Source organism: Oncorhynchus gorbuscha, linkage group LG19, assembly GCF_021184085.1.
Source record: "Oncorhynchus gorbuscha isolate QuinsamMale2020 ecotype Even-year linkage group LG19, OgorEven_v1.0, whole genome shotgun sequence".
In the NCBI taxonomy this organism is placed as follows: Eukaryota; Metazoa; Chordata; class Actinopteri; order Salmoniformes; family Salmonidae; genus Oncorhynchus; species Oncorhynchus gorbuscha.
In genome coordinates this window covers 10,185,933-10,323,998 of record NC_060191.1, presented here as the reverse complement: position 1 = coordinate 10,323,998, position 138,066 = coordinate 10,185,933, and the positions used below count along the sequence as shown (strand labels likewise).

Genomic DNA, 138,066 nt, shown 5'->3' with positions numbered 1-138,066 from the left:
GGGGTGGTGGCACCGGGATCCTCATCTCTCCCAAGTGGTCATTCTCTCTTTCTCCCCTTACCCATCTGTCTATCGCCTCCTTTGAATTTCATGCTGTCACAGTTACCAGCCCTTTCAAGCTTAACATCCTTATCATTTATCGCCCTCCAGGTCCCCTCGGAGAGTTCATCAATGAGCTTGATGCCTTGATAAGCTCCTTTCCTGAGGACGGCTCACCTCTCACAGTTCTGGGCGACTTTAACCTCCCCACGTCTACCTTTGACTCATTCCTCTCTGCCTCCTTCTTTCCACTCCTCTCCTCTTTTGACCTCACCCTCTCACCTTCCCCCCCTACTCACAAGGCAGGCAATACGCTCGACCTCATCTTTACTAGATGCTGTTCTTCCACTAACCTCATTGTAACTCCCCTCCAAGTCTCCGACCACTACCTTGTATCCTTTTCCCTCTCGCTCTCATCCAACACTTCCCACACTGCCCCTACTCGGATGGTATCGCGCCGTCCCAACCCTTCGCTCTCTCTCCCCCGCTACTCTCTCCTCTTCCATCCTATCATCTCTTCCCTCTGCTCAAACCTTCTCCAACCTATCTCCTGATTCTGCCTCCTCAACCCACCTCTCCTCCCTTTCTGCATCCTTTGACTCTCTATGTCCCCTATCTTCCAGGCCGGCTCGGTCCTCCCTCCCGCTCCGTGGCTTGACGACTCATTGCGAGCTCACAGAACAGGGCTCCGGGCAGCCGAGCGGAAATGGAGGAAAACTCGCCTCCCTGCGGACCTGGCATCCTTTCACTCCCTCCTCTCTACATTTTCCTCCTCTGTCTCTGCTGCTAAAGCCACTTTCTACCACTCTAAATTCCAAGCATCTGCCTCTAACCCTAGGAAGCTCTTTGCCACCTTCTCCTCCCTCCTGAATCCTCCTCCCCTCCTCCCTCTCTGCAGATGACTTCGTCAACGATTTTGAAAAGAAGGTCGACGACATCCGATCCTCGTTTGCTAAGTCAAACGACACCGCTGGTTCTGCTCACACTGCCCTACCCTGTGCTCTGACCTCTTTCTCCCTCTCTCTCCAGATGAAATCTCGCGTCTTGTGACGGCCGGCCGCCCAACAACCTGCCCGCTCGACCCTATCCCCTCCCTCTCTTCTCCAGACCATTTCCGGAGACCTTCTCCCTTACCTCACCTCGCTCATCAACTTATCCCTGACTGCTGGCTACGTCCCTTCCGTCTTCAAGAGAGCGAGAGTTGCACCCCTTCTGAAAAAACCTACACTCGATCCCTCCGATGTCAACAACTACAGACCAGTATCCCTTCTTTCTTTTCTCTCCAAAACTCTTGAACGTGCCGTCCTTGGTCAGCTCTCCCGCTATCTCTCTCAGAATGACCTTCTTGATCCAAATCAGTCAGGTTTCAAGACTAGTCATTCATCTGAGACTGCTCTTCTCTGTATCACGGAGGCGCTCCGCACCGCTAAAGCTAACTCTCTCTCCTCTGCTCTCATCCTTCTAGACCTATCGGCTGCCTTCGATACTGTGAACCATCAGATCCTCCTCTCCACCCTCTCCGAGTTGGGCATCTCCGGCGCGGCCCACGCTTGGATTGCGTCCTACCTGACAGGTCGCTCCTACCAGGTGGCGTGGCGAGAATCTGTCTCCTCACCACGCGCTCTCACCACTGGTGTCCCCCAGGGCTCTGTTCTAGGCCCTCTCCTATTCTCGCTATACACCAAGTCACTTGGCTCTGTCATAACCTCACATGGTCTCTCCTATCATTGCTATGCAGACGACACAAATGAATCTTCTCCTTTCCCCCTTCTGATGACCAGGTGGCGAATCGCATCTCTGCATGTCTGGCAGACATATCAGTGTGGATGACGGATCACCACCTCAAGCTGAACTTCGGCAAGACGGAGCTGCTCTTCCTCCCGGGGAAGGACTGCCCGTTCCATGATCTCGCCATCACGGTTGACAACTCCATTGTGTCCTCCTCCCAGAGCGCTAAGAACCTTGGCGTGATCCTGGACAACACCCTGTCGTTCTCAACTAACATCAAGGCGGTGGCCCGTTCCTGTAGGTTCATGCTCTACAACATCCGCAGAGTACGACCCTGCCTCACACAGGAAGCGGCGCAGGTCCTAATCCAGGCACTTGTCATCTCCCGTCTGGATTACCGCAACTCGCTGTTGGCTGGGCTCCCTGCCTGTGCCATTAAACCCCTACAACTCATCCAGAATGCCGCAGCATCCAGTTGAAGCTCGCATCCGCTACAAGACCATGGTGCTTGCCTACGGAGCTGTGAGGGGAACGGCACCTCAGTACCTCCAGGCTCTGATCAGGCCCTACACCCAAATAAGGGCACTGCGTTCATCCACCTCTGGCCTGCTCGCCTCCCTACCACTGAGGAAGTACAGTTCCCGCTCAGCCCAGTCAAGACTGTTCGCTGCTCTGGCTCCCCAATGGTGGAACAAACTCCCTCACGACGCCAGGACAGCGGAGTCAATCACCACCTTCCGGAGACACCTGAAACCCCACCTCTTTAAGGAATACCTAGGATAGGATAAAGTAATCCTTCTCACCCCCCCCCCTTAAAAGATTTAGATGTACTATTGTAAAGTGACTGTTCCACTGGATGTCATAAGGTGAATGCACCAATTTGTAAGTCGCTCTGGATAAGAGCGTCTGCTAAATGACTTAAATGTAATGTAAATGTAATTTGAGACAGTTGGCTTCAGAAGGAAGATAATCCTGAAGCAACAGGAAATGTGAATTATTATGTGGACTATAATTCATGTACATTTTTGTCGGGGTTGATACATTTTCCGTAATGGAAAATCAAATGGAAATTACAAACATCCAGAAGCCTTTTTAAAGTTGTACATTTCCTTCAACCGGGTGATCAAATTAAGATCTTACATCTGTACCAGTATTATATTTTGCGGCTGAAGCCTCAGTAAAAAGCCTTTCATTTCCGTAACACATGACACCTTGAATCTGGAAACATTTGTGAAACTGGTTTTATGGAATCTAAATATTCCTGATTTACAGGAATGGAACTATTCAGACATCCTGAAAGGTGATACTATAAATGGCTCACTATATGATCAGTTCTACAGTCAATGTGATCTAACATATCATTAAATCATTGGATAACTCATGACTGCCCTGCATGACCCCTGCCAGGCAACCCCATTAGCCTGTGTTTTTTCCCAGACCCAAATGTGTTATAGACTTATGTCCACTGGCCATGCAAATACATCTGTTGATAGTAAACCTAAAGGGTACCTAAAGTACATAACATATTTTCAACCTAAAGGCTTTAGCATTACTTGAATATGAACTTTATACTGTGTGGTTTAGTGAGACACCGTCTCTTTTTCCCTTGGGAAAAAAGGACAATATTGGGTGTCTGCTTTGGAAGTGAAATGTCTTTACTCAAATTACGGATGTGCTCTGAGAAGGAATGAGAGAGAGACACAGAGAGAGAGAGAGAGAGAGAAAGGATTGGCAGGATCACCTGGAGGAGGACGTGAAAGAACCTCATCGCTCCCTGTGATAAATGCGGCCCTGCTCAACCTGTTCACATTATTTTCTTTCCCAGGAATCTTTGTTGCAAATCAGTCCAGAGAGTTCCTTCATCATAGATAATGTTGTTTGCTCATTTGTTTAGGTCGTAGCTCAAGGAGAGTTGTATGTCCTCTCTCTCTCTGTGTTTTCAGGCTGGAATCATTGGCAGCAGCTTGAGTCTCAGGACATGAATGTCCACTGAAGCGGATGTCTTGGAGGGGTTGGTAGAACGTTGTTTTGTTGATGAAGAGAAGAATAATGTCTGTATGTGGGATGACGGGACCAGGGCTTGGTCTGTCTGTGTTCCTGTTGGCTCAGCTTCATCTTCAATGCTCAGGTAGGACTGACTTGGTTGACCTTTGGTTCTGTCTTGCCAATCATACATGTAAAGTTAGCTACTGTAATGCTACCATATTGTGTTTATTTTAGCCAATATTGGTTGGGCTCAAGAGCAGCCATCCAGACCTAGATAATTGTGTTCTGATATTACAATACAGGTTGAGAATGTACACAGACAGCAATATTTGCAGTGGTGCCTTGGTTTCACTGATGTCCCTCATATTAGGAAAATACAATCTCAGACCAATTCACATTGGAATAGTCAAACAGTCAAACAACCCTTTCCAAGAGAAGTAGTGTGCTTTGCCTCCTAGGAAAATGAGGACTAGGCTGTGTCACAGGCTATGACTGATTATGTTGCGCTTCTCTCCTTGCTGTCACTTCTCCCCTCCCATTTCTCTCATTCACTGTACCCATCTCTTCCTCATACCCCCTCATCATCCATCCTCCAGCCCAGAAAAACTACACTACGCTACCAAATAACATAACAGTGACTGTTGGCAAGCCTGCTGCCTTCCAGTGTGGTGTGTCCCCTCCTCCTAGACAACTCAACTTCACCCTCTATGGTAGCCATGGAAACAGAACCCTTATCTGCCCAGGAGACCACACTGAGTACCTTGCTGCCCAGGTGAGTGGCACAGCCTTAGCTTATATTATACCAACCATCCAGGTTGCATGTATTTGCTCTGTACAGGCCTGGATGACGCAGGTGTCCTAATTAGCATGACGATTGGTACAGCTGAAATCACTGAGAAATCCATACAGTAGCTCAATTCAGCAGGCCTGTTGGAGTGCAAAACTATGACTTTCATTGCCTCTTTATTACTTGCTAATTGGAGTCTTTATGCATCACCAGATGAGATAAGATATAATCTCTCTCTCTCTCTCTCTCTCTCTCTCTCTCTCTCTCTCTCTCTCTCTCTCTCTCTCTCTCTCTCTCTCTCTCTCTCTCTCTCTCTCTCTCTCTCTCTCTCTCTCTCTCTCTCTCTCTCTCTCTCTCTCCCCCTCTCTCTCTCTCCCTCTCCCTCTCAGTCAATAAAAGGTTACTGTGATAACACAGGTAAGGAGCTCTTTGCAATATGGCTTATCAGTGGGACGTCCTGCTCTGACAACAACACACGTGTGGTATGTCAGAGCTCAGAGCGACCACTAGTGGATGGATACCTCGGGGTGTACGGTAAATACACCTCTCTAATACACCTTCCCTGAGCATGGTATTGGACATTGTCATCATTAGCTAACCCTAATTACTTTGTCTGTCTGTCTGCATATCCTGTCTGACTCTCTATCCTGTTTGTCTGTCTGTCTGCATATCCTGTCTGTCTGTCTCTCTATCCTGTCTGTCTGTCTGTCTGTCTGTCTGTCTGTCTGTCTGTCTGTCTGTCTGTCTGTCTGTCTGTCTGTCTGTCTGTCTGTCTGTCTGTCTGTCTGTCTGTCTGTCTGTCTGTCTGTCTGTCTGTCTGTCTGTCTGTCTGTCTGTCTGTCCTCTTCGGATACATTTTCAGAGGACGGCAGTTACTTTGCCACCCTCATTGGCTGCGTCATTGGTGGTTTCTTTGGTATCCTCATCGTCATTGGTCTGTCATACACTGTGCTCAGGAGATCTGAGAGGTTCCAGCTCTGTTTCAGTAAGTACCTCTCTCCTTCAACCCTAACAGAGGAAGGGCCAGAGAATGATGCCCTGCTCTGCGATATTCATATGGTTCTCGTCTCTTTTCTTGTGTCTGTGTCAACAGGGGGAAAAGACCGTGAGGATGACATCACCACAATGGTGACAAAGGATTAAACACACACCTTTCAATAATGTTGGATTTACTTATTCAACTTCTTAAGGTGACACTTTGTGGGGGGTTTTAACATATGCAACATTGTTATTGTAATTTCTATTTTGTTTTTATTATTTGCTTATCTAGCAGTATGCGGTATCTGATACTAGCATCAGATTCCTGTGTTTTTAGTTAACGTAGGAAGTTAAACTAAATGTTGCATTTTGAAAACTTCTTACCAAAGACCATATATCATATTCTCTCTCCTAAGATTTTAGTTTTTTTTGTTGCCTTCGTTAGTTCAGCCGCAGTTCTACTATTTGTCCAGCAGAGAGCAGCCATGACAGTACAGGAACTGAAGTTCAATGATGCTGGGATACTACTAAAGCGTGTTAATAATGTACTATAATTGTGCGTCTCTGACTTTTCCTCTACTCCGGGAATACTGAAGTTTATGTTCCTTTTTTATACTGCGTTTTATAGCTCCATTCATTGTTTTACCGTTATGCTGGCAGCCAGCTAACACCTGTTTTCACTGCATAAACAATAGAGAGTAGGACGTCTGAGTAGCTATCTAAAGTGTTCCAGTGGAGGATCAGTAGAGGTGGTGCGATGTTGACTCAGCTGGCCTGCTATGCTCTGGTATGACTCTGACACAGACACAACTCACATCACTCCAGATCCCACAATATGCATTGCTAATTTGTTTAGAATTACATACATTCTTTGAGATGTATTTCTATTTTTATGCATGCTCCCCATCTTCAGAGTGGCTTGTCAGAGGATATGGTCAAATGCTCAACGACCTTTAGATGGTTTGTTTAGTGACAAATATGCCTCCTAACAAGTAAGAGTAGTGTACGTTTTGAGTGTGCCAGCACTAGCGTGCTGGTGTCAGTGCATGCATAAATGCCTACATACCACCCTTTTATTTAAGTCTAAGCTATGCACCATAGTTGTGTCAGTGATGATGCAGACATATATGAACACAGTGAGCTCCAAATGTATTGGGACAATGAACATTGTTGTTGTTGTTTTGGGTATGAACTCCAGCACTTTGGATTTGAAATGATACAATGACTATGAGGTTAAAGTCCAGACAGTCAGCTTTAATTTGAGTGTATCCATATCAGGTGAACTCTTTAGAAATGACAACACTTTTTGTACATAGTCCCCCCAGTTGGACAAATCCACTTATATGTGTATTAAAGTAGTAGAAAGTTAAGTATTTGGTCCCATATTCACAGCACGTAATGACTACATCAAGCGTGTGACTCTACACATTTGTTAGATGCTTTTGCTGCTTGTTTTGGTTGTGTTTCACATTATTTTGTGCCCAATAGAAATGAATGGTAAATAACTTTAACGCTACTTTAATGTCCCTTAAAATGGGGAACTATGGGGAAGCCCTGGCCTCAACTCTATCAAACACCTTTGGGATGAATTGAACTATGCACTTTTCTAAACGGTTCACCCTCAAATTAAAGCTGCACTTCACCCTCATAGTCATAGTATAATTTCAAATCCAACATGCTGGAGTACAGAGCCAAAACAACAAAAAATGTGTCACTGTCTGAATATAAATAAAAAAAAGACTGAACCTGTTTCAGGGTTGTTGTGCTAAGAAGAGAGAAGGGTTTTTGTGGAGGGAATGTCTTATGTTTGTGTTGTACCTGCGTGTTTACTTTACCCTATAACCTTTGGATAGCCCACCCTGACTGTCTCTTGTGTGAGCATACAACAATCCTTTCCCTGTGGCCACTGGTTCTGTAGACTTTGTAGCTGAGGTATGCACAGTGGTGTAAAAAGTACCCAAATGTCATACTTTAGAAAAAGTAAAGATACCACAATAGAAGAGGACTCAAGTAAAAGTGAGTCACCCTGTAAAGTCCTACTTGAGGAAAATACGAAAATTATTTGGTTTTAAATATACTTAAGTATCAAAAGTCAATGTAATCTCTAAAATGTACTTAAGTATCAAAAGTAAAAGTATAAATAATTTCACATTTCTTTTAAAAAGCAAACCAGACGGCATCAAAATCTTTTTGTTGGGGGGGTTGGGGGGTAGCCAGCAGCACCCTCTTACACTCAGATATAGTCATTTACAAACAAAGCATTTGTGTTTAGTCAGTCCAACAGATCAGAGGCAGTAAGGATGACCAGGGATACTCTCTTGATAAATGCGTGACTTGGGCCATTTTCCTGTCCTGCTAAGCATTCAAAATGTAACGAGTACTTTTGGGTGTCAGGGAAAATTTATGGAGTAAAACGTACATGATTTTCTTTAGAAATGTAAGTGAAGTAAAAGTATAAATTGAAAAAAATATGCATAAATAGTCAAGTGAATTACAGATACCCCAAAAAACTACATAGGTAGTACTTTAAAGTATTTTACACCTCTGGGTATGTAGGTATGCAGTCTTCCAATCAATTAGTGATAGATGTGTTTGTGTTCTACAGCTTTTTCCTCCTCTCTGCTATATGGTCAGTTTTGAACATTGTGGAAAAGTTGGGTTTGTTGTTCACTTATCATCAGTAATAAATGTCTTAAAACTATTCTGGTTTCATGGAATGCAGTTGTACTAGTTAAGTACAACAATGGAACACACGTATGTTGGCCCCAATACACACACAAACTTGGACACCACCGAATAGACTTTATCTCACAGTTTTATCAGTCCTTCATGGTGGTAACCCCCTCTTTCTCATGTCAGGTCTTCATATGTCACTGATGGTCCCTCTAACTAGTATATAACCACTCACATCATTGTATTATCACTCGTGAAGAACTGGATACGTATTCCTCCTCAGATGCCGCGGGGATATAAATAGTCCCAGATAGCAGCATGTCACCATGCCAATAATGTGCAGAGGTTCAGTCATGTGTCCCCTCTGAGGAGCCACCATAGAGGTGTGAGCCTTAGGTTCTTGACTCTGTTGTTCAGTTCACTGTGTTAGCCTTTTTCACGGCTTTGTGTTTTCATTTACTTTCCACACTATTCCAAATGAGAAGCACATGATCACACAGACAGACAGGCAGGCAGGAAGACAAACCTGTTTTTTACGAAGCATGTGACAAATACATTTGAATTTTATTTGTTTTCAGACAGACAGACAGACAGACAGACAGACAGACAGACAGACAGACAGACAGACAGACAGACAGACAGACAGACAGACAGACAGACAGACAGACAGACAGACAGACAGACAGACAGACAGACAGACAGACAGACAGACAGACAGACAGACAGACAGACATGAGTTCTGATCTCTGAGCTATGATATCTGTGTCTGTGAGTTGGGAATAGAGGTGGAATATTCCAAAGGATTATATTGTATTCAAGGCCCCTCCCTCTCTGTGAGGTGAGCATGATCTCAATCTGACGGTTGTCATGCTTCTCTTCACTCCAAAACTGGCTTGGGAGGGACAGTTTTTTGATCTCCACTTGTAGATCTGTATGTGATTATCTATCATTTATTTATAACAATAGAGCCATTTGGACAAGATGCACTATACCTGTATATACTAAAGTACGTGGACACCCCTACAAATTTGTGGATTTGGCTATTTCAGCCACAGGTGTATAAAACCTCCATACATAAACATTGGCAGTAGAATGGTCTTACTGTTTGTTGTTCACTTATCATCAGTAATAAAAGTTGGGTTTGTCAGTGACTTTTAGCGTGGCACCGTCATAGGATGCCACCTTTACCACAAGTCAGTTAGTCAAATTTCTGCCTTGCTAGAGCTTCCGCGGTCAACTATAAGTGCTGTTATTGCAAAATGGAAACGTCTAGGACCAACAACGGCTCAGCCTCGAAGTAGTAGGTCACACAAGCTCACAGAACATGACCGCCGAGTGCTGAATCTTGTAAAAATCGTCTGGCCTTGGTTGCAACACTCATTACCAAGTTCCAAACTGCCTCTGAAAGCAATATCAGCACAATAACTTCTTCGGGAGCTTCTTGAAATTAGTTTCCATGGCCGAGCAGCCGCACACAAGCCTAAAATCACCATGCGCATCGCCAAGCGTCAGTTGGAGTGGTGTAAAGCTTGCCGCCTTTGGTCTCTGGAGCAGTGTAAACACGTTCTCGCGAGTGAATAATCACGCTTCACCATCTGGCAGTCCGACGGACGAATCTGGGCTTGGCGGATGCCAGGAGAATACTACCTGCCCCAATGCATAGTGCCAACTTTAAAGTGTGGTGGAGGAGGAATAACGGTCTGGGGCTGTTTTTCATGGTTCCTGCTAGGCCCCTTTGTTGCAGTGAAGGGAAATCTTAACACTACAGCATACAATGACATTCTAGATGATTCTGTGCTTCCAACTTTGTGGCAGTTTGGGGAAGGCCCTTTCCTGTTTCACCATGACAATGCCCCTGTGCACAAAGCGAGGTCCATACAATAATGGTTTGTCGAGATCGATGTGGAAGAACTTGACTGGCCTGCACAGAGCCCTGATCTCAACTCTATCAAACACCTTTGGGGTGAATTGGAACGCCGACTGCGAGCCAGGCCTAGTCGCCTAAGATCAGTGCCCAACCTCACTAATGCTCTTGTGGCTGAATGGTAGCAAGTACCCGCAGCAATGTTCCAACATCTAGTGGAAAGCCTTCCCAGAAGAGTGGAGGCTGTTATAACAGCAAAGTAGTGTTGCACGGTATACTGGTACCATGGTAATATTATGGTACCATGATGTCATGATAATACTAACATTTTTGAATACTGTAGTAATGTTTCATATGATACAACTGACTTTTTAAACCTACCGCTATAAAAACCTGCTGGCGCCTGTTATAACATTTTTATAAAAGTCAGTTTTGTTTATAAATTCAGTTGAATTTAAGGAACAGCCACAAGTCTCTTGTATGTGTAGGTCCAATAATATCCATATCATTTTCATGCGCATATCAGCGGGGTTGCAGACCCAGACCCTGATGAGTGTTCTGTTAGTTGTGTTACACTGGAGCTGCGGACAAAGCAAGCAATGTTAATACATTGGATCATTTAATGGCCTGTTATAACCTAGGGCACAGACCAGTTCACTGTCATGTCATCCTATAAGTGTCAGAGAGGGGAAATGGAGCACGCAACAGGCATGCTTGCAGCTTTACAGCAAAGAAAACAGCTTGTCTTTAAAAAAATATATAATTTAACAAACTAATCCCGGGTTGCTAATTATGATTTTTACAACAAAAACATTGTTGGGCATTGCACAGGAAGAAAGGAAATGGGTCTGCTACTCATGAGATGTGCTTCAAAAGGGAGGGTTCATATACAGTAGGTCCAAATGGAAGACTAAGCTATATACAACTCACGCCCTGACCACACTTAAACAAAGAAAATACAAAATAACTATGGTCAGAACGTGACAAGATCATTATGCATGTTTATTCCTTCCTCCCATTCCTCCAGCCAAACCACAGGTAGGTCTTTGTGAATATGAGCAAATCAGCCATTCTATGCAGTATTCTATTACACACTAGAAAGTGTGAAGTTAAATTAAATGTTTTGTATTGAGTAGAGGTGTGAATTTCAGTGACTGGTTCTTGGACAACGCTTAGAAAATGTGAACAAGCGTCCGGGGGATGGGACAAAAAAGGATGCTTGGCCACAGATTTCTTTCCACCATGGTATTTATATATATATATATACAGTGAATTGCGAAAGTATTTGGCCCCCTTGAACTTTGCGACCTTTTGCCACATTTCAGGCTTCAAACATAATGATATAAAACTGTATTATTTGTGAAGAATCAACAACAAGTGGGACACAATCATGAAGTGGAACGACATTTAATGGATATTTCAAACTTTTTTAACAAATCAAAAACTGAAAAATTGGGCGTGCAAAATTATTCAGCCCCTTTACTTTCAGTGCAGCAAACTCTCTCCAGGAGTTCAGTGAGGATCTCTGAATGATCCAATGTTGACCTAAATGACTAATGATGATAAATACAATCCACCTGTGTGTAATCAAGTCTCCGTATCAATGCACCTGCACTGTGATAGTCTCAGAGGTCCGTTAAAAGCGCAGAGAGCATCATGAAGAACAAGGAACACACCAGGCAGGCCCGAGATACTGTTGTGAAGAAGTTTAAAGCCGGATTTGGATACAAAAAGATTTCCCAAGCTTTAAACATCCCAAGGAGCACTGTGCAAGCGATAATATTGAAATGGAAGGAGTATCAGACCACTGCAAATCTACCAAGACCTGGCCGTCCCTCTAAACTTTCAGCTCATACAAGGAGAAGACTGATCAGAGATGCAGCCAAGAGGCCCATGATCACTCTGGATGAACTGCAGAGATCTACAGCTGAGGTGGGAGACTCTGTCCATAGGACAACAATCAGTCGTATATTGCACAAATCTGGCCTTTATGGAAGAGTGGCAAGAAGAAAGCCATTTCTTAAAGATATCCATAAAAAGTGTTGTTTAAAGTTTGCCACAAGCCACCTGGGAGACACACCAAACATGTGGAAGAAGGTGCTCTGGTCAGATGAAACCAAAATTGAACTTTTTGGCAACAATGAAAAATGTTATGTTTGGTGTAAAAGCAACACAGCTCATCACCCTAAACACACCATCCCCACTGTCAAACATGGTGGTGGCAGCATCATGGTTTGGGCCTGCTTTTCTTCAGCAGGGACAGGGTAGATGGTTAAAATTGATGGGAAGATGGATGGAGCAAAATACAGGACCATTCTGGAAGAAAACCTGATTGAGTCTGCAAAAGACCTGAGACTGGGACGGAGATTTGTCTTCCAACAAGACAATGATCCAAAACATAAAGCAAAATCTACAATGGAATGGTTCAATAATAAACATATCCAGGTGTTAGAATGGCCAAGTCAAAGTCCAGACCTGAATCCAATCGAGAATCTGTGGAAAGAACTGAAAACTGCTGTTCACAAATGCTCTCCATCCAACCTCACTGAGCTCGAGCTGTTTTGCAATGAGGAATGGGAAAAAAATTCAGTCTCTCGATGTGCAAAACTGATAGAGACATTCCCCAAGCGACTTACAGCTGTAATCGCAGCAAAAGGTGGCGCTACAGAGTATTAACTTAAGGGGGCTGAATAATTTTGCACGCCCAATTCTTCAGTTTTTGATTTGTTAAAAAAGTTTGAAATATCCAATAAATGTCGTTCCACTTCATGATTGTGTTCCACTTGTTGTTGATTCTTCACAAAAAATACAGTTTTATATCTTTATGTTCGAAGCCTGAAAGTTCAAGGGGGCCGAATACTTTCGCAAGGCACTGTATATGTTTTATTTTTTATTTAACCATTATTTAACTAGGCAAGTCAGTTAAGAACAAATTCTTATTTACAAAGTTGGGTGACCAACTCCATATTACTGCCCATGATTTTGGAATGAGACGTTTGACAAGCAGGTGTCCACACATTATGTAGTGCATCTCTATTCTAGGGAACCTATTAGATTGTATTGATGCAATACATTCTGGCTAATGGCAACTCCTGTTACTACTGTGTGTGTTGGCCTTTTGTATTACCCATATAACATTTTTTTTAACACATCCATTTATCAAAGAGACTACAAAAATATTTCGATTTTTCTAACTCCTACTTCAGCCAAAGCTGCGATTCTGTACTGTACATAATGTCTCTGTGTCCTCTTAGATTGTCTTCTTAGAATGACATCTTAGAATGTCCTCTTAGAATGTCTCAGAATGATATTGAAAGGTTCTTGGCTGACAGGATGGTTACTGGACTGGAAGGAAACTTCCTGGATTAATGTATCTCACTGTGGCGTAATCATGGTGATTTATTGTAAGGCATTCAAATATTTCAAGAACGCCCCAAATCCATTTCTCTCCAGCTCAAACTGTATGCTTCTCTATCATTCATTCTGCTTATCAGTAGGACATGCACAAAGTTTAATATAACTGACCATAAAGCGAATCCACCGAAAGACATTCAATGTAATAGTGATCAGTATGAGAGCTCAGTAGGTCTTGGTATTGCAACTCAGTACCTCGTCCCACCCAGTGTTTTTAACCCTAAACAGAAGGGCACAGGCCTGTGTTTGGGTCACAACAGTGCAACTGGATGCACCACACACGCTCTGCACACGGGATCTCATCGTCCTATAGTGTGTTTTAGGTGACAACAAAAAGGAGGGGCTATTCCTCAAGGTAAAAGGAAAGAGAAAAGACTAGGTGTGTGAAGTCAGCAGGACGACCTGAGCTGCCCAGCAGACATCCCCAGACCCCTTGCCAAGACAGACCTCATTCTCAGGTAAGAAGGGGATTCACTGGCTTTCCCAGGCCCTGTTTTACAACCATCTGTGTTGTTATATGAGCTAGGTTGGTGTGTTCCCTACGAAAGGCACTTGTCAGGTAGTAAATATATGGATAGGTATCCTTGATCAGCATGGTGACCTTCACTACTATTAGTCTGCAACAAGGAAAATGGCATTCTGGGAATATTGGAATATATTATTAGAATAAGATCGGAAATATTCTGTTTCCCTCTATAAATTCAAATGTATGTGTTATGTTTCAGTATATGAATGCTAATTTTTTTAAATAAATAACTATTTGTAGTTCACAATGTCACCCATAGTGTATCTGATGTGAACCATACACATACTAGTATTTAAATGTAGGATTCATTCCCAACATCGTGAGTTGGAGTTGGGGTATTAGAAAAGTAGAAAAGTCATTCTAAAATCTCTGGTAGGAGAAGTTGGATTACTACATTTGACTCGGTCTTCAAATGGTGGAATTGTCCATTGTTAAACAAACTAGTTTTTACCAGAATGAAGGAGATGGGTGTCATATTTCTATATTTCCAAAACATTGCAGTGTAAACTCCAGTGAGTGACCAAGGTCGGGCCAAGGGTGTCCTGAGGCCTGTGGCGTCCGCCCCACATTTCCTCCCTCTGCTGTTTTCTCTCCAAACACCCACAATGCCCTCCTGCTGTGTCTCGGTGTCTGTCTCGCACCACAAGGACATTTTACCCCTTCATCCTCAATGTGTTTGGGAACAAGGATGAGACTGTGCAGGAGGGCAACATAGACACAATGGTTTTAATGATATTAGTTCATTATTGATCATACGAGTATAATCAAACAGTATAATCCCTCTTCAGCTAGGAATAACAAGGGTTCATTCAAAATGGTGTTAAATTCTAGGAATGGCCACAATGGTTACTGGTATGTCAAATCAAATCAAATATTATTTGTTAAATGAGCCGAATACAGCAGTGAAATGCTTACTTACAAGTCCCTAACCAACAATGCAGTTTCAAGAAACTGTTTTATTAAAGTGACTATTGGCCCAATAATAACAGAGAGGAGCAGCAGTGTAAAACAAGGGGGCAATGCAAATAGTTTGGGTAGCCATTTGATTAGTCTTCAGGCCTGTGGGTAGAAGCTGTTTAGAAGCCTCACTTGTGAGATGTTATGCTGTTATAACAGATGCCTTTCTCCTTTTGCTCCCAAGCAAGATGAGCCAATTCTCAGTTCTGGTTATGCTGGCAGGTAAATCAGACATTTTCACGATAAAGATGTATGGGGTAATGCAACAGATGAATTCTTCAAAATAAATAAATATTATTAAAGATTTTATGGACATTAGTATGGAAAGCTACAGTAGGCACTACAAATCATTGAAACAACAGACACGTTCTGCTTAGCCTTAGAAGGATTGTTTTAATGCACTTGACATTGACCTTTTGTGTCCTTCCAAGAAATGACGGTTGACCTTGACCCTTAACATGATCAAAACTACATATAAACTTAGATCCATCCACCAAATGCCAAATGTTTAAAAAATGTTTATTCTTTTTCTCTCCTAGTTCTCTGTGCATTCTTCGTGGAAATTGAAGCAAGTAAGACAAATGTGATTTAGTGTTGTCTCCAGTTGTCTGACGGGTTGGTCAAAACTTGCCCTTTGTTAGACTCTGTTTTTCATGAGGTTTTGTTTTTATGTGACTGTGAATGAGAACTAACTATTTTCAGCAGATTTGATCACTGCCACGTAAACCAGTCACACTGTGCAGACAGTCAGAGCAACATGTGTTTTATTTGCTTGAGGTTCATTATCTGTTCTCCCCCCCCTCTGCAGATCCATTTGTTTACAGTAAGTAGCTCATTCCTCTACTCTCGTTCAAATGGAACTGATAAATCACCACCATCAAACAAAATGAACATAGTGGTATGTAAGTGACCATATTCTTATTGGATATGAAATGACATCAGAAATATGCTTCTGTCATTGGATGAATCATTGTACCTGTGTGACCCTGAGCTGTTGAATGTTGACTTTCCCAGACTATGAGAGACTACGAATTGGAGGCCTGATCATTGCAGGCTTGCTTGTAGCAGGTGGATTGTTCGTCCTACTTAGTAAGTACACATAGTCCAATTACTAATACGTTCTTACATTATGAATGTAACTCAAGAGGATAGACCCAGACTCTGTCAGTGTTTGTAGTAACATCTCATTATTCTCTCTTCAGATCCCAAATGCACTAGAAAGAACAAGTAAGAGCCTATGTTCTATCCATATGTTTATACTAGGCCTACATAGACGCTTCACAACTAATTTATACTGTATAAGAAATGTCCTTTCATATGATTGTCACATTGTACTGTTGTACTGTGTGTGTAAAAAAATGTATCTGGTTCCAATCTCCATTTTTAATTTTCTTTCTCCAACAACTCAAGAAAATCTGAAGATGACACAAGTGAACTCTAAGCATCTCAGATGGAATCTGACTAACTGGTTGCTGTTGTTCTAATGATGAAGATTCAGGGGTGGGAATGGGGCAGGGTTCTGGCCATGACAATGTAATGACACCTGAATGGATGTGAGAGCGGATGGAGGGTGGACCACAATGCATCTATTTACTGTTTTGTTTCTTTATTGGCTAAAAGAAATGAGTTTATTTTAAGGTGTTTTAGGTGGTAGTGAGATGTATGAATGAACAACTGCAATACATTTCATTTAGCTATAGGCTCTAGGCATTATGGTCAAACATAATGAGCTAAAACGATTAGCCTTCAATTGTTTGTGTAAATTCTTATTAATGAAAAGCCAAATAAATACCATGGAACACCATTGTTAGAAATAAACATGTTAAACTGTTTGTGTTCAGAGATGTGCACTGTGCATGCTCTCACGATACAATATATAACCAAAGCAGGTACTGTACACAACTATTTTGAATATATTGATGTGATAATGTTCGATTTGGTATCTGCCATATCACCGTTTTTACATAGGCTAATGATATAGGCTAATGATTTGGTATAGCAACAACAGGTCATTGAAAGCAACCAATGACAAACAAAGAATAAAATCCTCCTCCTATCCAACGCATGCAACTTCAGCCTATTTTCAAGCTGAGCAAACCTGTTGAGCCTCAGTGAAAAAAGGGTGTTGGCGTCTGTCTGATTTAAGAGTACGTTCGTCTATTGTGTGTCGCTCCATGCCCGACATTTCCTGTTTTTCCCCCTACACACATCTCCATTTGGGTTTAACGCGTGTCGGAGGTAAGTTTTCCTTTTCTAACAATTAGAGTTCGAGTGAATGCTCTGCTGTAGTTTCATCAAAAGTATGTTAACCGTTATTTATTATATTCATTACATCATCCTTAAAGAAAACAATAGGCTAATCTTGTCTAAGTAATTTCTAAAATGTTTCCTTTGCGCATCTTTAACCAAGACAAACTTATCACTCTATATTTTCCAGTAGTAGTAGCCTATCTCTAGTAAGACCTTAAAATAACTTTAATTCCTTTATAGGCATATGCTTTTCTTTATAGTCATATCATTATATTTCCTGACAAGAGTTTCTCAGATTTGGGGAAACGTTGAGTAGCTTAACTAAAATACTCCAAAGTGTACCATCTTTATTAGGCTATTAATTGTGTTTATAGAACAAAGATCGAACTTGCATGTAATGTGCTTTCAGTTTGTAGCCTATAGTATAGGCCTATGCGAGACAGACAGAACGTGCGCATATGAGCCAGAGCCATGTCCAATTATTATAAATACGGTTTCTTCGTCACGCAGACGTATTTGTAAAAACCTGTTTTTATGAATTCAGTTCGTTACTCACGCTGTTCTATAACAGTGTTCTGTATGTTGTTTGTAATATCCAAACAAAAAGTCCGTAACCTATAGGCCTAAAGCAACTTTTCGGCCATCGGCAACTTTTCTTCCCCTTTCTATTCTGTTTAGCGCTGGTGTCCAGGCAGTCTTATACAAGAGGGAGGACCCAGTTAAATCCGCTGAGATTCAGTATTTTATCTGGCATTACGCTCATGGAAAACAACATAACATGTGGTCCTTCCTTTATTGTATTCAATACATTTTTAATGTCTGTTGTGCTCATCATCCAGCTGTGGTCCAGCTGTGCTTTGATGGCTGGAGGGGTGGTCAGGCCTAATGATGGGATAATAACTTTACATATCCTCTCCCATTAGCCTATTGATTTTTTTTTACTAGATCAGAATATTTAGTATTTTGTTAAATTAATGTTGCAAGATAATATGTTTGGGACTGGTAGACAAGTTGGTGTGCTGGCCTTCTGTAATGGAAAATGCATCAGTGCACATGCCGTGGTGTGTGGGGAATTACATTTGAATTACCATTCTATTCAACATCTTGGTGGTACCCTTCACACGCTATTGTGCTAACCCAAACCGTAGGCTTGCAGGCTTGGATATTTTATTTTCACATTGTCCTTTTCAGCATGGCTCCTGCAACTATGGTGATGCGTAACCAGGCCAACACAGTACAGCATGGTTCAGTTATGTTCTGCTCACTAGTGTGACATGGGTAGGCTAATAGACATTTTGAAATGGTATGGATGATTGATCAGTAGACAGACATGTCATTATGAAATTGCTGTTCTATTTCAAGTCTGATACAAACACTACATGTCCCAAGTCTCCTGTAAGCTATGCTTATGGATCTGTGATAACAGGGGTCTGGGGTTCTGGTACAGTGCAAACAGCCTAGCTGATAAGCCTGATAGAGCTGTTATCCTGGACTGATCTTTATTCACTGTGGTTTCTCCAGCACAGTGCTGTTGCTAAGGTGATTGATACTGACAGACGGACATATAACTGACATATACATCTTATCGCACACTCAAAGGCTAAACGTATTCTACCGCCTTCAGTGAGTCGCCTACTGCCGACTCTAATCATATACAATGTTTGTCTAGACCTTAAATACTGACGAGCAGGGTTCAAAAGTGAGGCCCTTCAGAGATTCAGTGTGATTACAGAGTTCGACTCTCATTTATTCTGTGAGACATTACAAATCACAAGAGAAGATAGGCAAGCCATGGTTCTATATTTCCTCAGTTTAAGGCTCATTTTGATTCAGATAATTAGGGTTCATCACACATTCACCATAGCAACAACATCACTCTTTACTTCAGATATATGAATAGCTTATTTCAAGGCCACCCTGCCTCAGAATGACAGCAAAGCAACACCAAAGTCTTTCCCTTGAAGAGAGGGCCGTATGACTACTTTAAACAGTGAAGCTGCTGTTGCTGCTATTGCTAACTTTGTGGCTGTGGGTAGGAGGGATGAGTCATGGTTATAGTATGCCACGTCTCCCCTCTCCATTGAGCAGCCAGAGGAACACATTGCCCTGCTTTGCTCCAGCAGCTACTCCTTCATCAAACACTAGCAACAAGGAAGTGGCTTCAATTAGAGGTCGGCCGATTATGATTTTTCAACGCCGATACCGATTATTGGAGGACCAACAAAAGCCGATACCGATTAATCGTCCCATTGTTTATATATATATATATATTTGTAATAATGCAATTACAACAATACTGAATGAACAATTAACACTTTTATTTTAACTTAATATAATACATCGATAAAATCAATTTAGTCTCAAATAAATAACAAATAATAAATAATTAACATGAGTCTTCAATATTCCCAAGTAAGAAGTTTTAGGTTGTAGTTATTATAGGACTGTTTCTCTCTATACCATTTGTATTTCATATACCTTCTAATAGGTACTTTAGTATTGCCAGCCTAATCTCAGGAGTTGATAGGCTTGAAGTCATAAACAGCGCAATGCTTGAAAGAAGCTGCTTAAAGTTCTGTTTGAAAGAGCCTGCTGCTGTCATGCAGGTGGACTTAACAGAAACAGAGTTTATTTAAGTCCAAACAGGGAATAACAGAAATTCTGTCTTGAATGAATGCAGGTCGCTTCGGGTAGGCGCAGGCCTAGACAGAGACACCTGCTCACACGCAGCATCTGATGAAGGCAAAAAACACGACAGGACAGGGCGAAACACAATCACAGCATGGTGAATAAGACTGCTAATCTAGGTGTGGGAAGACAAATCATACACTAAGACCAGCAGAGGGAAACGAACAGAATAATTATGACAAAATAGCTGCTGCCTACCACCGCGGAGTAAGACTGCTCTATCAAATCATACACTTAATTATAATATAGTAACACACAGAAGTCTTAGGTCATTAATATGGTAAAATCCGGAAACTATAATTTCGAAAACAAAACGTTTATTCTTTCAGTGAAGTACGGAACTGTTCCGTATTTTATCTGACGGGTGGCATCCATAAGTCTAAATATTGATGTTACATTGCACAACCTTCAATGTTATGTCATAATTACGTAAAATTCTGGCAAATTAGTTCGCAAGAGCCAAGCGGCCCAAACTGTTGCATATACTCTGACTCTGCGTGCAATCAATGCAAGAGAAGTGACACAATTTCCCTAGTTTAATATTGCCTGCTAACATGAATTTATTTGAACTAAATATGCAGGTTAAAAAAAATATATACTTCTGTGTATTGATTTTAAGAAAGGCATTGATGTTTATGGTTAGGTACATTCGTGCAACGGTTGTGCTTTTTTCGCAAATGTGCTTTTGTTAAATAATCCCACATTAGGCGAAGTTGGCTGTCTTTGTTAGGAAGAAATGGTCTTCACACTGTTCGCAACAAGCCAGGCAACCCAAACTGCTGCATATACCCTGACTCTGCTTGCACAGAACGCAAGAGAAGTGACACTATTTCCCTAGTTAAAAGAAATTAATGTTAGCAGGCAATATTATTATTTTTACTAGGCAAGTCAGTTAACAACAAATTCTTATTTAAAATGACAGCCTACCCCGGCCAAACCCTACACCAGACGACGCTGGGCCAATTGTGCGCCACCCTATGGGACTCCCAATCACAGCCGGTTGTGATATAGCCTGGAATCGAACCAGGACTGTAATGATGCCTCTAGCAATGAGATGCAGTGACCGTAGACCACTGCACCACTCGGGAGATATGGAAATACACACTTACCTGTTCCGAGGCCTCATGGAACTCTTAGATTAGTCATATGGTAGTGGACACTGCTGTTACTCAAACCTTTACCCAACTGGCATTATGTCTCTCTGCCTCTCTGTAGTTGGGGCCGCAGATACTTGATCTCCAGGCCTCCTCATGTTGGTAGGCAGAGTGAATAGAGGGAGAACAGAGTAATAGAAGAGACTTCACAAACACGAAGAAAACCAAACCATTCTAGATTTGATAAATTTCACAAGTACCTTTACAAGTAACTTCACACAAGTAATTTCCCCCTTATGTGATTATTCTTACTCCTAATGCATGTAGTTACTCCTAGGATGACCTTCTGAATAATTTGTTATTAAACCACACATTACAATTGGGAGAATCTCATTCTAAGGCTTCCAGTGATCTACCATTACAGTGAAAACTACAACATGGTAATATGTTTACCTCATAAATGAATGGTTTTCAGGCATGGCCAGGAGCCTATGAGTAGCTGCATCATTAACTCCTTTTATCCCTTTGAAGAAAAATGACCACAGGCTCTTTGAAGCCATCAGATCCAACCTTTTAGGCTTCTGGGCTTCCTCCGAAATAATTGTGAATTCAGGGTTCTGCACTGTACCAATGTGACAGACTGGCCAGCATTCTGGAATATATCTCCTGGGATTCTTAATGATACTGCAGATGGAGGGATCTGGACCCGCTGTAGAGGAATGGGTGAGTCGTGACTGACTGAGATGGCTGATGGAATGACAGGGAGTGAATAAGGGAGTAAACACAGATGTGAATGGTACTGGTGTGGGTGTGTACTCATCGTAAGTTTAGGCAAGAACCTACTGTGAATGAGCAGGTTAGTGAGTGAAGTTGGATAAAATGTAGGATCTGATCATAAAGGTGGAAATTATGAAAAAAGTATTAAGTGAATTAATGAGTAGGCGCGGAGGAGGGCAGTGCAAGGCGAAGAGAGAGGGGTGAACCGAGTCGTACTGTTACCACACAAACGGCCGATTCTTCCTTAGCTTCAGGCATTCAGTGGCAGGGAGGCCAGCGTGACCCATGTTAGAACACTAATCCCATTATGACCAGGCCTGGTCTCCAGGGTGAATCTGCCTGGTGGGGAATTGAGGGGATGGCTAAGCACGATCCGCAGCGCTGCCTAGCACTGTCTTGAACAGACAACCAACAACCCTAAACATTGATACATGAATGTCACAAGATCGGCCACACCTCCACCTTTTGCTAACATTTACTCTGCGATATGATTCCCAACTTGAATAAGCGGAAAGAAAGAACCCCGGGAGAGTCTAACTCTCTCCCTGAATTGGATCGTAAACCATCCACGGACAATTTTTAGAGGGCTTCCCGCTTGTTGCGTTCCCTCTCCTTCACCAACATTGCTGGGTAGGGGGAGGATGCGCTCGAAAATAAACCAGGGAGTTTTTTTTTCCTGGTCACTGCCAAATGCCAAATAGTATGAGTCGCCATACACTGCTATAAGATGTTTTAACTGTGTGTTGTTGTAAATCTGTGGTGTTGTTATGGGAGCTGTAGTGTTGTTGTAGAATTTGTGGTGTTGTTATAGGATCTGTAGTGTTGTTGTAGAAGCTGTAGTGTTGTTATGGGAGCTGTAGTGTTGTTTTAGGAGCTGTTGTGTTGTTATAGGATCTGTAGTGTTGTCATAAGAGCTGTAGTGTTGTTATAGGAGCTGTAGTGTTTATGTAGAAGCTGTAGTGTTGTTATAGGAGCTGTAGTGTTGTTGTAGAAGCTGTAGTGTTGTGTTAGGAGCTGTAGTGTTGTTATAGGAGCTGTAGTGTTGTTATCGGAGCTGTAGTGTTGTTATAGGATCTGTAGTGTTGTTGTAGAAGCTGTAGTGTTGTTATGGGAGGTGTAGTGTTGTTGTAGAAGCTGTAGTGTTGTTATGGGAGCTGTAGTGTTGTTGTAGAAGTTGTAGTGTTGTTTTAGGGGCTGTAGTGTTGTTATAGGGGCTGTAGTGTTGTTATAGGAGCTGTAGTGTTGTTATGGGAGCTGTAGTGTTGTTGTAGAAGTTGTAGTGTTGTTTTAGGGGCTGTAGTGTTGTTATAGGAGCTGTAGTGTTGTTGTAGAACCTGTAGTGTTGTTTTAGGAGCTGTAGTGTTGTCATAGGATCTGTAGTGTTGTCATAGGAGCTGTAGTGTTGTTATAGGAGCTGTAGTGTTGATGTAGAAGCTGTAGTGTTGTTATATGAGCTGTAGTGTTGTTATAGGATCTGTAGTGTTGTTGTAGAAGCTGTGGTGTTGTTATGGGAGCTGTAGTGTTGTTGTAGAAGCTGTAGTGTTGTTATGGGAGGTGTAGTGTTGTTGTAGAAGCTGTAGTGTTGTTATGGGAGATGTAGTGTTGTTATGGGAGATGTAGTGTTGTTATGGGAGATGTAGTGTTGTTGTAGAAGCTGTAGTGTTGTTATGGGAGCTGTAGTGTTGTTGTAGAAGTTGTAGTGTTGTTTTAGGGGCTGTAGTGTTGTTATAGGAGCTGTAGTGTTGTTGTAGGGGCTGTAGTGTTGTTGTAGAAGCTGTAGTGTTGTTTTAGGAGCTGTAGTGTTGTCATAGGATCTGTAGTGTTGTCATAGGATCTGTAGTGTTGTCATAGGAGCTGTGGTGTTGTTATAGGAGCTGTAGTGTTGATGTAGAAGCTGTAGTGTTGTTATATGAGCTGTAGTGTTGTTGTAGAAGCTGTAGTGTTGTTATAGGATCTGTAGTGTTGTTATAAAAGCTGTAGTGTTGTTATAGGAGCTGTAGTGTTGATGTAGAAGCTGTAGTGTTGTTATATGAGCTGTAGTGTTGTTGTAGAAGCTGTAGTGTTGTTATAGGATCTGTAGTGTTGTTATAAATGCTGTAGTGTTGTTATAAAAGCTGTAGTGTTGTTATAAAAGCTGTATGTAAATGTAGTGTTGTTATAGGAGCTGTAGTGTTGTTATAGGAGCTGTACTGTTATAAAAGCTGTAGTGTTGTTATAAAAGCTGTAGTGTTGTTATAGGAGCTGTAGTGTTGTTATAGGAGCTGTAGTGTTATAGGAGCTGTAGTGTTATAAAAGCTGTAGTGTTATAAAAGCTGTAGTGTTGTTATAGGAGCTGTAGTGTTGTTATAGGATCTGTAGTGTTGTTATAAAAGCTGTAGTGTTGTTATAGAATAGGTGTAACGGTTCTCTTGGTGTGATGAAGGAGAGTCGGACCAAACTGCAGTGTGTAGATTGCGATCCATGTTTAATAAACAACGTAAACACGAATAAACACAAACACTACAAAACAAAGAACGTAAATAACAAAACGAAAACCGAAACATCTTATACTTGTGTGAACTAACACAGCGACAGGAACAAAGACACTAAGGACAATCACCCACGACAAACTCAAAGAATATGGCTGCCTAAATATGGTTCCCAATCAGAGACAACGATAAACACCTGCCTCTGATTGAGAACCACTCCAGACAGCCATAGACTTTGCTAGATCACCCCACTAGCTACAATCCCAATATATACACACCCACATACAAAAACCCATGCCACACCCTGGCCTGACCCAATACATAAAGATAAACACAAAATACTTCGACCAGGGCGTGACAATAGGTAGTGTTGTTATTAGAGCTGTAGTGTTGTTATAGGAGCTGTAGTGTTGTTATCGGAGCTGTAATTTTGTTATAGGAGCTGTAGTGTTGTTATCGGAGCTGTAATTTTGTTATAGGAGCTGTAGTGTTGTTATAGAATAGGTAGTGTTGTTATTAGAGCTGTAGTGTTGTTATAGGAGCTGTAGTGTTGTTATCGGAGCTGTAATTTTGTTATAGGAGCTGTAGTGTTGTTATCGGAGCTGTAGTTTTGTAATAGGAGCTGTAGTGTTGTTATAGAAGCTGTAGTGTTGTTATAGAATAGGTAGTGTTGTTATAGGAGCTGTAGTGTTGTTATCAGAGCTGTAATTTTGTTATAGGAGCTGCTCTTACTAAAATGTACCATGGTAATACAATGAAAAAAGTAGTACCATAGTCGTTTTTTCATTATAGTACCAAGGCAGGAAAATACCAAGTGACCAAAAACATAGTAATTTATGGTACTCACATAATGTAACATTTACTACTCACTATGCAATGGCAAAGTGTAGACCTATTACACTCTTAAACCCCTTTTAGCTCATAGTGAAAAACCACAAAACACATGGTCTAGTAGTGTAGTGTACCCTCTTAAACCCTGGAACCTGGATAGGATATAGTGAGAAGAGTAATGGGAGTCTGAATCCTTGAAGATTGTATCTGGTGCTTGTCCAGTATGTGGCTGGTGGCGTAAAACACATGACGGAAAATAAATGTAGCCTTATCATGAGCAGAAACCAAGTTTGAGCTTAAGACAGTTGTGACATAAGGGATTTAGCTACCAAATCTCCTTGAGACTCCATTCCTGTCCAAATCAGTATCCAGCCCTTCCAGAACCATCATGTTAGGCAGAGTATGATCGAAGAAGGCCAAACCCCTGGAGCTCTGCTCTGCTGGGTTGTTGCTAGTGTGTGGTTGCTGATTGGTGAGGTGATTTCCCCTCTTTGTCTTTTATCCATAAGGTGTGATGGAAAATCACTGGGGTCTAGTTACTTTATGTTATGCCGCTGGAGCCATGCTCAATGATCCAGCATTTTTTCCCTTGTGGATTTTCTACTCCTTTATGGCATTTGACAGTTATATGATTATAAAGACATTATATCCCAAAATATATATTGAACAAGGAAAAGATGAAACTTAATTGGGTTTGAAGGTTTGGCATGAGATGAAGCAAAGCACTCTGGACAACATTCAAGATCACATGGGTTATGCTGCTCAGAAGCCATTTTGTAGAAATCTAAATCAGATATGGGACTCCAGGGAAAGCTAAACTTTGTGTCAGGTCTCTGTTGACATTGGAACTGGTGTGAGCCAGTTTTGGGCACTATTTGAGCTGCCATTAGCTTCCCAGGTTTGAAAAGGTCTAATCAAATCAAATAGGTAGTGGGACAAGGGTCATTTAATTCTAACAAGTGGAGCCTTGATCAGACAATCAAGCGAGTACATTTTTTTTCATTTTGTGTAACAGAGCTCTTGCTTATGTGGGTGTGAAAAGGGCAGGGAGGATGAGTGCCAGTTTGCTGGGGTGCACTGCAGTCATAATGCTCAGCTACTTTATCATATAAAGTCAGTCTAATATTATAATATGATCATATTATAATGCAATTGTTTATGTTCTGTCTTCCCCAGGTGAAAGAGAGTTTGAAGATGGCGAATATCTCTGCTTTGCTTTTATTGACATGTGAGTGGCAGGTCTTAAAGACCAATCATACACAGCTATTAATGCCACTTCCTGCTTAGGTTTCCTCAAAGCTACCATCTCTGTTCATCTTGTTTTGCCCAGTCTTCACTCACAACTCTGGCTCAGTATTCAGCACAGTAGATACTACTGTATGTTTTGAGTGAGAGAGAGAATATGTTTTTGTAATTTTATGAAATACATATGGTTATGGATATGAATAGTATACCAATCTAGAACTAAATAGAGAAAGGATAGATTCATTGACCTTCTCCCGTGCTATTCAAGGTGAAAGCAGTTGAGAGACCACTAGAGAGTGCACTTGTCACAGGGATGGAAAGCTGACTTGTTTGGGACATTGTTGGGATGCCATGTTGTCAATGCATTATGCTGTGTGCTTACCATTGTGTCTCTTCTGTTAGCAGTTGCGTCCCTTGTGTTCGCAGAGGAGCACAAAGAAAGTATGTAACTGCCAATTGTTTATCATAATAGCGTTCCATAGTTTTATTACTCTAAATCTTTTGACATGCAATAATATGGTCTACAGATAAATCATTGATTCACAAATTAAAGTAGGCCATTCGCTATTTGCCCATTTGAGGTTGGGTGCGTTCCAGTTGTTTGTATTATTTTCAAAGGTGTCTAGATGCTGTATAAACTGACCTTTGTCATATTTTTGTCCCTACAGTGGAGGAGGAGGATCCATTTACCTTTGGTGAGCAGAGAGATACATCTTTCAGAACACTCAACAACTTTCAACATTCCTGGCTTACTGTGTATGATTGATGCTTTTTTCCTATCACTCTCTCTCCCATTCTTCTCTCTCCTGCTCTCTCTCTCTCTCTGCTGCACTCTCTCACCTGCACTCTCTCCTGCTCTCTCTCTCGCTCTCTCTGTTCAGATTATCACAGGCTACGTGTTGGGGGGTTGATCCTGGCAGCAGTTCTGTGTCTGATCGGCATCACCATCCTCTTCAGTAAGACTCCATCACATAAACACATACACATACACACACATGATGACACAGTCAGAGCATGTATTTACACATGCTCACATTAACATAGGACACAGATTGACTTGTGACCATTTCTTCTTATAACAGGCGGACACTGCAGATGCAAGTTCAACCAGGACAAAAGGTAAATGATCTATCATATCAGTGCATGCTCAGTTCAGTCCAGATCAGGGCACACTCTTTGTGTGAAACTGTACGTTTCAGGTAGGTGTATGTGTGTGTGTTATGTAGCTAGGTGTCGTAATGTATAATGGAATGTAGTGTGAGTTGACACGCTGGTTCTCTCTCTGCAGGAGGAGGTCAGGAAGCAACGCTGCCCAGCCACTCAATGACCAAGGTCGGTTCCCCTGACCTCTCAACCTCCTCTCTGATTGGCCCACACTGTACACTGGATGATTCCTAGCCACCTGGATGCATTGTCTTTGCTAGGAATATAATTAACATATATAACTGACTGGCATGTTTGAGTGATCATTACAAAAATAATTAGAAATCTGCTGCCATGTTGGAGCAACGGGTGGGTTTGGGCGTTATCTTGTTATTACGCTGTCCATCTGTTTCAGTGTTAGTTGCCTATTGCCAGGCCTTGGCATAGATAACACTGTCAGCAGGCATTGGCTGTGTTGTATGCCAGTCCTGCTATCACACAGGTTGCACAGAGACCCAAACACTGGCTGACTGGTTCTTTCCACCATGACTCACTAACTCCCTCCATGCCACCTCTGTCTCAGTGTTCATTTTGGCGCTCTTTTTTAGATTTAGTCTAGTCTTAGTCCTTTTAGCTAAAATATAACTAAGTCGCAATTTTGTCATTTGAATAAGGATTTAGTCTTGTTATTGTCAAAATTATGAAAACAGTGGCCAATTTGAGTCTAAATGCCTTTTCATCACATCACATTTATATTGCCTCATTAACCTATGTTAAACATAAATCACTGACTTCCATGTGCACAAGCTTGTCCTATCTTTCTACATAGCATCCTATTCTCTTCCCAACATCAGAAAAATTACAAACATACAGTACCAGTCAACATTTTGGAAGCTGGGTGAGAGAATGCCAAGAGTGTGCAAAGCTGTCACCAAGGCAAAGTGTGGCTACTTTGAAGAATCTCAAATATAAATATATTTTGATTTGTTTAACACTTTTTTTGGTTACTACATTGATTCCATATGTGTTATTTCATCGTTTTGATGTCTTCATTATTATTCTACAATGTAGAAAATAGTAAAAAAAATAAAAGGAAAACCCTTGAATGCGTAGGTGTGTCCAAACTGCATATAAGAATATATAATAATTATTTGGCCATGTAAATTCCTAATTCAGTCTACATAGATATTACACATTACATACAAAACAAACAGACACATCCAAGCTCAGCGAGAGAGAGAGAGTAGCACATTCACCAGACGGTGCTGCACAGTATTGACAAAATAATATTGGTTGCACCTTCATCACTCAGTCACGTCATTGCCATTGTTATCAGTGTTCCACAGATGCCGCAGCTACATTGGTGTCCAAAAGTAGAACTGGGGCTAATGACTTCGAAAGGGAGCTAATGACTTTTGTCTGGTGATGTAGTCGAGACACTAAACTTCGAGTCCCCTGTGCTCACTTCCGAGTCTAAGTCTAAGCCACCAATGGTCGAGTCACAAGTCCTATGGCTGAAGTCCAAGTCTAAGCCACCAATGGTCGTGTCACAAGTCCTATGGCTGAAGTCCAAGTCTAAGCCACCAATGGTCGAGTCACAAGTCCTATGGCTGAAGTCCAAGTCTAAACCACCAATGGTCGAGTCACAAGTCCTATGGCTGAAGTCCTAGTCCAAGTCTAAGCCACCAATGGTCGAGTCACAAGTCCTATGGCTGAAGTCCAAGTCTAAGCCACCAATGGTCGAGTCACAAGTCCTATGGCTGAAGTCCAAGTCTAAGCCACCAATGGTCGAGTCACAAGTCCTATGGCTGAAGTCCAAGTCTAAGCCACCAATGGTTGAGTCACAAGTCCTATGGCTGAAGTCCAAGTCTAAGCCACCAATGGTCGAGTCACAAGTCCTATGGCTGAAGTCCAAGTCTAAGCCACCAATGGTCGAGTCACAAGTCCTATGGCTGAAGTCCAAGTCTAAGTCACCAATGGTCGAGTCACAAGTCCTATGGCTGAAGTCCAAGTCTAAGTCACCAATGGTCGAGTCACAAGTCCTATGGCTGAAGTCCAAGTCTAAGTCACCAATGGTCGAGTCACAAGTCCTATGGCTGAAGTCCAAGTCTAAGTCACCAATGGTCGAGTCACAAGTCCTATGGCTGAAGTTCAAGTCTAAGCCACCAATGGTCGAGTCACAAGTCCTATGGCTGAAGTCCAAGTCTAAGTCACCAATGGTCGAGTCACAAGTCCTATGGCTGAAGTCCAAGTCTAAGCCACCAATGGTCGAGTCACAAGTCCTATGGCTGAAGTCCTAGTCCAAGTCTAAGCCACCAATGGTCGAGTCACAAGTCCTATGGCTGAAGTCCTAGTCCAAGTCTAAGTCACCAATGGTCGAGTCACAAGTCCTATGGCTGAAGTCCTAGTCCAAGTGCTCAAGTAAGGCCCTAGGTCCACATGAACTCAAAATTAAGTAATTTACCCAATCAAATATAGTGTAGTGGCAAGAGGAATTTAGTCAATAAATTGTTTTCTATCCCTTTACCTTTTTTTCTGTGCCACCAAATGTCTGCATATAGGCTAATTGTAATGTTACCAGTGCCACGTTCAGTTGCAAAATGTTCTCGGACCTTGCAGATAGAACTTCCATGAATACGGTCGACGTTATTCCTTATTCAACATGTCAGAAGCATGTTTGTTCTACATAGCATATTTCTATCTGACCATTCCATCTATCTGACCATTCCATCCTGCTGAATGTGCACCAGATTGTCAATCAATGCATGACAGAAAGAAAAAAACGTAGCTCTGGGATTATGGGTCATATCTTTTGAATCATAAGGGCTAGAATCAAGCCATTTCTCTGAGGAAAAGAGGGAGATTTGGCTTCGTTGGTTACAGAACCTGGCTATGAAATGCAGTGGGGAAAGTGGGAGGGTTGAGCAAGACTACAAATTCAAAGACAGCCTACTTTTCTATACTCAAGGGATAGAAAAACCTAGCTAGACTGTTTTTTACTATTAAATTAAATTCTGCTATTGTTTTTAATTTTGTAAAGAAGCTTGTGTTTCTTACCAGGCAAAGGGTAGATAACTAGAAGTTGTGGTGACTGGCTAGCTATGGGGAAGCAAGAAAGTTGCCTATAGGGTTGAGCGGTATCCAGATTTTCATATCGTCAAACCGTCCTTCTCTCATCCCGGGATTTACAGTATTACTGGCTTAGTAAACAAGGGTCCATTAAAAGGCAACAACAACAAAAAATTCACAAGTAAAAGTAATTTCCATGGATGCTGATATGCTAAATATGCTAATGAGTGCAAAATAAAAAGAAGTTGCAAAGACATGCAATCCAGTTCATAAAGTTATACCTATATAGGTAGTAGCTACCGAATGTCATTTTTGGTGAGTTTACAAGAAAATGTCAACGAGAGAAATTGTGCAAATGAATTCAGTTTTGCCGCTTGCTCTAGAGCTCTGCTCGGGAAAAGGGCAGAGGAGCAGTCTGAGGCTGCCGAGAACAGAGAGGTGAACATATGCTAGGAAATCAAGATAGCAGTGACAGCTGTATAGATAACTCATCCTAAGCACTTTGACTTCTCAAACACAGTAGAAAGCTAGGACTATATGATGCCCCGTCTCCTTGTTAATTCAGCCAGTTACTTAGCTAACTAGCAAGTTAAAACAAATACACAGCTGGACTCACCTGCTCCCGATTTCTCCCGTTGTGCTATTTACAAACAAACATGTGACTGGCTCAACCGTTCTGGTGGACTACGGTAAGCTTCATAATGTAAAATAATATGACACGTGAAATGAAGAACGCAATCTGCTTTATCTCCTAATGTATTGCACAAGTTGACTGCAGGTATTTTCTTTAAAAATTAGCTACAAATATTACAATTCATTGAAACACTTGTATAGGCTTAGCCGGAGCAGAGCTTGTCTGCCTATCTGCCCACACTCATCGCTTGCTCCCCTGTAGCTCACCAGCTGATGTAGGCTGGGTGGGGCACATCCTTCCCACTGTTGAACAGAACTGCACTGCGCATCCGTGCTGCTAATATTAATTGTGCTTATCATCAAAAAGCTTTCAATCTGTCCAAAAACTTTTGTACAGTCCAGAACTATAGCTATGCCTGTCATGTTTTGCCTGTGATCTGGGGACATGGAGGACATGATCATTATGGCTGCCCAACGGAGAGCTGTGTTATCTGTGTTATCTCACATGGCTTGGTAATGAATGCCTTTTAATGATTCCAGATATTAAGTAATCTTTCTTTCTGTCCACAGCTCGGGCCAGTGAGTGCTAGGAACCAAATGCCTACCTGGCAGCAGGTCAAATCGACTTCCTGGTTCTGCATCAATCAAGAGATAAAAATTGATGGGTGGAGTTGACCTGTTTTTTGTCTGATTGAAGTTGTTTTTTAGAGAGTGGTACTGTCTTCCCCAGAGGGAGGTGGTACTGTGCCATTGGAGATCAGAGGTGTGCTGCTTTTACCTGTGTTGCTGTTCTCCCTTCCGCCCATTACTCCTGTTTCTGCTCCGCCCAATATTCACACTGTAACTCGCCACCAGCATGCACACACAGCACCCCCATGTTCTTTGTATTTAAACAAATAACCAAAAGATGCTGTGTGTCCATTCACTCATTATTTCATTGCAATGTTTTTCACCTTTAGTGACTCCAACTATATGTGGAAATTATGTGGTAGATTTGACTGTTGAAGAACGCATACTGTCTCCTAATAATCTTTCATGCATATACTTTACTGTAAAATAGGTACCGGTAGCCATAAACTATTATAATGTCAATAACTATTCACACACCTTTATCTTGATTATTCCTATATTAACTTTTTAGTTGAATGTAGAAAAGTGCACTGGTCTATGCAGTAGAATATGTTGTATGACAAATGCAATGTTTTTTAATAATACAGAATGTTAAAATTATTTCAATAAGCGGATGATATAGTCTTGTTTGAGAGTGTTTGCTACCAAAACAAAATGCATGTTATTTTAGTTTGCTAGATACCACTCAAACAATTACAGTCCCTGAAGGGGGTTTTCTTCCCAATTGGCTTTTGATGAGTCACGTCTAAATTGAGATGTCTCTTGCCAAATGAATAGATGGTGTCTATGTATGTAATTCAAATTAAAAGAGTTACCTTTTATGACTGTGTCCAATGTTACATTACACTAATAGATGCTGGATCTCAAAAATAAAATATGTCTCTGATAGGCTCCTCAAATAATTTTCTCTTTTTGAGGTAAGGCCCATGTCCTGAGTGGTTCAAAGCTACTTATACATCGCCATCTACTGGATTGCATGAGACACTGCAAAAATTCTGGTACAGTGTTTCTCAAACCCATAAAAGCATTTTTTGGAACAGTATTTTTCACAAGATACTAAACTCTTTGACATTTGAATAACAGTAAATGCATTTTTTTAAATGTAGTTGCCTTCTCAAAACATTAATACATTCATCAAAACTACACTGACTATAAAACATTAGGAATACCCGCTCTTTCCAGCCGGCAGATATCCTAGTGGTTAGATCGTTGGACTAGTTACTGAAAGGTCGCAAATTCAAATCCTCGAGCTGGCAAAGTAAACATCTGTCATTTTGCCCCTGAACAAGGCAGTTAACACACTGTTCCTAGGCTGCCATTGTAAATAAGAATTTGTTCTTAACTGACTTGCCTAGTTAGATAAAGGTTCAAATTAAATAAAACATTTCCATGAAATAGACTGACCAAGTGAAAGCTATGATCCCTTATTGATGTATCTTGTTAAATCCATTTCAAACAGGGGGGGGAGACAGGTTAATTATTAAATAAGAATTTTAAAGCCTTGAGACAATTGAGACATGGATTGTGTTGTTGTGCCATTCAGAGGGTGAATGAGCAAGACATAATATGCAAGTGCCTTTGATCGGGATAGGTGCCAGGCCACCCAAAGGACACCCAGACAACTTGACACAATTGTGGGAAGCATTGGAGTCAACATGGGCCAGCATCCCTGTGGAATGCTTTCTACACCTTTTAGAGTCCACGCTATGACGAATTGAGGTTGTTCTGAGGGCAAAAGGGAGTGGGGGTGCAAACCAATATAAGGAAAGTATTCTTAATGTTTTGTTCACTCAGTGTAGCTACATTACAAGACAGATCCCAAAATTGCTTGTATGCGATTGAGAAAAACTATAAGATCATCTGGACTGCACATGGAAACAGTCCTTTACAATATGAGCCATACGTTCTATGGTTTGAACACCAGCTTATATCATTATTTTAAAAGTGAAGGTGTGTCAAGGTATAAGATATCCTCTAGCACAATTAAGAATGTCCTTGGTGTGTAAAATCAAGCACACAGCCATGCAATCTCCATAGACAAACATTGACAGCCTTACTGAAGAGCTCAGTGACTTTCAACCTTGCACCGTCATTGGATTCCACCTATCCAGCAAGTCAGTTTGTCAAATTTCGGCCCTGCTAGAGCTGCCCCGGTCAACTGTCAGTGCTGTTATTGTGAAGTGGAAATGTCTAGGAGAAACAATGGCTCAGCTGCGAAGTGATAGGCCACACGAGCTCACAGAACGGGTCTGGCGAGTGCTGAAAATGTCCTTGGTTGCAACACTCAGTACCGAGTTACAAACTGCCTATGGAAGCAACGTCTGTGCAAGAACTGTTCTTCGGGAGCTTCATGAAATGTGTTTCCATGGCCGAGCAGCCACACACACAAGCCTAACATCACCATGTACAATACCAAGCGTCGGCTGGAGTGGTGTAAAGCTCGGAGCCATTGGACTCTGGAAGCAGTGGAAACGGGTTCTCTGGAGTGATGAATCATGCTTCACCATCTGGCAGTCTAACGGACAAATCTGGGCCTGGCGGATGCCAGGAGAACGCTACCTGCCCCAATGCATAGTGCCAACTGTAAAGTGTGGTTTAGGAATCATGGTCTGGGGCTGTTTTCCATGATTTGGGCTAGGCCTCTTAGTTCCAGTGAAGGGAAATCTTAACGCTACAGCATACAATGACATTCTAGACGATTCTGTGCATCCAACTTTATGGAAACAGTTTGGGGAAGGCCCTTTCCTGTTTCAGCATGACAATGGCCCTGTGCGCAAAGGTAGGTTGAGATCGGTGTGGAAGAACTTGACTGGCCTGGACAGAGCCCTTACCTCAACCCCATCGAACACCTTTGGGATGAATTGGAACGCCAAAATTATCTTATGGCTAAATGGAAGCAAGTCACATCAGCAATGTTCCAACATCTAGTGGACAGCCTGTTAGAGAAGCAAAGGCTGTTAAAGCAGCAGAGGGGGTACCAATTCCATGTTCCATGTTTTGACGATTAGGCGTCCACATACTTTTTGGGTCATGTAGTGTATTTCTGACTAATTATAATATGTTAGAGCGCTACTTCTCAAACTGTTTACAATAGAAACGTTCAAACTTTAAAACGTGAAGCAGGGCCACACTTCAATAAAGCTAGATGGACACCTTAATCAAGCACACAGGTAAATCTTCAGGTAAATGACCCTTTGTAGTTCTTCTTATGTCATCATGAACAACCAAATTAAGCAGATGACTTACCATCCAAGTCGTTATCTGATCCAGACTGATCACGACTGCTTTCAACATCTTAATGCTGTAATTAACGTGATTAACACAAGGCCTAAATGTGTCCATTTAATGTGGTCTGTCATGTTGACTAGATTTTTTCAATCTTGAAAAAAGGCTAGGAGAATTATTAGAACCAGATATAAACCGTGTAGAAATGACAATAGTACCTTAGCCTGCTAACAATCACTGCAATTAAAGATACTGTCGGGTCGGGGAATAGAAAAAATGCAAAAAAATACGATGGAAATAACTTATTTTGATGACAAAACAAAAGCCACAGTTTTAGAAAGATATTGCAAAAATGATGGCCAAAGGCATTTTTCCCCTGTAGCTTTTCACGAAACTGCGATGTGGCCCTCCGAACCGAGGTGAAGAACAACTATGGCCCTTGGATAAAATTAGTTTGACTCCCCTGCTTTAATTTATCAATAAGTCAATGGCTGGTAAATGATCTGGCAAATGTAGAAACAGTATCATGACAAAAACAAGATCATGATAAACAGCACAGTTTTTCTTCAGAAAAATTACCCTATCTGTAAAGGCGTTCGTCTGTTGAAAGAGAAGCGGACCAAAATGCAGCGTGGTGGTTACTCATTTTCTTTAATGAAGAATAAAGTGATACATGAAATAACTATAAATATACAAAACAACAAACGGAACGAGAAAACCTATCACAGCCTATTTTTATTTTTTTTAAATATTTTTATAAAAAATAATTTATTATCTTCAATACCATTCATTCTTTACAACTCATAATTTACATATATACACAAATAATGGTATTTTAAATAAACTAATTAAACTAAAACATAAACCCCAAACAAAACCTCAGGGGAGCATCTTCCCTCCCCGTCACCCTACAAAATACCTCTCCCTATCTCCCCGTCCCTAATCTATCCTCTTACAAATCTAAATGACACCCAGCCCTAAACCCCCCTTCCACCTCTCCCGAGCAGCACGTTGCCCCCACTTCCTCTCCTCCCTCTTCATCCTCCCCCTCAAATCTCATTCCACCCTCCTCACTATCCCTTCCACCCCCCAATCTATCCCTGTCTTCCCCATGTTCTGCCTTGCTTCCCACAGCCCCCGTATAAAGAGACTCATGAGAAGCCAGAGCAGAAACCTGTCCCTATCCGTCCCTCTCGCTCTCCCTACACCCCTCTCTAACCTGGCCCACGTCAATACAAAATCCCCCTTTACCAAACCTAACAACACCCGTGCCCTAGCCCATACTACTCCGGCAAAGGCACAGTTCCAAAAGACATGGCGCACAGTCTCCTCCCTGCTACAAGAGGATCTTAGACAGGTGGGGGATTGCACTAAATTATACCGGTACAAGATGGAACGTACCGGCAAACACTTATGAAGGCTCAACCAATTCAGATCCTTGAGCCTGTTATCCAGACCCCGCGCCTGCACTCCCTCCCAGACCACTTCCGAGATGCCCACTACAGGCGCCGGACTCCCTGCCTTTCTGACCTCCTCGTACAGGTGCCTGTGATCTAAACCTAGTCGGGCAACTTCAATGTCAGGGTGCGCACGCAGCCACTTGGCCGCATGACCAAAGTGCCACGGCAGCTGTTCCGCCCGAGGACCCGTGTTAGACCACACCATTATGCTTCTTGCCTGATACGAGAAAAACACCCGCAGGAGGTAACCGGACGGGTGTATCACTGGCTGAGCAATTCCGTTAACAAGAAGGAAACAAAAATTGAGTCCAGCTTGAGGGGGAAATGTGGTACCCCCCTACCTCCCTCCCCGATGGGACAGATCATGCGTGCCCTTGCGACCCACTCGCACCTGCCACTCCACATAAACTGAAACACAAGCCTCACTAGAGGCCTCCTCAGACAAGCCGGCAATGGGTAGATGTATGACAAATACAAAAGAGACGGCAACACATCCACCTTTAGGACCAGGACTTTGCCCAAGAAAGACAAATACCTAGCATTCCACATTGCTAGCTTCCTCTGTACCACTGCGATACGCATGTTCCAGTTTAGCGTCGCTGAGCCGGAGGTCTCAAAATGAACCCCAAGAATCCTCAGGGCCCCTTCACAGAGAGATAACCCCCCAGGCACATCCGTTCTACCGCGCCATCTTCCGAAAAACTTGACGGAAGACTTTGCATGGTTCAGAACTGCTCCCGACGCTCGGGTGAAATCCCCAAAGATGGCAAGGGACCTTGTCAGGCACGAGTCCTTGCACAACAGCAAGGAAGTGTCATCGGCGTACTGCGTCGCCCTTAACACGCAGCCCACCACTTCCAGGGATCAGCAAGCCTTCCACCCCTGCGTCTGCCCTAATGGCAGCCCCCAGAGGCTCCATGTACAGAACGAAGAGGAGAGCCGAGAGTGGGCACCCCTGCCTGACCCCAGACGAGAGGTCAAAAACGTCACCTAAGCGACTATTTACACTAACTCGGCACCCCGCTCCGACATATAATGTACGAATCCATCCTATAAACTACTCCCCAAATCCTAATCGACCTAACACTCTGAATAAAAAGGATCTATTCACGCGATCGAAGGCTTTCGCCTGATCTAGCGCTGCTACCATTAAAGGCAGACCTCTATCTTCAACCCAAGCGATGGAGTCCCTGATTAACTGTAGGTTCCATCTAATAGAGCGGCCCTCTACCCCACACGTCTGATCCTCATGAACGACGTAGGGAAGGGCTGTGCAACCGGTCTGCTAAAACCTTTGCAAGTAGCTTGTAATCTACACACAGCATGGTCAACGGCCGCCAGTTGCCAAGGTCTGTTACTTCCCCCTCTTATATAAAAGTGACAGCACACCAACAGCCATTGATCCCCCCCGGGACACCCGTCTCAAGGATGGCCTTCAAGACTTCGAGGACCACTGGTCCAAGTATACCCCAAAACTTGAGATAAGACTCAGCCGGCAGCCCATCTATCCCAGGCACCTTCCCTTTTCCCATCCTCCTAAGAGCGCTCTCAACCTCTTCTAGTGAGATCTGGGCCTCCATCACTTCTCTAATGTCCTCCGGCAACCGCCTGGACAAGTGTTCTAAAAACACATTTCCCTGCTCTACATCTATTTCCCTTTCCTTAAATAAACCTTGGAAATGATCAGTTGTCACCCTGACCATATCCTCTGGTTCTCTAACTATACTACCATTTTCTTCCCTAACACCATGCATTACCTTCCTACTCTGTCTTGCCCTAACCAACTTAAAGAACATAGCAGAACAAGTCTCATTATGTTCTAGAAAGCCACTATGCGCTCGCTCAAGGAAAGCTCGAGCCTTCCGCTCCTGCAACTCCCTGAGCTGCGCCTTTAGGGTTGCGGATCTCTCCCAGTCAAACGACCCGCCGAGGTTGCCTGCCTCGTATTCGAGTTCAATTAACCTCTGGATACGATCCACCTCCCTCCTCTCCTCCCTTTTTTTCCTCTTGCAATACCCTATTATAAAATCCCTAAACCTCACCTTAACTAATTCCCACCACTCTAACACCCCCTCGCACATGGACCGGAGGCCCTCATGCCTCCAAAAGAAACCATAAAACCTGTCAACAAAAGCCTGCTCCTCCAGCACATCCCAATCTAGCTTCCAGTACCCTCTACCAAAGAGGCAGACTGGCGACCCCACCTGCAGGAGCACCCCGTCGTGATCCGAAAAGAAAACAGGCAACAGCCGCCCAGACAACTTACCCAAAGACCTGGGTACCAAAATATAGTCGAGCCTCCGCTCAACCCCCCTGGAGTTACGCCATGTAGGACCGTCCATTTTCGGAGTAGTGTGCAGACCACCATCTACCAGACCATGGCAAGCCATTAGCCTGGCAATGGCGCCCGCACTGCTATCCCCCCCTCTTCCTTAATCTGTATTAAAGTCTCCCCCTATCACTAATTCCCTATTTGTGACACACAGGGGCGTCAGACAGTCCACCATCTCCCTCCTGTCTGCCACCACCTGTGGCCCATACACCACCACTAATCTAAATTTACAATCCCTTATCGTGACATCCACCCCTATAACCCTCCCCTGCGTTACCACAAAAGAATCCTCCACTTTTAACTCCCTGTGCCCACACAAAATCCCTACCCCCGATGAGTGCACCCCCCCAACACCCCAAACTGACTCCCCCTTGTCCCACTCCCTCTTAAACCTAATAACATCCCCTCCATCCCTCAGGTGAACCTCCTGTAAAAAACAAAAATCAAACCCCACACCCTCCAAATAACTAAAAACCGCCCTCTTCTTAACAAAATCCCTTAAACCCCTTACATTTAAACTAACAAAAGTAAAATTAGACTCCATGAAAAAAAATAAAAACATGTAATACACTCAAATTCTAAACCCAGACAGAAAGAAAACATAAACAGGAGACTCACCCGATGCTCCCCTGCTCCATATCTACCGGTGAGAACACCATTCGTAATCCCGATATCCCCCTCTTCCTCCATCACACCATCCCAGGATGCAGGAATAGTGTTTGGCTCCGGGGTGCCCTGCACCCTGGGTCTACCCCCACAATCCTCCCCCTCCCCAGTGTTGCAGCTGGTTTGGAAAAAAATTGGGGAGGCTGAGTCCCCAAACAAAAAACTCCCCACCTCCTCTTGTACCCAGTCCTGAGTCTTGTTATGTGTGTCCCCACCCAACAGAAGTTGAGGGCCTGGGGAAACCAGCAGCAACCCAGAGGTTTCTCCCGCCCCCATCACTCTCTTGGCCATCCCTTCCCCCTCACTGTCGGCCAATCGCCCCCTCCTCTTCATACTCTTCTTTGGTGATGGCGGCAGTGAAGAGATACCACCCCCCCGCCAGCTCCTCCACCATACCCCTCATCTCTTCCACCAGGGCACTTTCCCCCCAGTCCACTTTCTCTTCCACCGTCTCCTTCTCCACCACTGCTCCCTCGCTTTCTTCTCTCTCATGCTCCTCCACTCGGTTGCCTTCTTCCGCCGCTTTTTCTGGTTCTCCTACTCCCGTGCCTTCCGTTTCCTTCTCTCTTCCATCCGCCGCATCTGGCTCCTCCTTCTTCCTTGTGGCCTTCCCCTCTGGACCTGAACTCTGGTCATGAGGCGTGCTTCCTTCCCCTCCTCTTCTTCCCCCATCCCCTGCTCCTGCTCCCCCCCCAGCCGCAGACGCATATGACCTCTGACGGGCCGGGCACCCCCTCCACAGGTGTGCTGACGAGCCACACCCATGGCACGTCTTAGACTTGTCACGCCTCGTGATCCTCAGATGCACAAAATCTGCATTTTCTTGCACTGCATGAGGCGAATATGTTACCGTAGGCCATACAGCGCCTGCAAAATGGGGGCTGACGTGCATAAAACAACATCCCCCTGTCAGCCCCTAGGGAGAACATAGCAGGAGGATGGAGGTAGCCACCATGTCCCCTTGGGTCCTCTCTGAGGAGGACCTGGAAGCCTCTCCTCCCATTCCAAAACCCAAGGGAGTCTTTGAGGTGCCTTACTGAGGAGACGTTATCCATGTATCTCCCCAGAAAAGCCCTCACCTCTTCGTCCTTAACGTAAGGGTTGTAAATATTGACAGTTACAACCCTAAAGTTATTCTTCGCCAGGCTTGTTATTTCATAGTGGCACATAGGCCTCTCACCTCCCACCGCTCTTGCCCTCCTCAGGATATCATCGTGTTTTTCCTCTGTATATAGCGCCACGTCGTATGCTCCCTCCAACGAGTTGCCATGGAAACAAAACACGTCCTTCACCGTCAGCTTTAGAATCCCCATCAATATTATCCTTCCAAACGATTTCCGTGCTAATGGCTCCAACTCCTTTTCCTTCAAAGCAAACCGAATCGTGTTGGCCAGCCCAATCCCAGGGACCGACCGTGTAGATGTATTTAGCACCATCTCCGCAAGGAGAATGGCGCTCGTTCTCTTTTTCCAAAACAAGTAAAAAATATAAAAAAGAAAAACCAAAGTGACCGAGTTTATCTGGTGAAAGGACACAGAGACAGGAACAATCACCCACAAAATACACAGTGAAACCCAGGCTACCTAAATATGGTTCCCAATCAGAGACAACGAGAATCACCTGACTCTGATTGAGAACCGCCTCAGGCAGCCAAGCCTATGCTAGACACACCCCTAATCAGCCACAATCCCAATGCCTACAAAAAAACAATATGACAACACAATAAACCCATGTCACACCCTGGCCTGAACAAATAATTAAAGAAAACACAAAATACTAAGACCAAGGCGTGACACTATCTAGTCATTCTATTGTCATTATGACATATAACGCAGACAAACAACTAAGTCATTATCTAATTAAGACTTTATCTGATCCCAACTAATTTCAGCATAATGCAAAATAAATAGCAGCATGAGATAAACAAAACAGTCATTATGAGACACCAAACAGTTAGGCTACAGGGAGATGCATTTCCTCCAGAATGACTATGCGATCCCAATTTACAAGTGTCCCTACTAAGACTTACTGTATGTATTTTAATGCTATAGACAGGTACAGTATGTGTGGTGTCATACAGTTGTAACATGTGTTATCAACATGAAAGCATAATATGCTGCCCTTGAAATAACTGAATTTATGAAAATAATGTATTGTAGTATGTACTTGGCCAAGACTAGAGTATCACACTGTATTGGAAATATAGTTGCCTATAAAGCAGTAGGTATTGAATGGTGCAGTTATGGGTGAGGTCAGAGGCGTGGCCACGCCACAAGTGCCATTTGTCTGCAAGCCCATTTTGAGAGAGAGCTGGCATTGTTTTGCTGTGTGCCAGAGGGATATTAGTCCTCTATTCTCACCCAAACAACTGTTTGTTGGTATAATCGACACTGAATAGTTCAGAGACAGTCTTTTCACTTGGACCTTTACCTTTTTCAGTTGGATTGTGACTTTGCATCCAGATTCCGTTGGGATTTACTTTTAGTAGCATTTTTTTTAGAGTTCTTTCCTTTGGATTACACATCTTTCTATGGACTTGGATTTGGACTTCCATTCAAGGACTGAAAGAATCAACCGGAGGTTCTGGTAGGACTAAGGTTTTCTTATGGTTACTGTTGGCTCTGACAGGTCTATTCATGTATTGCTGATTATTGTATTATGTTTGTGTTGTTTATGTAGAAACCCATAGTATTCCTATCAATACACCATTGCACTGAATAGGTTTCCTAATCTTTATTTCTGACCAGGTTGTGTGGTTTATGCAAGTTTGTTGACAGAAAATGGCGACCACGAAGGGACAGTGAGAGATATCATTTTCTGTGAGTTGATAGGATAATTGGGGTTTTAGGATTGCTTATCCATGGCTGCTTCTACAACTCTTGTTGATATCCATCATGAGAGGGAGGATTCTCCCCTTGAGCAGGAAGGGGGGCTTCTTTTAGATTTCACGGCTGGTCCCTTTGTGACTAAACAAGCGATCTAACAGTGACTTTAGATGCACTGTATGTGGGAGATTCTCAGGTTGAAGAAGGGAGTACTGATGAACCACCTCTTGGCCATGCCCATTCTGAGGTAGCCTCAGCCTCAGGCAACCGATCCACAATGATGATGAGGAAGATGATAAATACAATTGTTTGACTTCACGCTTAAATTTGACCTTTATTTAACTAGGCTAGTGGGTTAACTGCCTGTTCAGGGGCAGAACGACAGATTTGTACTTGTCAGCTTGGAGGATTTGAACTTGCAACCTTCCGGTTACTAGTCCAACGCTCTAACCACTAGGCTACCCTGCCGCCCCAAGTTAGCCTGTGCAAAGAGATATTCAGGCATTCCATTACAATGCTGTAAGGCAAGATGTTCTCCGGTACTATATTGACCGTTAATGCCAACGCACAAAATGCCTTTGATGCTGCTATAACAGAAATCAGGCAGTCGATGGTTGATTGTTTGGCGTGGAGAGGCAGACAGTTGGACAAAACTCAAGGACCTTAGTTCAAAAGTGGCATCTCATTGTGTGATGAAGCTACGTCTGTCCATTTCTCAGTGTCTGGGACAAGGAGAGATGCCAGGTCTGCAGCAAGAAGAGATGCTGAGTTTGTCCAGAGAAGAGACACGGTGTGGCCGATGACAGGAAGGGAGCCTACTGTGGCAACAGAGAATAGATCTGGAGGCCCACGCCGGGAAGAGAGTGGCGTTGCTGTTCACAGATACAAACTACCATTGAAGGTCAAGTCTCCCAACTTTGGAGGACGGGAGGATGATGAAGATCCTTTGATCTATCTAGAGAAATATGAAGAATTTCTGGCTCTTCATCCTTTAACACATGAAGGGTTGTTGGTAACTATGAATATTCTTCTACGGGGCACATCCAAAGACTGGTGGCATATAATTGGTATCATTGGAAAGAAAACACTTTGAAGTTTGTAGAAATGTTAAAATAATGTAGGAAAATATAACACAATAGATATGGTAGGAGAAAATCCAAAGAAAAAACAACCAGAATGTTTTTTCTGAGAGAGACCATCCTCTTAAAAATGCAAGAGAAAGGTCATATTGAAAATTTGCTCCCTGGATGCAATTCATATGGCTTCCACAGGGTGTCAACAGTCTATGTTCAAGGTTTCAGGCTTGTAACTTCAAAAACTAATAAGAAATATCAGTTTTAGTAGGACACAGTCTTGAAAATTTGTGTTTGCGAGCGCCATGAAGACATTACGCACCTGCTAAAATCGGTTTCCTATTGAACATACTTCTTTCCAAAACAAATATTATAGCTTGATTACATTTGAGGGTATCTGAGGAGTAAATAGAAATGTATGTTTACTTGTTGAAACAAAGTTAGGGGAAGATTTCCGGATTCCTTTCTCTGCAAGTTGAACAAGTGGATTACTCAAATCGATGGCGCCTACTAGACTGACTTTAGGATTTTATCTAACAAAACGACACTACATGTTATAGCTGGGACCCTTTGGATGACAAATCAGAGGAAGATTTTCAAAAATTAAGTGAATATTTAATTGTTATATGTGAATGTATGAAACCTGTGCCGGAGGAAAAATATTTTGATGTGGGGCGCCGTCCTCAAACAATTGCATGGCATGTTTTCGCTGTAATACTTACTGTAAATCGGACAGTGCAGTTAGATTAACAATAATTAAAGCTTTCAGTCGATATAAGATGCTTACCGGTATTTGTTTAAAATCCATAATATTTATGATTATTTATTTGAATTGTGCGCCCTCCATTTTCACCGGAAGTTGTCCCACCCTTCTTCCCGGAGAGATGTTTATTCTTGTTTGCGTGATGCACTGAGAATCCACGTGGCGGTACCGACTCCGACAGTATATCCCAATAGAGCCATGTATCCGTGAAACAGAGTATGTTACAATCCCTGATGTCTCTCTGGAAAACAACCCTTGCCCTGATCTCGTCAACTTTGTTATCTACTGGACATTAGCAAGTAATATACACCAAGTGGTGGGTGATGTGCAAGCCTCCTAAGTCTGACTTAATCAATTTTAGAATAAGGCTGTAACTTAACAAAATCAGGGGGTCTGAATACTTTCCGAATGCACTGTATGGGTGGTCCTGGGAATCAAGCCCATTATCCTGGCGTTGCAAGCTCCATGCTCTACCAACACGAGGACTAAAATGCTTCAAGCACCTGGTGGAAAGGTGCTATATAAATCCAATTCACTGTTGTTGTTATTTTTAACTACCTGTTAGAGCATGTCAGGACTTTGTTGTTCCATGTTCTGATTGGGAGCTATTCCATGAGAAGATGCACCTGACAGTCTTAATCCTCCCCCTCTACTTCAGCTAGCCTAAACCATGCCCTTTTATTTACCTTTATTATAATAAGGTATAAAAACAAGTGAGCAAGTATACTTCAGTCTCATGAAAATTGTGCTGGACTGGAATGCCACACCAATCCACTGTACAGTAGGGTGTGAACAAGCACACCAATGCTCCTGGGTCCTTTATTATAGCAGAAGGATGGAGTGAGTTGTTTTGTGAGAGTTGGCATGTGAGTGATTATGGAATGAAAGTCTGCAAAGGGCATTCTTCTCCCAAGTGCCCCAATTTGATCTGCACCTGTTTCAATGTGCTCTGAACATTAAGCACTTTCTTTCTCTTTTCATATTGTTTATTGTTGGCAGCAGGATGTGCCTAAAGCTCGCACAGACTTCTTGTATTGGTATATGACGCATGATTCAATCCCTGCTGTCTAACGTGTATTGGTCTTGTAAGTGCCTGTATACCCTTCAATGCATTACACTAAAGGTGTAAGTTCCCAAGACTAGATAAATCTGTTCTGACACAGACTCAAATCTGTTCTGACACAAACCTGTCTTCTCTTATTGGAGGGCCTGTGCAGAACATCCACAGTATTGCATCCTGATGAGTGATGAGGGGACAAAGAAACGGGACAGGAAGCCAAGTAACACAAACGCATGCAATACTTTGCCCTTGAACTGAAGGAAATATGTTTAAAGATTTCCAAATGATTTTTCAATTGTTTTGGTTGGTGATATTAGTTTGTCACACTTCTGTTTTTACTTTCATTTCCTCTGCAAATGAGTCCTTAACTTTCTATTCCTTTAGTTACATTTTCAGTCAGAACCTCAAACCGAACCATGTGACAGACCCAACTTTTGAATTGATCAACCCTGACCCACTTTAATTTCTTCCATTGTGTGGTCTACAACCCACATGTTTTTACGATTTTGTTTCTCTCTGTTATGTTTAGTGTCATGAGCCTGTTTAACAACTTCTTGCAAAAAATAGCAGGCTTTGTCTGTGTTGCTCCTATTTGTTATTGTTTGAATCCGGGAAAACGATCTGGATCCCAATCAGAGGAACACCTGAGAAGAATGTTCCAAGTGTCAGAACATGTCCTAACAAAACCCTTTGTAAAGGTCAGGTGAAATAAGATGGTAGAGCAGGTCTTTGTGGTTGAATCTGCGTTTGAAATTCACTGAGAATTATCTGTAAGGTAATTCTGTATCTGTAAGGTAATGTCTGGGGTAAAGAGATGAGAGATGATATAGTCAATCAAAAGTCATGTTAAACACTTTTTGCACACAGTGAGTCCATGCAACTTATATAGTACAACAGTATGAGTCATAATACCCATACAACTTAGTGGTCAAACAGGAAAATGGTTCCAATCCTTTTTCCACAATACATTTTTCCCATAGGGGGTTTTAGAAACACTTTTTATAATGGCCGTGTTTCATGACGTTTTGTGGCATGACGTTTTGATAACCATGTAAATCTCTCTAGGACAAGGTAACTTTTATAAATATATTTGCGTTAATCTGTGTTCATTTTTTTTGTAATGACTTGGTGCTGCCTATCTTGGCCAGGGCGCTCTTGAAAATGAGATTTTAATCTCAATGAGCCCTTCCTGGTTAAATAAAGGTTAAAAGTTTGTCAAAGGTTACTCGAAACAAAGCCCTTATTTTAAGTGTTTCTAAAATCCCCTTTTAGGAAAAATGTATGGTAGAAAGAGAATTGGAACCATTTCTCTGTTTGACTGCTTGGTTTTATGGGTATTATGACACCTCCACTGTGGGGCTCTATTATGTGACTTGTTAAGCAAATATTTACTACTAAACTTATTTAGGCTTGCCAATAACAAAGGGGTTGAATACTTATTTCAGCTTTTCACTTAATTAAAAAAAAGTCTAAAAACATTATTCCACTTGAGGTATTGTGTGTGACCAAAAAAATCTACATTTAATCAATTGTCAGGTAAGGTAGAGGTGATATGATCCTTGACAAGTGTCAGAACAGAAACTACAAGATTATGTTATACTGTTATTGCATCAAATGGTTATTTTATGCAACAGAATAGTTTTTTTAGAACACTCTCACCTGAGATTTAACACTGACAGTGTATTTATGATGGATTGGTGATACTCCATTCCATGATTAGTGTCTGTGTGCCTGTATGTCGGTAACAGGGAGAACCAATCTCCAGTTTCTTTAAAGAAAGGATTTAGTATTCTAGGTTGCATTGGTCTTTTTTACAAGCAAGCAGTAAATGAACTAGAGATATTTGGCACCATGTAAATCTTGATGTCTGTTGCAAGAGAGCAAAATATACCTTCTGTATACATTGTCTCATCTGTGATTTGTCATGGACATCCAGGAGGATGGACTTGGCTATAAAATGCTGTGGCTTAGTCCTGTTGTTTGGGCTGTCAACAAATCACCTACGGGGGGGGGGGGCTCCATTACTGCTGTAATTCAATAATAAAGTTTACTTGTTTTGAGGAAATTTAAGTCTCTCCTTTTGATTACAATAATTCCATGACACTAGTCTTTCAAAGCACTTCATGATGACAGAAGCGATACCTTTGCATTCTTGGGTACAGGAACAATGGTGGCCATCTTGAAGCATATGGGGACAGCAGACTGGGTTAGGGAGATAGAATATGTCCGTAAACACTCCAGCCAGTTGGTCTGTGCATGCTCTGAGGATGCAGCTAGGGATGTTCTCTGGGCCTGCCTTGCGAGGGTTAACATGTTAAAATGTCATACTCACAATCAGCCACGGAGAATGACACAGTCCTTGGTACCTGGCCATGTCAGTGGCACTGTGTTATCCTCAAACAAATATCCAAATATTTATATATTATTAATTCCATTCCTTTACTTTAGATTTGTGTGTATTGTTGTGAAATTATTAGATATCAACTGTTTAGATATTACTGTTGGAGCTAGAAACACAAGCATTTCGCTACACCTACAATAACATCTGCTAAACCTGTATGTGACCAATTAACTTTTGATTTGAATCTTACTGCCCCTCCTATTTCTAGTATGTCTAATTAAAGCATTGAAAAAGTTAAGGTGGAATTCCCCCCCAAATATTCTCGTTAGGCCCTTATCATTAATCAATTTTTAGGAAATAAACCATTTGCATTTCACAGTTTTGGTGTTTTAATGCTGCTTTTTACATGCACTGAAACCCTCAATGTGTTTTCACAACACTTTAAAAAAACACCAGTATTACGTTTGAAAGGGGAAAGGGGGATACCTAGTCAGTTGTACAACTGAATGCATTCAACTGAAATGTGTCTCAATCAGAGAGGTGCGGGGGGCTGCCTTGACGTCATCGGCGCCCGGGGTACAGTGAAGAACCACTTTGGGTTTTTTGGAGTACTTAATTTCTGTTTTAAAACACATTCGGTGCATTAAATCATTTACATTGGGTTTACATTTCAACACCCTCCAAAAAACAGATCTCAGCTTAGGTGCATTACTTTGTTATTTCATTACACAATCATGGTGTTTTGAGACCTTCTATGTTTACAGTGTAGCTGCTGCAGTGGTACATGTTTTATAGCTCAATGAAAAGTAGTATATAATTAACTGAGGACCACACCGGAAATAAGTGTTTTTCATCCTCTGGATTTTCTTGTCCTTCTTGTCCTTTCCACTGACTCTGAAAAACACCAAAAGAAAGATGCCCAGGGTCCGTGCTCATCTGTGTGAACGTGCCTTAGGCATGCGGCAAGGAGGCATGAGGACTGCAGATGTGGCCTGGGCAATAAATTGTAATGTCCGTACTGTGAGACACCTAAGACAGCACTACGGGGAGACAGGACGGACAGCTGATCGTCCTCACAGTGGCAGACCACGTGTAGCAACACCTGCACAGGCTCGGTACATCCAAACATCACACCTGCAGGACAGGTACAGGATGGCAGCAACAACTGCCCGAGTTACACCAGGAACACACAATCCCTCCATCAGTGCTCAGACTGTCCGCAATAGGCTGAGAGAGGCTGGACTGAGGGCTTGTAGGCCCGTTGTAAGGCAGGTCCTAACCAGACATCACTGGCAACAACTTCACCTATAGGCACAAACCCACTGTCGCTGGACCAGACAGGACTGGCAAAAAGTGCTCTTCACTGACAAGTCGCAGTTTTGTCTCACCAGGGGTGATCGTCGGATTTGCGTTTATCGTCGAAGGAATGAGTGTTACATCGAGCCCTCTACTCTGGAGCGGGATCGAGGTGGAGGGTCCGTCATGGTCTGGGGCGGTGTGTCACAGCACCATCAGACTGAGCTTGTTGTAAGTGCAGGCAATCTTAACCCTGTGTGTTACAGGGAAGACATCCTCCTCCCTCATGTGGTACCCTTCCTGCAAGCTCACCCTGACATGACCCTCCAGCATGACAATGCCACCAGCCATACTGCTCGTTCTGTGCGTGATTTCCTGCAAGACAGAAATGTCAGTGTTCTGCCATGGTCAGCGAAGAGCCCGGATCTCAATCCCATTGAGCACGTCTGGGACCTGTTGGATCGGAGGGTGAGGGCTTGGGCCATTCCCCCCAGAAATGTCTGGGAACTTGCAGGTGCCTTAGTGGAAGAGTGGGGTAAAATCTCACAGCAAGAACTGGCAAATCTGGTGCAAACCATGAGGAGGATATGCACTGCAGTACTTAATGTAGCTGGTGGCCACACCAGATACTGTTACTTTTGATTTTGACCCCCCCCCCTTTTCCAGGGACACATTATTAAATTTCTGTTAGTAACATGTCTGTGGAACTTGTTCAGTTTATGTCTCAGTTGTTGAATCGTGTTTTGATCATACAAATATTTACCCATGTTAAGTTTGCTGAAAATAAACGTAGTTGCTGAGTTTAGTTAAAATTACAGGTAAAGGGCTTTGTTATCATTATGCAGATATATGGGGCGGGGAAAAGGTGGAGATAAAGGGTTGTATTTTTCTCTCTCTCTATTTCATTCTTCTATCGGGTGGAGCTACATAATCCGTTTGATTGAAGACTTTTCATCTATTCCACAACCAGTGAAGGCCATCCGTTCTGCAACGATGTTTAATTTCACCCTGCTTTGACAAAAGTAATGTTCCGACAGCCTGAGTGACAGTTTAGCAGTTGCATTTTAACCACATTTCTCATTAAAAAAGCCCAGACAGGCTAGGTCTACTTCCCAAATGGTACCCTATTCCCTATATAGTGCACTACTTTTGACCAGCAATCGGGAATTGCAAAATGTTGATTCTGATGTGTGCTTGGGGTTATTGCCTTGCTGGAAGTTCCACTCGCTGCCAAGTTTCAGCTTCCTGATGTCACAGAAGAGATACAAATCCTGAGTTTACCGCAGAAGAAACCAACCCCTTACCATTATACCAAGAGGAAATTCCCTCTTGGGCCGAGGCCAGACATTGATTTTGAAGTTGCAGGCGGGGCTACTCCTTCATGTGACCATGAGCAACCATTCTTCGGCTCATGTCCGCTATAATGGCAGAGGCAAACAGGTTTTTGGCTAAATACTGTACATTATAAATGTGTTATAAACATGCTGACCATGCTATCATGAGAAAGACTTATTTTTCTTCGAAGCAATTTGATATATTGTCTTGGTGTTTGAGTAAGAGGAAGGACTCCTAATGATTCCTTATTTCTGCATGTAAGAAAGTAATGTTTGACCTACGGTACGGCGTAAATCTATATCAAATCAAACTTTATTCATAGATCACCAGTTAATGCATTTAAAGTTCTTAAAATAAAAGTAAAATCATAAACACATATATAAAAATGACAAAGATATGATAGATGATCTAGACGAAATAAAATGGTAACATTAAACTGAATAGGGCAAGAAAACAACAGTCAAACCAGAGAGACTGATGGAAGTAAAATAAATAGGGCAAATAATAAGATATCAGGATGATAAAGTAGCACAATAAAATCACCCCAAGTAAAAGCACTACTGTCTCTGAGGACCTCAGAAAAGCCTGGTCTCATAAACTAGACATAACATAGTAAACGTAAATCAAGTATACGAAATTAGTATGATATGTTACGTTTTGTATGGTTACATAAGACAGAGATGGTTATGTCTTGGAAATTCTTACACAGGGACACTCAAAGTCAATCTTAAATGAATCATAGTTTATTTGTCAGCGTGCTGGAGAGGTTCCAACCAACTCAATGCAGCATAGTACACATGTCAATCTGGAGCTCTGCCTGGGCAGTCCCAACAGTTGTCTTATATACGGCTATACACAGACAAGTCAAATTTGCATGATGTAGCATAATTAATCATTACTGTTTTATTTAATTCATGTGACAGACCAATACTGGTTCATAGCACGTGACAGACCAATACCTCACAAGGCTTCTTTTCTCGAAGCTTAGACCTTGAAACTGAGATATCTTTCAAAACAAGGACTGGGCGTACTGCCGCATTTCAGCTACTGATAGTGAGGATTTGTACAGTCAACCACTTGCGTGAACACATAAATTGGTTTATAGAACAGCACATGAATTGAACACAGAAATTAGTTATAAGAAAAGCACAAACATTAAATGTCCATTACATTCCATCCTCATCACTTGTGTGACAATAATCATTACATTTTAATGTAATCATTTAGATTTTAGCTTCTATATCAAAATATTCTTTACTCCTATTAAAGTAATGGAAATCAAAACAGAAAAAAACAGACACTTCATAATTTCAAACCCTTCATTCTGGGTTGTACAATCCAATTATAATGGTAATACTATAATCCATAATAAAGGTTAGACTTCTATTAATGGGAGTGACTATCAAAAATACACACACATACCAAGGGATCTGTAGATTCAGAGATGAATACATCTCTCAATGTTAACCACTGTTTCCATATTTCATACCACATGACCTATGTTTTCACTAACTGTCCCTGGGACATCAACCTAGTCAAAATATAAAACCCAGTTGTTTAACCTTCAAAAGGTTGGCGCTTGCTCATCAGCTCAGTGTTCCACATAATGTAAACAGGTTAAGGGTTTAGATGACCTTCCCCTCAACTTGTTAAGGCACATGGAGCTATGGTGTTGTATCGTTGAATGTCATCTTCCAATTACTTCCACAAAAAGCAGTAATCACACTTATCTACAACACTCAAAGGTACAGTACCCATTTGCCCTTTGTAAATGTAGGAAAATATAATATAGCATTCCTACGTGTGGCCTACCTTCAGATATGTTCATTTGAAAGATCATACTCTACACATGCTGGTGCACAAACTGGCTATCAGTCACTTCTGTATATTTGTTGATGTAAAGAGTGAGTTACTCTGTAATCTTAGATAATAATATATTACTTTCCTTTGAGGTTAGTCATTTGACAAATATATATTTCACCTTTAAGGTAATAACAATAGTATTAGACCAATATCAAATATCCCCTCTGATCAGTTCCTTGCTCATCTCTAATGAGCCATATACAATATGCAGTTTATATCATTAATTTATTAATAACTGAATACTGGCATCCACAGGATGATAGAGTATCAAACAAAAAAATATATATTCTACTCACCTGGCAACTTGAGAGTAATCACACTGGTTGTTTCAAAGAGCCACATCGTATCAAACTGCAACACCACAGGTTGAGAGAATTATACAGTATTAGACAGTAGCAAAGCCAATCATCAAACAGACTGGAGGAAAACCTTGACCATCCCTACGGTGGAGCATGGTGGTGGCAGCATCAACATTGTTTTAATTTAAAGAAGGTGTAACTGTCTCTGTCAATCAGGGTTGGGGTCAATTCCATTTAAATTCAAGAACTACACTGAAATTCCAATTCCAAATATCTTCAAGGCTTTACAATTAGGAAAATTTGGAATTGGTGTACTTTCTGAATATAGTGGAATTAAAATTGTCAATAAGACAGCACAACTGGGATACACATTTACATAATCTAGTCATTCTGTTTTTATCCTCACCAACATGAAATAAACTTAACTATGCTTCAATTTCTTAATAGAAATCCTGTTCTACATTAGCATTGGAAAACATAAAAATCAACTGAATGAAAGGAAACACATGAAAGTTTATAGAAAGAAACAGGCTCACTCACTCATCTACAGAGCATGTCCACAGAATGAGACTGGTCAGAAAATGACCATGCAAATACCATGGACTGATGTGATAATAACCATTTCACAAGCAGAATGCTTGAGACTGAAGGTTGACAGGGAAGGTCATGTAAATGTTCTATGTAAGCAGGGAATAGATTTGGTGGTTTAGAGACATTAGGTATGTTGACGAGATTATGATAATAATAATAATAACAATAATAATAATAATTTGTTTGGTGCTTGTCTTTGTCCTATATCCCCACTGACCTCTGCAGTATTTCCGTGTTCATCTGTTATGAAAAGTAGTACACAGTTCATATGTACATAATTAATCAATAACTCAGTACTGACATCCACAGCATGATAGATCAGAATAAACAGGGTAAGTGTCTACCTGATACATGTATTTAATACATCTAGCAATTCTTTCTTCATTTAAAAATGTTTATTTGACAAAAAAGCTATTTCAACAAGCAATTTGGGACATACCAACCATACCCTTAACATAAGATATGATCAGTAACACATTTGCACACATTCTCCATAAGACTAGCATGAGTAATGATGCATACCAAACTTCATTTTTAAAGTATGTTACATTTTAATGATATCTTATGGGGGAGATAGAGAGAACCCAGAGAGAAAATGTCCAAAATGACTTCCTTCTGAGGGTGAAAAAGATACATTTTAAGGATGATTCTGATATCGGAATATTTCATTATCTGGCCACTACTATTAAAACGTTTTACAAGTAACTACTTGAACTATTCCTAGTAAATTAGACTTTGTAGTAAATTAGATAAACAGTAAATTGGCTTAGAGTGAGCAGTCCAGCTCAGAAGCAGTTCAGGGGTCGATGGTAGAGATCCTTCTGGTAATGTCACTCATTTGGAGCTACAGTTCGCATCTGGGAGATATGCGAGAGAAAAACAACAACAACGTTAATGGAGGTGTGTCACTGAATTCACATTTAGAATATGTTTGTCTCTATGGTCAAACTTGAACTTGTTGCAAATTATTTCATTAGATTGTGAGGTGTATATAACTCTTGACGTTCATATATTAGCAGAGATAAATTAGTGACATCAAAAGATGTCCTACTTTACCTGCACCACTACTGGTGTGGTCTGGCCAGGACAGTGTAAACAACATTGGCAGCATCGTTTGGCTCTTTATCGCCATCCAGTGGTACATTTGTAACTTGAATCTGGTCCAGACTGGGAAGAAAAGAGGAATGGACAGACAGTTGAAGTCGGAAGTTTACACACACTTAGGTTGGAGTCATTAAAACTTGTTTTTCAACCATTCCGCAAATTTCTTGTTAACAAACTATAGTTTTGGCAAGTCAGTTAGGACAACTACTTTGTGCATGACACAAGTACTTTATCCATTAATTGTTAACAGACAGATTATTTCACTTATAATTCACTGTATCACAATTCCAGTCAGTCAGAAGTTTACATACACTAAGTTGACTGTGCCTTTAAAAAGCTTGTAAAATTCCAGAAAATGATGTCATGGCTTCAGAAGCTTCAGATAGGCTAATTCACATAATTTGAGTCATTTGGAGATGTACCTGTGGATGTATTTCAAGGCCTACCACTCAGTGCCTCTTTGCTTGACATCATGGGAAAATCAAAGGAAATCAGCCAAGACCCCTGAAAAAAAATTGTAGACCTCCACAAGTCTGGTTCAATCTTGGGAGCAATTTCCAAATGCCTAAAGGTACCACGTTCACCTGTACAAACAATAGTACGAAAGTATAAACACCATGGGACCACGCAGCCGTCATACCGCTCAGGAAGGAGACGTGTTCTCTCTCCTAGAAATGAACTTACTTTGGTTCGAAAAGTGCAAATCAATCCCAGAACAACAGCAAATAACCTATATCCACAGTAACCTATATCCACAGTAAAAGGAATCCTATATCGACATAACCTGAAAGGCCGCTCTGCAAGGAAGAAGCCATTGCTCCTAAACCGCCATAAAAAAGCCAGACTACGGTTTGCAACTGCACATGGGGACAAAGATCTTACTTTTTGGAGAAATGTCCTCTAGTCTGATGAAACAAAAATAGAACTGTTGGCCATAATGACCATCGTTATGTTTGGAGGAAAAAGGGGGAGGCTTTCAAGCTGAAGAACACCATCTAAACCGTGAAGCATGATGTGGGTGGTAGCATCATGTTGTGGGGTTGCTTTGCTTTGCAGCCCACATCATGAGGTAGGAAAATGATGTGGCTATATCGAAGCAACATCTCAAGACATCAGTCAGGAAGTTAAAGCTTGGTCGCAAATGGGTCTTCCAAATGCACAATGACCCCAAAAATACTTCCAAAGTTGTAGCAAAATGGCTTAAGGACAACAAAGTCAATGTGTTGGAGTGGTCATCACAAAGCCCTAACCTCAATCCTATAGAAAATTTGTGGGCAGAACTGAAAAAGTGTGTGCGAGCAAGGAGGCCTAAAAACCTGACTCAGTTACACCAGCTCTGTCAGGAGGAATGGGCCAAAATTCACCCAACTTATTGTGGGAAGCTTGTGGAAGGCTACCCAAAACGTTTGAAAGTCGCTCTGGATAAGAGCGTCTGCTAAATGACTTAAATGTAAATGTAAATGTTTGACCCAAGTTAAACTATTTAAAGGCAATGCTACAAAATACTAAGTGATTGTAAACTTCTGACCCACTGGGAATGTTATGAAACCTCAAATAAAACATTTTCTCTACTATTATTCTGACATTTCACATTCTTAAAATAAAGTGGTGATCCTTACTGACCTAAGACAGGGAATTTATACTCTTATTAAATGTCAGGAATTGTGAAAAACTGAGTTTACATTTATTTGGCTTAGGTGTATGTAAACTTCTGACTTCAACTGTAGGTAATGCAATGTGCCACTGGTCTGTATGTCAGAAAGAGGAAGAGAGAGGGATAAGACTGAGAGAGGAGATGCATGAGCAGGAAGGGAGAGGGTAGGAGGAGAAAGAGGGAGGAGAGTGTATAAGGGAGAGGAGAGAAGGAGAAGGTGAGTTGAACGGGGAGAGAGGGGGTAAGAAAAAGAGAAAAGAGGAAGATCAAGGGGAGAGGGTAGGAGGAAGTGAGAGATGGAGATGGTTGGTTACCTTGGGATCCTGGAGTAATGCACAGTGATATAGTTGAGGATGCTGTCTGCCTCTGTGCAGGGTGGAGCATCCTTCAGGGGTACGATGGAGGGATGGGCCCTCTCACACACCTCCTCTGGCTCCTCCTATCAAACACAGAGAAAATAGGGGGATTCTTATGAGAGGACTGAAGAAGGGTTAATGTCACTTCAATAGAGAGAACCCAAACCTGGGTTTAAAATGTGTCCGAATGATGGGGTTGTAACTACCCCTGATGTATTTACATGGTAGGTGCAGTGTCATTAAAGTGTAGGTACATATTGTTACCTTTGATCTTTCAAAAGAAGATGGGAATCCAATCATGAGGAATTCTAATGGCATGAATGGATTATTACAAGTGGAACATGGTGTTTCCCTCTAGTGGTGCAGAGTGGGAGTTGTTGTTTAACTTACCGGGATGTCGGACATCTTGCCAGTCCTCAACTGAAGGGTCTGCTGGACTGACTCGTAGAACAGGGTGTCAGCTGTCACCGATGGCCTCTGTTATTCCATATAAATACAACCAATGACAATTCTTTGTTAAATATTTTTCTATATATTATTTCATCACATAATGGCTAGGCTATATTGATGCCAATGCTTGGAGGAGGAAGAGTCAAGTACCTTCTTGTTTTCCTCTGGATATTCCATGTCTACTCTGTGCATGTTTTTGCTGTGAAGAAGGCAGATAGATACAACATATTGATTTCCACAATCAAATGAAGTGTCTTGTAACTCTGATTCGGGCCAATGTTCCTGAGGTCCCCTGCCTTCCATAGACCATCATAGTGTTGAAAGGTGTAGTGCGTCACCTGATCATGACGGCCACAGTGAGAGTGATGAGACCAGCAGACACGCCCACAGCTGAGGCCAGGGCGATAACCTTCAGTCTGCCTGCCAATCAGAGAGCAACAACTGGTTCAGTCTGAGTAAATCTGACAGTTGTCACCATCATAGAGGGGAGAATGGGGATGTTTGGGTTAATGACAGTGAGAGTGAAGGAGAGGAAAGAGATGGCCAAGAAGAATGAGAAGAAAATAGGGACAGAAAGATTGACAGACATAGACAGGAAGACAGACAGAGCAAAATATCCTGCTTTTGTTGGCTCCATTAATCAATTATCAAATCTCTAGAGTTCTGTTATCTGATATCAAAGTTCAGCTCTTCTTCCCCTTTTACAGTTAGTGAAAGTTATCCATATATGACTCACAGGTCAGAGAATTGAAATCAGAAAGACTCTGGGATCGTGAGTGGGCAGACTGAGGGGCATACAGTGACACATTTAGACACGGTGTCTTGCCAAACATGTCTGTGAGACAGACATTACATTTACAGTAGTGATTATATAAGAAACACACAGGCAGAAGCCATCTGGGTCACTGAGTTCGGACTCCCCACCTCCTACTCTAACCTCCCTCCCTCCATCCTGCCCAGTCCACTGACCTCTGACCCTGACAGTGAGGACAGGCGAGCTGTGGACGCCGATACGGTTGCGTGCCTCGCAGTAGTACTGGCCGCTCTCCCCGGGGCTGACCTCAGCGAAGGTGTAGCTTTGGCCCGATCGCGTTACCCAGGCGTCAGCCGCATTGATCCTGAACCACGTGTAGTTGTCCACCGCCGGGTTGGCCTGGCTGCTGCAGGTCAGAGTCAGAGGACGGCCCGCGTCGATCACACTGGAGGGCTGCGCAAACACAGACGTGTTCTTAGGGGCATCTGGGAGAGAGGGGAGAAGAGGAGAGGTGTGGGGGGGCATGCAGAGAGAGGGAGAGGGATAGGGGAGAGGATAAAATGGTGGCATGGAGGGGGAGTGAAAGAGAGAAAGGATAATAGGATAGACAGACAGGCAGCCAAGGGCAGAGAGAGGGGTGAGAGAGAGAGGAGAAGGAGGGAAGGGGGGAGTAGACCGACAGGCAGCCAAGGGCAATGAGAGATGAGAGAGAAGAGAAGGGGAAAAGGGGGGGAGTAGACCAACAGGGAGTCAAGGTGATGGAGGAGAGAGAGAGGGAGAAAAACAAGGAAAGTTAAACAAATATTTAGAGAGATAGAACGATTTTTGAGAAATTACAAAACAGAGGGGGAGAGAGGGATCGAGAGAGAAAGAGAGAGAGACACTAACAGAGACAGATAAGATTCATTGGTTCCTCCACATTGCAGAAAGGAGTTTAGGTGTCATTTTCCTGAGCAGAACACTGGCTCCACACACACTCCTGGTCACCTTAACACACTCCTGAGGTTGGACATACACTGAGTGGACAAAACATGACATAGACTGACCAGGTGAATCCTATGATCCCTTATTGATGTCACCTGTTAAATCCACTTCAATCAGTGTAGATGAAGCGGTGGAGGCAGGTTAAAGAAGGATTTTTAAGGCTTGAGACAATTGATACATGGATTGTGTATGTGTGCCACTCAGAGGGTGAATGGTCAAGATAAAATATTTAAGTGCCTTTGAACAGGGTACGGTAGAAGGTGCCAGGCACACCAGTTTGGGTGTGTCAAGAACTGCAGCACTGCTGGATTATTCACGCTCAACAATTTCCTGTGTGTATCAAGCATGGTCCACTACCCAAAGTACACCCAGCCAACTTGACACAACTGTGGGAAGCATTGAGGTCAACATAGGCCAGCATCCCTGTGGAAGGGTTTAGACACCTTGTAGAGTCCATGGCCCGACAAATTGAGTCTGTTCTGAAGGAAGGTGTTCCTAATGTTTTGTACACTCAGTGTACACCATATCTCTCTCTTGGAATAGAAGAGCATGCAAAATGACCACAGTATTTTCATCAATTTACAGTGTGCGGTCAGGAACCATGATCAGATTTCCTCTGACAGTTTCATAACATTATCAGCTACAGTGTTATATCTGTCCAATCCAGGCAACAATTCAGAACAGTGGACAGCCAGCCATTATTTGAACATTACTTATACAGAAGATTTTAGAGAAATCTTGTTGTTCTACTTACAGAGAATGGCGAGGGTGAAAACAGAGGAGCTGCCCTGTCCATATTGGTTCCAGGCCGTGCAGTAGTACTGTCCTCCGTTCTGTGAGCGGACGCTGAAGAAGGAGAGGTTCTGTGTTGACCCTTTGGCCCAGGTCTGACCCCCCATGATCTTGAACCAGGCATAGCGGTCCACTGGGGGGTGGGCCTTGCTGCTGCAGGTCAGGTTGACAGAGTAGCCTTCCTTGATGTCTCCTGTTGGACTAACCAACACCTTGGTGCTCTTTGGAGAGTCTGGACAACAAAACAATACATTATTGTTATGATGTATTCGCTTAGCAGAGTAGTAACATAAATTGCAGATATGAAAAGTAGAGTTATGCAGTGACAATTTAAGAAGTCAAAATGCCCTTGTGGACATTGTGGAAAGTGTACTGTAACTTCCTGTTGTAGGCCTTGTGACAAATGATGCCCCCATAGTTGCTAAAATAAACATATTACCCAATCATGATTGACCAAGACTACCCTCACAGACAGTGTCAGTGGCACTTGGTTATGTGAAAGATGAATAGATGTTCAATCTTTACAACAGTAATATACTTGTATTCCCTATAGAAGGCAATAACTTAATAATACCATATCAGACTCACTAGCTATACACTAATTGTTGTATTGACCATAGAACTAGAATTCCAATTCCATGGTATCAACTGCTTCCAAAACCGTACCGCAAGCAATGCTTGTCTAAAAACACTAAATACGCACTGATAATGCATAGACATGCATAGATACCAACAGCCAGCCCTTACATGTGACGTTGAGCAGGACAGGTTTGGACCTCTCTGTACCAAGTGGGTTGCGTGCCACACAGAAGTACTCTCCCCGGTCGGTGTGGGACACCCTCTTCAGGTGGAGCTGGGGTCTGAAGCTGTCTGGAATGCTGCCACTCTCCCTGTCCTTAAACCAGGCATAGCTCTCCACCACCGGAGCCCCACTGCTGTTGCAGGTCATAGTCACAGAGACCCCCTCCACTACCACACCCATGGGACTCACCTCAATCACTGTGGAACGAGGAGCATCTAGGGGATGTTGGGGAGAGCAAAGGAGAGAGAGTTACTACACTGTTGGAGCTAGAAACACAAGCATTTTGCTAGTCCCGCAATAACATTTGCTAAATATGTGTATGTGACCAATAATATAGGGTTTGATTTAAGAGGTGAGGATAATGAAAAGAAGAAAATGAAATGGGAAGATGGAGAGAGAGAGAGAGAGAGAGAGAGAGAGAGAGAGAGAGAGAGAGAGAGAGAGAGAGAGAGAGAGAGAGAGAGAGAGAGAGAGAGAGAGAGAGAGAGAGAGAGAGAGCCTGGGGATAGAAAGTAAATACTAACTGAAACGTATAAGGTCATGAAAATTCAAACGTCAATCACACATAAACACTACTCACGTCCCAGGGCCAAGGCCAGCGGCGGAGACTGGACATTCTGTGGGGGGATTGGGCGACAGGTGTAGGTACCAGCGTGCTGGCTGTCAAAGTTGTAGATGGTCAGCCACTTCTCAGGTGATCCCAGGTTGATGCCGTTCCTGTAGAGAGCAAGACTCCTCCCTTCTGCAGCACAGCCTCTGGCCATACAGCCCAGGTACACTGTCTCTCCTGACCCAAACATGTTGGCAGTCCTCGCAGGATGGACCTGAACCTGAAGCTCTGGGAGCAACACAGACAGAGAGAATTATGGAACAACATTCAACGAATATGACTCTGATTTGTTTACCTAACATTATATTCCTCTCTGCTATGACGTAAGGCGTTGATATAGCCTCAACAGCTGTGTGTATTAGAGACAGTTACTGTATGTGTATGTCCTGGAATAATTGTGGCTCGGAGAAGCATGTATCACAGTGAACATGGTAAATGTCAATGGATATGCTCCACAACATGCTACATTGAATACATTTCAAGCACAGATTAACATGGATTTATAGAGATTTAATCAAATGAACCAAAATTACAAAAGCTGTTTTGATATGCAGGATAGATTACTGACCTGTGACAAAGAGTGAGACGGTGTCCGGGGAGGTCCATCGTCCCTGTGGGTGGTCTGTCTCAAACCTGAAGTGGTACTGTCCAGCATCGCCAAGGTTCACGTTGGTGATCTGGATCCCACAGCTTTTATGGCTGCCTGTATACTTTGTCCTTCCTCTATAAGACATGCTAACCAAGCTGGAGTCAGAGTGGTGGGCAAACTCCCTCCGGCCAGAGACCCTGAACCACATCACCCTCCTGACAGTGTGTCCTGATGGGTAGTCATACCAACAAGGGAGAGTGACAGTGGTCCCAGCCCAGACACAGATCTCTCTCCGGGTGAAGGACACAGTCCACTTGCTACCCCCAGAGCCTGGAAGAAAACACAAACATTACTGATGAAGCCAATAATGTGTGCAGGGTGTCCTCAAGTGCTGCCTGCTGCTGACTGTCTGTCTCACAGATCAATACCATATAAATAACCTGTGCGCAATGCAAGGACACCTGGGTAACTTTAGAAGTATAAGCACAGAACAGAATGATTTTAGAACATAGGCTACTGAAGTGGCATTTAATAAAATGCCGGTAACTAAGGTGCAATAAGTTGTATTATGCAGTTACCTGGTAAAGCGATGAGGATGACGCTCAATGCAAACGCAACTGTTAACATGTCTCCGCACAAGCCCTACAAAGTCAAATTCAACCAGAGAGTGAAAATTGATATGAGTGAACAGAAGGAACGAAAGCAACGATCAGCATCAACATCATCATGACCAATAGATCACCGAAGACCCACCTCGCCAGGTGTCCTTGTCCTCTTTTCTCACAGAGTAGCCAGGAAAGTCAGTCTGCGCGCCGGGCAATCGGTCTCTATTATTATGAGGACGCAGGTCGCGAAATTTGTTTGTGAGGCTGACCCAACCTAGGATAAGATAGAAGAGGAGGCGGGGACGGGTCAGTCTCGAGTCTCTAGCCATCACCTCTAACCATGTCGAATCATGCTCCTGGCGAGCTCTCCTCCACAACCCGCTTTAGCTCCGATTATGCAACCTGGACTCATGGGTAGACGTAAGAAAGTAAACGAAAATCCGGGAAACTCAAATTAGTAAATTACGTTTGGTATGGTATGTATGGTATGGTATGTGGTTTGTAGTTATCCATAATCTATTTCATATGATATGTTATGAATTCCAATGTATTGTGGCTAAAGTTCAACTCTAACATTAGCTAGGTGGATAACGTAAGCTAGGCTAGGGGTTAGGGTTAGGGTTAAGGTTAGGGGTGTAGTGCTGCCGGAGTGCAAAGGAGAGGTGCTCCCTCACTTTTTGCAATTTGAGAATACATGGACCTGGTAAAATTATTTATGGAAAATGTTTTCTGATAAATTCTAAATACATTTGATTGAATTCCTAGTACAATTCCATGACAAACCAAATAAATATGTACAGTACCAGTCAAAAGTTTGAACACACCTTCTACATTGTAGAATAATAGTGAAGACATCAAACTATGAAATAACACATATGGAATCATGTTGTAACTAAAAAAAGAGCTAAACAAATCTAAATAATTTTTTTATTTGAGATTCTCCAAAGTAGTCACCTTACCTTGGTGGCATTCTTGGTAATCTCTCAACCAGCTTCATGAGGTAGTCACCTGGAATGCACTTCAATTAACAAGTATGCCTTTCTAAAAGTTAATTTGTGGAATTTCTTTCCTTCTTAATTAATGTGTTTGAGCCAATCCATTGTAATGTGACAAAGTAGGGGTGGTATACAGATTATAGCCCTATTTGGTAAAAGACCAAGTCCATATTATGGCAAGAACAACACAAATAACAACGAGAAAGACAGTCCATCATTACTTTAAGACATTATGGTCAGTCAATATGGAACATTTCAAGAACTTTGAAAGTTTCTTCAAGTGCAGTTGCAAGAACCATCAAGGGCTGTGAAGAAACTGGCTCTCATGAGGACCCCCACAGGAAAGGAAGACCCAAAGTTACCTCTGCTGCAGAGGACAAGTTCATTAGAGTTACCAGCCTCAGATTGAAGCCCAAATAAATGCTTCACAGAGTTCAAGTAACATACACATCTAAACCTCAACTGCAAAGAAACCACTACTATAGGACACCAATAATAAGAAGAGACTTGCTTGGGCCAAGAACCACGAGCAATGGACATTAGACCGGTGGAAATCTGTCCTTTGGTCTGATGAGTCCAAATTTTAGATTTTTGGTTCCAACCACCAAGTCTTTGTGAGATACAAAGTAGGTGAACAGATGATCTCTGCATGTGTGGTTCCCATCACGAAGCATGGAGGAGGAGGTGTGATGGTGTGGGGGTGCTTTGCTGGTGACACTAGCAGTGATTTATTTAGAATTCAAGGCACACTTAACCAGCATGGCGACCACAGCATTCTGCAGCAATACGACATCCCATCTGGTTTGCGCTTAGTGGGACTATCATTTTTTTTCCAACAGGACAATGACTCAAAACACACCTCCAGGCTGTGTAAGGGCTATTTGATCAAGGAGGGTGATGGAGTGCCTCCACAATCACCCGACCTCAACCCAATTGAGATGGTTTGGGATGAGTTGGACCACAGAGTGAAGGAAAAGCAGCCAACAAGTGCTCAGAATATGTGGGAACTCCTTCAAGACTGTTGGAAAAGGATTCCCCATAAAGCTGGTTGAGAGAATGCCAATAGTGTTCAAAGCTGTAGTCAAGGCAAATGGTGGCTTCTTTGAAGAATCTAAAATATAACATAACATATTATATTATATGTTATATTATATATTATATGTTATATTATAACATATTTTTATTTGTTTAACACTTTTTTTGTTACTACTTGATTCCATATGTGTTAATTCATAGCGTTGATGTCTTCACTATTATTCTAGAATGTAGAAAATAGTTTTTTAAAACAACAACACTTGAATGAGCACTGTAGGTGTGTCCAGACTTTTGAAGGGTACTGTTTAAAAGCCTAGAGGTAGGTAAATGGTGATTCCTTCCCTGTCTTCTCTCTGGCGTTGTTGATAATGATGCCGAACAATAGTCTACGTGTGCACACACGTGTGTCTGCCTCGATATTCATAAAACTCCAAGGACCCCCTCTTGAACAGTGGAACCCAGAACAATTTGTGACCACTACTGTATGTATTTGTATTTTCATTAGGCTATAACCTACAAATAATTACACCACGTACAGTAATCACAGGCCTATTAGGCTACAGGCCTACTGAAGGATTATTGTTGTTTGTTCCTGAACTGGCCAAATGGCTGAGCTACCCTTCAGCTATCCTCCAGCACCACAAGTTGGTTAAACTTTATTAACATAATTGTGCGATCCTGGCGCTGTCCTTTCAACACCACGAAGGGTGCTACAATTGCTTAAAATGACATCTCATCAAAATCTGTTGCCTGCGCCTAATGGTAATTTTCATCACTTATTATTCTTATTATTATTACAAATAGAAGATTATTACTTCTCAAAATGGTGCTCGTTTAGTAGTTAGATCAATGCTGAATCAATGCCTAGATCACATAATTATTCATTTTCATTTTACAGAACAGAATATAATACTATAGCATAGTAGGCCTTTATCGTTACCGTTACATCAAAAACACCACCTCATCTCTAATGAGATATTAGGATGGTTAGCCTGAGCTGAATAGTCCCCCAAAAATGATGTGTCAAAACTCAACAGAGTTCGTCGCTAGGCAGGATATATACTTTGAAACAAAATACAAGAAAGGCTAATAGTTTATTAGCACCATTGTCTCTAATTCACTTAGAAACAGCAATGATTATGATCAATCAAATGATTGGCACGGAGAAGCAGTTTGGACTTTTCACTGGTAAAACATGAATAATTATCATTCACGATTGACAGTGATGATGGCCTATTTTGAAATTAGGTAGCCTAAGCCTGTTTGATGGTATTAAAAACAGAACATGTTCTTTAAACAAAATGTGTGGGCATAGCCAGATGTTGCAATTGGAGGATGCATTTTATGCATATTCTAAAATGATATGCTATTCCATTGGCTACATCTGTCAGTACAAACTCTGATTGATGAAAACATGTTATTTTTGTGCTCCCTCACCTAACAAAATAGCACTACACCACTGGTTAAGATTAGGGTTATTATTTAGGTTAAAGGGTTAAGGTTAGGGTTAGGGGAAGGGTTAACGTAAACTCACGTAAACTCGTACATTGCCTTGGTCTGTACAATTGCCCTTATTATAGCACCCCAAAAACGTAATACTTCCAGATCAACTGTAATGTCAATACCATTGTAAAGCACAATTTCTCCCCTTTCCAACAGAATCAATTACATGACCTAAACGCTGCCCGTTTCTGCATAATTCAAGCGTCGGGTCTTGTTTTTAAATGGTGGTGGGGAAGCGAAACTAATGTGTGATAGTGAGAAGGAGAATGTTGTGTGGGAAAATTGCTTTTTTTCACTTGATCTGTCCAATTTATCACCTTATCGCCTCTAAAATGTAAATATATCAATATAAAGAGTTTATATAATGTGTCATTACATGCCTATTTTAAGGTTTGTGTCAAATTTGAATCGGGATTTTAGGGCGGTGCTAAAGTGATCTTAGAAGTAAACAGTGGCTTTGAGAATGATGATCGCATGCAATGATGACAAAAAAATGACTAGGTATCCCCCCTTACCCCTGTCACTGACCATCTCTTGTTTTGAAAGGATGATAGAAGTGCTACACCTGGTGGAGAGAGATTGTAAGACAGAAATAGTTGCTCTATGCGTGCTGTACGTTGCGACATGACATGTCAAGATGTAACGGAGGATCAGTTTTTTCAACTTTTCTCCAATACTACAGAGCCATTACCATGTCGATCAAGGCTTGAATAGAACCCTAGTTCACACCCCCGATTTTGAAGTCAACACAGTCGCTACAGTCCTATTCGTTTTCTTTGTAGCCTCGTTTGAATGTTCCATTTGCCACATTTGTACGGAATGGGATGAGTTTACGTTAGCTAACATGTTAAATAGTTGCAAAGTAGCTAAAAGGTAGTAAGTAGTAGCAAAGTTGCTAATTAGCTAAAATACTAAAGTTGCTAGACAATTGAGTTATACTTTTGTAACCATACAAAACTTAACATACTAATTTCAGCGTCCCAGATTTTTGTTTACTATGTGGTGTCTAGTCTATGAGACCAGCATGGTCTATTAATCTATTAAGTGAAACTTTACTCCGGTTCCAGTGACTGCTCAGTCAAATGTGGCAGCGCAATCAATTTCCCGCTGCTGACACACGATCCATTGTTTACAACTCACCAACCCTACAGCAAGGGCAAAAAACTGTGGTGTCTTTGTTTTGATTAGATATGCTACTTGATTATACAACCTACCTCAATATGTCAGTGTAAGAAAGATGCAATTCATTCAAGATGTAAACACATCTGAAGTAGGTCTAAAAATGTGGGGAAAGGATTTTCATTCATCAAAATGTTTTGTTAATGTTTATTTTAGGTATGTAGACATCATTTAGTTGTGAATAAAAACATTGAACAATGTATTTGATATGTAACCACCTAACCAATACAATAAACAGCACTGAGCTCCTAAATCTTAAAAAAACAAATATTTTACATTTTTTGAGAAATACATCCTATTATGGTTGACACCTAACACCTAAGTCCACAGATCAGCCAGTCTAACACATTCCAAGCATAGGCAATTATTAATATTAATATTCATTTCTTATGATTTTCAAAGAGGATGTAGAGACTCCCCCTCCCCCACATTATTATGAATTAACCACAACCCTGGTGTTGATAGTGAGTAAGGGACTCCAGTTTATGACTAACAGGGAGCAGACAGAAACTAAATTTAAAATATCTCTGGGAAGTTTTTCATCCCAGTTGACTAATAGTTTTTCAGATCATGGGACTAATATTAATAATAGACAATATAAGTGGAGGCTGCTGAGGGGAGGACGGCTCATAATGATGGCTGGAAAGGAGCGAATGGAATGTCATCAAACACATAGAAAATGGTGTTTGATACCATTCCAGTCCTCCCCAATTAAGGTGCCACCAACATCCTGAGGGCAATATTAATGGGGCTTCCATGAACTGTTTCTGGCGATATACAAATGATGTACTTATGAAACATAGAATAAAATAACCCCATTAATATACAAAAATGACTTAATTAAGTCAAATAAAACAGATATATAATGAAACAACAATTGCATGTAAATCATAGAAAACAACACTATAAAAGGTAGCCTATTAAACAAACATTAACATGTCTATTTATGTCAAATATATACAATATCTCTTGAATGTGTCAAATGCTATTCTATTAATTTTACAATTAGACAGACACACAAAAGTTGAAAGATAACAGTAAGGAGATGAGTATAAATATAAATCCCAGATGTGCGAAGTTCAGTCCTTGTCAGATTTAAGCACCAGGCAGCAAGATACATGCAGTCTGTCCAAAAAAGTAGTCTCATTTCTGAAACTGTTGGAGATCACTGTACACGTCTGACTGAAATCCATGCAGCTCCTACAAAAGTAAAGGCAAAAAGAAAACAATTCAACAGGGAAGGAATCATAAGTGGATCACACCAGACATAAACAGTTACTCCATATGAATGTATATTCTGTATGCTTTGAGGACTGTGCTCTACTATGGTTGGTGCCTCAGTACCTGGTAGGGAGACTCTGTGATTTCTACTGTCTTCCTTTTTGATGCTGTGATTGTTTTCCCTTTTCCTGAGGAGAGGTGACAAACAGAGTGGGATTAGGGATTAGTGGAGGATGCAAGCAAGCACACACACACAGTCACACACACAGTCACACACACACAGTAACACACACACAGTAACACACACACAGTAATACACACACACACACACACACACACACACACACACACACACACACACACACACACACACACACACACACACACACACACACACACACACACACACACACACACACACACACACACACACACACACACACACACACACACACACACACACACACACACACACACACACACCCTCCTCACCCTCCTCACCCTCCGGTCTGGATTCCTGTTGACTCCTCTTCTTCCGAATGGTAGCAAAACAGAACACGGCGAGAGCGATGAGGAGGGTCAGGATGATGTCACAGGCAATGATTCCCACCACTGCCCCCATATCTATCTGATAGCAGTGGCCACAGTCTGGAGAGAGAGAGCATTCTGATTACTGACCATAGTCAAAACATGGGTTGTGGCACAACAGTTTTGGGATATAGGACGAGATGAAATAGTATAAAGAGTGGTTAAACTTCATTTGTAACTAGGGGGCAGTATTTTCATTTTTGGATAAAAAACGTTCCCGTTTTAAACGGGATATTTTGTCACGACAAGATGCTCGACTATGCATATAATTGACAGCTTTGGATAGAAAACACTCTGACGTTTCCAAAACTGCAAAGATATTGTCTGTGAGTGCAACAGAACTGATGTTACAGGCGAAACCTAGATAAAAATCCAACCAGGAAGTGCCCCATATTTTGAAAGCCCTGCATGCCATTGACTCCTTATATTGCTGTGAATGGGCTACGAATGAGCTTACGCCTTCTACCTATTCCCCAAGGTGTCTACAGCATTGTGACGTCTTTTTACGCATTTATGTTGAAGAATAGCTGTAAGGGACCACATTGAGCAAGTGGTCACATGATGGCTCCCGCAGAAAATCTTGCGTAAAGTACAGAAGTAGCCATTTTTCCAATCGCTTCTTATGAGAAACCAATTGTCCCGGTGGATATTTTATCAAATAGATATGTGAAAAACACCTCGAGGATTGATTCTAAACAACGTTTGCCATGTTTCTGTCGATACTAATGGAGCTCATTTGGAAAAAGTTTGGCGTTATAGTGACCACATTTTCAGGTCGATTTCTCAGCCAAACTTGAAGAACAAATGAAGCTAATTCGTCTACAAAAATAATATGTTTTGGAAAAAAGGAACATTTGCTATCTAACTGGGAGTCTCCTGAGTGAAAACATCCGAAGTTCTTCAAAGGTAAATGATTTAATTTGATTGCTTTTCTTATTTTCGTGAAAATGTTGCCTGCTGGTAGCAGAGCCTAGCATAGCATTATGCCATGATAAACTTACACAAATGCTTGTCTAGGGTTGGCTGTAAAGCATATTTTGAAAATCTGAGATGACAGTGTGGTTTTAACAAAAGGCTAAGCTGTGTCTCAATATATTTCATTTGTGATTTTCATGAATAGGAACATTTTCTGGGTATATTTATGTCCGCTGCATTATGCTAATTATTATTATTTATTTTTTTAACCTTTATTTTACTAGGCAAGTCAGTTAAGAACAAATTCTTATTTTCAATGACAGCCTAGGAACAGTGGGTTAACTGCCTGTCCAGGGGCAGAGCGACAGATTTGTACCTTGTCAGCTCGGGGATTTGAACTTGCAACCTTTCGGTTACTAGTCCAACGCTCTAAACACTAGGCTACCCTGCCGCCCCATGATTACGCTCCCGCATGCGGGATAGTATCAAGAAGGAACCTGCTCTCAATTATTACAAAAATCGATAGTGGTATCAACAGCAGCTAAATACCTTGTTCTCCTTCGGCAGGACCTGAAAGAAAAGAGAGATCAAGGATCAAGAAAGAAAATAGCAATATAAGTGAAGGGAATGGTAATTCACTTACAAAAGCAGATAACAGAACATGTACTGTATAACATCTATATAATATCTCTTGAATGACTCCAATGCAGGTGAAAAAAGGACACTTCTTCCTTTTCTTAACTTCTTCTTTTTGGGTACATTTCTTGTAAATTCACTCCCAAATTCACCCCCAACTCGCACAAACAAACACTTCAAAAAGTCAACACAGACTCTATTTCAACAATCATTTTTATTTGTTTAGTAAAATGAATTCTAACACTAGATATGTGTCCTTTATAAAAGTGCTCCTGTGTCCTTTAGAAAATATTTACTACTGACTTATTTACTTAACCTCTATTTTATTAGAGAATCATACTGAAACTAAATGATCCATGAATTACAGATGAGCCATGAATTACATAAATTACAGAAAACATAATCAACTTTCTGAATTGCCCTAGAGGCACCAGAACATCACATTTAATTACGAACATTCTGAAGATTGCTCCACAAATAACGTGCAAGAAAACTAAAAGCTGATTTACCTATCTCAGTAGAGACCAAAGGAATTAGGAGTAGCCATCCCTGAGACAGGGTGTGGTAACTTCTATGTCTAAAGTTTAGTAAGTATGTTTGGTACAGTGGGACTTTTTTGTCAAAGGGCTTTATAAATGAAACCATAGCAATGTTTCAACCTACGTGACATCAGAGGGACAACCAACTTTCCAGTAGAGAATGCCGTGATTTGTACAAGAATTGTCGCCAGTAATAAAGCGCAGTACACTGTGATAAACTGCATCTAATGGCTTTAATGAAGTGGCAGCTGTGTTCGTATAGCAACGTCGACTAAATAATCTGCTTTCTACTATTTAGCGAGAGGCAGGTCATATTTCTATAGAAGAAGCCTATTTTTATTCTCAGCTTGTTAACTATACTGAACAAAAATGTATATGCAACATGTAAAGTGTTAGTCCCATGTTCCATGAGCTGAAATAGAAGATCCCAAAAATGTTCCATACGCACAGAAAAGCTTATTTTTCTCAAATTTGGTGCAAAATTTTGTTTACATCCCTGTGAGTGTGCATTTCTCTGATCCAAGATAATTGATCCACCTGACAGGTGTGGAATAAGCTGGTTAACAACATGATCATTACACAGGTGCAACTTGTGCTGGAGATAATAAAAGGCCACTCTAAAGTGTGCGGTTTTGTCACAGATGTCTCAAGTTTTGAGGGAGAATGCAATTAGCATGCTGACTGCAGGAATGTCCACCAGAGCTGTTGCCAGATAATTGTATGTTAATTTCTCTACCATTAGCTGCCTCTAACATCGTTTTATAGAAGTTGGCAGTATGTCCAACCGGCCTCAAAACAGAAGACCACGTGTAACCACACCAGCCCAGGACCTCCACGTTTGGCTTCTTCACCAACGGGATCATCTGAGAAGAGACACCGGGACAGCTGATGAAACTGAGGAGTATTTTGGTCTTTGTCCCATAAGGGCATAAGCCCACCCACAAAGCTCTTTTGTGGGGAAAAAAATAATTCTGATTGGCTGGGCCTTGCTCCCCAGTGGATGGACCTGGCTCAGAAGTGGGTGGGCTTATGCCCTCCCAGGCCCACCCATGGCTGAGTCCCTGCCCAGGCAAGTGAAATCCATAGATTAGAGCCTAATTTATTTAATTTATTTTTCAGTTGACTGATTTTCTTATATGAACTAACTCAGTAAAATTATTGAAATTGTTGCATGTTGCTTTTATATTTTTGTTCAGTATAACTCATCAATATGCTTTTTGAAAGACAGCTTTTCATCTATCAGATGCCCAGATATTTGTAAGCACGGACACGATCAATATGGAAACCATCCAAAGTAGATTATGCTTAGATCATCAGACTTACTTTTATTCATTACAGAGAATAACATATACTTAGTTTTACCTGCATTCAGTACTAATTTCAGGTCAATAGAGTTTTTATGTTATACAATGAAGGCAGACTGTAGTTCAGATAGAGCCTGGTCAACCGTGGGGGCAATAGCATACATAACAGTATCATCGGCATACAAGTGCAGATTACATTTTTTTTTACAGACAAGTAGATATTGTTAATGTAAACTGTAAAAAGTACAGGACCCGGAATCGACCCTTACGGGACACCTTTCATAATATCCAGGAAGCCTGATTTAACACCATCAGCAGATATACATTGAGTTCTGTCTGTCAAGAAAGTGTTAAACTAGTTACATGCAGCCTGGTCTCGGCCAAATTGAGGAAAGCCTCTGAATTAGCAGTGAGTGATCAACAATATCGAAAGCCTTTGACAGGTCAATGAAGAGGACAGCACAATGTTGACATTTATCCATACACTTAATCACATAATTTACAACTAGGGATGCCTCTCTAAAGCCTCTGACATTATGTTTTGCAGAGAAACTCTAGTATCAATATGATCACAATTTAAAAACAGGTAAACTCAGTTACTCGAGAACGTAACGGTTAAGGGTAACACTTGATCAGTAACATGTCAGCTAACTATTTACTAACCGTAATAAGCCTTATCCTAACCTTAAACGTACCTCTTACCCTAACCCTTATTCTTAACCTAACCCTAACAGTAACCTTAGCATGCAGTTACGTATCAACAGATAGTTTGTTGATAATATGACCACATGTAGAGCTACTTACCAAATAATCCTTTCAGGGGAGCCACGATACAGAGGGCCTTGCCCATTTTCAGCCTGGTCCTACTAAGGAGACTAGAGGAGAGGTCTAAGGCTCCGGGTCCCTGGTGCTTTGTCCAAGGTAATCTGTCCCCAATGACTCTGTGGTAGAGCTAGCAAAACAGACAAGGTAATATGTAAACCTTAGGAGTGCTAGAGACAGTGGTCTGTGTGTCCTGTAACTGTGTGTCCGTGTGTGAGAGAGCAAAGGGGGAGCAGCCTGACAAGGAAGCCAGTGTGTGAGTTTCTGTTTCTGCCCCTGTGTTGTCATGTCCACATGAGTGTTCAACACACATCAGCTCACACAAATTGATGACATACATGTCCTTTTGAGAACACAAGACATTGTCAGTGGCTCAAATATTAAAAACTTTTCTCCCCAAATATATATATTTTTAACCCTCTTGATATACTTCTATTAATTTAGATTCGTGCTTAAAGCAGCAATCAGCAGTTGAAACAATAACAACGGGTTCTCCCTGCCCCTGTGTCAGGGAAAAGCTGAGGGATGTGGCTGGAGAAATGTAACCATTCTCAAATTCATAGACATTGCATAAGGACCGACCAGTCATTATATCCACATTATAGTTTTGTTGCTCTGGATAAGAGCGTCTGCTAAATGACTTAAATGTAAATGTAAATGTTGACCATGTTGAGGCTATACAGTGTTAAATGAGTAGCAGCTACTGTTACTGTATTGTAATGTATACCAATATTGTCTTCATACAATGCTGGTATAGTTTGCCATTTCTGGGGGCCAGTGAGGCAGGAGTGTGTCTAAACCCATTTCTTAAAAATACAATCAGAACCTCACTTCCCTGAATGGTAGGTCAGGCCAATACCAGAGAAGTCAGGGAGGGGTTTTACTTCTGACTTTTAGTCGTTAGACTCACACCAGCTCAGGAAATGACCTAGCCGATCAACATGAGGAGCCTCGACACACTATACACCTCATACACTACTGTGATGGGTCAACTGAACACTCTGTGACCTTCACGTTTCAGAATTCATCAGTGAAACAATAACAGTTCAAATCATAATGTAGAAAACAGAGACACATTTTAGACAAATATTGACATTTATTTGTCACCCTACAGTGTTATCTGACAGATCAAGTACCCAGATCTCAGCAGACAGTGTTGTCCACTTCTGCTAATTGTGGATGAGGGATGTGAGCTCTGCTATTTGTGGATGAGGGATGTGAGCTCTGCTATTTGTTTCTGACAAAGGCCTTGCTTGTTACCATGGCGCCCACACTAGAACTTTTCCGCTCAGCGTCCTGCAGATTGGCAGTTTTTTTCTTCTTTCTAACATGACCTGTGGTTTCTGTAGGCTGTGGTTACCAACACATGAGAGCAGCTCTAGCCAAGCCTGATTCTCTCAACCACAAGTTCATCTGAAATGATAGCTTACCCTGTCGACACAATAAGCACCTCCCTACATTAGGGACATAAGATCTACCTATCTAGAAAAGATACATTGGATGGAAATCAACAGTCAACTCAGAGTTCACATTTCAGTGTACCACAGAGACAAACATCATACACTGTCATACCGGGGGCAGTGGGTTGACCATGGCACTTCACGTTCAAAGTGCTTTCATCTCAGAGTTGAGTAGGTAAACTAATATAGGCCTACACACTGGACATTCATAAAAACAATTTCTATGGCGCTGGTCAAAAAGGTTCTCAGGCAACAACATTGCTATTTTAGGGTGAGGGATGTAGGGAAATTCCATGTACACTCATTCACATGCAGTGCATTCGGAGAGTATCCAGACCTTTTACTGTTACGTTGCTTTCAAATCTCAGCAATCTACGCACACTAGTGTGTAATGTCAAAGCAAAAACAGGATTTTAGAAATATTAGCAAATCTATTAACAATAAAAAACAGTAATATCTTATTTACATAGGGATTCAGACCCTTTCCTATGAGTCTCGAAATTGAGCTCAGGTGCATCCTGTTCCCATTTAGTTTTTTTACCTTAATTTAATTTGTCAAGTCAGTTAAGAAAAAATGTATTATTTACAATGGCGGTTTACCCCGGCCAAACCCTAACCTGGACGACGCTGGGCCAATTGTACGCCACCCTATGGGACTCCCAATTACGGTCGGTTGTGATACAGCTTGGAATCGAACCTGGGTCTGTGGTGATGGCTCTAGCTCTGAGATGCAGTGCCTTAGACCGCTGCAACACTCAGGAGCACCATTAATCATCCTTGACATGTTTCTGCAACTTGATTGGACTCCATCTGTGGTAAATTAAATTGATGATTCATGATTTGGAAAGGCACACACCTGTTTGCATAAGGTCCCACAGTTGACAGTGCATGTCAGAGCAAAAACCAAGCCATGAGGTCAAAGGAATTGTCCGTAGAGCGCCGAGACAGATCTGGGGAAGGGTACCAAAACATGTCTGTAGCATTGAAGGTCCCCAAGAACACAGTGGCCTCCATCATTCTTAAATGGAATCACCAAGACTCTTCCTAGAAATGACAGCATGGCCAAACTGAGCAATCGGGGGAGAAGGGCCTTGGTCAGGGAGGTTACCAAGAACCCCATGCTCACTCACAGAGCTTTAAAGTTCCTCTGTAGAGATGGGAGAACCTTCCAGAAGGAAAACCATCCCTGCAGCACTCCACCAATCAGGTTTTTATGGTAGAGTGGCCAGACTGAAGCCACTCCTCAGTAAAAGGGACATGACAGCCCCCTTGGAGTTTGCCAAAAGGCACCTAAAGACTCTCAGAGAAACAAGATTCTCTGGTCTGATGAAACCACGATTGAACACTTTGGCCTGAATGCCAATAATCACATATTGAGGAAACCTGGCACTATCCCTAAGGTGAAGAATGGTGCTGGTAGCATCATGCTGTGATGTTGTTTTTCAGCGGCAGGGACTGGGAGACTAGTCAGGATCGATGCAAAAAGGAACGGAGCAAAGTACATAGAGAACCTTGATGAAAACGCTTAGGTCCTCAGACTGGGGTGAAGGTTCACCTTCCAACAGGACAACGACCCTAAGCACAAGTCTCTGAATGTCTTTGAGTGGCCCAGCCAGAGCCCAGATCTGAACATCTCTGGAGAGACCTGAAAATAGCTGTGCAGTGATGCTCCCCATCCAACCTGACAGAGCTTGAGAGGATCTGCAGAGAGGAATGGGAGAAACTCCACAAATACAGGTGTGCCAAGCTTGTAGCGTCATACTCAAGAAGACTCAAGGCTGTAATCGGTGCCAAAGGTGCTTCAACAAAGTACTGAGTAAAAGATCTGAAACCTTTTTTATTTTTTAGTACATTTGCAAACATTTCTAAAAATATGTTTTTGCTTTGTCATTATGGGGTATTGTGTGTAAATTGATGAGGGTAAAAAAACAATTTAATCAATTTTAGAATAAGGCTGTAACGTAACAAAATGTGGAAAAAGTCAAGGGGTCTGAATACTTTCCGAATGCACTATATAACATGTTACTTCTTCTCAAATCTACATTTATGATTACAGTTTTTACGATTGCTTTCACACTAACATTGAACTTTTCCCACAATTAGCAAAACCTTACACTCAAGGAGCACAAAACAAGGCTAGGTTTAAACAACTGTAAGCACATTGTCAGCTTCACACTATTTGCAAGACATTACACACAGTGATTTGCAAAACACTAAACACACTTGTATACATCAGACACAGAAGTATATCATGATGTCACTTCCTTGCAATTCCAAAGCACTGACTGTCAAATGACCATACCTATGAGCCAATCTGTTAAACACAGCCATCAGGTGCACAAACACATGACTGCTAAATTGTAAACACACCAATCATGTTTAAACACTATAAAAATGCAGCAGGTAGGTTCACCTGCCTTCAACCAAAATGGAAGGAGTCCAAAGAAGAGTGAGGGTGAGAGGAGGCGTACACAGAGGAGGAGAAGGAGGTAGAGGAAGAGGCCGAGCCAAAGTTTGAGGAAAGACCTGAAGCAGGAGGAGAACATGCATAAAGAAGAAGAGGACCAAACTTATCAAATGACATTCGTGCAACACTAGTGGACCATGTGAACCACGGATTGACGCTGAGGGAGGCTGGACTGAGAGTTCAGCCAAATCTTAGCAGATATACAGTGGCATCTGTCATAAGGACTTTTCGACAGGTAAAAGATCTGTCTACAGTTACAGTAATCAGCAGCTTATTGTCAGCACCATATCAGCACTTGTGATACCCCTTCCTGTGACATTGTACAGTAAATTACATGTATTATTCTCTACATAGGATTGAGGGTCGGGAACGACAAAGAGGAAGGGGGCCCATATTCACGCAAGAACAAGAGAGAGAGATAATAAACATGGTTTTGGCCAATAATGCTATCAGGCTCAGAGAACTACAAGCCAACATTATCGTGACCATCCCATTTCCAATAATGTCCATCAGGTCTCTCAGTCGACACTGGCACGCATCCTGAAAACACATCAGGTTCAAATGAAACAACTTTATCGAGTGCCTTTTGAGCAGAATTCAGAGAGGGTCAAACAGCTGCGGCATTAGTATGTGGAGGTTTGTAGTATTGTTCACTTTAGCACTGTGATGTTGCATACTGCACACATGACTGTTTTACATTGACTGTATACCAGTTCTATCCTCAACTACACAATCTTGTCTTTCACTGTATTTCAGGGAGTTTTGCAGATGGATGCTGAGGAAATCCTGCATGAATTCATATATATTGATGAGGCAGGGTTCAACCTCACAAAAGCAAGAAGGAGAGGCATTGTGTTTGTTTATTTGATCATTTAAAAACAAGCTACATATACAAAATGATTCACTTGATTAAGAATAATCAAGGACAGTGTGAGCGAGGAAAAAGTGTGTGAGAGAGAGAGACAGGACGCTGATCAGACAGATAGTTCAGAGATACAAAGTGTCTGAGAACCAAGCGTAGTGTGTGGGCCTCTTTGAGAGATATAGACAGGACAGAGCCATTAAAAACCACACAGACAATACTCTACACAGGCTTATCATGGCTAGGAGCCTCCTGTACATCTCTATACTAACTGGGTCAACACAAAGTTGTGCATCTGTTTCACCTTTTTATTTGAGTAAATCTTGAAATAATTCAAACTTTCAGTGTGATTTTTTTACATCTGAAGGTGTAGATTTGAGCTTTCACCAGGAGGTGGCAGTGAAAGACACTTCAAATCACAAGAATGTATTGACAGATATGATGTAAAACAAGATTGCACAGTATATACAAATATGTTTAATATGTATTCTGGTGCTCGCTGAGGATTCTCATGTTTTGCAGTTTGCCCTGACATTCATGTAGACTTTATCAGCTATAGAGAGAGAGAGAGAGAGAGAGAGAGAGAGAGAGAGAGAGAGAGAGAGAGAGGGGAGAGAGAGAGAGAGAGAGAGAGAGAGAGAGGGAGAGAGAGAGAGAGAGAGAGACCATTAGAGCTCTCAAAAATGCTCTTACACACAAAATACTAGTGATATTTAGTGATTTACAGTTACCAAGCACTTAATTAACAGTACATGTTAGAGTCTATTGGGTTAACTTGAATAATATAGAGCTGTTCATTGTTCCTTCTAATTCTAGGAGGAGGATAAAAGGGAAGCAAGACAAGAAAAGGGGGAAGCTAAACTTTCATAAATATAATATTGCTCATAGCGGGCAGAGGGCAGGGGCCCTTGATCCAATGGAAGCAGTTGGGAATGATTCTGTTCATGAAATAACCCTGCATGGCACTTTACCCCTCTCTTTTCGACGTCTGCGTCGGCTGGCACAGTGGTACGTGACAATGACAATGGCAATGGTCAGGATCACGTCTGCAATGATGATGCCAGCCATAGTGCCAGGCTCAATCCTGTAGCAGGACGGGTTATCTGGTAGAAGAGGGTGAAGAGTGGGATGAGTGAAGAGTGACGGGAAATATTATTATTTTGGTCCCCATTGTGTGAATAATCTGGAATTTGTGTATCTCAGTTCTGGTGTTGTGTTTGTCATGATACATACTTGTACCTGGGTCAGTCACAACTTTTTCTTGAGGAGAAAAATGAAAAAGATATTGTCAGTGTAATTCTATTATACACTGAGTGTACAAAACATTAAGAACACCTGCTCTTTCCATGACAGACTGACCAGGTGAAACATATGATCCCTTATTGATGTCACCTGTTAAATACATTTTAATCAGCGTAAATGACCAGATGCTCTGGTTAGAGCCCGTTTGCGCTGTTCTGTGAAGTAAGTAGTACACAGCGTTGTACCAGATCTTCAGTTTCTTGGCAATTTCTCGCATGGAACAGTCTTCATTTCTCAGAACAAGAATAGACTGAAGAGTTTAAAAAAAAGTTATTTGTTTCTGGACATTTTGAGCCGGAAATCGAACCCACAAATGCTGATTCTCCAGATACTCAACTAGTCTAAAGAAGGCCAGTTGTATTGATTCTTTAATCAGCACAACAGTTTTCAGCTGTGCTAACATAATTGCAAAAGGATTTTCTAATGATCAATTAGCCTTTTAAAATTATAAACTTGGATTAGCTAACACTGATAATGGACCTCTGTACGCCGATGTAGATATTCCATAAAAAATGGACAGAAGAACTCTGCCGTTAACAATGTCTACACTGTATTTCTGATCAATTTCACGTTATTTTAATGAACAAAAAAATGGCTTTTCCTAGTAGTCTATATATATCCTGATCCTAAACATCTCATTCAAAAGTAATGGGCATTAATATGGAGTTGGTCATCCCTCTGCTGCTATAACAGCCTCCACTCTTCTGGTAAGGCTTTCCACTAGATGTTGGAACATTGTTGAGGGGACTTGCTTCCACTCAGCAACAAGAGCGTTAGTGAGGTCGGGTACTGCTGTTGGGCGATTTGGCCAGGCTTGCAGTTAGCATTCCAATTCATCCCAAAGGTGTTCGATGGAATTGAGGTTAGGGCTCTGTGCAGGCCAGTCAAGTTCTTCCACACCGATCTCGACAAACCATTTTTGTATGGACCTCGCTTTGTGCATGCTGGCATTGTCATGCTAAAACAGGAAAGGACCGTCCCCCAAACTGTTGCTAGAATATATATATATATATATATATATATATATATATATTCAGGCAGGTAGCGCTCTCCTGGCATCTGCCAAACCTAGATTAATCCATTGGACTGACAGATGGTGAATGTGTGATTCATCACTCCAGAGAATGTGCCACTGCTCCGGAGTCCAATGGCGGCGAGCTTTACAACACTCCAGCTGACGCTTGGCATTGCCATAGTGATATTAGGCTTGTGTGTGACTGTTCAGCCATGGAAACCCATTTCATTAAGCTCCTGACGAACAGTTCTTGTGCTGACGTTGCTTCCAGAGGCAGTTTGGAGCTCGGTAGTTAGTGTTACAACCGATGACAATTTGTACGCACTACGCACTTCAGCACTTGGCGGTCACATTCTGTGAGCTTGTGTGGCCTACTACTTTGCGGCTGAGCCGTTGTTGCTCCTAGATGTTTCCACTTCACAAAAACTGTAATTTCACAAACCGACTTTCTGGAAAGGTGGCATCCTTTCCAAAAGTCACTGAGCTTTTCAGTATGGGCCATTCTACTGCTAATGTTTCTCTATGGAGATTGCATGGCTGTGGGCTCGATTTTATACACTTGTCAGCAAGTGTAGCTGAAATAGCAGAATCGACTAATTTGAATGGCTGTCCACATACTTTTGGCCATGTCATGTATTTCTCAGATATAGGACAGACACCTCAGACTAAACTTCCTTTAGATTTTTTGTCCCCATTCATGTGGAACTCTATTCGACACATTGTAGAGTCCATGCCCCGACGAATTGAGACTGTTCTGAGGGCAAAAGGGGGCAGTGCAACTCAATATTAGGAAGGTGTTTCTAATGTTTGAGTTACTTAGTGTATACTGTACAGATATAGCTTTAGTAAAAACAATATTACCTATTTCACTGGAATGTCTGAGGGTGAGAAGCCTACATGTAGAACACCAATAGAGGCTGCAGTTTAGTTTCTGTTTACCCAAACTGCTGTGGTCTTGTAAATGTAAATGTAATGTCTTATTTTCCTGTGTGGGACCACTTTGTATGTGTGCAAGGGTGAAGTCAGAAGCGTGCACACACACACACACACACACACACACACACACACACACACACACACACATCAATTCAGATAGGAGTGTGAGTATAGGTGTGAAAGTTCACTTACCACAGAGGCAAAAGAAGAGAACCATCAGCAATGCTGCGTTATCTGACATTCTGTGATTACCACCGTACAATATCTACTTGAACAGAACAGTATTAACATCATTTGTGTCTGCATTTACAAACACAACATCCCTATAGAGACATTTAAAGTCACCACACAAAACATCTGCTTTATTGCAGCATCAATATTCACACCAACATATGAGATGCATGGGTTTCACATGGGAACACAAACTACTCTGAATTGTTGGTTGTTGCATTGGTTCCCTTGTGTCCAACTTGTCTATAAACAGAAGGCTTAGGGTGCATACTATCCGCATTGACACTGCACACATCTGATTGCCATTTCAGTGGAACAGAAGTAGAGCACCTTAACTAAAAGATTTTCCATAGAAAATGTACTTTGAAAAGGTCACCTACATAAGAATGAGTCACATGGTTGTGGGCGTATTTGCAATTGTGAAGATAGGACTGGCTAATTAAAAGTTGAATATAAAAAATAGGAGTTGGATATGCTACACAGAAATTATTATTTTTTATAATGTAGTTGAACAAACTAAACATTCAATTAAAAAAATCAGAATTTACAGATTTAAAATGTAACATACTCAAATGATCTGAATTGAGACAAACATTTCAACGTATGTCTTTTAGTAGAGTGCTATGGAAGCAACACTCCAAGTAAAAAAGAACGTTAACCAGAATAAACAAAATAATACATCGCAAACAGAATGATCTTACCTTAATGTAAACTTATCTACAGGACCTTCTACAATGATCAGTTACTGTCTTTCACTAGGGCTTGCTAGGAGTTCACTTTTGAATAAATGTTTCACTGCTCCTCCTCCTACTCCTCCCCTGTTTCCCTTATATGTCTGACACACTACATTGCCTGTTTTTAGGTGTAACGGCTGTTTGAAGAATGAGACCAAGATGCAGCGTGGAACGTGTTCATGATTTTTAATAAAACTGAACACTGGAAAAACAAAGCAAGCGAACGAAACAGTTCCGCCTGGTGCAGACACAAAAACAGAAAACGACCCACAAAACAAAGGTGGGAAAGGCTACCTAAGTATGGCTCTCAATCAGAGACAACGATAGACAGCTGCCTCCAGCTGCCACCAGGCCAAACACACAGAAATAGAAAACATAGAACACAAAACAAAGAATGCCCACCCCAATTGAATGTCTTTGATAATTCAATGTTTTACACCCAACTTCTATGTTTTTTAATTTCAGGAGGTTAAGCCTGCACTGAAGCATTTACAGGAGAAGCTGAATGTCTTCAATGACGTTAAACTGACCTGTTTAACGTCATTGACCTGTTTAACGTCGTGATCGCAGCCACATTTCCACCCTGTGGAATTATGGATGATAGACTGGTGACTGATGTTAGTATCAGATACATTCTTGTTTGATATCTCCAGAGCCAGGCTCAGCACACAGAGAGGCAAATCGAGGAGGAGTTTGAGAAGCTTCCTTTGTACCTACAAGAGGAAGAGGAGGTCAGGATAGTTGCACTAAGGGAGGAAGAGAAGCAGAAGAGTCAGAAGATTAAGGAGATGAGCAGAGAGATGTCATCACTGTCAGACACAATCAGAACCATAGAAGAGGAGCTGGGACCTAAAAGCATAACATTCCTACAGGTAAGGACCACTGTACTTTATAGAGAGCATTCTTCCCCAGGCCTTTGTTATAAATAAGAAAGTGTTCTCAAAATACATGGTATAATAAGAGATGGATAAAATGTATTTTGTTTCTCTGCAGCACTACAGTGCCACCTTGGAAAGGTAAGTGATCTGCCTCCAGTCTCTCTCTTCTCAGTGGTTCAGTATCCAACCCCACTGACTCCTGTCTGTCCTTCCAGAACCCAGTGCACATTGCCAGATCATGAGAGGGTTTCAGGAGGACTGATTGATATGGCAAAGCACATGGGTAACCTGCAGTATAGAGTCTGGGAGAAGATGCAGGGCAAGAATTCAATACAGTGAGTATTAGATACAATTGGGGTAAAACTTTATGTTCCAACACAGAAAACAAGAAATACGCTTAGTGAATAAAATGTATGATGAATAATGAGATTATGTCCATACCTCAATTTGATTTAATTATGGTATGTTTGTGTTGTCTCTGTTCAGTTCCAGTGACTCTAGACCCCAACACTGCAAACTCATATCTAATCTTGTCTGATGATATACTGCAACTTCCAGACAACCCAGAGAGATTTGATGACTATAAAATGGTCCTGGCCTCTGAGGGCTTTAACTCAGGAACACACGATGAGGTTGGGCACAATACAGGACTGTTCGTTGGTGTGATCACATAGTCTTGCTGGAGGAAGGGAGACTTCGGCATGTGTCGAGGATCCTGGGGTGTGTGGTTTTTAAAGGATAGGTATTTAACGTATGTTCTAATGGTGCCACGTGTTCACAGACTCGATCGCCTAACCGTGAGACAGAAACCCAAGATGGTCAGAGAGCAGCTGGACTGGTACAGAGGAAAGCTGTCATTCTCTGACCCAGATAATAACACACATATACACACATTCACACACACTTTCATTGAGAGAGTCAGGAACCACTGTATTCTCCATCCTCTGAAGGTGTTACCAGTGAAGGTCTCTGTTACAGTGGATACAGCCTCCGTCTGAATCAGGGATTAGCGTGTTGAATGAGTCAGTAACACTTACTGAGGCCCTTCACCTGCTGTAACACTCTCATCAGTCAAACAATGATAACTCATCATTGTGTCCACCTTGTCTACAAACAGCAGGTATACACATCTGACTGACATTACAGTAGTGCAGAAATGGAGCAGCTTGATTGGAAACATTTCCCTTCAGACTATTTAGTGAAAAAGGTCACCTATAAAATAATCATTCACAGGAGGTTGTGGGTGTTAATAAAAAATAAAAAGAAAGTGTATTTGCCATTGTGAACATAGGTAACTTGCTGATAAAAAGTTGTACATTCTTTAAAAAGTCTGAGTTGGGATAGGCTACACAGATGCCACCTTATTTCCAAACCATACAGTTTAAACCATCCAATGATACTTATCATGTGTCTTAATTAAGACTTCAATTCAATTCATGAAGTTAATAAAAACACTCCATGGGCCATCCTTGTCAAGACGGCTCCTCAGCCCTCCTAACACAGAGGAAAGTGGTAGTTGAGCTTGCATTACACAAGATGGGGTGAGTGTATTAAAGTGTATCAAACAGACACTAGAGGGCATCCTAGCCTTTCCATGAGGACAAAGAAACACTGAATCAGCTGTATAAAAAATGATTAAATCATATGCTTGAGGCTTTGTCCTGTCCTGAAAAGCTAACAAGAGCTGCTAGTAGGCTAAATGGTCTGGGTTGAATAACCCTTCGATTTAGTCAATCTAGGATAAATTGCCATTAAATTAAAGAATATATGCAGATTGTTCAAATAAATGACTGATTTAATTATTTTCCCCAATAAACTGAGTTCAAATGCACTTGATTTTAACCCATGCCTGAGAAATACTAAACATGTCAATATAAACACTTTGTGCTAAAATAAGACAAGCCAGATTCATGTCTTTCCTAGCATGCATGTAGACGCTTAACAGTTTGATAAGGAATAGTGGGTGTATGCTTTGATGCTGGATTCCACTCCTGTCATTGGTTTGAGACCAAAGCAGCCAATGAGACTGTTCAGTTAGATTTCCTCATGCAGATACCAACCGCTGCAGTGGAGAAGAACTAAAGGCTTCTAAATAATACAGTTGCGACCCGTCATTCAGGGCAGGTGAGAGCTCCACCTGTTTTGGGCCCCACATTTTTAGCAAAAACAATTACAAATTGAACAGTCTCATTGGCTGCTTTGGTCCCAAACCAATGAGAGGGCTTGCCTGTTTTGCATGTTATTTTGGCATTAATACATGTCACATATCAGTTTGAAAACAATGTATATAAACAATATATATATATATATATATATATATATATATATATATATCATTGAGTTAAGAAAGCCGCATACAAACATGGTCTCTTTTTGGTTTTCTTGAGTAAGGCAGCTCCAAAATGCAGGTGTTTCAGCCTAGCTCAGTGCTTTCTGTGGTGGGGCAAGCCAGCAGAAAATTCTAGCCCCTTGGATGCTGCCATAGAGTTACGTTAGAAATGCCCATCCAAGAAGGCACAAGGTCATTGGCCACAGACATAATGACGTCAAATGACATTATACAATATGTACAGTAGCTTTGATTGGACTGATTATGTAAACTCCTGAGTCGTCCAGCGGTCTAAGGCACTGTATCTCAGTACTAAAGGCATCATTACAGACACCCTGGTTCGAATCCAGACTGTATCACAACCGGCTGTGATTGGGAGTCCCAATGGGCGGCGCTCAATTGGCCCAGCGTCGTCCGGGTTTGGCTGGTGTAGGCCGTTGCTGTAATTCAGTTTTTTTTTAACTGCCTTGTCTGGTGAAATAAAAATAAAATAAACACTTTCAAAATCTTAGCTAGCAGTCATCATCATGAATCAAATCGACAATCTACTTTTTAATCCTTGTCATATAAAGAGAAATAATGAAGAGAAATTATAGAATCAACAATTAGTGGTTTGGAAGGAATCAGTGACCGTGGCTAACTGCAATTATTGCAAAACAATCACTAGCCTGCTATTCAGTGGAGTGGCTATGTGGTCCCAAATCTGGGATTAAGGAGCTCTTTTCCAAGTTTATAATGATAAACATTCAACATTGGCCATGCTGTCAATGAAGCATCATTTGTGCCGTGCTCAAAACAACTGTTAACTTGAAACTGCAAAAACTCGGAATTGTAACTCTGGCCTCTTTCTAGCGCTATGACCTTAAGATCAATGACGTCATCATGATTCAACCTTGTTTTTTTCTGAGTTCACAGTTGTCTTGAAAGCACCATGAATTCAGAGAATGCCAGACTTTGATGACAAAATTTGTACATGAAGGACCACCGCGCCACCTTCCTGTTGAGCACAGCACAACAAGGTGAGTCCAGAAATGTATTGTATGCCGTTGCATAAATGATGCAATATGCCAGGGAGATATGCATACTGTAGCTAAGAAAGTAATACTAAGTGTATGTTGTGTAGTAAGCTGTTAGTAGCCCATGTGTCTCACCCTAATAGTTTGGTCTATTAATTTTGCCTACTGTTCTGATTTGGTGGTGCACATGTAGCCTATAAGCTGTTTTAGAGAAATGTTATCATTGAATGTTGTAAGAGCTTCCATTGTCTGCTTATATGCCCCTTTATTTATCTTACGGTTCTGACGTGGTGTACAGGGAGAACACTGTACAGCCTATATTCTGAATTCTGTCGCTGTACATTTCAAAAGTGCTAAAAATATAGTTATACTGACTACTGTCCTAGTTTGCTCATTAATGTCTAATCGAAATTACGGATTGCCTCTTATCAAATCAAATCAAACTTTATTTCGAATACAACAAGTGCAGATGTCACGCCCTGGTCGAAGTAATGTATGTTTGTCTTCATTTATTTGGTCAGGCCAGGGTGTGACATGGGTTATTGTGGTGCGTTTTTGTCATGGGGTTTTTGTGGGGTGTCTAGCATAGTCTATGGTTGCCTGAGGTGGTTCTCAATCAGAGTCAGGTGATTTTCGTTGTCTCTGATTGGGAACCATATTTAGGCAGCCATATTCTTTGAGTGTTTCGTGGGTGATTGTTCCTGTCTTTGTGTTAGTTGTCACCAGATAGGCTGTATAGGTTTTCTCGTTCCGTTTGTTGTTTTTGTATTGTCGTGTTTATTCGTCATTAAATATGTATCGTATGAACCACACTGCATTTTGGTCCGACACTCTTTCGACGGAGGAAAACCATAACAGAATCACCCACCACACCAGGACCAAGCAGCGTGGTGACAGGCAGCGACAGCAGAAGCAGGGCTAGAGGAATGGACATGGGAGGATGAATTGTTCGGAGAAGGACCCTGGGATCAGCCTGGAGAATATCGCCGCCCCAAAGAAGAACTGGAGGCTGCGAGAGCTGAGAGGCACTGGTATGAGGAGAAGCAACAGTGGCAGCAGGAGCAACAATATCGGGACTACACTACTTGGGAGGAAATAGACAGGTGGGTGGTCGACCCAGAGAGAGTGCCGGAGCCGCCTGGGATTCGCTGGAGCAGTGCGAAGCAGGTTATCGGAGAATGGAGTTGGCGAAGCAAGCATGGCGGCGCGGACGGAAGACCGAGAGTCAGCCCCAAAAATTTATTGGGGGGGGGGGCTCAGGAAGAGTGTGGCAGAGTCAGCGTTCAGACCTGAGCCAACTCCCCCTGTTTATCGTGAGGAGCCAAGGAGGAGACCAGAACCAGAGCCGGTGTTGGAGGTGAATGAAGCAGAGACTGTGAAGGAGTTAATGGGGAAAGTGGAGGAGAGATTTATGAGGGAGTTGCTAGTTTGGTGCTTTAAATACGATATTTGTCCGACGGAGCGTGTCGGGGATTTAATGGCACCTGGGTCAGCGCTCCATACTCGTCCTGAGGTGCGTGTTAGTCGGCTGGTGAAAATTGTGCCAGCCTCACGCACTAGGCCTCCTGTGTACCTACCTAGCCTTGCACGTCCTGTGCCAGTCATGCTCTCAGGCTCTACAGTACGCCTTCACGGTCCCGTCCATCCTGTGCCACCTTCACACACCAGTCCTCCGGTGGCAGCCAGAGCCTTCCTCCTCTACAGCGCTGCTGGGGCGGTTCTCAATCAGAGTCAGGCGATTTTCGTTGTCTCTGATTGGGAACCATATTTAGGCAGCCATATTCTTTGAGTATGTCGTGGGTGATTGTTCCTGTCTTTGTGTTAGTTGTCACCAGATAGGCTGTATAGGTTTTCTCGTTCCGTTTGTTGTTTTTGTATTGTCGTGTTTATTTGTCATTAAATATGTATCGTATTAACCACGCTGCATTTTGGTCCGACTCTCTTTCGACAGTGGAAAGCCTTAACAGCAGACTTTACCGTGAAATGCTTACTTACAAGCCCTTAACCAACAGTGCAGTTCTAGAAGAAGAAAATATTTACCAAGTAGGCTAAAATAAAAGGTAATACTAAAAAGTAACAGAATAAGAATAAAAATAGCGATGCTATATACAGGGGGCACCGGTACCGAGTCAGTGTGCAGGGGTATAGGCTAGTTGAGGTAATCTGTACATGTAGCTGGGTGCGAAGTGACTATGTATAGGTAACAAACAAACAGCGAATAGCAGCAGTGTACAAGGGGGGTTCAATGTAAATTGTCCGATGGAGATTTTTATGAATTGTTCAGCAGTCTAATGGCTTGGGAGTATAAGGTGTTGCGGAGCCTTTTGGTCCTAGACTAGGCGCTCCGGTACTGCTTGCCGTGCGGTAGCAGAGAACTGGAGTCTCTGACAATTTCATGGGCTTTCCTCTGACACCGCCTATTACATAGGTCCTGGATGGCAGGAAGCTTGGCCATAGTGATGTACTGGGCTGTTCGCACTACCCTCTGTAGCGCCTTACATGTCAGATGCAGAGCAGTTGCCATACCAGGCGGTGATGCAACCAGTCAGGATGCTCTTGATGGTGCAGCTGTAGAACCTTTTGAGGATCTGGGGACCCATGCCAAATCTTTTCAGTCTCCTGAGGGAGAAAAGGTTTTGTTGTGTCCTCTTCTCGACTGTCTTGGTATGTTTGGACCATGATAGTTCGTTGGTGATGTGGACACCAAGGAACTTGAAACTCTCGACCCGCTCCCCTATAGCCCCATTGATGTTAATGGGGGTCCTGTTCGGGCCCGCCTTTTCCTGTATTCCACGATCAGCTCCTTTGTCTTGCTCACATTGAGGGAGAGGTTGTTGTCCTTGCATCACACGGTCAGGTCTCTGGCCTGATCCCTATAGGTTATTTCATCGTTGTCGGTGATCAGGCCTACCATTGTTGTCAGAAAACGTAATCATGGTGTTGGAGTCGTGTTTGGCCACGCAGTTGTGGGTGAACAGGGAATACAGAAGGGGACTAAGTACACACCCCTGAGGGACCCCAGTGTTAAGGAACAGCATGGCAGATGCGTTTTTAGCAGTCTTACCACCTGGGGGCGGCCCGTCAGGAAGTCCAGGATCCAGTTGCAGAGTGAGGTGTTTAGTCCCAGAGTCCTTAGCTTAGTGATGAGCTTAATGGGCACTATGGTGTTGAACACTGAGCTGTAGTCGATAGGTGTTCCTTTTGTCCAGGTGAGAAAGGGCGGTGTGGAGTGCGATTGAGATTGCGTCATCGGTGGATCTGTTGGGGCAGTATGCAAATTGGAGCGGATCTAGGGTGTCCGGGAGGATGCTGTTGATGTGAGCCATGACTTGCCTTTCAAAGCACTTCATGGCTACCGACGCTTGTCGTCCCCCTTTTTTCATAGTTTGTACATCTCAATTGTCATTGGAAACCACAATTTTAAGGTTTCAGCAAGTCAGCCATATCATCTATGTTTTTTTTAAGGCAGTAAATAAGGCTGAATGGACTGCTTCACTGCCAAACAAGGCTCCGCTCATAGCCAGGTGTAGCAGTGGGAATATGTTGGGTCTAGTGTTGGGACAGCCTTATGTAGGCCGTTTGTGATCACAGTTTGTCATCGTTATACTGCAATTAATGTATTGTTTAGTGTTGTGTTGTGTAGTGGCTTTACTGGCATGCATACCCCTTTTTGCCCCACCAAGATTTGCATGCTAAAATCCCACACACACAAAACACATATTATTATTATTATTATTTATATATTATAACAAAGGTAACCTGGTAGCCAAAATCATCCCCACACTTTGAATCAGAACATAATAATTCATTGTTAATTCAGAAAAAATTCTGGAAAGTTAGTTGTCTAACATAACAAATATTATCTCTGTCTACACCACATATGTCAGAGTCAAGGCCCGCGGGCCACATCCGGCCCGCGAGAAGGTTTTTTACGGCCCCTGGGATGATCTTGATTTATTATTAGAACCGGCCCGCAGACCGCAGCAAGCCGGCAGCCCGCAGATCTTTTACACGCACCAATACTACATTTCCCACAATGCAACGGTGACGCACCGAGCAGTAGGCTGCTTCATTTCAATATTTATTGGCACAGCAGTTGTCAGCATCACAGTAAAATTAACTTTCAGATACCCATCAAAAATGGCAAAACGGAAGGTGGACACTGAGAACCGGGGGTTTCAAACAAGGTGGGAGTCGGAGTATTTGTTCACGGAGGTAGCTGGAAAACCTGTGTGTCTTCTGTGTGGAGAAAGTGTGGCGGTACTGAAAGAGTATAATCTGAGACGACATTATGAAACGAAACACGCGGACAAAAACAAGAATATGGACATGGAACAAAGGCTACAAAAGGCAGAGGAATTAAAACGAGGCCTCAAATCTCGACAGGCTCTGTTCAAAAAAGCCAAATCACAAGGCCAGGCTGCTGTCAAGGCCAGTTTTATTTTGGCAGAAGAGATCGCTAAATCAGCCCGGCCATTTACGGAGGGGGATTTCATCAAAAACTGCATGATTAAAGTTTGTGACGAAGTTTGCCCAGAAAAAAGGCAACTCTTTTTAAATGTGAGTCTGAGCAGAAACACCATTGCCGAGAGAGTAGACCAGTTGTCCATCAATCTAAAAGAGCAGCTTGTGAAAAAGGGAAAAGATTTCATTGCATATTCCTTGGCTGTGGATGAGAGCACCGACATTTCTGACATTGCCCAGTTGTCAATTTTCATCCGCGGAGTGGACTCCAGCCTAAGCGTGACAGAGGAGTTTTTGGCTTTACGTCCTATGCATGGCACAACTACGGGGCATGATTTGTATGAAGAGGTGTCAAGATGTGTAAATGAGATGGAGCTGCCTTGGGAAAAACTCGTGGGTTTGACAACCGACGGAGCACCTGCGATGTGTGGACACAGGAGCGGACTGGTGGAGAAGATACGGGAAAAGATGCAAGAGGAAAACGCGACAGGTGAGCTGACAGCTTATCATTGTATCATACACCAGGAAGCGTTGTGCGGTAAAGCCTTGAAAATGGAGCATGTAATGAGCATCATCACGCGCACAGTTAACTTTATCAGAGCCAAAGGTTTGAATCACCGCCAGTTCAAGGCATTTCTGACGGAGTTAGAAACGGAGCATGGTGATTTGCCTTATCACACAGAGGTGCGATGGCTAAGCCAGGGAAAGGTGCTTCAAAGATGTTTCGAGCTTCGTGAGGAGATTTGTCTGTTCTTGGACAGCAAAGGGAAAGACACAACACAACTCCGAGACGAAATGTTTCTGTGTGAAATGGCTTTTCTGTGTGACATTACGAGTCATCTGAATGCAATGAACTTGCAGCTGCAGGGTCGGGATCGTGTCATCTCTGATATGTACAGTACAGTGAAGGCATTTAAAACCAAACTGACTCTGTGGGAGACGCAGATGCGGAAAGAAAATTTGAGCCACTTTCCCAGCTGCCAGACCATGAAAGAGAAGCTCTCTACCAGTGCGTTCCCGAGCGCACAGTTGGCTGATAAAATAGGTATGCTTGCTGCTGACTTTCAACGCCGATTTGCTGACTTTGAAGCACAAAAAAGCAGGTTGGAACTGCTCGGTAACCCATTTGCTGTTGACGTGGAAAGCTCACCACCAAACCTCCAAATGGAGTTGATTGACCTCCAATGCAATGATGCACTGAGGGCAAAATATGCGGCAGTGGGTGCTGCGGAGTTCGCCCGTTTCCTCCCAACACAATGCCCCAGCTGCGCATCCAGGCTGCTCAAACGTTGTCTATGTTTGGCAGCACATACCTGTGTGAACAACTGTTTTCTTTGATGAACTTGAACAAAACATCACACAGAAGTCGACTTACTGCTGAACACCTCCACTCAATTCTGAGGATTTCCTCAGCTCAGAGCCTTACCCCGAACATTGATGAACTTGTGGAAAAGATGGGACACCACCAAGTATCACCCTCAACCTCAAACAAGTGAACATTACTGTGCAATCACATATTTAGAGTTTTTACTCAGTTCAAGTTTAAAAGTTAAAGTTTAATATTTGTTTTCACTGCATGTTACTTCTCCTTAAACAAAGTGTTGTTTTTGATTAATAGATTTTTGCACTTTATTTTATTGTATTTCAATCCAATTATATTTTAAAATATTTCAGTTGAGTGGATGATAGAAAATTGCTATTATTGTTTTTTTCTTTGAAGTAAATTTAGCCCACTTTTGCTAAAATAGAAAATATAGGCTACTGATGGTGCCTTGAATACCGGTTTCTTTCATTTAATGTTCATGTTATGGGGATTTTTATATAAAGGAAATTTGTCTTTTGTGTCTGTTGAAAATTAAAGATTACTGACAGAGCCATAAGAAAATATTGCTTTATTTATCTGATCATATTGGAATATATTTGTTAGGTTTTCAGTAGGTTCAATTAGGTTCACTAGACTATATGCGTCATTTAAAAAATTTTCAATGAACATTCGAACAGTCCGGCCCTCGGCTTGTAGCTAAATTTTTTATTTGGCCCTCCGTCCATTTGACTTTGACACCCCTGGTCTACACCCTCCTCTTCGCTCCCTCCATCTCTGAGCAAGTGGAGCGTAGCGCTGCGCTTTGATGTGGTGCTCTTGCGAACCCAATGTTCACAGACTATAGTGGGCGTGGTGTTGGAAATGGAGATGGCGTCACCGGCAACGTGTTATGTGTGTACATAGTAGCAAGATTTACAACGAGCCTGTGACAGAAGAGACACACGAGCCATATCATACAAGTCTGACACTTACAGCAGGACCAGGAATCGCTGCGAATTCAAACCCCGAAGAAGAGACACCAAATATTTTGGACCAAGAGGAGCTGACAAGGTGCTACAAAGAAAAAGGGATTCTGACATGCACTGGCAGAAATGTGAGTGTTTATTATGTTGATGATGAATACTACATTGTCTCGCAGGCTACTAATAAGCCTAGATAGGAATATTGTGATCATATAGCGGATGTTGTGACATTGACAATCAAAAGCTATTGTTTACATTCTCTTTCTGCTCAGATTTGAACATCCATTCCTACTGTCTAAGTTACATCATGTTTTGATTAATAAGTGGCAAGTAGCCTACAAGTCATGACTAACATTCAAAGTAAACGAGCGTTGTTATAAAGTGGGCAGGCCTATATCATATCATACAATTGAATGCATCAAACTAATGTGAGATTATTAAAAACGTTAATATTAAGAAGTTAAGTCAGCAATACAGGCAATGGTGAAAACAATAGCCTACTTTTGCGTATTGAAAACAGACAGCGGGGAAACCCTCTCAACCCTCGCCCATGTTGGCTACACCTCAGTTCACCTTTTAACGGTGGGTGTGAAGGGGGAATCTGGACAGGCTATTTTACACACGCAATAATGAACTTGATTTTGCTCAGAGTGCTACTGCCGGCGACGGACATAGTGTAGCATACTAGTCAATCCTATGCAATATATTAGTCTACACGGTGCCAGAGTCATTGAGGAAGTTCAATTAGTTTTCTCTGCTCGGCACCACGGTATCATATTGAGCCAGTAAACAGAAAGGTCTTCGGAATCCCCGCCGCCCACGCGCATGACTAAATGGCCAGGGGTTTCCGCGATTTAAATATTACATCGCAACAACGTTCAGACAGGGTATCCCAGCAGCTCTGTCTCCTTGTCATGGATCGTTTAACTAACGTCCCAACTTTGACAACTGTAAAAATCGACATTTGAACATGTTTAGTGCAATAGGCTGATGTAAATAACTTTCTGCACTGATATAATTATTTGTCTGCCTAATGATGTACTGCAACTCGGTAGAAATGGACTTGTAGAGTACTACGTGCATTATTCTATACCCAAACTCAAGTAGAAATATGCTTTATAGAGCACTACATCACTATGTAGGTGATATTACAGAGTACAGCTGGGACCTTTGTTGCCTGCTTGGTGACAAAGAACATCTATTGAGGACAGTTCTCCCTCTCTGTGGGTGTTTTAAAATAAATATTGGCTTTGGACATGGACAGTAGACTGCATTTAAGGGTTAATACCCGACTGTAGCCTATCCTGTATCTGTAGGGGGTTATTCTACCCCCAAGGTGCACTACTAGTCAAATATTTGCATTATATTATTTTTGGGGAGGCACATCTGCTGTCTACAATATGCACCAGTGAACAGAGCTGCCCTTCCGTGTGTAGATCACCCTTTCTTTCTCACCCCTGTGAGGCATCCCCTCTATTAGTATTCATCCCTCCTACACTGTGGTGAAGGTTGAGAAATGACGTCAGGGGGATTCACTAATGACTTTACAGTATCTGATGATGTATTGTATGAAGATGATCTCATTAGATACATAGGAATAAAGTCTTGAGATGGTCACAACCGTTTTCAGTTTCATTTTACCAATACGTCATAGTTTGGCAAATTGATTCTTATTTGGCCTATGACAGTAGTAGCAATGCATTTTTTATATAATATAATACAATAGGAGTCTCTTACAGTAATGTTTATAATCATTGTTATAAGGTATGAAATTTGCACATGTAATTGATGTAATGTGTCATTTTAGTTTAGCTACAAGTCCTTGGCATCTCCCATCTCATTTTTAGTTATGCAAGTGCCAGTAGTCTGTCTTTTATTCCTTACTCAGCAAGACAGTAAACTGAGGAAAGAGAAAATAAATGAGGGAAAAAATTGAGAGACAAGTAAAACTCAGGCCCAGGAGAAGTGAGAGAGAAGGAACAGAATGTTAATAACTTCTGGAGTTTCCACAATGGCAGAACAGAAAGGCAGTTCCTCCTTTGTATCCATTTGAGTGGCTTCAAGTGAAACCAAACTTTCCTCTTTGTGAGAGGGATACGAAAAGTGAAAATGCAACACAGCCCTCACCCAGGCATTCACTATACTCTCGCTCTCAAGTCAGAGATTTTGACATTCCACTGAAACTGTGTTGATGGCACTACAAAAGTGTGTTTTTGTCACTCCTTCCTATGTTCACCGAACCACCTTGGGGAATAGATGAGACTCCTGTAGCATTCAAATATGTTATTGCATCTAGACCAAAAACTCAGGCTCACCCCCCAAAAAGCCCCCTTTCTATGGCCTGATTGTCTTCCAAGAAAAAGACAGGTGATGTGAGATGTCTGCGAGAAACAATCTACTCCATGACCACATTTATGAATCATCATGCTAATAGTCAGACACTATGTTATGGCTGCCAGCCCAATCACACAGCAGAGCAGACATGGCCCACGTTTATATGTTCACTCTTCACTTCTGGGTTGTAACGTGCTCTCGGCACACACAGCAGCGACAGGAAGGTGCTGTGGTTTACCACAGACAGCGTAACGGAGATAGACAGGAAAGAGTCACAGAAAATGTGTAGTGGCAAGCCTCCACAAGGTAGCTGTTCTATTGAATTTGTCTGTTAGTTCTGACCTCACAGACTGTTTTCCTAATGGAATAGGTTCCTCAGAGCTCTCTCTCTACCTGTTTATGCTCCTCGGTGGAAATGTCGCTTTGTCTTTCACGTGCAGGGTGATGACTTTGAGGAAAAACTACCCTGTTTTGCTGCACACAAGCAATATCAAGCTGGAAACCTCAGATACCTATATTTTTCACCACTATCTCTCTTTCCTCTGGCTGCTGAATGGAACAGAAAGTAATGGGGGAAAATAGTAAACATGATATCATAGATGAATCATGGGAAATCACAGAGCTGGAGGAGAATGGCCTCTTTTTGCCAATCCTTTCAATCCAAAAACTAAAGAATGAAGCGTTATCCAAAATGACCACATTACTTCATATTATGTCATAACATTATACCAACAGCCTTAGCTGTGTCGCTCTGTAGTAATACATGTCTGATAAGAACAGTAGACCATTGTAGAAAAGCACCCCAATAGAGAACAATTGTCATGGTCGATTTCATTACTATCCACCAAAGATCATTCATTGCATCATTACCTTTGTCTCCACAGCACCGAAGGAGAAGCCGTGTTACACTCTTCCCACAGTGAAGAAACTCCTGGAGCAGAAGAGGAAGAGGGAGACCTCCTCGACGGCAACAACCAGTACCGGTGTCTCCACTGCCACTGTCCTCTCCCAACAGGTGTCAACACCAGAGAAGTCTACCTCAACAGGTGAGTACTGCTTGAAGCACCCATGTAAGCCCTTTGCAACCCAACCAGACCTGGGGCAAATACATTGTCAAATTATTCAAGTACTTTTCCTTTGACAATGACAGATGGGTTAACTTGTGACCCTCCCAGGTGTAGCCAGCAGCTACTCAGACATGGCAGTGGGGTATGAGAGATGGGGTCCTATGGATGAGCACCAAGCCCTCTCGGCCATACAGGAAGGTCCATTCTCCCCTATGGGGAACAATTACTTCTCCAGCCCATCCTCCTCAATGGACTACAGCCATACTCTTGCCTACAGCGCTCAGATGGTCTCCAGCTACAACACACAGCAGATGCAGGACTACCCAGACACCAGGATGCCTCAGCATTATGTAAGGAGGACTGGTTTCTCGAACAGAAGCAATTTGACATTACATCATTATTTTGACTACTTGTTGTTCACATGCTATTAAGTACATGAACAGTATGTGCTGTAGCATTTATGATGATACCAATATTTTTCCTTCACAGACGGAGTGTCCAGTGACCGAGGCTGTGTCTAGTTTGGTTCCTTCTGGGCCCCTGCAGACTGCTGTCTTCTCCTGGTCGTCGGGGGCCCTGGGCCCCACAGAACCTGTCCAGCAGGTGTTTAGTGGCCAGATGGATGTCGCTAAGCTGGAGGAAGCCAGGATGTTCCTCAGAGGGATGGACTACAGCAGAATCACCTGGCAGGATGACGACGGAGACACGTAAGTGTGTGTGTGTCATCAGCTTGTGACCTGATTTTGAGAAAGTAGACATGACTAAGTTTGAGAAAATGTTAAGAGAAACTTGGCAAATAAAAATAAAGTGTCTTATGTCTCATGAGACTTTAATACATTTTTGACTGTAGGTGTCACCTGAAACCAATTTGTCACGTTGTGTTGTCCTGTCAGGATTCTGCATATCTATACAGCCAAGGGCCTGAGGGAGTATGCATTCGCTGCAGCAGAGAGGCTTGCTGAGCTGGGCAGGCTAGACTCCAAGGAACACAAGGGGAAGGTATGCACCCAGAAGACACTTCTTCTTTAGAGAACACAGGATTGAGTTCAACCCAAATGAGATGCTTCCTCTAAAATAAATGTGTGGATGCCACACATACTGAGCCTTAGTTTAACAGCATCAACCCCCCCCCCCCCTTCTCCTGTATCCCAGACTGCTCTGCTGGTGGCGGTGACTGCTAACCATCCGGAAATCGTCCAGGATCTGTTGTCTTTAGGAGCGGATATAAATGCATGTGATTTCAAAGGTCAAACAGCACTTCATCTTGCTGCCACCTATGGCTTCCCCAGGGTTATGCAGGTAAACCAGCAGCACTGCCTTCAACCAAAGTTACCATCTGTTAGGGCTCAATCTAGATAAATAACAGAATGATGTGAATAACCATTTTCAATCTTTGGATCTGTATTTGTAGGTTATTCTCTCCATTGGGCCTGGAGTGAACCTGGAGGCTCGCAATTTTGAAGGTAACATCCAGCTTATGTTAAATGAGACGAACACAACCATTACTCAAAAGACATCTGACAAATGATATAGTAAGACAACAGAATAAGTAACAACAATAGAATAAACTTTTTTCCCCACTCCTATCTCAGGTCTGACTCCTCTGCACTGTGCAGCCATCTCTCACAGTGGCACCATGAAGACTCTCTCCTCCCTCTCCTCCACAGGGCTGGGTGATGCCAGTCTCCATGCCCTGGCAGAGGAGAAGCTCTCCTGGCTGCAAATGCTACTTAACACCGGAGCCTCCCTGACCAGCCAGGTACTGAATGCACTACTTAAATGTAACATACCAGAGTTAGTATTTTAGAGCCAGTGTTGTTCAAGAGGTGCCAGTACTCAATAAGTAGAAAACACCATCTATACCTCCGTCCTCCCGAGGGAATGGCATGGTTCGTTTTGGTAGAAAATACATTTAATCTGGAGCTATTAGTCAGCTTTTTGTCTACCCAATCTCACACCTGCAAAAATCTATGATGGGTTTTGAATATTTTCCTCACTTTCAAAGCATTGCGGTTTCCTTTGGAGGCTTCATACAGTGTTTTCCTCTGTTTCCAGGAAATCAAAGGTAACAAGACTGTTCTTCACCTGGCTGTGAAGGAGGGGAACATCCAGCTGGTTCGCCATCTGCTGAAAACCCCCCTGGACAACATGAGGGACTTTGTCAACATGAAGGTCAGTACTGCTGTGAGATTGTCCGCTCTTCAAAGGTGTAGAGAAACGGACCTGTGTCCTGAGACTCCATGAAAAGAGAAAGGAGAGGTAGAACATCTTCAGCAGTGTGTGAAAAGGTGACAGGAAAAGAGTGAAAAGAAAGGGAGACTCATCGACCGTGTGTGCATATCTAATTATTGCCTTAGTGTTGGTCAATACTCACAGCTTCATGATTCCCTTTACCTCCTCACCGGCAGGCCCACGGTCATACCGCACTGCACATGGCTGCTGGTCTCCATGGCAGCCCACACCAGGAGGAGATGCTGAGGCTGCTGCTGAGCAGAGGGGCCGACCCAGCATCCGCAACCTGGAGAACGACCAGCCTGCACACCTGCTGCAGAGTGGACCCCACGGGGAACAGGTGAGCAGTCAGACAGACAGACAAATGGCCATTTTGTTTCATTCATATAATCTCAGCTCACCTATTCCTGGCCCGTCTGTTTTCAGCTCAAGCTCATCCTGAAGAAGCGAAGTGCTTCCTCTCGTCGACGTGTAATGTCCTTACAGGACCAAGAGTGACCCGGACTACTTTTTATGTCCCCGTGTATCCCTCCACCTCTTTTCAGAGGAAGTACTGAAGGTCTGTACTGTAGGTTGAATCCAGACATCTGTACTTCCAACAGGCAGGGATTCTAGCGTATCTTCATGTGAGGATTTTCAAATACTGTGAATCTCTAATATATACTAGAGCATTCACTTTGAAACTATATGTTTGATTGACATGCTTTTGGTCCCTATCTGAATTCAGTTAGCAATGACGTTTATGTATTTTTATATCTTAATGGGCAGCTATTGTTTTTGTTTAATGGATATCTAGCAATGAGCAGTGGTAACAGGTGGTATTCCAGTCCCCCCTGACATTACTGTCACTCAGTACAACCTTGATTTCTATGATAATCGTTTACATTATATTCAAAGCTTCCCGAGACTCATTGTACGAGTATCCCCCCAGCTGGGAAGCCCTCCTTAGCGGCATATCTGGGGAGGGTTTCTGGGCTCTCACCCCCACTCATTCTCTTGTCAAAACTTTGCACCATGGTCAGAAATCATATTGGTTTGTTGAAAGGTGGTTGTTGTTTCACTAAGCATGTGACACAGTGTACCATTGTGCTCATGCTTTCAATGTTGCTTATAACTTATCTAGGTATTTTCTTTTTATATTTGATATACTCACAGCACTCATTGAATAGCTAATATATTGTCATTGGTGGAAAAACTACTCAAGTATGACTTTTGAGTAAAGGTAAAGAAACCTTAATAGAAAATGACTCAACTAAAAGTGAAAGTCACCCAGTAAAATATTACTTCAGTAAAAGTGTAAAAGTATTTCGTTTTAAATACACTTAAGCACCAAAAGTAAATGGAATTGCTGAAATGTACTTAAGTATCAAAAGTAAAAACATTAATCATTACAAATCCTTATATTATGCAAACCAGACAGCACAATATTTTTACATTTTTTAAATTTACAGATAGCCAGGGGCACACTACAGCACTCGTTTGTGTTAAGTGAGTCTGCCAGATCAGAGGCAGTAGGGATGACCAGGGATTTTCTTTTGATAAGTGCATGAACTGGACCATTTCCCTGTCAAAATGTAACAAGTATGTTTGGTTGTCAGAGATAATGTATGGAGTAAAAAGTACATTATTTTCTTTATGAATGTAGTGAAGTAAAAGTAAAAGTTGCAAAAAATGAATAGTAAAGTACAGATACCCCCCCAAAACATAGTACTTTAAAGTATTTTTTACTTGAAGTACTTTACACCACTGTATATGGTCTCATTCATACTATGACTTATGAAAATAACATTTTACATTTACTGTGTAAAGGGAATATGTTGATATTGACCACACATGCTATATAATATTATATAACATATCAACAGTGTATACAATGTAGTATCAGTAGTATTAATTTCTTAAAGGGCATTATAGGAGGAGTATTTCAGTTATGACTCGTTTCACCTTAAAGTAATCAGGTATTTTCAACATGATTGAAAATACCACAACATGTTTTGTGGTGACAAGAAAACATGCATCACTTACTCATATACCTTTTATCCAATGAGGTAGCATGCATGTGCCCTTTGAAATATTGCTGTAGTGAATATACCACTTCCTAATTGTAAGTGGCATAGAAAATACAACAAAATAAAACATCTCATTGGAGATATGACACAACATTTCCCCAGACTTGACTGTGATTTCCCCTAGTTTTGGAACCTGGGCAGTCTTAGTCAAGGAACATACAGAGATGTCTTTATGTGTTCCTAGGTCTAAATCATATGTGAGTTAACGTGAGGGAGAATAACTAATGTTATAGTTGAAAATCTGGTGATTTAGGCTGCTTGGGTCTACTTTGACAGTTTGTAACAGTGGAATCTGGTTTCACTGAATGAATCCGTCTGATTAACTGAATTGCCTGAACTTAACCTTGGAATTAAATCTGTTCTTCAAATATCTATATTTGTCATCTATTTTATACTCTATTTTAATCCACATGTATGTATTGATAAAGGTTCAGATTAAAATATATGGGAAATAACTGTAAACAATACATCAATAAGACCATTGTATACAGGGTGATTTTTATTGCAGCAGCTGTCTTATTGGTTAGCTCTGGTGAGAATCACTCATTTGCTTTTGGTTAACTGTTACGCCATTGGCTCAGTATCAGCCATTACTAGTGCTGCATACCGGTAAAATAAAAATATCTGAAGATAGCAGACATTGTACTTGCAGCAAGTTAGAAACAGCTCTAAATAATGATAATACAGACAGTTTATTTGCAGCTAGTTCCTGTGACTTCTTATCTTAATGTATTGATCTTTTCATGAAGCTTAAACTCATACACTTTTAAAATGCCCGCTTCTTCACACCCAAGGTAATACCTTTTTAGTGCTTTGAATGATTCTACTCGTGCAATGTAACTTAAAATGCAATAGGAGAAAGAAAAAGGCTGTTGGCATACAATACTATACTGGTGGCACCCTCTTACAGACCCCAGAGAATGACAGGAGACTTCATTCCTGCTTCTGTTTCAAATTAACATCTGACATGGGGTTGACATCCTTCTCATTGCTACCTAGAACACAACCACACACGCCAGTCCACTTAGTGCCATCAAAAATGACAGCAGATAGATCCTGAGCCAACCATCAGTAGAACAGTGGGATAATGGGGTTGGGTTGATATCTTAATTCATGCTTGAGGTTATTGATACAGGTCCAATGTGAAATCCTAAATGTAAAAGACTTCTCTCACAACTGGATGATAAAGTTGTAGATTTCTAAAGTGCATTGAGAGTACTATACAGTAAAATGAGACATGCAATCAACTTTCTTGGGTGTGCATGAAGTCAAAAACAAGGAACAGAGAGAGCATAGCATTCAGTTCTGTTTCAACACTACCCATATCATGATATAGATTTACAGTGCACCTGAAAGGTGATCTTGCGCCAGGTATGTTTTTTTGCTTTTAGGTGCTTTTGGTGCCGATTGGGGTAAGGATAAACCCCAAATCAGCACTGAAGGCTACTTTACATTCTCTCCTGGGCAAGGTAGATTGATAGCACCTAATACACAAGTCACAAAGACGGTTAAGAGTAACATCTTCATCTTGGCTTGATATACATTTTTATTTAAATCAAGAATGACAATTCCGTCATTCTTCTGGTCAGCATGGGCTGGGTGTGCACCATACTTGATGTTCCAATGGGTGCTGGTGTGTGGCAACCATAAATGTGAGAGTGTGTGTTATTATGTGTGTTGGCTTCTCTGCAGCACCTCCCATGATGACTCTCCCTCGCCTCCATGCACACTTCATCTATACTGTTTGAGGAGGCACTGCAACACAAGATAGAGGACAGAGTGTGTTATTTTTCTCTCTCTCTCCCTCCCTACCCCGCTCCCATGGCGGCTTACCCTCTGTCTTTGGTATTTGGGTGCCTGCTGGATTAGAGCTGAAGACGAGAAGACAAGAGAAGACAGTTATTCACTCTGACACAAGGAGAGAAAGGGAATTAAAGGAAGCAATCCTGGATAGTTTAGACAGTTCAGTTCTCCTCAAAGCTTTGTGGAAACAACCACAACGTAACCAAGATCATGTGTGTTCTGACCAAAGAGAAGGTATTTTAGACGGATTAGGTCAACTGTATCCATGCACAGAAGGGGCTGGGGCCACAAAGCTTTGACAATCACAGGATTCAATTTGGGGCAAAATGCAGAGATTTGTCAGGATCTTCCCAATCGATGTCCTCTCTCAGAGGTTAGGGGAGAGGAAGAGACTGGGTCGGCATGCCATTGGCTGTAAACATACACTCTTTGAGGCCATCCATCCACCCACACTGCCAACCCATGCAACAACGGCCCCCATTCTCAACTATGGGTCCTAATGCAGACCTTTCCTTAATATTGCTTGCTTGACAAGAACACTTGATTTTCAAAAATGTCAAAGATGTCACAGAGTTAGACTACTAGACTATCTTGAGACATTTGACTGTAATATGATGCTCTGTAGGGTGATTGCTTAGTTAGTTGAATGGCTGGGCAGTGCTGTTGGATTTAGGGAGGGAGTGCGGGACTGTAATATCTTAACCAATAGGCAGCATTCAGACATGGGTTCCACTGTGGGAGGGGAGAGAGGGGGAATGGACAGACATGGTAACAGTAAAATAGTATTAGTAAAGCCATCCTGTATTTGGTGGGGACTCCTCTTCCAAAGACTGATGCATTCCACATGCACAGGCGGTGCAACTGCCAAGCCCTGTACAAACTCTTACTTGGAAGACGATTTTGAGCATGTCAGTTTTTTACCTGTTGAAGAGATGAACAGTTACAGTAACCTTCAGAGAGTTACGGGTGAGCATGTGACAGACTAGGCGGAGTGTGTGCAAGTATACTTACTAAGAGCTATTAGGATACCAGACACAAACAAGATCACACCAATGATGACCCCTGTAGTTCGAAGTGTCTCATAATCTGAACCCACAAAGAAAATCTATAATCATGACCATTAGTAGTAAGATGGTACAACTCACATGCAATGTATGGTGCGACCCAAATAACAAATGAATCCATTCGAATGAATTCACTCACCATATTCAAAATCACTTTGATCATGAAACATCGATTCTGTATAGAAAACACAAATTATTAATTCAGAATCATCAACATTAGGCCCAATAACAAGGTTTGAACATTATGTAATGTAAGTTATAAAAGACGGCAGAATCTTGCAGTGCCGGAGAAGTGAACAGCCAATAGCCCGAGTCCAAGCTAATGGGAACGCCCTTTTGGGATGGGAGTCGGTTCAGCACCATGGACAGCAAACTAGACCGGTTTTGGGAAAACGTCGAAATATGACTAGCCTAATGTGGACAGATTTTGCTCTCGTATTAATCACTGATTCTAAATTGGCATACTAATGATAGCGTTGAAAGCAATTTCAATCTGAGTTGGTGCGTTGTTTTTGCTTAATGTGGTCACAGGAATAGACCAACTGGAAATAAAATCAAAGCGCTACACCAACAGGAATATTTTATACGTAAATCTTCCAGTTTACTAGGCGTTTTCTTAAGACGACCACATATGTCTCGGTGCTGCTTGACTGCGGAGCGCGGATCAATAGAGGGTCTTTGCTCAGCAGGAAAAGACGGCCCACAGAAAGTGGGTTAGAAGCGCACGAGAGGCGTTCAGTGCAACGCGATTTACAAGACAATCAATCAAGTTACATGTATCGATTATCCATATCGGATGTGTTCAAAAATAGAACAATCCTAATAATTGTTAGTACAATATTTTATTTTATACACTAAAGTGCTGTCCACACCCCTGGTGTATATATCTTCAGATGAGAGCTCCCAGCCATAGTTCAAGTAAATATGCTATCTCTTTACTTTCACGAGCAGTAGGCTATAAGATCATCTTGGCAGCACTTATTAAACAGAGCGTCGACAATGCAGATTTATGTTGCTGAACCCCCACTTCATGTAATGTCTAAGTTGGCGCTTTCAACTTCTCCCCAGCGCACTACCCCTCCCCTCTTGCACCCTGATGGGCAAGCCAACACAACCATTCACAAATGATAAGAAAACTATGAATTTACAAAAAAGACCGTGAGTATTACGAAACTAGAAAAATAAGCAATAAGCAATAGGCGCTCTACCACCTATGCACCAATTGCTCATCAATCCCATGAATTGGAGATTGATGGGATGAGTCTAGGAGCAAGCTTATAGTAAAGAAGAAAACATCTTTAAATAATTGATGTGCAAGAACAGCCTGAGCAAAGAACCTGCACATAAAACACTGAACTGAAGAACAACAAAAACATCATGAAACGCACTATGTAGTTTCAATTGTTTTGGTATTTTTCAATTTAAAGATGCTCTGGCATAGGCTACAGTCAGAAGAAGACAAACCTCCTTCAGTTGCCATGACTGCAGTCTGGATATACTGGGTCTTTGTCTGCTGAGTCTCTCTTGCGCCCCGATGCAGGTTTTCAGGTCAGCGGACAGAAAATGGGAAGACGCACACTTTTGAGGTGTGTGGAGTAGGATTGGAAGAAAAGAAAGAAAACTGCGGCTCAATAAAGTAAATTGCACCAACACTTAGAAGGCATGGGGGGGGTCCTCTGGTGGTGATGCACAGGCACTGCATTCGGTTATAGGCTATTCAATACTGCAGCCTCAGTCTACTGAGGTATCCCCCAAAGACCGTGTGAAGTTGAAAAAAAATGTGCCTTCCAATGCGGATGGTTTTCTACCGCACTCGAGTAGCCTACTATCATTATGCCCCGAGGAGGCGTGGGAAACTGCGAGAGGAGGGATGCGCTAACAGGTCTCTCCCTATTCCACCCATTGGCGTGTCTCTTTTGTAATGCGGCACGAGGAGAGAAGATATTCCTAGCAACAGAGCAACACGGGAGAGGCTGTGCACAAAGGAATTCCCGTCTTAGCATCTATATAAAAATACAGAGTAAATGTATAGTAAAGAAGAAAACATCTTTAAGTCCCTGGTGCTGGTGTAGGCAGAAAATGCATGTGATCTTTCATGCAATCATTTTACTCCAGTTTAATGAGCTACATTATTTCACAAGGAATGCCGTAGTTAGCCTATATTTGAGTGACCAAGTGAATTTAGGAGAATTCTTATCATTTCAAATGGGAATTATGATTTCAAGTATTTTCCTAATGGGATGATAAAAGGGTTTATTTTATGCAGTCAACCCCCCCCCCACCTTCTTTCGATTGTGGCACTTTCCTAGAAGGGGGAAATACATCTGTCACTATTGAACAGCTGTCTTTGACAGGTCCTCTCCCTCATCCATCCTGCAGCTAGACCCTCTTTGGCCAAGAATATACCAATACCAATAACGGAGTTATTTTCATGCTAATCTGAGTTTTTTGCTTAACAAAAGTGGCCTATCAGATTAGCATGCAACAATGGTTCTAAACAATAAGCTGCAGCATGTTTGATGTTGCTGCACTTGTCAGGAGGCTGAATGAGTTCATCTACTATTGCCTGCAGAAAGGTGCAACATCAGCAAAACGGGTGTGCTGAATATCCATTAGAACTGCGCTACTGGGGAAAAACTGGGCCAGTAGCAGTGACTGACAGGGAGACAGTCTATGCCAGTGGCTGACAGTGGGAAAAGTTGAAACACAACACACAATGACCCATCTACATCACTTTATTTAACAATGTGGAAATATTACCATTTAAAATAGTCAAGTTCTAACTCACAAAATCGCTTGTTCATGTGTGTCTATCACATATGACAGAAGGTTTTATAGCCTACCCTACTGCATCAACCAATTATGCCTTCAGAATACTGTCGCTGTAGATTCATTCATATAGAAAAAAGAGAAAAGAAAAAACATGTCAAGAGAACATATCAGCAGGATGAAATTTAAAAAAGGAGCCTTGTGCTCTCTGGGAGATAGCCATAGTTAGTCCTTCACTGTCCAATGCTGCCGCCTGGTGGCGAGACTTTACATCACTGGGGACCTGAGAGCAGAATGGTAAACATGATAAGATGTATTGGTTTCATAAATAAAATGATACATACAAATCAGACATTTGATAAAGACCAATATGCCATTGAAGACAAAGATATGGATGATTTTACCTGTCACAACCCCTGCCTCTGCCTCAGGTACCCCAGAAGGCCTAAGAGAGGAAAATGGAAAACAAACAGGTAAACCACTAGAGCAAAATCACTACTTGGACAGTGATTAAAAAGTATACAATATCTAAACAAGCCATCTAAACCCTAAAACATAGGGGGGAAATGTATTAAAACTCAAAATGAGTACTGAAGATTCTGTCTAACGGTTAAGAATATTCTAAAAATCTCCTCTTACTGGTCGAGAGATTACACTTTAAAGGCCTTACAATGAACTCTGTCAAGGGTTGCGGTCCAAACACTTCAGCCCTCAAATTAAGTGGACACTTCTGATGAGGTATCATGACGTCTGACGAGTATACACTTGCAGGGCAAGGGGCGAGGGAGGGAGGAATGATTTAATTCATAATACAAAAATCAACTTACATTGCTACATCAAACATGTCTAGCAAACCAAACATAGTTATTACAATGGTCAAAGAGCTGATTGGTATGTCTTGTATTAGTTGTTGCTGAGAGAGCTGATTGGTATGTCCTGTATTAGTTGTTGCTCAGAGAGAGCTGATTGGTATGTCCTGTATTAGTTGTTGCTCAGAGAGAGCTGATTGGTATGTCCTGTATTAGTTGTTGCTCAGAGAGAGATGATGGTTATGTCCTGTATTAGTTGTTGCTCAGAGAGAGCTGATTGGTATGTCCTGTATTAGTTGTTGCTCAGAGAGAGAGCTGATTGGTATGTTCTGTATTAGTTGTTGCTCAGAGAGAGCTGATGGTTATGTCCTGTATTAGTTGTTGCTCAGAGAGAGCTGATTGGTATGTTCTGTATTAGTTGTTGCTCAGAGAGAGCTGATGGTTATGTCCTGTATTAGTTGTTGCTCAGAGAGAGCTGATTGGTATGTCCTGTATTAGTTGTTGCTCAGAGAGCTGATTGGTATGTCCTGTATTAGTTGTTGCTGAGAGAGCTGATTGGTATGTCCTGTATTAGTTGTTGCTCAGAGAGAGCTGATTCGTATGTCCTGTATTAGTTGTTGCTCAGAGAGAGCTGATTCGTATGTCCTGTATTAGTTGTTGCTCAGAGAGAGCTGATGGTTATGTCCTGTGTTGTTTCTCAGTTTTTTTGTTTGTTGGTGAAGTAGTTTGTATAATTCTGGTTAATTTGTTCCCAGGGGGGAAGGCAACTAGGGAGTGCTTAGTCAAGAGGCCTGCGGGCATACACAACCCGTAGTATTTACTGTCTATGCACACTAGGTAAGACCTGGGCAGACCAGCCCCTGTATTTTGGTTAGCGTACCAGGTGGTGCTAAGATAGGTAAGTAGTGGTAAGGTAGGAGAGGGGGCTTTGACATGTACTTTCTTTGCTTTGGTTCCGTTCAGCCCCTTTTCCCCAGATTTACCGTGTGAAGGAATAAATTCCCAGTAAAGGGTCAATTCTCTGCGTACATAACAGGCATAAGGCGAGGGTAAGTGGACGAAGGTGTCTTAAGTGTTTGGACCGCACAAGTTCTTTCTGTGCCATGTTTTATCAACACTATCTCTTTGTCCAACTTACCGTGACTTCGGACTTGATTTGCATGGGCATTTCTGGCCTGCAGAGAGAGAGAAATTGGTGTGAAGAAGAGCTACTATGATGGAAAGATGATATACTCTGAGGATAGCCAGAGTTGACAGGCCTCTCTCCATCCTAGGTGTCAAAGACACATGCCTGGTAAACTAGCACTAGAATGAAGATACTTCAGCAACTGATCTGTTTCGAAGTTGGAATATTATATTTTACAAGACCCTATCCAGTAAAAAAATACCCAAACTAAGCGCTTGAATGATTGATTATTTGTACAGCTTGGACAGAACACTGAAGACCCAAAGCCTTCTCTTTGCACATGTGTAGTAGCAGGAGAGGGGACACTCCCTTTGCCCCCTGTGATATCTATGACCAATGTAATGGACGCTTGGAGTAAGATTTAGGGCGGGTGGGGGGCTGCAGCTATGGGTGGGGTGGATGAGTGCAAGAACATGAGATGAGGAGGGAGGGGAAAAGGCTACATAGCGTCCAGGTCAGTTTTAGTCAGTGCCCTAGATGTGCAGATGCCTACAGGGTAGAGAGGTGTTGGGTGTCCTGGGGGTTGGGCAAGGCATGTTGGCCTGCATCCCAGCAAGTAACTGATCCCAGGCTTGTTTATAAGGACTGGACTGGTAAAGAAGGGCTGTCCAATGGATCAGCATGTTGAACAGTGCAGAAATACAATTATGGAAAGAGATTGGTACAGTAGAAATAAACTTATGGGACTAATCACATTTTATTTCAATTTAAGTATAACCGTAGTTGGGCAGACAGACTTACTGACGATTAGGACAATGCCCATGACAAACAGTACCACAGCGAAGATCAGTCCACCGATCCTCAGAGATTCATAGTCTGAAACAGAAATACATTTTTATCCCTGCACAGTAAGGCCCACTACTACAGAACATGTGCAAGGCACAGTGTAACATAAACCATCTTAATCAGTACATACGTATGCACTGTACCCTCTTTGGGTGTATTACAGCATAGCAAAGCTTTGCAATTATGACACCATGTTCCTATGAGATAATTCAAACATATGTATATGCCACGATTGATAAATCCATCAGGTTCACATCTATAGGTATCTATATTTTGATTGATATTACTGCCTCAAACATGGAAGGATATTCACTGTAAGAGCTGAATATATCATAGAATGTGTCTGTGAATGCATAGACCTGCTGAAGACAGGATAGAGCAGTGTGTTAAGAAATGAGAATACAGCAGAGTGGGAGGGACTGTTTGCCAGTTGAACTTGAAAAATGGAGGGAAAACGCAAGCCCGTCTTGACCTCCCAGATATTTCCTGAGAAGTGTCACGTCTACCCCCAGTGGAGTTAGTCCATGTTGATCCATCCCCCACTCACCGTAGTGAAACGCAGCGTCATAGTCTGGGAGGGGAGAAGGCGAGGGAATACATGAAAACGAGATACATTTTGTGTGTGACTACATTTTGTAGAATGTTATTATTCACAGTTATTACATCTACATTGAAATTGCAGCTATGGTATTAAAAAGGGCACATTAGACCACTTGTCCCCTCGGCCACTTGTACCCTCGCCACTTGTCCCCTCGACCACTTGTCCCCTCGGCCACTTGTCCCCTCGGCCACTTGTACCCTCGCCAGCCAAAGCAAATAGATGACAGAGCTGCCCATGCGCCAGATGGAATGCATAATAATGATTTAAAAATCTCCTTTAAATCACACACATTCATAGTGATCCCTTTCAATAGAAACTTAAACACCATGTTTGGAGTTAAACTAATTCAAACATAAACTGAGTTTCGAGTGCAACTGGTGTGAAAAGATGGTGAGTGAGCAAAAAGTATGTGATTTGCCAACATGCTCTTTAAAGTGAAATACAATAAGTACAGTAATGTTCATCTGAAACAACAAGAAACCTTTACCCTTTTCAACCATCGTCGATGCTGGAAAACAAAAGACAGAAAGCATTAATGATTGACAGAGAATAGCTCTGACTGTGTGCTTGGTGTGCACTACAAAGCTTTCAGAACTGGTTTAAGGCTCTGTTTACCTTCAGAACTGTAGTCAAGTGTTCCAGAGGTGTACATTGAATGTAAATAGTGACTACTGTACACACGATAGTAAGACTGGTTGTAGTGTTCTGTGCTTTATAAAAATATGGTCCACTTGTACTGAAGGTTTAGGAATGGTGCATGCACTTACACAGATTAAACCACTGGGTGATGCGATACACAGTGCATGCTTTTGAATACAATCTGGCAACAATCAGGTGGCTCTCTCTTCAGAAGAGTAAAGGGGAAGTTGCAAAATGTGGTTGAAATGTAGTGGAAATGCTAAAGCTACAATGATGCAAGACACCACACAGAGTTGCAAGTCCTGATGCATTTTTAACCATACCCACTCTGCAGTCATTTCCCAAGGCCAGTGACCCATGTCAGCTCAGGTAGGTGATGTAATAAAGCAGACTTCACTGTGTGTGTGTGTGTGTGTGTGTGTGTGTGTGTGTGTGTGTGTGTGTGTGTGTGTGTGTGTGTGTGTGTGTGTGTGTGTGTGTGTGTGTGTGTGTGTGTGTGTGTGTGTGTGTGTGTGTGTGTGTGTGTGTGTGTGTGTGTGTGTGTGTGTGTGTGTGTGTGTGTGTGTGTGTGTGTGTGTGTGTGTGTGCACGCACGTTGGCTTGTGCAGTGTGAGTAACCATTTGAGAATCAACCAAATGTCACATCTTCCCTCACAATACCATTTAGATTAAGAATCTAAATCACATGGATGTCACGTTATCTGGATCACCAAATAAAGTACTCCTGCTTCGATGAGAACAGAGGTAATAGAACCACTTCTTGAAGATCCCAAGGTGTAGTACAATAATCACTGCTCAGCTCTCTAACAATGAAATGGTTCTCTGATTGGCTCATCTTGTATCTGTTGACATTTTCATTTTGTTTTCTTCTAAAGGATGTCAGAGAACGACAACCCGAGCCAGCAGGGCTTTTTATGGTGCAGTAGATAAGCCTAATGTCCGACAAACACTTTTGTTTGGTGTCATTCCTCTCCATTACCAGGAGAACTCATATCCTGCCCCAAATCACCCTGCTGTCTGAGGAGAAAAACAACTAATGTAGGGTAATCTGCTCAGGAACAAGTCAGCACAACACAACCCAAAGTGCAGTGTAGGACTGCCTAGCGCCACATGCTACTACAATATGGGAGGCTTAGCTGCACTTCAAATGACCGATTACTAAAATCCCTCACATGAGAAAAAGGCTAATCCTGGCCAGGAAAGCAAAGGCTCTTTCTTACACCAGCCTCGATGAGCCCATTTCAAATTAACTGGATTTAATCATAACTTGAAATCCTTACACAATAGTACTTAATCAATATAGTTGCGCACTATGTAAGTGCATACAAAGCAAAGCTAGTTACTCTACAGAGAGCCATACTCTAGGTTAGGGGTATCAAACTCATTCTATGGATGGCCTAGTGTCTGCTGGTCTTTGCTTTTTCCTTTCAACTAAGACCTAGACAACCAGGCGAGGGGAGTTATTTACTAATTAGGGCAGAGCGAAAACCCAGACACTCATTTCACGGAGGGCAGAGTTCAACACATGTGCTCTACGGCAGAGTTTCCCAAACTCGGTCCTGCCACCCCAACGAGGAGTTATTTCAATCAGTTGTGCACTACTAGGGCAAAAACCAAAATGGGGACCCTAGGACTGAGTTTGATGAAACCTTGCTCTAGGGCAACTGACCAGCCAATAACAAATATGGCTGTGCATTCTCAGTGCCCATTCCAAAACAGACACCGTGTTTCTCATTCCTTTATGACAACACTGAGGCATCCAATAAAACAAACTTACCTGGCATGTCCCTGCCTATAGATGACCCTGTTAGTATAGACAGACCAGAGACCAGCTCATTCTTTAATCACTGGCACTCTTAAGACACGACACAGTTCGCTAAAATATGACACTACACACTTTCCTCTATCACATTGCAGTGTCTCCCCTACATGCATTGGCCGACACTGGACATTTTTTTATATTTTTTATTTATTTATTATGTTGATGTCTGCCCCAGGATGACCCCATCCGCTGCAACCCCCAACCTCCCCCTGCTAACTCTGCCACCACTGCTGAAAAACATCCTAGGGGGAAACACTGCACTGTGAATGACCTTTCCAGTTTCTCTACAGACAGCCATACTCTAGGACAGGGTTTCCCAACCCTCTCCTCTGCCCCCATCCCTCAGACATTTCACACTTTTGTTTTAACCCTAAACGGGCACACCTGGTTCAATTAGTCAACTAATCATCAAGCCTTTGACTAATTGAATCAGGTGTGCCAGTTTAAGGTTAAAAACAAAAATGTGAAAAGTCTGGGGGGACCGGGCAGTGTTTCCCAACTCCAGTCCCCCCCCCCCACCAGCACACATTTTTGTTGTAGCCCCGGACAAAGACACCAAATTCAACTCATTTGATAAATTGAATCAGGTTTGTTTGTCCAGGGCTACAATAAAAATGTGTACTGTAAAAAAGGGGGGTATTTGAGGACTGGAGTTGGGAAACACTGCTCTAGGGCAACTGATAAGCCAAAAAGGATGGCCATGCATTCTGTGTCTATTCCAAGGCAGATAGACTGCATTTCTCATTCCTTTGACACAGCTGAGGCATCCAATGCACTGCAAACTTACCTGGCATCTCCCTGCCAAATCCTGACCCTGTTAGTACAGACAGACCAGAGACCAGCTCATTCTTTAAATCACTGGCACTCTGAATAAAACATTACACTTCCCTCAACCACACTGTGAATGCTCCTCAGTCACCATTCATGTGCTGTAGTCAAGTATTTTGAGAGAGAAGCTCAAACATAAAAAAGTGAAAGGAAAAAGCTCACCCAAAGCAGGAGGAACACAGGCGCAGAATGCCACCAACAGAGAGAGATCCATGTCACCTGGAGACAAAGGGAAACAACCACCAGAAACATGAAGGACCTTCCAAAGACAAAGATTGAAAGTGTAGGAGAAAAATGGCAAAACAGAAAGCAAATACTTTATTTGAGAACCAAGTTCAATCCCCTGGAGGGACGCAATTACTTATTTCAAGCATAATGTAGTGGAAAGACTGCTATGCTCATAATGAGGAAACATAACAGGCTTACACAGTTGTCCTGACCAGCGGAGTGTTGAAGTTCTCCCACCACCAGTGTCTGACAGGTCTGGTTGTGGGGGGAATAGGTGCAGATCCTAGCATTTTAATGTCAGCCTTGTTGATGAACACATACAGCTTTGTATCGGAGGGGACCAGCAGAGCTAGTCACAACACCCTGCAACTTTAACTTTTTATGGCTGGGAGGCAGTATTGAGTAGCTTGGATGAATAAGGTGCCTAAAGTAAACAGCCTGCTCCCCACTCTCAGTTTCTAATATATGCATTTTATTAGTAGTATTGGATAGAAAACACTAAAGTTTCTAAAACTGTTTGAATGATGTCTGTGAGTATAGCAGAACTCATATTGGCAGGCAAAATCCTGAGTTGAAATCAAAACAGGAAGTCAGAAATCTGAGCTTTGTCTGTATTCACCAGAGTCTCCAATGAAATCCCCTTGAGATATGAATGATGTTGCACTGCCTAGGGGTTACACTGGATGTCAACCATCAATAGAAATTATAATGAAGACTTCTATGACGTTGTGGGAGTGAATGATAGCAGAATCAGTCAGGTGTCTGGCAGTCAGCCATTTTCTGATCATGTTAATTCCTTGTGGTAGTCACTTGCATTCCATTACTCACGAAGACAAGAAGGAGTACTCCGGTTGGAACTTTATTGAAGCTATATGTTAAAAACATCCTAATGATTGATTCTGTACTTAGTTTGAAATGTTTCTTCGACCGGAAATATCACTTTTTGAAGTTTTTGTCCGATATAACGCTGACCAGAATTAGCGTTTGGATATGTATACCAAACACGCTAACAAAAGAAGGTATTTGGACATAAATAACAGACATTTTCGAACAAAACAATAATTTATTGTGGACATGGGATTCCTGGAGTGCTTTCTGATGTAGATCATCAAAGGTAAGGGAAGATTTATCATGTAATTTCTTGTTTATGTTGACGCCATCTTTGCGGCTGTGGTGTTTTTACTTTTGAGCGCCGTCTCAAAAGTAAAAATGTGTTTCTTTTTCCGTAAAGTTTTTTTGAAATCTGACACAGCGGTTGCATTAGGGAGAGGTATATCTATAATTCCATGTGTATAACTTGTGTTATCATCTACATTTATGATGAGTATTTCTGTTGAATGATGTGGCTATGCAAAATCACTGGATGTTTTTGGAACTAGTGAATCTAATACGCCAATGTAAACTCAGATTTTCTGATATAAATATGAACTTCATCAAACAAAACATGCATGTATTGTGTAACATGAAGTCCTATGAGTGTCATCTGATGAAGATTATCAAAGTTTAGTGATTCATTTTATCTCTATATGTGCTTTTTCTCTCTCTCTTTGGCTGTGTATTTTGGTGAGTTGTTGGTGACCTAACAATCGTTTGTGGTGCTTTCCCCGTGAATCCTATTTGAAATCGGACACTGTGGTGGGATTAACAACAAGACTACCTTGAAAACGATATAAGATACATGCATGTTTGAGGAATTTTAATTATGCGATTTCTGTTCTTTTGAATATGGCGCCTTGTACTATCACTGGTTGTTGTTATATCGCTCCCGGTAACGGGATCTCAGCCATAAGAAGTTAACTTCTTATGGCTGGGAGGCAGTATTGAGTAGCTTGGATGAAAGATGACCAGAGGTTCCCAGAGTAAACAGCCTGCTCCTCAGTCTCAGTTTCTAATATATGCATATTATTATTAGTATTGGATAGAAAACACTAAAGTTTCTAAAACTGTTTGAATGATGTCTGTGAGTATAACAGAACTCATATGGCAGGCAAAAACCTGAGAAGAAATCCAAACAGGAAGTGAGAAATCTGAGGTTGGTCGATTTTCAACCCAGGCCCTATTGAATTCACAATGGGATATGAATGAAGTTGCAATTCCTGGGGCTTCCACTAGATGTCAACCGTCTTTAGAAACTTGAATGAGGCTTCTACTGTGTTGTGGGACTGAATAAGAGCTGAATGAGTCAGGTTACTGGCAGAGAGCATTTCCTGGTCATGCGCATTCCACATGATATCGACCTGCATTCCATTGCTCCTCTACACACAAAGGAATTCTCCGGTTGGAACTTTATTGAAGATTTATGATACAAACATCCACATTTTTGATTCTATACTTAGTTTGAAATGTTTCTTCGACCTGTATTATAACTTCTTGAAGTTTTTGTCCGGAGTAATGCTCGACCTGCACGAACGTTTGGATATGTATACCTAACGTGCTCACAAAGGTAGCTACCTGGACATAAATAACGGACATTATCGAACAAATCAAGCATTTATTGCGGAACTAGGATTCCTGGGAGTGCATTCTGATGAAGATCAAAGGTAAGGGAATATTTATCATGTAATTTATGGTTTCTGTTGACTCCAACATGGTGGCTAATTTGATTATTTTTCTGAGCGCCGTCTCAGATTATTGCATGGTTTGCTTTTTCCATAAAGTTTTTTTGAAATCTGACACAGCGGTTGCATTAAGGAGAGGTATATCTATAATTCCATGTGTATAACTTGTATTATCATCTACATGATGAGTATTTCTGTTGAATCGATGTGGCTCTGCAAAATCACTGGATGTTTTTAGAACTAGTGAACGTAATGTGCCAATGTAAACTCAGATATTTTGATATAAATATGAACTTTATCAAACAAAGCATACATGTATTGTGTAACATGAAGTCCTATGAGTGTCATCTGATGAAGATCACCAACGGTTAGTGAATCATTTTATCTCTTTGTGCTTTTTGTGACTCCTATCTTTGGCTGGAAAAATGGCTGTGTTTAATTCTGTGGCTTGGTGGTGACCTAACATTATCGTTTGTGGTGCTTTCGCTGTAAAACATATTTGAAAATCGGACACGGTGGTGGGATTAACAACAAGATTACCTTTAAAACGGTATAAAATACATGTATGTTTGAGGAATTTTAAATGATGAGATTTCTGTTGTTTTGAATTTGGCGCCCTGCACTTTCACTGGCTGTTGTCATATCGATCCCGTTAACGGGATTGCAGCCATATTAAACAGTTCCCCCATGATCTCTTATGTTATTAGCTCCTGACTCGGGGTAAGGGTAGAGGGGGTTATTTCAGTGTCTGCACCATATTACACAGGTATCCTGTCCTGGCAGTATCGAGATGCAGGGAGGAGAGACCCGGGTTGAGTTGCACTTGATATTTGGTCAGGGAGTTAAAGACATACAGTGCCTTCAGAAAGTATTCACGCCCCTTTACTTTTTCTACATTTGGTTGAGTTACAAAGTGGGGTTAAAATGGATTTAATTGTAATTTGTTGTCAAAGATCTACACAAAACACCATGTAATGTCAAAGTGGAAGAAAAATGCTAACATTCGTAAAAAATATATATATATATATGTAGTGAAATAAATTACTATTATATAGGTCACAAATAGGTCAGTATTCAATCCCTTAAGTCAATAAATGTTAGAATCACCTTTAAGCAATTACGGCTGAGTGTCTTTTTGGGTAAGTTTCTAAGAGCTTTCCACACCTGGATTGTACAACAATTGCCCATTATTATTAAAAAAATTCTTCAAGCTCTGTCCAATTGGTTGTTGATCATGGCTAGACAACCATTTTCAGGTCTTGCCATAGATTTTCAAGTAGATTTAAGTAAACACTGTAACTTGGCCACTTAGGACCATTCACTTTCTTCTTAGTAAGCAACTCCAGTGTAGATTTGGCTTATGTTTTAAGTTACTCTCTTGCTGAAAGCTGAATTCATCTCCCAGTGTCTGGTGTAAAGCAGACAACCAGGTTTTCCTCTCGAATTTTGCCGGTGCTTAGCTCCATTCTATTTATTTTTTATCCTGAAAAGCTCCCTAGTCCTAAACGATCACAAGCATACACATAACATGATGCAGCCACCACTATGCTTGAAAATATGGAGAGCGGTACTCCGTAATGTGCTGTATTGGATTTGCTCCCCCAAAAACACTTTGTATTCATGACAAAAACTGAATTTCTTCACCACATTTCTTTGTAGTATTATTTTAGTGCCTTGTTGCAAACAGGATTATGTCTTGGAACATGTTTATTCTGTACAGGCTTCCTTCTTTTCACTGTTAATTAGGTTAATATTGTGAAATAACTACAATGTTGCTGATCCATCCCCAGTTCTCTCCTATCACAGCCATTAAGCTCAGTAACTGTTAAAATCACCACTGGCCTCATGGTGAAATCTCTGAGCGGTTTCCTTTCTTTCCGGCAACTAAGTTAGGAACGACACCTATATCTTTGTAGTGACTGGGTGTATTGATACACCATCCAAAGTGTAATAAATAACGTCACCATGCTCAAAGGAATATTCAATGTGTGCTTTAAAAAAATATATATATATTTTTTGACCCCTCTAACAGTAGGTGCTCTTCTTTGCAAGGCATTGGAAAACGTCCCTGGTATTTGTGTTTGAAATTCACTCTTCGACTGAGGGACCTTACAATTATATGTATGTGTGGGGTACAGATAAGGTTGTCATTCAAAAAACGAATGTTAAACACTTTTATTGCACACAGTGAGTCCATGCAACTTGTTAAGGGACTTGTTAAAGCACATTTTTTACTCCTGAACTTATTTAGGCTTACCATAACAAAGGAGTTGAATAATTATTGTCTCAAGAAATTTCCACTTTTCATTTTTAATTAATTTGTTTTAAAAAACACAAAAAAAACAATTCCACTTTGACATTATGGGTTATTGTGTGTAAGCCAGTGAAAAACAAATTTAAGTTTCATCCATTTGAAATTCAGTATGTAACAAAAAGAAATTGGAAAATGTCAAGGGGTGTGAATCCTTTTTGAAGGCACAAACTCAGCTTTTTTTCTCAGCTGGAATGTGCAGTCACTGCGCACGACGGTATGGCGCTACAGTCTGTTTTTCACACATAGACCATTCTTTCTACAAATGTTCGTCCAAGCCCTTCTTCTAGATTTTCCCATCATGTGTTTATCGGCCGTGGCTCTTAAACCAAAACTCCCACACTGGAGTGTTGTTTGTGGAGGCATTGGCACCCTGGGCAGAAAGTGTCCTGACTGTTGTTTGTGGAGGCATTGGCACCCTGGGCAGAAAGTGTCCTGACTGTTGTTTGTGGAGGCATTGGCACCCTGGGCAGAAAGTGTCCTGAGTGTTGTTTGTGGAGGCATTGGCACCCTGGACAGAAAGTGTCCTGAGTGTTGTTTGTGGAGGCATTGGCACCCTGGCCAGAAAGTGTCCTGAGTGTTGTTTGTGGAGGCATTGGCACCCTGGGCAGAAAGTGTCCTGACTGTTGTTTGTGGAGGCATTGGCACCCTGGGCAGAAAGTGTCCTGACTGTTGTTTGTGGAGGCATTGGCACCCTGGGCAGAAAGTGTCCTGAATTTTGTTACTGAAAGCAGATACAGTTGAAGTTGGAAGTTTACATACACCTTCGCCAACTACATTTAAACTCAGTTTCTCACTATTCCTGACATTTAATCAGAATAAAAATTCCCTGTTTTAGGTCAGCTAGGATCTCCACTTGATTTTAAGATTGTTAAATGTCAGAATAACAGGATAAAGATTGATTTATGTCAGCTTTCATTTCTTTCATCACATTCCCAGTGGGTCAGAAGTTAAAATACACTCAATTAGTATTCGGTGGCATTGCCTTTAAATTGTTTAACTTGGCTCAAATGTTTCGGGTAGCCATCCACAAGCTTCCCACAATAAGTTGGGGGTGTTTTGGGCCATTCCTCCTGACAGAGCTGGTGTAACGGAGTCAGGTTTTTAGGCCTCCTTGCTCGCACACACTTTTTCAGTTCTGCCCACAGATTTTCTATAGAATTGAGGTCAGCGCTTTGTGATGGCCACTCCAATACCTTGACCATGTCATCCTTAAGACATTTTGCAACAACTTTGGAAGTATGGTCAAGTATGGTCATTGTCCATTTGGAAGACCCATTTGCGACCAAGCTTTAACTTCCTGACTGATGTCTTGAGATGTTGCTTCAATATATCCACATAATTTTCCTCTTCCCTCATGATGATCTATTTTGTGAAGTGCACCAGTCCATCCTGCAGCAAAGCACCCCCACAACATGATGCTGCCACCCCCCCATGCTTCACGGCTGGGATGGTGTTCTTCGGCTTGCAAGCATCGCCCTTTTTCCTCCAAACATAACAATGGTCATTATGGCGAAACAGTTCTATTTTTGTTTCATCAGACCAAAGGACATTTCTCCAAAAAGTACGTTTTTTTTCCACATTTTGCAAACAGTAGTCTGGCTTTTTATGGCTGTTTTGGAGCAGTGGCTTTTTCCTTGCTGAGCAGCCTTTCAGATTATGTCAATATAGGTACTTTTGTAGCCGTTTCCTCCAACATCTTCACAAGGTCCTTTTTGCTGTTGTTCTGGTATTGATTTGCACTTTTTGCACCAAAGTACGTTCTTCTCTAGGAGACAAAACGCGTCTCCTTCCTGAGCGGTATGACGGCTGCGTGGTCCTATGTTGTTTATATTTGCATACTATTGTTTGTACAGATGAGCGTGGTACCTTCAGGCGTTTGGAAATTGCTGAAAAGATGAACCAGACTTGTGTTGGTCTACACATTTTCTTCTGAGGTCTTGGCTGATTTCTTTTGATTGTCCGATAATGTCAAGCAAAGAGGAACTGAGTTTGAAGGTAGGCCTTGAAATACATCCACAGGTACACCTCCAATTGACTCAAATTATGTCAATTAGCCTATCAGAAGCTTCTAAAGCCATGACACAATTTTCTGGAATTTTCCAAGATGTTTGTTTAAAGGCACAATCCACTTAGTGTATGTAAACTTCTGACCCACTGGAATTGTGATACAGTGAATTATAAGTGAATTATAAGTGAAATAATCTGTCTGTAAACAATTGTTAGAAAAATTACTTGTGTCATGCACAAAGTAGATGTCCTAACCGACTTGCCCAAACTATAGTTTGTTAACAAGAAATTTGTGGAGTGGTTGAAAAATGAGTTTTAATGACTCCAACCTAACTGTATGTAAACTTCCAACTTCAAATGACTCCAACTATAAGCCAAAATGTTTCTTTAAACAAAATCTTGTTTTTTGGAGTGCTGCAGAAGAATGTACTTACCTGACACTAATCTCTAGGGAACTGTGAGTATTTTTGATTCATGTGCAGAACACGAATGTGGGATTTTGGGAGAATTGAACGGTGAACATACAAGTTAGTCATATTATATATCTAATTATGTATTCATTACATCACCTGTCAGATTAAGTCACTGTCCTCAGGACTTCTGTCCAACTGAAATATGATAATTAAGAACTACTCTGGCAGCAGATGCGGTGGCAGAACTCATACTATACATTATGTAGATTTCCATATGAAGGAATACCATACTGTGATGGGCATCAGATGGTTAAAACGATTAGCCCCACTGACTCTGATCAGAGCCCATCTTTTGATCAGAGCCCATCTTTTGGCACAGACCCTATCTGTCCCATCCCTAGCCCAAGGCATAGAGAAGCTGTTCCATAAGGCGACAATAACTACTCATACTTAAGGTTTCTGAGTTGGAGCAGTGTGGCATGGTTTAGAGAGAAACAGGGATTTAAACACTCAAACCAGGGTTTAAGAACAGGATTAACAACAAAGGACTGCCAATCAATATCTTAATCTACCAAATGCTGCAAGAGTTATAACAAAGGCCAATAATCGTGTTTGTTACAGCATTCTACTTTAAAGGAGACTCGGCTCATCCTCAAGTAAACAAAGTTTAAACTAAGTTATTAGAAAATACTTTTAACCTCAGTCATGGTTTTCATCTAGCCCATTAGGCTATAGATAGCTACTTCTCATGTCTAGATAGTTGATGTTATTGCATTTTGACTGAACTGAAAAGGACAAATAAAAAGTAAGAAAAGTAGACTAGCTTCTTATGGCTAGGGGTTCTCCGCTCGACAACATTGCACTGAAAAGGCAGCACGCGAAATTCAAAAATATTTTTTTGAAATATGAACTTTCATACATTCACAAGTGCAATACACCAAATGAAAGAAACGTCTTGTTAATATTCCCATCGTGTCCGATTTCAATAAGGCTTTACAGCGAAAGCACAACATATGATTATGTTAGGTTAGAGCCTAGTCACAAAAACACACACAGCCATTTTCCAGCCAAAGAGAGGAGTCATAAAAAGCAGAAAGAGAAAATGAATCACTAAGCTTTGATGATCATCATCAGATGACACTCATAGGACTTCATGTTACACAATACATGTATGTTTTATTCGATAAAGTGCATATTTATATCCAGAAATCTCAGTTTACATTGACACGTTACGTTCAGTAATGTTTTGCTTCCAAAACATCCAGTGATTTTGCAGAGAGCCACATCAATTTACAGAAATAGTCATCATAAACTTTAATATAAGATACAAGGGTTATGCACAGAATTAGAGATATACTTCTCCTTAATGCAACCGCTGTGTCAGATTTTTTTTTAAACTTTACGGAAGAAGCAAACCATGCAATAATCTGAGTACGGTGCTCAGACAACAAATCAAGCCATACAGATATCCGCCATGTTGGAGTCAGAAGTCAGAAATAGCATTATAAATATTCACTTACCTTTGATGATCTTCATCAGAATGCACTTCCAGGAATCCCAGTTCCACAATAAATGTTTGATTTGTTCGATAAAGTCCATAATTTGTCCAAATACCTCCTTATTGTTTGCGTGTTTAGCCCAGTAATCCAAATGCTCAATGCACAATCGCATAGTTCATACGAAAAGTTTAAAAAAAGTGATATTACAGTTCGTAGAAACATGTCAAACAAAGTATAGAATCAATATTTAGGATGTTTTTATCATAAATCTTCAATAATGTTCCAACCAGATAATTCCTTTGTCTTCAGAAATGCAATGGAACTCAAGCTAACTCACATGAACGCGCGGTCAGCTCATGCCACTCCGCCAGACCACTGACTCAATCCCCTCTCATTCCTCTCTCCTTTACAGTAGAAGCATCAAACAATGTTCTAAAGACTGTTGACATCTAGTGGAGGCCTTAGGAAGTGCAATTTGACCCCATAGACACTGTATATTCGATAGGCAAAGAGTTGAAAAACTACAAACCTCAGATTTCCCACTTCCTGGTGGGTTTTTCTCAGGTTTTCTCAAGTTTTAGAAACTTTAGAGTGTTGTCTATCAAAATCTACTAATGATATTAGCAACTGGGACTGAGTAGCAGGCAGTTTACTCTGGGCACGCTTTTCATCCAAACGTGAAAATGCTGCCCCCTATCCCAAACAGGCTAGGCTATTACAAGCACCGAAACTGTTAACCCAGTCCGTTTTGAACATTTATGGTACAGCAGGCCTATGCCAACTGGTGGCTTGTGGCTGAATTTGGCTCCCGGGTGATTTAATTTGTTGGACATAAAATACTGTAAAAATTAAAGCAAATTGGCTCTAAGTGATTTTCATTTTGTAAATATGTTCCAAAGTATTCTCACGCATAATAGAGATATGTAACCATATACAAATTTAAGCGAGGTTTGACATGGTAATGTTTTACTTAAATATTATACACTACATGACCAAAGGTATGTGCACACCTGCTCGTTAAACATCTCAGTCCAAACTCATGAGCATTAATATGGAGTTGATCCCCCCTTCACTGCTACAACAGCCTACACTCTTCTGGATAGGCTTTCCACTACATGTTAGAACATTGCTAGAACATTGCTGCAGGGACTTGCTTCCATTCAGCCACAAAAGCATTCGTGAAGTCGGGCACTGATGTTGCACAATTAGGCCTGGCTCACAGTCTGCGTTTCAATTCATCCCAAAGGTGTTTGATGGGGTTGAGGTCAGGGCTCTGTGCAGGCCAGTCAAGTTCTTCCACACTGATCGACAGACAATTTCTGCATGGACTTCGCTTTGTGCATGGGGGGATTGTCATGCTGAAACAGGAACGGGCCTTTACCAATCTGCTGCCACAAAGGAAGCACAGAATCGTCTAGTATGTCAGTGTTAAGATCCCCTTCACTGGAACTATGGAGCCTAAACCATGAAAAACAGCCCCAGACCGTTATTCCTCCTCCACCAAATTTTACAGTTGGCACTATGCATTCGGGCAGGTGGCGTTCTCCTGGAATCCCCCCAAATCCAAGTTTGTCCATCGGACTGCCAGATGGTGATGTGAGAGTCATCACTCCAGAGAACTGACAACTAGCAAGTGTATTCACTGACATTGTCAACCTCTCACTGACAGAGTCTGTGATACCTACATGTTTGCTGTTTATTTAACCATCTTACATATAAAACCTTATTTGTTCATCAAAAATTGTAAATAGCTCACCACAGGTTAATGAGAAGGGTGTGCTTGAAAGGATGCACATAACTCTGCAATGTTGGGTTGTATTGGAGAGAGTCTCAGTCTTAAATCATTTTTCACACACAGTCGGTGCCGGTATTTAGTTTTCATGCTAGTGAGGGCCGAGAATCCCCTCTCACATAGGTACATGTTTTCACATAGGTATGTGTTTGCAAAGAGCATCAGTGTCCAAAAATCCCCAAATCTGGCAGTGGCTTCTGATTAAATGACATTTTCACAGAACCGCTTGTTGCAATTTCAATGAGGCGCTCTTATTCAGACATTGGTAAGTGGACTGAAGGCAGGGCATGAAAGAGATAACGAATCCAGTCGTTTGTGTCATCCGTTTCGGGAAAGTACCTGCGTAATTGCACACCCAACTCACTCTACTGCTTCGCAATATCACATCTGACATCTGTAAGCTTGAGATAATTTGCACACAAAAAAAATCATAAAATTATGGAAAGATCTGTTAATGCAGAGAGAAGCGCTCCAACTTAATCATAGCCTCAATTTTGTCCTGTACATTGAATATAGTTGCGGAGAGTCCCTGTAATCCTACATTGATCATTCAGGTGAGAAAAACACCCAGATAGGCCAGTCGTGTGAGAAACTCGTCATCATGCAAACGGTCAGACAAGAGAAAATGACGGTCAGTAAAGAAAACATTAAGCTCGTATCAATATATTGACCCTTGATAACAAGCGCACTTCTGTATGTTGTAAAAGCATTACATGGTCGCTGCTCATATCATTGCATATTGCAGAAAATACTTTGCTTTAACAAAGTTAACCATTTTCACTGTAGTGTGCAAAAGTCTTTCAAGCTGTCAGGCATTCCCTTAGCAGCAAGAGCCTCTCAGTGGTTGTAGCAGTGTACCCAAGTGGCGTCGGGAGAAACTGCTTGCACGCACGTTACCACTCCACTATGTCTCCCCGTCATGGCTTTTGCTCCATCAGTAAGGATACCAACACATCTTGACCACCGAAGACCATTTGATTTCACAAAGCTGTCCAGTACTTAAAAAATATCCTCTCCTGTTGTCCTGGTTTGCAGAAGAGGTCGTCTTCCTTAACTTCCTATGGTATAGGGGACGGTTGTGTCCCACTTGGGCAAAAAACAGGGAAAAGGCAGCGCGGCAAATTTAAAACAATTATATAAAAATCTAACTTTCATTAAATGACACATGTAAGATATTCAATTAAAACTACACTCGTTGTGAATCCAGCACACGTGTCAGATTTTTAAAAGTATCTTCGGCGAAACAGAGACAAAAAAAAAATTATGAACGGTTAGTCCTCGGGGTTTTGCCTGCTACATAAGTTCTGTTATACTCACAGACATGATTCAAACAGTTTTAGAAACTTGAAAGTGTTTTCTATCCAAATCTACTAATAATATGCATATCTTATTCTTGGCATGAGTAGCAGGAAGTTGAAATTGGGCATGTTATTTATCCAAAGTGAAAATGCTGACCCCTATCCCAAAGAGGTTAATTGACCCCCCATATACCAGGAGCTGTGCCAGGCCTGCCACGTCTGTTGACTCATCCAGCTGTAACACATAGAATTCACTGGCTTGTATGCGAAGCAGTAATTGTTTCAAAACATGTCCTGCCATTTCACTGATGCGTCGTGAAACAGTGTTGTTTGATGGAGGCATTGTCTGTATAGTTTTGTCCTTTTCCCCCAGCAGCAGGAAGAATTAAGTCCTCCACAACAGTATGGGGCTTGCCTGTCCTAGCCACTTGGTAGCTCACCATATAAGACACTTTTAGCCCCTTCTTATTAATGGTATCTGTTGCTTTTATATGTCTTACTAATCTAAAGTTGTCTTAATTCTCGCTTAAAAAAAATCCTGAGGCTTATTTTTCAAATTGGCATGTTTTGCTTCTAAATGTCTGCGCCAGAGTGAAGGTTTCATTGAGTTGTGAGAGTACTTGCACATATACTTGCACATATAACACACTGTGGCTGAGGAAAGGCACTACTCCTAATATAAGTGAACCACAAATCAATCTAGTTCTCATCATATTTGCTTCTCTTCGATTGTCTCCCTTTCTGCTGTTTGCTGCTTTCACGGGTAAGGGGGCAGTAGCTCTTCGGCTGCATCAGATTCACAACTGTCAGTGCCCATGCTAGCTGGGCTAACAGCAAATGTAGAAATAGTTATGCTAGCATTGGATGGGCTCGTGGAAGCAGAACAAGTTGTGTCGACGACAGGTGCAGGTGTAGTACTGCTGGTAGTAACAGTACTACCAGTAGAGCTGGTATGTGTCTATGGATGCAGGCCTTGCTTTTTTTAACCATTCATCAATTTTCAAGCAAACGGAATGAGCAGCAGCTATGTTTGGCCACATATGGACCATTTGTGGCATTCCCGCAAGAGAGTAACAGTTAATGTGATTGGATGTTAATTGTTTGACTAGGCTAGCTGTATTTGACATTGCGTTGTTATTTCGCTGAACACTAGATGGTTTAATTGTATTTTTGGTAGTGAAACGAGGCTACTCAGGCGAAAATGAAACCTCACCCAAATGTATAGCCACGTTGGAAAATATAAACGGACTGCTTGAAAATGTGAAGAATTATATATATTTTTATTCGCATACCACCCCAACAGATTCACAGATGACACAATCGCACCCCACACTGCCCTTTCCCACCTGGACAAAAGGAACACCTATGTGAGAATGCTGTTCATTGACTACAGCTCAGCATTCAACACCATAGTTCCCACAAAGCTCATCATTAATCTAAGGACCCTGGGACTAAACACCTCCCTGCAACTGGATCCTGGACTTCCCCTTCTGTACTCCCTGTTCAAACACGACTCTAACACCATCATTAGGTTTGCTGACTACACAACAGTGGTAGGCCTGATCACCGACAACGATGAAACAGCCTATATGGTGGAGGACAGAGACCAGGCAGTGTGGTGCCAAGACAATAACCTATCCCTCAGTGTGAGCAGGACAAAGGAGCTGATTGTGGATTACAGGAAAAGGCTGGCCGAACAGGCCGCCATTAACATTGACGGGGTTGTAGTGGAGTGGGTGGAGAGTTTCAAGTTCCTTGTTGTCCACAAACACACCAACACAGTCGTGAAGAGGGCACGACAACACCTTTTCTCCCTCAGGAGACAGAAAATATTTGGCATGGGTCCCCAGATCCTCAAAAAGTTCTAAAGCTACACCAGAGAGAGCACCCTAACCGGGTAGTGCGTACGACACTGGGGCAAAGCTTCCTGCCATCCAGGACCTATATACCAGGCGGTGTCAGAGGAAAGGCCAAAAAATTGTCAGACTCCAGTGACCAAAGTCATAGAAGGTTCTCTCTGCTTCTGCATGGCAAGCGGTACCGGAGTGCCAAGTCTAGGACCAAAAGGCTCCTTTACAGCTTCTACCCCTAAGCCAAAAGACTGCGGAGCAATTAATCAAATGGCCACCCGGACTATTTACATTGACACCCCCCCCCCCTCCATTTGTTTTTACACTGCTGCTACTCGCTGTTTATTATATATGAATAGTCACTTCTCCCCTACCTACATGTATAAATTACCTCAACTAACCTGTACCCCTGCACATTCACTCGGTACCGGTATTCCCTGTATATAGCCTCATTTATTTTATTTTTTTACTTTAGTTTATTTTGTAAATACTTTAACTCTTGAACTGCACTGCTGGTTAAGGGCTTGTAAGCAAGCATTTCACAGTCAGTCCTGTTCTATTCAACGCATGTGACAAAGTTTGATTTGAACGTGTTTCCACTTCTCCAAAGTCCAATGGCAGCGAACTTTACACCAATCTAGCGGACGCTTGGCATTGCGCATGGTGATCTTAGGCTTGTGAAGCTGCCAACGAACAGTTATTGTGCTGATGTTTCTTCCAGAGGCTGTTTAACTCAGTAGTGAGTGTTGCAACCGATGACAGATGATTTTTATGCGATTTAGCACTCGGCGGTCCCATTCTGTGAGCTTGTGTAGCCTACCACTTCGCAGCTGAGCCGTTGTTGCTCCTAGACATTTCCACTTCACAATAGCACTTACAGTTGGCCAGGAAGCACTAGCAGGGCAGAAATCTGATGAACTGAATTGTTGAAAAGGTGGCATCCTATGATGATGCTACATTGAAAGTCACTGAACTCTTCAGTAAGGCCATTCAACTGACAATGTTAGTCTGTGGAGACTGCATGGCTGTGTGCTCGATTTTATACACCTGTCAGCAACAGGTGTGGCTGAGAGAGCCACATCCACTAATTTGAAGGGATGTCCACATACACTATATATACACAAAAGTATCTGTTTGTGCTTCTTGCGGTCTACAAATGATTTGTAATAATTTATCCGGCCCTAGTTGATGATCGCTGCCATAGTCATTGGCTTATGTCATGTATGCTATTTCTAAACTGTCTTGCCTAGCTAAAATATTTGAACCCTTGATTAATTCTAAGCTAAGATATTTCTTACCTTTTTATTCTAAATGTACATCAAACAGGTTTTAGACCATGTCATAGCATTACCTCTGCTGCATCCCTAGTTATGTGGTTTACTGTATGGATAAAAGGCAACATTGTGCTGCCCTCTTCATTGACCTGCCAAAGGCTTTTGATACTGTTGATCACTCACTGCTAATTCAGTCTTTCTTCAATTGGCCCGAGACCAGGCTGCATGTAACCACTTTAAAAATCACTTGACCGATATAACTCAATGTGTATCTACTGATGGTGTTAAATCAAGTTACCTGTATATTACGAGAGGTGTCCCGCAGGGGTAGATTCTGTGTCCTGTAAATATAACTGATGATATGTACTTTGGATGGTGTCCATATTGATCCGTGTCCCTGTTAACAAATATCTGGGCTTCTGAATAGATGAAAAGCTGTCTTTCAAAAAGCATTTTGATGAGTTAACTAAAAGTCCATTTACTTTTCTTGCACCTTATTTGTGGAACAAGCTTAAATGTTCTTAAACTAGATGTTTTGGTGTCTCTTGGGCAATCCTGAAAGATGATTGAGGACCTTATTGCTGATGAATGTGTTTGTTTTTATGACCATGTTTTTCTTCCTATGTGCATTTTGCATTTAGATTTTGATGCATGTATTTTCTGTAATTTATGTAATTCAGGACTCATCTGTAAAATATACCTTGGTTTCAGTAGGACTACCTCATAAAATAAAGGTGAAATAAATAAATACAAAATGTATGGTCACGTGCTCTCAGATATTTACAAATCGTTGTAAATGTAATGATATGGGGAGCATTCTGTAGGCTAAATCTTCTTAAAACCAACGGAAAAATTGGCTTACTTGCAAGGCTATTTAAATAAGTTTAGGAATTTATACAGAAACTTTAAAGCTGTGCGCACAGGTCAATAACAGCGTTCTTCCCCAAAGCACATGTATAACAGCCTGTCAGAACAGTCACGTTGTTGTAGCCTAGTTGTTTACATGTTTTGACGGGGAAAATTATCTTTTGGTAAAAGATTTATGGCAAATGAAAACAAATTACCTGTCAGAAGTCCAATTAATGGACAAGAGGTGCCTGTGGAGTTTAGATGAATAACAAAAATGCTTGGGTCGCTGCCTCCGCCCAGTGCGCTCCTTCAGATACAATGTTTCTAGTGTTTTAATTCACCAACACAAAAGGTCTCCTTTGCAAAACACGGTTAATGAGCGTACTTAACGTACATACATTTGTTAAAAAAATAATAAAAATCTGGTCCTGAAATGTTTCTCCTGAAACATCCAACAAAGTTTTCGTAGTCTAGTATATTTGAGCGTCTGGTGAGGGAGGAGGGGGTTAGGGGTTGGTCTGAGAAGAAACGCAATCTGCCCTCCAAAATTACCCAGCTACTGAGAGGTAAACAACCTTACAGCCAACTCTATTTTGATTTTAGTTTTCCCCAAACAAACGCAGATTCAGTCACCGAATTGCTATAGTGTTGGAAAACGTTAAACATTTTAAATGCATGAACTGTGTGCGGACTGAGGGAGCACACCCATGAATCTATCCTAGGCAGCCGATAGTGCAAATCTAGCGCAACTATGGTCTAGGTTTGATGTGCATTGCGGGTAATACACTCGTCTCCCCTGTGGACCGGCTCGTAAATAGAGCATCCTCCATTCAGACTGCAAAGGCATAATCAACCTCATTAACCATCTTTAATGTCGAGCCGCTTAAAAACAGGAAAATGTGTACTAATAAAACATTTTTTCACCACCATTTTCATATTTTCGGACAATTTGTTGTACACCGTGTTCAGTCAAGGGTGTGCACCATCCTAAATCGAAATTACATGAGAACGCTTGCTTGTTCTGCCCACTATGATTAATTTGCTCCCATTGGAAACGACAGCCTGTGGTCTATCTTGGGTTAGTTATACAAATATTTGATGATGCCTTTGCAGCTGAATGCCGCTCCATGGGGGACACGAGTGTATTACCGGGAAGGCTCATCATGCCTAGACAGTAGTGCACATGTAGCGCCAACTATTGGCTGCTTGGGCTACCCTGAATCTGTTTTAGGCTGTTTAAAAACATAAAAATGGTGTGCAGTTATTTGGCATTTTGAGACTATTTTCCATATAATTATTTCACAGTTCAAAACAAGTTTAGCACTGTATGTTAGGTCTGAGTGAGGTAACATTCAGTGAGAGTAAAATGATTTCCTAAGCATGCCAGAAAGTGGGGTATAGCCTATTCTAAGGTTGGCCCAGCAGCTGTAAGGTTGGCCCAGCAGTTTCAAAAAGAGGCAACAGAAGAGAGTCAGTTCCAGGTTAGAACAAAACAAGAAAATTACAAACCTTTGGAAAAAAACAAAAGGCTAAACTTGATTATAGGTTAATCCAACTTGGCTTTGGCCCTAAAAAGTTAGATACATGCTATCCCACACATCAAGACTTTCCCATGTAGGCCTACTACTGTGAGTAGCCTGCCTAGCCCTCAAGTCATTGAGTAATAGCCTCAAGTGGATGTTGCTCTAGATGCGGAAGTCCCGCATCAGGTTCAACATCCACTCGAGGGCTCCCCCTGGCGGGCTGTCCAGGTGAGCTGTACAGTCCATTTTGGAGCCCTCAAGTGGATGTTGAGCGGGACTCAAGGATGTCTCCATCAGGGAGAGCCACTGCTCAACTGGATGTGGAAGTGTCACCAGATACACAGATTCTGTAGTGGGTTTGCATTTTGCCTGTACATTTCATAATATAATTTTTATCTAACTGGCTTATATGTTGTTCTGGACTGTTAAGACATTCATTAAGATTAAACTTGACTGTTATTGTTGCATGTAGCAGTCAAGCTAGCTAGCATGCTAGCTATCAATCATAATGGGTTTGGTTAGCTAGCTAACTAGGGTCGTCAACCAGATTAGCATCTGAATTCTAATTATTTTGAGTGTAATGCAGTTGTTTGGTGACACTAACCATATTTTCATCCAGTTTTTATGGGAGGAAAGTCATACCTTATTAAAGTATATCATGACAGCTGTCATGGAAACATTTTCGGTACAATTTTACAAATGCCAGCACAATGTTTGGTTTTGACATGGTGGGATCTGTTTGTGTCAATAAAATGAATTATGCGAGAAATGAAAGTGGAAACACCTTTATGCGCAAATATTGAAAGAATAATACATTTGGAGTCACGCGATGACATGGTGTGGTCCTCCCACTACGACCCTGGAAAGCATGTAGTTTATTAGGCTACAGATTAAATAAATTGTGAAGTTCACAGGGTGGTGAAAGTGCACGGTATGAACTTTATGCTCCTTTCCCCCAAAAATTTTGAGGAGTCTTATTCTGGTGACATGATGATAGATGCGTGACTGCTGTTTGTTTGACAAATAAAAATATCAATAAATGGTTAGCAGATGTTAACGCGAGTGTAGTGAAATGCTTGAGCTTCTAATTCCCGCAGTTTATTTATTTTTTTATTTTACCTTTATTTTATTAGGCAAGTCAGTTAAGAACAAATTCTTATTTTCAATGACGGCCTAAGAACAGTGGGTTAACTGCCTGTTCAGGGGCAGAACGACAGATTTGTACCTTGTCAGCTCGGGGATTCGAACTTGCAACCTTTCAGTCCAACGCTCTAACCACTAGGCTACCCTGCTGCCCGCAGTGCAGTAATATCTAACAAGTAATCTAACAAATTCACAATGACTACCTTATACACACAAATGTAAAGGGAGGAATAAGAATATGTACATATAAATATATGGATGATTGATGGCTGTGCGGCTTAGGCAAGATGCAGATGGTATGGAATACAATATATACAGTGAGGAGAACAAGTATTTGATACACTGCTGATTTTGCAGGCTTTCCTACTTACAAAGCATGTAGAGGTCTGTAATTTTTATCATAGGTACACTTCAACTGTGAGAGACGGAATCTAAAACAAAAATCCAGAAAAATCACGTATGATTTTTAAGTAATTAATTTGCATTTTATTGCATGACATAAGTATTTGATCACCTACCAACCAGTAAAAATTCTGTCTCTCACAGACCTGTTAGTTTTTCTTTAATACTCATTACCTGTATTAACTGCACCTGTTTGAACTCGTTACCTGTATAAAAGACACCTGTCCACACACTCAATCAAACAGACTCCAATCTCTCCACAATGGCCAAGACCAGAGAGCTGTGTAAGGACATCAGGGATACAATTGTAGACCTGCACAGGGCTGGGATGGGCTACAGGACAATAGGCAAGCAGCTTGGTGAGAAGGCAACAACTGTTAATGGTTGTACAGTCGTCTCAAATAAAACTGTGAAGGACCTCGGCGTTACTCTGGACCCTGATCTCTCTTTTGAAGAACATATCAAGACCATTTCGAGGACAGCTTTTTTCCATCTACGTAACATTGCAAAAATCAGAAACTTTCTGTCCAAAAATGATGCAGAAAAATTAATCCATGCTTTTGTCACTTCTAGGTTAGACTACTGCAATGCTCTATTTTCCGGCTACCCGGATAAAGCACTAAATAAACTTCAGTTAGTGCTAAATACGGCTGCTAGAATCCTGACTAGAACCAAAAAATTTGATCATATTACTCCAGTGCTAGCCTCTACACTGGCTTCCTGTCAAAGCAAGGGCTGATTTCAAGGTTTTACTGCTAACCTACAAAGCATTACATGGGCTTGCTCCTACCTACCTCTCTGATTTGGTCCTGCCGTACATACCTATACGTACGCTACGGTCACAAGACGCAGGCCTCCTAATTGTCCCTAGAATTTCTAAGCAAACAGCTGGAGGCAGGGCTTTCTCCTATAGAGCTCCATTTTTATGGAACGGTCTGCCTACCCATGTCAGAGACGCAAACTCGGTCTCAACCTTTAAGTCTTTACTGAAGACTCATCTCTTCAGTGGGTCATATGATTGAGTGTAGTCTGGCCCAGGAGTGGGAAGGTGAACGGAAAGGCTCTGGAGCAACGAACCGCCCTTGCTGTCTCTGCCTGGCCGGTTCCCCTTTTTCCACTGGGATTCTCTGCCTCTAACCCTGTTACGGGGCTGAGTCACTGGCTTGCTGGGGCTCTCTCGTGCCGTCCCTGGGGGGGGGATGCGTCACCTGGGTGGGTTGATTCACTGTTGTGGTCGGCCTGTCTGGGTTCCCCCCACCCCTTGGGTTGTACCGTGTCGGAGATCTTTGTGGGCTATACTCGGCCTTGTCTCAGGATGGTAAGTTGGTGGTTGAAGATTTCCCTCTAGTGGTGTGGGGGCTGTGCTTTGGCAAAGTGGGTGGGGTTATATCCTTCCTGTTTGGCCCTGTCCGGGGGTGTCCTCGGATGGGGCCACAGTGTCTCCTGACCCCTCCTGTCTCAGCCTCCAGTATTTATGCTGCAGTAGTTTATGTGTCGGGGGGCTAGGGTCAGTTTGTTTATCTGGAGTACTTCTCCTGTCCTATTCGGTGTCCTGTGTAAATCTAAGTGTCGTTCTCTAATTCTCTCCTTCTCTCTTTCTTTCTCTCTCTCGGAGGACCTGAGCCCTAGAACCATGTCCCAGGACTACCTGACATGAGGACTCCTTGCTGTCCCCAGTCCACCTGGCCATGCTCCTGCTCCAGTTTCAACTGTTCTGCCTTACTATTATTCAACCATGCTGGTCATTTATGAACATTTGAACATCTTGGCCACGTTCTGTTATAATCTCCACCTGGCACAGCCAGAAGAGGACTGGCCACCCCACATATGCTCTCTCTAATTCTCTCTTTCTTTCTCTCTCTCGGAGGACCTGAGCCCTAGGACCGTGCCCCAGGACTACCTGACATGATGGCTCCTTGCTGTCCCCAGTCCATCTGACTGTGCTGCTGCTCCAGTTTCAACTGTTCTGCCTTATTATTATTTGACCATGCTGGTCATTTATGAACATTTGAACATCTTGGTCATGTTCTGTTATAATCTCTACCCGGCACAGCCAGAAGAGGACTGGCCACCCCACATAGCCCGGTTCCTCTCTAGGTTTCTTCCTAGGTTTTGGCCTTTCTAGGGAGTTTTTCCTAGCCACCGTGCTTTTACACCTGCATTGTTTGCTGTTTGGGGTTTTAGGCTGGGTTTCTGTACAGCACTTTGAGATATCAGCTGATGTACGAAGGGCTATATAAATAAATTTGATTTGATTTGATTTTGATTTGTTGGCGCAATTATTAGAAAATGGGAGAAGTTCAAGATGACGGTCAATCACCCTCGGTCTGGGGCTCCATGCAAGATCTCACCTCGTGGGGCATCAATGATCATGAGGAAGGTGAGGGATAGGCCCAGAACTACACGGCAGGATCTGGTCAATGACCTGAAGAGAGCTGGGACCACAGTCTCAAAGAAAACCATTAGTAACACACTACGCCGTCATGGATTAAAATCCTGCAGTGCACGCAAGGTCCCTCTGCTCAAGCCAGCGCATGTCCAGGCGCGTCTGAAGTTTGCCAATGACCATCTGGATGATCCAGAGGAGGAATGGGAGAAGGTCATGTGGTCTGATGAGACAAAAATAGAGCTTTTTGGTCTAAACTCCACTCGCCGTGTTTGGAGGAAGAAGAAGGATGAGTACAACCCCAAGAACACCATCCCAACCTTGAAGCATGGAGGTGGAAACCTCATTCTTTGGGGATGCTTTTCTGCAAAGGGGACAGGACGACTGCACCTTATTGAGGGGAGGATGGATGGGGCCATGTATCGCGAGATTTTGGCCAACAACCTCCTTCCCTCAGTAAGAGCATTGAAGATGGGTCGTGGCTGGGTCTTCCAGCATGACAACGACCCAAAACACACAGCCAGGGCAACTAAGGAGTGGCTCCGTAAGAAGCATCTCAAGGTCCTGGAGTGGCCTAGCCAGTCTCCAGACCTGAACCCAATAGAAAATCTTTGGAGGGAGCTGAAAGTCCGTATTGCCCAGCGACAGCCCCGAAACCTGAAGGATCTGGAGAAGGTCTGTATGGAAGAGTGGGCCAAAATCACTGCTGCAGTGTGTGCAAACCTGGTCAAGAACTACAGGAAACGTATGATCTTTGTAATTGCAAACAAAGGTTTCTGTAGCAAATATTAAGTTCTGCTTTTCTGATGTATCAAATCTTATGTCATGCAATAAAATGCAAATTAATTACTTAAAATACAGAAAATATATAGAATATATAGAAATCAATACAATGTGATTTTCTAGACTTTTGTTTTAGATTCCGTCTCTCACAGTTGAAGTGTACCTATGATAAAAATTACAGACCTCTACATGCTTTGTAAGTAGGAAAACCTGGATGTTGCTCTAGATGCGGAAGTCCCGCATCAGGTTCAACATCCACTCGAGGGCTCCCCCTGGTGGGCTGTCCAGGTGAGCTGTACAGTCCATTTTGGAGCCCTCAAGTGGATGTTGAGCTCTCCATCAGGGAGAGCCACTGCTCAACTGGATGTGGAAGTGTCACCACATACACAGATTCTGTAGTGGGTTTGCATTTTGCCTGTACATTTCATAATATAATTTTTATCTAACTGGCTTATATGTTGTTCTGGACTGTTAAGACATTCATTAAGATTAAACTTGACTGTTATTGTTGCATGTAGCAGTCAAGCTAGCTAGCATGCTAGCTATAAATCATAATGGGTTTGGTTAGCTAGCTAACTAGGGTCGTCAACCTGCCAGCCGTTGGCTAGAGTGCACATGCAAAGAGTAAGCACATTTGCTATTTAATGCAACAGTTTGTGACAAAACTATTGGTAGAGTTGAAAATGCAATGGAAACATTTAACATTCAATTTTTATTTGGTACATGAAAACCAAAAAGTGTGTGCCATGTCATCAGGCACTGACTTTTATCCTCAACGTGTCAGTTTGGTGGAAACACCACTGGTAGGACAATGTGCACATTTTCTTTGAGGATTTTAGAATATTCCCATAAATCTGTTACCAGAATTTATTTGGAAACCTAGCTAGTGCCCGACTTTTGGCTGTCAGATGCACCTCCCCGACTTTCGTCTACAGCTTCGTTCGGCTGATCCCTCCTGATGACCCAGTTGGACATAATAAATGACACCAAAGGAATGGCCGCCGTTTTATGATCCTGTAACCGATTGTGCATGTTTTTCACATTATTTGTAAATTATTTTGTACATGTTTCTGCCACCATGTCTTATGACCGGAAAGAGCTTCTTGATATCAGGGCAACGATTACTCACCCAATACTGGAGGAATTCTTCTTCTTCGAGTCTAACAAGAAGGATTTACACCAGACACCCGACAATGCCCTCATCAACATAATTCGCAGGAGGAAAAGACGGAGGTATTGTGGACGGTCCGGGTGCCTTGTAAGGATCCGTCACCGAGAGAGTAATTTACCTTTACCATCGGTCCTATTAGCCAACGTACAATGAATCGATAATACAATAGACGAACTACGAGCATGTATACCCTACCAACGGGACATTAAAAATTGTAATATCTTGTGTTTTCACCGAGTTGTGGCTGAACGATGACATGATTAACATACACATGGCGGGTTTTAAGCTTTTTTAGTAGGATAGAACAGCGGCCTCTGGTAAGACAAGGGGCTGCAGCCTATGCATATTTGTAAACAACAGCTGGTGCATGAAATCAAGGAAGACTTAAGGTTTTGCTCACCTGAGGTAGATGATCTCATGATAAGCTGTACACCACACTATTTACCAAGAGAGGTTACAACTATATTTCTCATGGCTGTCTATATACGACCGCAGACCGATGCTGGCACTAAGACCGCCCTCCATTTGGCAAATCTAACAACAATTCTATCCTCCTTATTCCCGCTTACAAGTCAAAACTAAAGCAGGAAGCACCAGTGACTCGGTCATTAACAAAGTGGTCAGATGAAGCAGATGCTAAGCTACAGGACTAATTTGCTAGCACAGACAGAAATATTTTCTGTGATTCTTCCGATGGCATTGAGTACACCACATCAGTCAGTCACTGGCTTCATCAATAAGTGCTTCGATGACGTAGTCCTCACGGTTACCGTACGTCCATACCCCAACGAGAAGCCATGGATTACAGGCAACATCCGCACTGAGCTAAAGTGCAGAGCTGCCACTTTCAAGGAGTGGGACTCTAACCTGGAAGCTTATAATAAATACTGTTATGCCCTCCGCCGAACCATCATACAGGCAAAGCGTCAATACAGGATTAAGATCGAATCGTACTACACCGGCTACGATATTAGTCGGATGTGGCAGGGCTTGCAAACTATTACAGATTGCAAAGGGAAGCACAGTCACGAGCTGCCCAGTGACACAAACCTACCAGACGAGCTAAATTACTTCATGCTCGCGTCGAGGCAAGTAACACTGAAACATGCATGAGAGAACCAGCTGTTCTGGCCGACTGTGTGATCATGCTCTCAGTAGTGGATGTGAGTAAGACCTTTTAACCTGTTACTCCTACCCCCTACTTTTTCGAACATTCTGTAAAAAATTGCGCAACATTTCAGCACCCTGCTGCTCATGCCAGGAATATAGTATATGCATATGATTAGTATGTGTGGATAGAAAACACTCAGACGTTTATAAAACTGGTTAAATCACGGCTGTGACTATAACAGAATGTGCATTTCATCGAAAAGCGCAGGAAAATCTGATCACTGAAAATGGAAATATATATCCATCCGCCACTTCAACCCATTGATAAAGGCGAACCACAATAAATGGGGCTGAGGTTGCAATACCTAAAGGTTCCACACGATGTCAACAGTCTTGCCATTTGCCTAGGCTTTGTTTCTTGGTCAAACGAAGAAGAAACAAGCCATTTGTTCAGGTCTCCGACCGGATATTTTGGTTGAGATTTACCCGGACATTATTTCCAGACGGACAGCTAAAGAATATACATCGCCTCGTGATCAATTTGGTCGCTTATTAACGTGTACTAATACCTAAAGTTGCATTACAAAGGTATTTCGAAGTGTTTTGTGAAAGTTTATCGTCAACTTTTTTAATAAAAAAAAATGACGTTACGTTATAAGACGCTATTTTTTTTAGTTTATCACAGTCTTCATAGATCGATATCTAGGCTATATATGGACCGATTTAATCGAAAAAAAGACCCAATAGTGATTATGGGACATCTAGGAGTGCCAACAAAGAAGATGGTCAAAGGTAATGAATGTTTTATATTTTATTTGTGCGGTTTGTGTAGCGACGACTATGCTAATTATTTTGTTTACGTCCCCTGCGGGTCTTTTGGGGTGTTACATGCTATCAGATAATAGCTTCTCATGCTTTCGCCGAAAAATTAAAAAAATCTGACTTGTTGCCTGGATTCACAACGAGCGTAGCTTTAATTCAATACCCTGCATGTGTATTTTAATGAACGTTTGAGATTTAACTAGTACTATTAGCATTTAGCGTAGAGCATTTGCATTTCCAGATGTCTAGATGGGACACCTGCGTGTCAGGTAGGAGCAAGAGGTTAAACAGGTCAACATTCACAAGGCC

At 41.9% G+C, this 138,066-nt stretch overlaps 6 protein-coding genes and 2 long non-coding RNA genes across 21 annotated transcripts; 3 read left to right on the top strand and 5 right to left on the bottom strand.

Annotated features, from left to right (window-relative positions):
- The first annotated feature begins 17,034 nt into the window (after positions 1–17,034).
- LOC124005064 (phospholemman-like) lies at positions 17,035–32,601 on the top strand. 2 transcript variants are annotated; one of them, XM_046313971.1, is made up of 8 exons: positions 17,035–17,190; positions 26,237–26,288; positions 26,711–26,746; positions 26,974–27,000; positions 27,187–27,261; positions 27,388–27,424; positions 27,594–27,637; positions 31,721–32,601. In XM_046313971.1, exons 2-8 carry the CDS (start codon positions 26,255–26,257, stop codon positions 31,738–31,740), a joined length of 273 nt encoding a protein of 90 aa, XP_046169927.1. In that variant the 5' UTR covers positions 17,035–17,190; positions 26,237–26,254; the 3' UTR covers positions 31,741–32,601. The 2 variants fall into 2 exon arrangements, with proteins under 2 accessions (XP_046169927.1, XP_046169926.1); XM_046313970.1 differs by having other exon boundaries at positions 26,708–26,746.
- Positions 32,602–41,679: 9,078 nt separating this feature from the next.
- On the top strand, positions 41,680–84,540 carry LOC124005503. Of its 4 annotated transcripts, none has more exons than XR_006833626.1 (7): positions 41,680–42,049; positions 43,008–43,300; positions 81,482–81,633; positions 82,007–82,225; positions 82,347–82,369; positions 82,447–82,566; positions 82,718–84,540. It is a non-coding gene; the product is annotated as an uncharacterized LOC124005503 (long non-coding RNA). The 4 variants fall into 4 exon arrangements; XR_006833624.1 differs by having other exon boundaries at positions 81,819–82,225; XR_006833625.1 differs by lacking the exon at positions 43,008–43,300 and having other exon boundaries at positions 81,819–82,225.
- si:dkey-33i11.1 (B-cell receptor CD22) lies at positions 53,630–61,995 on the bottom strand. Its single transcript, XM_046314823.1, has 13 exons — positions 61,758–61,995; positions 61,583–61,646; positions 60,984–61,334; positions 60,386–60,643; positions 59,751–60,020; positions 58,966–59,235; positions 57,443–57,712; positions 56,812–56,893; positions 56,624–56,672; positions 56,414–56,500; positions 55,982–56,106; positions 53,966–54,076; positions 53,630–53,766 (listed from the first exon to the last, which is right to left on the bottom strand). The coding sequence occupies exons 2-12, from the start codon at positions 61,629–61,631 to the stop codon at positions 53,974–53,976; spliced, it is 1,914 nt and encodes a 637-aa protein (XP_046170779.1). The 5' UTR covers positions 61,632–61,646; positions 61,758–61,995; the 3' UTR covers positions 53,630–53,766; positions 53,966–53,973.
- On the bottom strand, positions 66,454–72,585 carry LOC124005500 (transmembrane immune signaling adaptor TYROBP). Of its 2 annotated transcripts, none has more exons than XM_046314824.1 (5): positions 72,329–72,585; positions 69,595–69,615; positions 68,035–68,190; positions 67,666–67,730; positions 66,454–67,521 (listed from the first exon to the last, which is right to left on the bottom strand). In XM_046314824.1, exons 1-5 carry the CDS (start codon positions 72,372–72,374, stop codon positions 67,465–67,467), a joined length of 345 nt encoding a protein of 114 aa, XP_046170780.1. In that variant the 5' UTR covers positions 72,375–72,585; the 3' UTR covers positions 66,454–67,464. The 2 variants fall into 2 exon arrangements, with proteins under 2 accessions (XP_046170780.1, XP_046170781.1); XM_046314825.1 differs by having other exon boundaries at positions 68,044–68,190.
- On the bottom strand, positions 77,120–81,404 carry hcst (hematopoietic cell signal transducer). 2 transcript variants are annotated; one of them, XM_046314827.1, is made up of 5 exons: positions 81,321–81,404; positions 80,581–80,653; positions 78,375–78,395; positions 78,107–78,238; positions 77,120–77,688 (listed from the first exon to the last, which is right to left on the bottom strand). In XM_046314827.1, the coding sequence occupies exons 2-5, from the start codon at positions 80,627–80,629 to the stop codon at positions 77,645–77,647; spliced, it is 246 nt and encodes an 81-aa protein (XP_046170783.1). In that variant the 5' UTR covers positions 80,630–80,653; positions 81,321–81,404; the 3' UTR covers positions 77,120–77,644. The 2 variants fall into 2 exon arrangements, with proteins under 2 accessions (XP_046170783.1, XP_046170782.1); XM_046314826.1 differs by having other exon boundaries at positions 78,369–78,395; positions 81,321–81,395.
- Positions 84,541–85,069: 529 nt separating the features above from the next.
- Positions 85,070–100,262, top strand: LOC124005755 (NF-kappa-B inhibitor delta-like). Of its 4 annotated transcripts, none has more exons than XM_046315269.1 (11): positions 85,070–85,579; positions 95,545–95,706; positions 95,842–96,077; positions 96,217–96,434; positions 96,621–96,726; positions 96,880–97,026; positions 97,139–97,190; positions 97,320–97,486; positions 97,783–97,899; positions 98,136–98,299; positions 98,386–100,262. In XM_046315269.1, the coding sequence occupies exons 1-11, from the start codon at positions 85,534–85,536 to the stop codon at positions 98,399–98,401; spliced, it is 1,431 nt and encodes a 476-aa protein (XP_046171225.1). In that variant the 5' UTR covers positions 85,070–85,533; the 3' UTR covers positions 98,402–100,262. The 4 variants fall into 4 exon arrangements, with proteins under 4 accessions (XP_046171225.1, XP_046171228.1, XP_046171224.1 ...); XM_046315272.1 differs by having other exon boundaries at positions 95,836–96,077; positions 97,395–97,486; XM_046315268.1 differs by having other exon boundaries at positions 95,836–96,077.
- Positions 100,263–100,507: 245 nt separating this feature from the next.
- On the bottom strand, positions 100,508–104,771 carry LOC124006324. The gene is made up of 4 exons (XR_006833759.1): positions 104,360–104,771; positions 103,035–103,070; positions 101,862–101,899; positions 100,508–101,783 (listed from the first exon to the last, which is right to left on the bottom strand). It is a non-coding gene; the product is annotated as an uncharacterized LOC124006324 (long non-coding RNA).
- An 843-nt stretch (positions 104,772–105,614) lies between these two features.
- On the bottom strand, positions 105,615–129,131 carry LOC124006323 (sodium/potassium-transporting ATPase subunit gamma-like). Of its 5 annotated transcripts, XM_046316272.1 has the most exons (10): positions 128,633–129,113; positions 112,498–112,554; positions 112,295–112,321; positions 111,463–111,489; positions 109,534–109,554; positions 108,993–109,016; positions 108,401–108,475; positions 107,612–107,648; positions 106,069–106,109; positions 105,615–105,947 (listed from the first exon to the last, which is right to left on the bottom strand). In XM_046316272.1, exons 2-10 carry the CDS (start codon positions 112,547–112,549, stop codon positions 105,937–105,939), a joined length of 315 nt encoding a protein of 104 aa, XP_046172228.1. In that variant the 5' UTR covers positions 112,550–112,554; positions 128,633–129,113; the 3' UTR covers positions 105,615–105,936. The 5 variants fall into 5 exon arrangements, with proteins under 5 accessions (XP_046172228.1, XP_046172229.1, XP_046172231.1 ...); XM_046316273.1 differs by lacking the exon at positions 108,993–109,016 and having other exon boundaries at positions 128,633–129,130; XM_046316275.1 differs by lacking the exon at positions 111,463–111,489 and having other exon boundaries at positions 128,633–129,124.
- Positions 129,132–138,066: the final 8,935 nt, after the last annotated feature.

Coding starts and splice junctions, on each gene's coding strand:
- si:dkey-33i11.1 (XM_046314823.1), bottom strand. CDS start 61,631: ATGTTAACAGTTGCGTTTGCATTGAGCGTCATCCTCATCGCTTTACCA. Junction 56,501..56,623: donor ATCCAGAGGAAAACAAGAAG/GTACTTGACTCT, acceptor ATGGAATAACAG/AGGCCATCGGTGACAGCTGA. Junction 56,107..56,413: donor GCAAGATGTCCGACATCCCG/GTAAGTTAAACA, acceptor TGTGTTTGATAG/GAGGAGCCAGAGGAGGTGTG.
- LOC124005500 (XM_046314824.1), bottom strand. CDS start 72,374: ATGGGCAAGGCCCTCTGTATCGTGGCTCCCCTGAAAGGATTATTTG. Junction 69,616..72,328: donor TCCCCTGAAAGGATTATTTG/GTAAGTAGCTCT, acceptor CTTTTCTTTCAG/GTCCTGCCGAAGGAGAACAA. Junction 67,522..67,665: donor TCACAGAGTCTCCCTACCAG/GTACTGAGGCAC, acceptor TTACTTTTGTAG/GAGCTGCATGGATTTCAGTC.
- LOC124005755 (XM_046315268.1), top strand. CDS start 85,534: ATGAAGGACCACCGCGCCACCTTCCTGTTGAGCACAGCACAACAAG. Junction 97,191..97,319: donor GGAGGCTCGCAATTTTGAAG/GTAACATCCAGC, acceptor CTCCTATCTCAG/GTCTGACTCCTCTGCACTGT. Junction 97,487..97,782: donor GAGCCTCCCTGACCAGCCAG/GTACTGAATGCA, acceptor CTCTGTTTCCAG/GAAATCAAAGGTAACAAGAC.
- hcst (XM_046314826.1), bottom strand. CDS start 80,629: ATGTCAGATAACGCAGCATTGCTGATGGTTCTCTTCTTTTGCCTCTGT. Junction 78,396..80,580: donor TCTCTTCTTTTGCCTCTGTG/GTAAGTGAACTT, acceptor TTTCTCCTCAAG/AAAAAGTTGTGACTGACCCA. Junction 77,689..78,106: donor CAGACGTCGAAAAGAGAGGG/GTAAAGTGCCAT, acceptor CTCTCTCTATAG/CTGATAAAGTCTACATGAAT.
- LOC124005064 (XM_046313970.1), top strand. CDS start 26,255: ATGGCGAATATCTCTGCTTTGCTTTTATTGACAT. Junction 26,289..26,707: donor TGCTTTGCTTTTATTGACAT/GTGAGTGGCAGG, acceptor CTCTTCTGTTAG/CAGTTGCGTCCCTTGTGTTC. Junction 26,747..26,973: donor CGCAGAGGAGCACAAAGAAA/GTATGTAACTGC, acceptor TTGTCCCTACAG/TGGAGGAGGAGGATCCATTT.
- LOC124006323 (XM_046316272.1), bottom strand. CDS start 112,549: ATGGATCTCTCTCTGTTGGTGGCATTCTGCGCCTGTGTTCCTCCTGCT. Junction 109,017..109,533: donor ATCGACGATGGTTGAAAAGG/GTAAAGGTTTCT, acceptor CTCCCCTCCCAG/ACTATGACGCTGCGTTTCAC. Junction 107,649..108,400: donor GGGCATTGTCCTAATCGTCA/GTAAGTCTGTCT, acceptor CTCTCTCTGCAG/GCCAGAAATGCCCATGCAAA.